The sequence below is a fragment of the Diceros bicornis genome, chromosome 16, assembly GCF_020826845.1.
Source record: "Diceros bicornis minor isolate mBicDic1 chromosome 16, mDicBic1.mat.cur, whole genome shotgun sequence".
Taxonomy (NCBI): domain Eukaryota; kingdom Metazoa; phylum Chordata; class Mammalia; order Perissodactyla; family Rhinocerotidae; genus Diceros; species Diceros bicornis.
In genome coordinates, this window is record NC_080755.1 from 3347180 (window position 1) to 3491358 (window position 144179).

General features: G+C 43.7%; 2 protein-coding genes, 4 long non-coding RNA genes and 1 pseudogene across 9 annotated transcripts; 5 read left to right on the forward strand and 2 right to left on the reverse strand.

The window, feature by feature from the left end:
• The first annotated feature begins 13962 nt into the window (after window positions 1–13962).
• Window positions 13963–37615, forward strand: LOC131415227 (uncharacterized). The gene is made up of 3 exons (XR_009222372.1): window positions 13963–14177; window positions 36731–36778; window positions 37028–37615. It is a non-coding gene; the product is annotated as an uncharacterized LOC131415227 (long non-coding RNA).
• Window positions 37616–43083: 5468 nt separating this feature from the next.
• LOC131415120 (ral guanine nucleotide dissociation stimulator-like) lies at window positions 43084–49093 on the forward strand. Its single transcript, XM_058556537.1, has 8 exons — window positions 43084–43236; window positions 43923–44013; window positions 44130–44446; window positions 45213–45428; window positions 45803–45906; window positions 46400–46469; window positions 48001–48072; window positions 49082–49093. Exons 1-8 carry the CDS (start codon window positions 43099–43101, stop codon window positions 49091–49093), a joined length of 1020 nt encoding a protein of 339 aa, XP_058412520.1. The 5' UTR covers window positions 43084–43098.
• A 60-nt stretch (window positions 49094–49153) lies between these two features.
• LOC131415219 (ral guanine nucleotide dissociation stimulator-like) lies at window positions 49154–50589 on the forward strand. The gene is made up of 4 exons (XM_058556635.1): window positions 49154–49182; window positions 49544–49665; window positions 49875–49964; window positions 50304–50589. Exons 2-4 carry the CDS (start codon window positions 49556–49558, stop codon window positions 50554–50556), a joined length of 453 nt encoding a protein of 150 aa, XP_058412618.1. The 5' UTR covers window positions 49154–49182; window positions 49544–49555; the 3' UTR covers window positions 50557–50589.
• A 710-nt stretch (window positions 50590–51299) lies between these two features.
• Window positions 51300–91695, forward strand: LOC131415226 (uncharacterized). 4 transcript variants are annotated; one of them, XR_009222368.1, is made up of 4 exons: window positions 51300–51429; window positions 55661–55761; window positions 90527–90608; window positions 91320–91695. It is a non-coding gene; the product is annotated as an uncharacterized LOC131415226 (long non-coding RNA). The 4 variants fall into 4 exon arrangements; XR_009222369.1 differs by lacking the exons at window positions 90527–90608; window positions 91320–91695 and adding an exon at window positions 77078–77682; XR_009222371.1 differs by lacking the exons at window positions 90527–90608; window positions 91320–91695 and adding an exon at window positions 61637–61794.
• LOC131415228 (uncharacterized) lies at window positions 52479–101275 on the reverse strand. The gene is made up of 2 exons (XR_009222373.1): window positions 101119–101275; window positions 52479–52959 (listed from the first exon to the last, which is right to left on the reverse strand). It is a non-coding gene; the product is annotated as an uncharacterized LOC131415228 (long non-coding RNA).
• LOC131415221 (large ribosomal subunit protein eL34-like) lies at window positions 69153–69962 on the reverse strand (annotated as a pseudogene).
• Window positions 101276–101682: 407 nt separating the features above from the next.
• On the forward strand, window positions 101683–115649 carry LOC131415234 (uncharacterized). Its single transcript, XR_009222379.1, has 3 exons — window positions 101683–101766; window positions 103784–103830; window positions 115579–115649. It is a non-coding gene; the product is annotated as an uncharacterized LOC131415234 (long non-coding RNA).
• Window positions 115650–144179: the final 28530 nt, after the last annotated feature.

Consider the following 144179-nt stretch of genomic DNA (forward strand, 5'->3'; position numbering starts at 1 on the left):
AGCAGTCAAGGTTTTGCTAAAGATCTCTGTACTTCTTGCTTTTCCAACAGCTGCTACACAACTCAGTTCTCTCTCCATTCTCCATTCCCTCTGGCCTCTTCCAAGCCTAAGAGATGCCCATCTCTGTCTCCCTTTGTGCCAATCCTGTCAGCATGTCCTGATGGAGTCTCTGTGGTGGGCACCATGCTGGGCATGGGTGAGACACAGCCGGAGGTGGATGTCAGATCCCTTCCCTGGAGGAGCTTCCAGCCTAAGAAGGGTGTCAGACACCCACAGAGGTAACTTATACTCCAACAAGGTGAGGCCAGAACAGAGGTGTGCCCCTACTGCGGTGGGAGGGTCTCACCATGGAAACCACAAGCGCTACCCAGAGGTTTTGCAGGACAAAAAAGGAGCCCAACTGGGCTGGCCCCATGGTGTAGAAGTTAAGTGCACACCCCCTGCTGCTGGCGGCCCAGGTTTGGATCCTGGGTCTGCACCGATGCACCGCTTGTCGGGCCATGCTGTGGCGGCGTCCCATATAAAGTGGAGGAAGATGGGCACAGATGTTAGCCCAGGGCCAGTCTTCCTCAGCAAAAAGAGGAGGATTGGCATGGATGTTAGCTCAGGGCTGATCTTCCTCACAAAAAAAAAAAAAAAGGTGCACAATAGGTGTGCTATAGGATGGAAGGAATTAGAGCAGAGGGGATGGTGTGAACAAAGATGCAGAGTATGACAGGGTGTTGAGTGCAGGGCAGCAGGGGTGTGGATGGCAGGAGGAATATGGGAAACAGGACTCAAGGAATAGAGTGGGCCCTGCAGAGGGGCTGCCTCGGAAGGGGTCAAGGCGGCCCTCTCTATGTCAAAGTTGGTTTTCAACCCTGATTCCACGGCTACAGTTTTACCTTAAACCATGCATTAAGATCTCTGCAGTTTATTGCAGAGTCAGCCTTCCAGGATTCTGAGTGCTCCCAAGCCAGGAAAATACCACTACTGTCTCTAAACTCCTACCCTGCCCTTTAGGGCTGCCTAAGCCATCCCAACTTACTTCCAATCATAAATGGGAGAAAAATAGCTATTAAAACAATGAAATGGTGGCAAACTGAGGATTCTAGAGAAGCGGAGGATTCTTCCTAGAGGAGGATGCTCCCGTTGTTTTAGATGGTCCTTGGAGCTTTTTGATTACCAAAGATGGGGCCCAAGAGGGCTGTTTAGATGGGAGAGAAGAGACTGAGCAGAGCTGGATAGTTTTGCTTAATAAATTTTGTGCAGACTTTTGTTTGAGTGTGATCTCCCGTTACCTCTAGGGAGAGATGGCTGCGGGTGGGGGCTCTGGGGGTGGAGAGTATAGAAGGAGTAGAGACAAGGCCAGTGTCCTCGATGTCTGACCTGTGCACAGCCTGCTTAGAAGGGCCTAATGCCTGGTGTAAGGCTCTGCTGTTGCTGCCTTGAAATTCTTAAGAGCCCTGCATTTTCATTTTGCACTGGGCCCAGCAAAGTATTTAGCTGGTCCTGAAAAAAGGTGTAGACAAGGATATATTGGTAAAGGATTAACGACCAGCTCTCTGAAAGAAAAACTCTGACTGGTAGCACTGGCTGATTTCCATGGTGTAAACATTCTTACCTTGGCCCATTTTAAGCTACCAAAGGGTGAATAACAAGCTTGCAAGATTCTTGAAAATTTCACAACCAACTTACAAGTTGGTATGAGCCAGCTCTGGCACATCACTGGACGGGGTAAGGGTCTTGGCAGATAAAGGGATTATGAACACCCCCACCACCAACAAAATGGCACTTGGAAGTATGTGGAGAGAGGCCAGTGTCAGGAGAGGAGGTCAGCAAGAAATCCCTGTAGCAGGAAAGGCTGAGTGACAGGAGGGCAAGGATGTCTTCTATTCACCTGTAAGCCATTTTCTGTTTCAGTACTGGAAACCCCCTCTACTGTATCTAAGCCTTTCAGAGAGTCTGGTCCATACTTGCCAGTGTCGGGGTCTTGGGAACTGAAGGAGGAGCCAGTCGGATGTCATTAGGGCTTTCGTGGATACTCTGGTTCTCCTCCTGGGACAGGGCAGGACTGTACTGCCCAGGACCCTGAAGTCGGGTGTGGTCATGTGACTCGCTTTGTCCAATGAAATGTGAGCAGAGCTGTCAGGCACCATTTGCCACATTGCTTCCCCTGCCATGGGACTAGTGAATTTCCTGATGGTGGAGCCCCGTCAGCCTGTGTCCCTGTCTCTGAGAATGTTGTGGAGCAGAACCCACACTGAACACAGTGTGAGAGAGAAAGCAATCTTTGTTGTTTTAAGCCACTGAGACTTGGGGGCTGTTTGTAATTGCAGTAGAATCTAGCTCCACCTGACGGACACATGGAGTGACCACACCGGGGTAAGGAGCAGTCAAGACTGAGTGAAGACAGCCATTGAGAGAAGTGATACAAGAAGCCAGGAGAGCAGAATTGGAAGCCAGATGTGGCCAGGAAAATGGAAGACCCTAGAAAATCCTCAGGAATATGTGGGATGGTGCCTGAGGAATTTTTCTGGCTATCAGAGGAAATCTGGCCCACGAGAGCTTGAAGCCATCCAGGTGACACAGTGGTTCCCGAACATGCACCTTTTATCTGGCCCGTCTCCCCAGCAAGGAAGGAATCAGTTGTGGGGCAGGCACAGGCCAAGGATCTACACCAGGAGACCCAAGGTTAAGCCTGGATTCCAGCGCTGGAAGTGACTTTAGAGTGACCTTGCATAAGTCCCTTCCTCTTCTGTGGACCTCAGAGTTCTCAGATCCCTCCCAGCTCTGACGTTCTAAGACCCTCTGTCTTTGTCACGGGCGTCACTCCTCACTTACTTGGCTCATCAGCGCCTCCTGCCTACCTGATGGCCTACTTCCTGGGAAATGGGCTCTGTTTCACCTTCCTGGAGCCCCTCCAGAGCACACAGGTGCCCTCTGCCCTGCAGGATATGTCTGTGTGTGTGTGAGAGAGAGACAGAGAGACAAAGAGAGAAAAGGAGGGAAGGAGGGAGGGAGAGAGAGACTACAGCCAGAAAGCTTTACCAAGCTGATCTTTCAAAGTCTTCTTTAAAAAATTTATTTGCCCTGGAGAGTAATGCACTCAGTTGGAAACATTGCTCCAAATTCCCACCAAACAGGCCTCTGCTGCCACACTGACACACACATGCACACACACACTTTCAGTCAAAACTGACCAGTTTTGTGCTCCCCAGCACCAGAGAGGGCCCTGCCCTTTGCACCCACCCCTTCTCTGGCCTACCAACCCCCAAAATCTTTCAAGGCCATATGCGACATGAACCCATACCCTCTTTGGCCATAAAATGACTCATTATCTACCTGGATTCACACCGCAAGCTCTAATATGTCACCAAGCACACTCTACTACAATCAGACCTTAAGGGTAGAAACTTCCATCTCTTTACTGTCTACCACAGAGCCTGATGTCCATTCATTCATCAAGCCCTTACAGAGTACCTACTATGTGCGAGGCAGAAGGGACAGAGTGATAAATGACTCTGCCTTCATGGAGGTCCCACCATGCCTGGTGGGGTACAGAAACCCAAGGAGCTGGCTTTGATGTGGCATGCTTAGAGTGGGAAAACCGTTGGAGCAGGGGGCATGGAGCACATTCTGGGATGAGAGTCCCCAGGAGGAGGCATTCGAGCTTGGTAGGATTCCACCAGGCAGGGAAGCATACGGATGGCAGGGGCACTCCAAACAGAAGCCCCAGCATGTGCAAAGGCCAAGAGGTGCTCAGCCCATGACCAGGGATCACTGGCTGGAGCCCCGAGTGATGAGGGAAGAGGAGCCTGGGGAACAGGATTAGGCAGTGGTCAGCTGATCTTAGGCAGTTAGTGAACAAGTGAGTGAGAGAATAACACCCTTGATCATGAAGCCACTAACTTGATACTGGTCCCTAGACCTATTCCCTGGTCCCTAGCAAGGACTCAGCTTGGTTTCAGGGATATGTGTAGGGCTAGGCTAGATCTCAGAATGAACCAGATGGTTTAGACACGGGACAAGCCCCCATCCCAGGAGCCATGTGGGAAGAGGCTACAAGTAGAGTGGGAAGACTGGCAAGTAGACACACAGACCTGGGTACTAGTCCTGCCTCTGCCACCTCCCAGCTGTGTGAGCTTGGGCAGGTGACTTGAGTTCTCTGAGCCTGCTTCCTCGTTCCATCCTATGAGGATGGTTGTGGGGACTGACTAAGGAAGCATGTCTGACAGAGCCTGGTGCAGGGTAGAAGAGGTGTGTGGAATCTGAAACTTTTGTTCAACCTCAAGTTCCAAGCTAATGTGACCATAGTTCAGAGCTTGGCAGCGGCACCATAAGGTGGAATTGGCAATTTCAGATCTTTGAACATTCCAGGCAGAGCTGGCTTCAAGGGCGTGTGATGGGGTCCTATGCTCAGAAGGCCCCATGCTTGGGGCTTCAAGTTCTGCGGTTGCCACCTTGAAGTTCTTAACCATTTCTCTTTGAATTTGTGTTTCAGGAGTAACATCTGATGGAACAATTGAGCACGCCCCAGGGGAGTGGGACTCAGCCCTCATGTGTTCCTGCCTCCTGCTGCCTCCCTGGGATTGTTTCTCAGCTGCTCGCTCCCCACATGCTGGCACCCCAGAACCCATGACCTCCTCTACCCTCTGTCTGGGAGCAAATGGGTTGAGTCAGCCAGGAAGACTCACATCCCACCGTGAGTCATCCTCCACCCTCTGCAGGGGCCTCGGGGTAGGTGCAGAAAGGGTGGGTGCAGTGCACACCCAATGCTGTCTCAGAGCAGGGGGAGGAGACAATACCTGGGCACTAGGTGGGTGACTCAGCATGGGCATCTTGCCCACCCCTCATCTAGGTACCAAGTGTATCCTGGCACAGAGGTTAGAGGAGGTTGGAGGTTGATATTGGGGGGGTCACCTGTCTGCCATGGTGGGTTGGTGGGCTGTGAGAAGGGGAGGTCGACTTCCCCGACTCCACCCAGGGCCTTGCATTTTTCCCTTGCCTCAGGCCCTACAAATCATGCAGCTGAACCTGGTTAGAATCTATGTTTCCATTTTCCCGTCCTCAGCTCAGCGTCCACGGTCCTCCTGTGACATGGCCAAATGGCTCTGAGCACCTGGTGAGCATGGTGAGATGAGGGGGGAGAGGCAATCACATCATTCGGTGCTGGGGTGGACAGCTGGTGAGGGGCGTCTAAGGGACAGAGAGCCAGCGCCTCCCAAGCTTTAATGTAAATGGCAATAGACTGGGATGTTCTGAAAGTGCAGATTCTGATTCTGGAGGTCTGGGCAGGGCCTGAGATTCTGCATTTCTAACATGCTCTTGCTTCATGGACCACATTTTGAGTAGTGAAGTTATAGAAGGCTTAACCTAACAACAGTGTGGCCTCCAGACTGATGTCCAGTGAGCCCCTGTAGGAGCTCTTACAACAGGCAGAGGGAACGACTGCTTGGAACTGAACCAGGAGCCCACACTATGATGACCTACCAGGACCCTGTGTCCTCGGACACTTCAGCTGATAATGTGGGAATGCTTAGTCAATGTGATCATCAGCAGAGTAACTAAAAGCTCGCCCATAAATAACCTCACTCAATCCTCACACTCTTGTCAGGCAAGTAGAGAAAGGCTGTTTTATAGATGAAGGAATGGAGGCACAGAGGATGGGGGGACGTACTCCAGGTTGCAACTGTCAAGTGGCAGAGATAGGATCTGAACTCAGATCTGACTAAGGCCCTTCCCACTCTGCCAGCATCACTAACTTTAAGTTTGGAGGCTGGCCTAGCTGTGACTGGAAGCTGGTCCCCCTGCCTGTCATGTGCCCCCTGATCCTGCAGGAGCCTGGAGTGTGAGGTGTTGGGCCTGTGCCTTGGGCCTCCTGGCCAGCCTCCTCTGCACCCCTAGCCAGCAGTCACCTCTGCCTTCAGCCGCTTGATGTTGATCTCCCCATCCTCGATCTGCTGCCGTAGCTGCTTGGCCACTGTCTTCTCGGCTCCACGATGTGCAGCAGGTGCAGGTACTTCTGCATCAGTGCTTCGTGCTCCCTGGCCAGGGTCTGGGAGCTGTGGACAGACAGACGTGGTAAGACATTGCCTTCTTGTCCCCCAGGGATCCAACCAGAAGTGGGGCTCCCCCACTGACTGCAATTAGGAGAAGGTCCTGACTCCCAGACATGGTGCACAGGGCCTTGACCTGGCTGCTGTGCTGTTACCGACTGCTCTGGCCCCTTCTCCAGCTGCTGTCTCACACTCTGACCTCTGGTTCCTCTAACTGATCCTGTTCTCTCCCCTCCCCCTCCAATCCACCCCCCCACCCCAGCCCGGGCCTTTCTACAGGCTTACTCTCCTGTTAGGCGTGATGCATCTGGTGACTTTAAGTTAAAGTCAATGCTCAAATGGAACAACAAAGCCTGGATGACAGGACATCTGTTTATAACATGGTTCACTGAATACTTTGAGCCCACTGTTGAGACCTACCACTCAGAGAAAGAGCTTCCTTTCAAAATATGACTGCTCACTGGCAAGTGCTGTGGTTCCCATGTAGAGACTGATGCTGGTGTGTGCCCCCCTCCACACACACACAGAAGTTAGGAAAAGTCTTATGACTCACATAATAGAGGTCTCCGAGGAGAGCAGGTCCAGACTCTCAAGCAGCTCTGAAATGGCTTGAGGGAGCAAGGAAAGGAGCCTGGTCTGGGTTTTTATTGTGGTTGGGGGTTTTAAAGAAAAATATTCAATGACACTTGTCAAAGATGGTAAGGCATATTTTATTCAGAACCACTGTGATACGTAGAGACCACCGTGATGGGATTTACAGTGGAGGAGAAACAAGATTGGGCTCGACTCTGAATGCAGCATGGGCGAGTGGGAATTCATGGCCAGGCAGCATGGTGGGGGTCAGGGGATGGAAAATTACTAAGAGAAAAAACAAGTGTTGGGTTACTGGCTAACCTGACCTAACAGGATTCTTACTGAACACAGGCCAGAGTGATCAGACACCACCTGAGGGATGGTGGAGGAAGAGGAGGAGCCTGAACAGATGGCGAGGGCGATCAGACATACAGGTGTGGGTTCTGGTTAAAGTGACTTAGCAAGGTTCTTGCTAAAACTGGATTTTATAAGTAAGTGCACAGACAGGCCTACAAGAAGGTTCAGGAGCCTGACTAAAGTTTGGTCAAAGCAAGAAATCTTTGCCAGGGGTGAGACCAGGGCAAGAGTTCTGCACACAGACAGGGGATTGTGTGCTTGGATCCAAAGCCAATGCCAGAGAAGGGAGCCTCTGGACTTTCTCCTCAGCTTGTCCAGGTGTGGACACGAGGGGAAGAGGTAGAGGAGAGGCGTAAGCTGTCAGCACACATCAAAACGTGTGGAGTCTGACCGCTCATTACAAGGACTAACATGCGTACAAAAATATGCATTCTCAATGGCTTGTTTTTATATAAAGAAACACCAACAGGAAGCTCAAGAATGATCAGAACTGTGTACTGGGGGTGGCTGGAGTAACAGCGCTGGAGGGGACCCAGAAGTGTTGGCAGTGACTCTTCTGAAGTTAGACTTTTCTATCTTACAGGTTTATCTAATATAAACAGAAATTTACACATACCATGTTTTTCTTTAATTTTAACTTTTGTACATAGGAAACCATTCTAAGATTTAATTCCTTTAGCACACTAACGGTTACAAAAGAGTAAACCAGAGGAAATGAAATTTTCATATCGCTTGCTAACTAAAAGGGCAAGGTGCATCCTAGTTTGTCCTTTCACTGTATCTCACACAGGCAGTATTTTCAGGAATCAGTGGCATATTATAACGCAACAGGGGTTTGGGTTTAGCTCCTTAAACATAGTAGGAATAGTTTGATTAGTTTTCTTCACATCAATTAAAGTAGAAATTCCATTGCTTTAGCTTTTTAAATCTGTGTTCTCTAGGGACATGCACACGCAAACACTGATGTAAAGACGAAAACTGCACCTGAAAACTTCAACACATTCATTTCACATCTTGAGAGTCTCTTGCCTAAAAGGGACAAAAATTCTATTTAGTTCCACAATTTTCTTGCCTTACTGACATTAGATCTCTCCATCAATTCACATTTTTAAGCCCAAGAAACTCGAAATGTTATTTGTTATACAGGAAATAAAATTACAAGGCGCTAAGGGAAACCAGAGGCACAGGGCTGCACTGTTCAATCGATACAGGAATCCAAAGCAAAGAAACACAAATATTGGAATCAGCACAGATAAGCAGCCTGCTTCCCAGGGACAGAAGGAAAGCCACATTCAGAAAGTTAAACACATTCTAAACTCTCCTGGTGGGGACAGAAGCCCTGAGTGGGTCAGTTCCTGGTGCAGGAGGGTGGGGACACCTGAGCAGCCACAGGAATGGACTCTGGGAGCTCACACACCCTCCTCTGCCGGGGGAGGAAGAGAAGGGCTCCCTCTCTCAGCTTCCACTCTCACAAGTGAGAAGACTCTCGGCAGGATGCAGTTTAAGGTTGTGACCCAAATGAACCCTAAATTCATAAACCCTAATCCAGACACAGAACTCCTGATTTCACAGACTTTCCCAATGTGCATAAATTACCCTCTGCAGGCATCTGCACTGTGGGTGCAAAACTCCACCCTACGTGTAGACACAGGCCCAAGGGGAGCACAGGAACAACCTCAGGAAGGGCAGCAACTCCCTCCCCCTGTGCAGGTGCCTTCCCAGCTTTCCAGGGCTCTGCAGCTTCTCTCAGCAGAAAGGCTCCTTCTGCAGTGGGTATGACCAGGGAGGACACCCAGGAAGAACGTGTGGGCCCTCAAGTACTTCCCTGTGCAGGCTCAAGGGGGGCTTAGCTTACAGACCCTGACCCCAGGCTTCTGCTCCCAGTCACGTAGCTTTGGACCACAGTGATCTTGTAAATGACACAACCCAGTGTTTGAAGAATCCAGCAAAGTCACACAAACCCACAGTTTATGTGGAAAGCAGGGAAGAAAGTTATAAAGCATTTTTCTGGTACAATGATAAAAGCCACATGTATTTATTACTTTCAGAAAATAATATTAATTGTTATTTCCACAGCAAGACACTGTTTTATAAACAATTAATCATACTTACCACATTTGCTGTTCAAATGTAAGCCCTGGAATTCTATTTGGAACACCCAATCCCAAAGAAAAGAACTGACCTCAGAACAGGACTACACACGCTCCAGGGGGAAACAAGAATTTTTAACACATTCAATGTAACATTTAATATTAGAATCTTTTATTTTTTTCTGAAGTACCTATTTCTTGCCTCTTTGGAAATATTTTATACTGCTTTTCAAGGCCACTGATTACATAAACTTTAACTTTTGAAAACCTGAGGCTCCACTAAGTGAGTAAATCTTTTCAAGGTGACAAACCCAGGGAGGGGCAGTGCTAACAGGCCAGAACACCCAAGAAAGATTGCAGAGAGGAACCTCCACTCCAAGGCCTTCCCATAGGATGTCTGTGCCAGAAGAGAGCCTGGGAGGGGCACAGGGACTTCATACGAAGGATTCCAGGCGGCCATTCTCTGCTCTCCTCTGGTGGAAAAGAGCCACAGACTCCCCAACGCCCCGCTGCCCCCCGCCCCAGTGGCCAGCGCCCCGGCCCCGCCGGCGCACCCCCTCCCCTCCCCTCCCCAACGCCCCGCTGCCCCCGCCTCCCCGCCCACGCTCCAGCGGCCTTCGCCTGTCAGGCCGGCGCCCCAGCCCCGCCGGCGCACCCCCTCCCCTCCGCTCCCCTCCCCAACGCCTCGCTGACCCCTGCCGCCCCCCACGCCCGAGCGGTCTTGGCCTGTCAGGCCGGCGCCCCACCCCCGCCAGCGCACCCCCTCCCCTCCCCACCCCAACGCCCCGCTGCCCCCGCCCCAGCAGCCGGCGTCCCAGCTCCGCCAGCGCACCCCTTCCCTCCCCTCCCCTCCCCAATGCTCCGCTGCCCCCGCTCCCACACGCCCCAGCGGCCTTGGCCTGTCAGGCCGGCGCCCGAGCGCAGCGGGCGGAGTGGAAGAGCGTCCAGACCCGCAGGGAGCGGGCTGTCAGAGGCGCCGGTCTCACCACAGGCGCCGCCACCCGCTCCGCTCGAGGACCATGCTCCGCCCCGCGGCCCCGCCGCAAACCGCGCCGGCCAGTCCTGGCGGCCGAGGGCCCAGGCGAGCGCAGCCTCCCAGGCCGCCCCGCCCAGGCACGCCCTCACCCGCGTTCTTCTTTCTGCTGCCCCGGAGAATGAGCGCCACGCGACGGGCAGCCGCTGGGGCCAATCCCGCCGAGCAACATGGGCCAGGCCGGAAGTGCAGGCAGAAGTGCGTGGGTCGCCATCTTGGCGTACGGCAGGTCCCTGCGCAGAGGGCCTGCCCGCACAGTCAGCTCCCCCGCGGTCTGGGTCGTTCGCTCCGAACACCACAGCAGCGACCCATCGGGGCAGCGGAACAGACGCGTTTGGGCAGCGCGACCCTGGGCGGGCGCGTCGGCTGGCAGTTTGCCTAGGCTCATGGGCGCAGCCATCTTGCTTTACGGCTGACGGGCAGGCGCGCGCCGCCATCTTGCCGTCCTGCAGGCCGCGGGGATCAGCTCCACGTCGCAGAGTGTCGCTGCGAACCCTTACCCTTGTGGCGGTCCCGCTGTGGGGTGGCGAGGAAGGGGCCGGAGCATGGCGGCGCGATAGCCTGAGGCCCGGGATGGTGATCGCTGCGCGGCCGCGAACTGCTCCCATCGCCGGGCAGCAGGAGAAACCGCCATCTCCTTCCACAGGTAACCGGCGCTGCCGCCCAGTCAGCACCCCCGCGCGGTCCAGCCCTAGGCGTGCGGCACTTTGTCCTCCGCCGGTCCAGCGGGTGAGTCAGCTCCGGGCGCTGTGTGGCTTTGTCTGTGCCACCGTCTCTAGTCCGGGCGCCTGGGGCCACCACGGCCACTGGCGCCCACTTTATGGCCTCCACCACCCTCTCACCCGCACCCCACGGCCACCCTGGTCTCCACTGATTCGGGCTGAGGCCAACAATGTCGAGAAACAGGGTGTTCTGGAAACGCTCTTCCTTAGGTCACTATCTTTTTGCATTTGCTGTGACTTTTCTGCTCTTCTGATGGCATGGAGCCTGCCTTGATCTCTGCGATCAGGAATGCAGCTGAGCAAATGCAGCTTGTACCTCTTTGATGGACGTGCCTCCCAGAAGCTCTGTTGTTAGAAGGGTCCTGGCAGTGCAGGGAAAGGTGGCTCTGTGCTGGAGGTGAGTCCTGGAGAGGCATCTGACAGCATCCTGGGCGGAGCAGGGCGCAGCCCACTCCTTGCGGGGAGGCTGACCCTGCTGGCCAGGCTGACCCTGTGGACTGGGACTCTGCATGTGACAGCATCCTGGGTGGAGGAGGGCACGGCCCACTCCTCACAGGAAGGCTGACCCTGCGGGCCAGGCTGACCCTGTGGACTCGGACTCTGCATGTGACAGCATCCTGAGCGGAGCAGGGCGCAGCCCACTCCTCGCGGGGAGGCTGACCATGCGGATTCGGACTCAGCATCTGACAGCATCCTGGGTGGAGGAGGGTGCGGCCCACTCCTTACTGGGAGGCTGACCCTGCAGACTGGGCATCTGACAGCATCCTGGGTAGAGCCGGGCGCAGCCCACTCCTCACAGGGAGACTTACCCTGGGGGCTCAGGGAAGGGGCTTCTCTCTCCACCGTCTTCCTTGGGCTCCCACAGTGGGGTGAGGGGTTTGCCTTCCCCCTGGCCTGGCTCCCTTCAGGAGGGCTTCTGGAATTCAGCCAGTTCAGTGAGTCCTTTGGACTCCACACTGGACGTCCCAGAACAGTGCACTGAAGACATTCTACTTTGAAAACCTCCTGGCAGATCCTTTTGTTTCGTGTTGCAGGTTGTTATTGAAGTTTGAAAGACCTGAATGGCACTTGTTGTCTGTAATCTTATTGAAAGTTTACAGTGGTTTGTTCTAAGTCGGAAGTTGTTACAATCTATCCAAAGAACTAGTAACATGAGCTGGTCTCAGAGGTCAGCCACCATGCTTTCTTGACGGTTTCCTTCAGAGCCTGTGTCCCAAAAGTTTTGTTACTGTTTTTGAGAATGAGGCAAAGCACTGCAGAGAAGGCTGCTCTTGGCACTTGTTGTGGTCTAACGTGGTCTGGGGGCAAAGGAGGTGGGGGTCCTTTGGTAACTAGTCACAAAGCATTGAGAAAGGTTAGAAGGTCATGTTGCTTGAAACTCCCTGAGGACCTAGTATTCATCTGGTCTGGTCCACAGCGGCCTCAAGGGGCTAGATGACCTCAGGTGGAGCAGACAGCCCTCGGGAGAGACCCCCTCCACCCCCCCGCCCCCGCCCATGTGCACAGTTTGGTCTAAATAGAGATTTTACCTTAATGAGGAGAAGAGATGATGAAGTGCCTTAGTCGGTGTCTTGCAGGGGCTGCTTGCTTTGTACAGGGAGCAGCTTTCCTCCTGGTAGTGGAAGGACAGGAGGAACACGGAACTGCAGCTCTTGGGGCTGACCTCCTCTTGGCGGCGGTCTTGCATCCTCAGCTGCTTGCACAGAGCTGGGGCCAGGCGCCCTGCTGAGTGCCTAGGAGGCTCTGCTGGCCGACACCTGGCCTGGCTTTGAAATAGGGGGACCAACCCTCTCTGTTTTAGCACCCCAAGTCCTGCATCCCAGGGACAGCAGGAGGGTTGGGCAGCCATGAGCTTCTAGGAACTATGTCCGGGGCTTCCTGAAGCCTTTCCTGTTGTCTTGATGCCATCTTGTGCTATCTGCCCGAGCATCTGTGTCCCTACAGGGCACTTACCACAGCCTGGGAGGAGGCCCTCCCCTTCCTTTCTTCTCTGCCCTACAGACGGTGAGCTCCTTAAAGTAGACAGTGGGTCTTTCATCTTTCTATTCCAGTAATAACTTGCAAGCAGAAGGTGCCTTAATCTTTACTAAAGATTCCTTAAATCTTTACTAAAGGTTTAATGGGCAAAGTCGCTACAGGTTTGGGTGTCCGCAGAAACACTTGTTTTGCTTTTATAGTTGATCATTTTAGGGCGAGACATTTAATTCTTTCTTTCTAATTACTTTTTTATTTATCCTTGCAGGCTCTGCATAAAGAGCTCAAAATGTGTGGTCCAGTGGTTAAAAGCTGTTCACAGGGATGACTGGACCCCACTAAGCATTCTTTCATCTGTAGTGAACATTTCACCAAAAAAAGCTCTCGGAAAGGCTGGAGGATCAGTATTATGTGCTCAAACCCGCGGCCGTGCCCTCCATCTTCCACCAGACTGAGAAGAGGGGGCTGAAGGCCCTGGCCGCCCCAGGAGAAAGGACACCAGGAAGGCCGCCGGGGGCCTGAGGGAACATGCGAGTGAGGCAGATGGGAAAGGAGCTGCAGGTTCATCGTCGTCCTTGAGGGAAAACCTGAGGGCCTAGCTGGGGTCCCGCAAGTTGAAGCGACCCCCTCTGCAGGGCGAACCCGCAGCCAGGGCTGCCCGGGAAGCCGCCAATCAGGAGCGGGCGCAGAGTCTCTGGAAGGAACTCCAGGAGACAGTGTGGCCTCCACAGCATCAGGCAGCCAGGGAGATGCAAACACGTCTGCTGTAGATGCTGGCGATGAAACCCCCTCTTCCCAGCGAGGGGCTGCTGGGTAAGAGTGGCCTTTCCGTGGGTGACTTTACCCCCAGGATCTGAGGCATGCAGATTTATTGGCTGGTTTCCTTCTTACAGGTTCTCCTCAGTGTACATTCAAGAGAGGCCATCTGTCCCCCAGAGCCTGTCGACTGAAGGAGGCTGAAGAGTGACGTGGAGCCCAGCTGCAGCGGGACCAGCCTGAGGCCTGACGAGGGCTTGGCCCAGAGCCCCCAAGTTCATCATTCACAATGATGCCTCAGAAACCCTCCCAGAGCCCCTCCACTCCAACAGACGTCACCCCGAAGCCAGCCGCAGAAGCTGTGCAGGGCGAGCACAGCGACACCGACCCCACGTCCCTCAGCGGGCTCATCCTGTCAGCACTGGGCGCCCAAGATCTCCTCGACTTGCTGCACTCCTACTGCTTCTGCTCCCGGGGGAACAGGAGCACGGGTGCCGCCTGCGGGAGCAGGTGGATAGAACGGCGAGCTGAAGAGGGGCAGCCGCCGACAGCCAGGTGCACATGCTGCAGGAGGAGCTGGACGAGCTGAAGGGAGGGGGCTCCCTGCCTTAGCAGCCTGGTGCCCCCAGCCAAGGTCAGTCCCGGGGCTCGGGGCTCCCCCACTGCCTGCTCATCATGAGGGGTTTCCTGCTCTGCAGCAGACGGCCCCTGAGCACTTCTGTGTGCAGCATGCCTGCTGCTGTCTTGGGAGAAGGCTCTGCTGGTAGCCGCCCCTCGCAGACAGGGAGCCCAGGTTGCAGAGCTCACCCCGCTCGCTCTAGGGCACTCGAGAGGCTGCGGTAGCTGTCGGGGTTTAGCAAGTGGGAAAGGAGGCATTGCAGGTCAGCTGTGAAAGCCAGACCTACCCAATGAATGGTGCCTGGATGGTTGGTTTTCCACTTGAACAGGAGAAAGTCAGCTTCTGTTGCATCTCTCACACAAATGTAAATTCCAATGAGTTAGGATCTAAATGTGAAATAATATCGACATAATAAACTATTAGAAAAGTTATGGGAGACTCTTAAAGTCATGGGGAGGTTCTTTCCATTCATGTTTTTAATTAATTAATGTATTTTATTGGTGTTTTAATAGTTTATAACATTGTGAAGTTTGGGGTTGTACATTTTTGTTTGTCCATCACCATATATATGTCTCCCTTCACCCCTTGTGCCCACCCCCCACCCCCATTGCCCCTGGTAACACAGTAAACCGTGTGTTGGTTTATATTCCACATATGAGTGAGATCATACAGTGTTTGTCTTTCTCTTTCTGGCTTATTTCACTTAACATAATACCCTCTAGGCCCATCCATGTTGTTGCAAATGGGATGGTTTTGTCTTTTTTTATGGCTGAGTAGTATTCCGTTGTATATATATACCACATCTTCTTGATCCAATAGTCAGTCGAGGGACACTTAGGTTGCTTCCACTTCTGGGCTATGGTGAATAATGCTGCAGTGAACATAGGGGTGCATAAGCCTCTTTGGATTGTTGATTTCAGGTGCGTTGGATAGATTCCCAGTAGTGGGATGGCTGGATCATAGGGCACCTCTATTTTTAATTCTTTGAGGAATCTCCATACCGTTTTCCATAGAGGCTGCACCAGTTTGCATTCCCACCAGCTGTGTATGAGGGTTCCTGTTTCTCCACATCCTCTCCAACGTTTGTTGATTTTGTCTTGGTGATTATAGCCATTCTAATGGGCGTGAGGTGATACCTTAGTGTGGTTTTGATTTGCATTTCCCTGATGATTAGTGATGTTGAACATCTTTTCATGTGCCTGTTGGCCATCTGTATATCGTCTTTGGAGAAGTGTCTGTTCATTTCCTCTGCCCATTTTTTGATTGGATTGTTTGTTTTTTTGGTGTTCAGTTGTGTGAGTTCTTTATATATTATGGAGATCAACCCCTTGTCAGATGTATGTTTTGCAAATATTCTCTCCCAGCTGGTGGGTTGTCTGTTCATCTTGATTCTGGTTTCGTTTGTCTTGTAGAAGCTCTTTAATCTGATAAAGTCCCACTTGTTTATTCTTTCTTTAGTTTCCCTAGTCTGGGTAGGCATGTCATCCAAAAAGATTCCTCTATGACCAATGTCAAATAGTGTGTTCCCTATATTTTCTGCTGTGAGTTTTATAGTTTCAGGTCTCACCTTCAGGTCTTTGATCCATTTTGAGTTAATTTTTGTGAATGGCGATAGCAGATGGTCCACTTTCATTCTTTTGCATGTGGCTGTCCAGTTTTCCCAACACCATTTATTGAAGAGACTTTCCTTTCTCCATTGTATGTTCTTAGCTCCTTTGTCAAAAATTAGCTGTCCATATATGTGTGGTTTTATTTCTGTGCTTTCAGTTCTGTTCCATTGATCTGTGTGTCTGTTTTTGTACCAGTACCATGCTGTTTTGATTACTATTGCTTTGTAGTATGTTTTGAAGTCAGGGATTGTGATGCCTCCAGCTTTGTTCTTTTTCTTAGGATTGCTTTAGCTATTTGCGTCTTTTGTTGCCCCATATGAATTTTAGTATTCTTTTTTCTATTTCCGTGAAGAATGTCATTGGGATTCTGATTGGGATTGCATTGAATCTGTAGATTGCTTTAGGTAACATAGACATTTTAACTATGTTTATTCTTCCAATCCACGTGCATGGGATATCTTTCTATTTCTTTATGTCATCATGGATTTCTTTCAATAATGTCTTGTAGTTCTCATTGTATAGGTCCTTCACCTACTTGGTAAGATTTATTCCTAGGTATCTTATTCTTTTTGATGCAATTGTAAATGGTATTATCTGTTTGAGCTCTCTTTCTGTTAGTTCATTATTAGCATATAGAAATGCAACTGATTTTTGTAGATTGATTTTGTACCCTGCAACTTTACTGTAGTTGTTGATTGTTTCTAATAGTTTTCCAACAGATTCTTTAGGGTTTTCTATATATACAATCATGTCATCTGCAAATAGTGAGAGTTTCACTTCTTCGTTACCTATTTGGATTCCTTTTGTTCCTTTTTCTTGCCTAATTGCTCTGGCCAAAACCTCCAGTACTATGTTGAACAGGAGTGGTGAGAGTGGGCAGCCCTGCCTCGTTCCTGTTCTCAGAGGAATGGCTTTCAGTCTTTCCCCGTTGAGTATGATGTTGGCTGTGGGTTTGTCATATATTGCCTTTATTATGTTGAGGTACTTTCCTTCTATTCCCATTTTATTGAGAGTTTTTATCATAAATGGATGTTGTATCTTGTCAAATGCCTTCTTTGCGTCTATTGAGATGATCATGTGGTTTTTATTCTTTGTTTTGTTGATGTGATGTATCACGTTGGTTGATTTGCGGATGTTGAACCATCCCTGCCTCCCTGGTATAAATCTCACTTGATCATGGTGTATGATCTTTTTAATGTATTGTTGTATTCGGTTTGCCAATATTTTGTTGAGGATTTTTGCATCAATGTTCATCAGCGATATTGGCCTGTAATTTTCTTTCTTTGTATTGTCTTTGTCTGGTTTTGGTATCAGGGTGATGTTGGCCTCATAGAATGATTTAGGAAGTGTTCCATCTTCCTCTATTTTTTGGAATAGTTTGAGAAGGATGAGTATTAAATCTTCTTTGAATGTTTGGTAAAATTCACCGGAGAAGCCATCTGGTCCTGGACTTTTACTTTTTGGGAGGTTTTTGATTACTATTTCAATCTCTTTACTTGTTATTGGTCTATTCAGATTCTCCATTTCTTCTTGGTTCAATTTTGGGAGGTTGTATAAGTCTAAGAATTTATCCATTTCTTCTAGATTGTCCAATTTGTTGGTGTATAATTTCTCATAGTATTCTCTTATAATCCTCTGTATTTCCATGGTATCCGTTGTAATTTCTCCTCTTTCATTTCTAATTTTATTTACTTGAGCCTTTTCTCTTTTTTTCTTAGTAAGCCTGGCTAAGGGTTTGTCGATTTTGTTTATCTTCTGGAAGAACCAACTCTTTGTTTCATTAATCCTTTCTACTGTTTTTTTGGTCTCAATTTCATTTATTTCTGCTCTGATTTTTATTATTTCTCTCCTTCTGCTTTGGGCTTTGTTCTTTTTCTAGTTCAATTTAAGGCTGCTTATTTGGGTTTTTTCTTGTTTGTTAAGGTGGGCTTGTATCGCTATGAGTTTCCCTCTCAGGACCGCTTTTGCTGCATCCCATATGGTTTGGTATGGCATATTTTCATTTTCCTTTGTTTCCAGATATTTTTTGATTTCTCCTTTAATTTCATCAATGATCCATTGGTTGTTCAGTAGCATGTTGTTTAATCTCCACATTTTTGTCACTTTCCCAGTTTTTTTTTCATGGTTGATTTCCAGTTTCATAGCATTATTGTCTGAAAAGATGCTTGTTATGATTTCAATCTTCTTAAATTTATTGAGGCTTGCTTTGTTTCCCAACATATGGTCTATCCTTGAGAATGTTCCATGCGTGCTTGAGTAGAATGTGTAGTCAGCTGTTTTTGGATGGAGTGCTCTGTATATGTCTACTAGGTCCATCTCATCCAGTTTTTCATTTAAGTCTACTATTTCTTTATTGACTTTTTGTCTGGATGATCTATCTATTGATGTAAGTGGGGTATTAAGATCCCCTCCTATTGTTGTGTTGTTGTTAATGTCTCCTTTTAGGTTTGTTAATAGTTGCTTTATGTACATTGGTGCTCCTATGTTGGGTGCATATATATTTATAAGTGATATGTCTTCTTGGTGGAGTGTCCCTTTTATCATTATATATTTCCCTGCTTTGTCTCTTTTAACCTGTTTTATCTTGAAGTCTACTTTCTCTGATATGAGTATGGCAACACCTGCTTTCGTTTGTTTGTCATTAGCTTGGAGTATTGTCTTCCATCTTTTCACTCTGAGCCTGTGCTTGTCTTTAGAGCTGAGATGTGTTTCCTGGAGGCAGCATATTGTTGAGTCTTGCTTTTTAAACCATCCTGCCACTCTGTATCTTTTGATTGGAGAGTTCAATCTATTTACATTTAGGGTAATTATTGATATATGAGGGCTTAATGTTGCTGTTTTGTCACTTATTTTCTGGTTCTTTTGCATTTCCTTTGTTTCTTGTCCCATTTGTTTCGGAATGCCAGTTCAGTTTGGTTCTTCTGTCTTATGACTCTTCTAGTGTTCTCATTGTTTATCATATGTGATTTTGTGTTGATTATTTGTTTAGTGTTTACCTTGAGGTTTGTATAAAAAATCTTGTGTATGAGATAGTCCATTATCTGATAGTGGATTTCCTTATACTAAGTCAATTCAATCACTTTCCTCTTTGCCTTCTAAGTCGTTCTTGTTATACCTTATTCTATCTTGTGTTGTGGGTGTGTGTTTACAGTGATAAGGTTAAATTTATTTTTGGTGAATTCCTTCCTTTGATCTTTGATTTTGGTATTTAAGTGGTTGCTAACCTATTCCGGTAAAGATCTACTATTTTTCTGAGTTTGTCTACCTATTTTTCTCCTTGCTCCTAGCTTTGTATTCCCTTTCTCTTCTTTTTTTCAGGCCTGAGGGCCTTCTTGAGTATTTCTTGTAGTGGGGGGTCTCGTGGCCATGAACTCCCTTAGCTTTTGTTTATCTGGGAAAGTTACTATTTCTCCATCATATTTGAAGGATATTTTTGCTGGATAAGAGTATTCTTGGCTGAAAGGTTTTGTTTTTCAGTATTTTGAATATATCACTCCAGTCTTTCCTGGCCTGTAAAGTTTCTGTTGAGAAATCCGCTGAGAGCCTGATGGGAGTTCCTTTGTACGTTATCTTTTGTTTTTGTCTAGCTGCCTTTAATATTGTTTCTTTGTCATCGACTCTGGCTAGCCTTACTACTAGATGTCGTGGAGTGGGCCTTTGCCTGTTGACGTATTTAGGTAATCTGTTGGCTTCGCTTACTGATATTTCCTGCTCCTTCCCCAGATTTGGGAAATTCTCAGCTATTATTTCCTTGAATAGACTCTCTGTTCCTCTTTCGCTCTCTTCTCCCTCAGGAATACCTATAATTCTTATGTTACATTTTCTAATAGAGTCAGATATTCCTCAGAGACTTTCTTCATTTCTTTTTAGTCTTAGTTCTTTCTCCTCTTCCATCTGGAGCATATCTGTATTCCTATTCTCTATAATGCTAATTCTTTTCTCCATGTTGTCAGCTCTGTTCTTTAAAGATTCCAGGTTCTCCTTTATCTCCTCCATTGTGTTCTTCATCTCCATCAGCACTGATTGGTTTTTCTTTATGATTTCAATCTCTTATGTGAAGAAACTCCTAATCTCATTGAATTATTTGTGCTGTCTTGTATTTCATTGAGTTTTTTTGAAATTTCTGTCATTTAGGTTATGGATTTCTGTGTCTTCAGCATTGGTTTCTGGGTGCTTGTCATTTTCCTTCTGGTCTGGTGATTTTATGTACCTTTGCATTGTGGTTCCTGTATTGGCTTTGCTTTTCCTCATCCTGGAAATATCTGGTTGCAATTTCCACCCGCTGCCACTGTGTGGGGGTAAAGGTCTGTGTAATCTGTGCCCCCTGCACTCTGCCCTAGCTGTTCGCTGCGATCCGCAGGGTCCAGCTTGCGGGCGGAGGGGGTGCTCTCTCTTTTGCCCGCTGGGTCCGTGGCATGAGGGGCTTCTCATTCGCCCCTCGGTATCCGCTCTCCTGGGGTGCTCAGATGTTGATGGTACCCCGTAGCAGTTCTGAGTGCTCTGTGTGGGAGTTTCCCACTGGCGGAGAGAGCCGGAAGGGCTATGGTTTCCCCGCAGAGGGCCGCCCCTACCCCCTCACTGGGAGCCATGTGGACCGGAATTGCTGATCTGATGGGGAGGGAGAGGAGTTCTCCTTACCTCTCCTCACTTCCTCCAGGGGCCTAGCACATTCCTCTCTCAGATGTGCAGCAGTGTGGATCTTTCTGATCTTGCTTTTCACTGTCTAGGATTCTGTTGTTGGTCTGTGGTTGTTCCTTTTGTTGTATCTTATCGGGGGAAGAGTTTACGGGAAAGCTCACTCCGCCGTGTTGCTGACGTCACTCCTCCTATTCATGTTTTAATGAATATCCTTGAATTGAAGTCATTTTGAATATTTTAATAATTTCTTTAAAATTTTAAACATCTGTTTGAGTACAATACGTTCACTTTTGTAAAAATTAAAACTACAGAAATATATAAACTAAGAAGTGTAAAAACTCCTATTTCTCACCTATCTCCCAACTTTTGTCCTTGTCCATGGTAAAATTTGGTGTGTCATCTCCTAGACTGTTTCCTGTGCTTTACATACGTATTTCTCCACCTGTACAAATAGGTTGGATATATTTTTGCTGTATTTATTGGCTATGTTTCTGATTTTCCCGCTCTTTTACAGTTTAGTAGTTGTAAACAGTGGTTTCTCGATATTCCTTACATACTGAGGGTACCATCTTTTGCCTGTTATACTTCCATGGAAAACATTTCCCTACCATATTGTTTATTTATTTATTCATTTGTTTGTTTGTTTCTTTGTTTTTTTGCTAACATCTGTCAATCCTCCTCTTTTTGCTGAGGAAGACTGGCCCTGGGCTAACATCCATGCCCATCTTCCTCCACTTTATATGGGACGCCACCACAGCATAGCTTGATAAGCAGTGCATCGGTGCGCGCCCGGGATCCGAACCCCAGGCCACCACAGCAGAGTGCGTGCACTTAACCCCTACGCCACTGGGCCGCTCAGCCACATTGTTCATTTAATCTGGATCAGTGCTTGTCTTTCCAGATGTCAGTAACACTTCAGGTGGGAAATGGCTCTATGTGACATGCTGTTCAGGACCTCCTGGACCCCCAGGGCAACAACCATTAGGACAATACAAAGCAAGAAACAAAACCCATCCCGTGTGTTTCCAGATGCATCCTGGGGGAAGGACAGCTCCAGCTGAGGACCGCTGATGTCCTGGTCAAAGTTATCTGCTTTGTTCTCCTATCACGTTAAAGCTGTTTCTGTAGTTTGTCGTACCTGATGGTACAGTTTGGTGCCTTTGTCTGTTCCTCTTGGTCAGACTGTGAAGGTTTCTCACTGTTACAGGTCTTTCCAGACAGCCAGCCCTTGACTCCATTGCTCAGGTCTACGTTGTTGTTCCTGCCTCGTGAATCCTCGCTTCGTTCTTCTGTCTTTGGTTTTATTGTGGTGTTGTTCTGGCTCCTGGAGGGAAGTGCTCAGCTTCTTCATGTACAGGTGATATTCCCTGATACCTGCAGTGGAGGCTGTGTCCCTTCGTCTGTCCCTTTGTCCCCACGCCATGGATTTGCCTCATGCTGCTCTCCTTGCTGTTCATTTCTAAAGAGTTTGTCTGTCTGTCTGGATCCCCCCTTTAACCTGAGAGATTTAGAAGAATGTGGACAGATTTTCAAGTGGATAGGTTGGGGGAGGGGAGCCAATATTTTGTGATTATTTTTTACTTTTATTGCTTGAAGGTCCAGTAATATGGTCACTTATAGATTTCTGCTTTGTGGACAATATAGAGATTTCATTGTGGCTTAGCACACAGTCCATTGTGGTGATTGTTTCATTGTGGTTTGAGGAGAATGCATCCTCTCCACTAGTTGCTTACGTTGTTGTCCCTCAGGCTGAGGCCAGATCTAGCTTTTTTGTGTTCGTCAGCAGATCTGTTTCCTAACTTACTGTATCACTTGACCTGTGGATTTCTTTTTTTTTTTTAATTTTTATTTATTTATTTATTTATTTTTCCCCTAAAGCCCCAGTAAATAGCTGTATGTCATAGCTGCACATCCTTCTAGTTGCTGCATGTGGGACACGGCCTCAGCATGGCCGGAGAAGCGGTGTGTCGGTGTGCGCCCGGGATCCGAACCTGGGCCGCCAGCAGCGGAGCACGCGCACTTAACCGCTAAGCCATGGGGCCGCCCCATGACCTGTGGATTTCTAAGAGAGGTAAGGTAAGTTTCCCTGTGATCTTGGAGGTGCCTGTGTCTTCTTGTTTGTCCAGTTTTGCTTTATGTTTCAAGACCATATTGTTAGGTGCATAAGTGTTCCTGACAGTTATCAACACAGAAAACCCCTTTTTGTCCGTTTAAAGTCTTATTTCTTTATCTCCTCATTTTCAACCATATTATATCCCTTTATTTTATGACTATATTTCAACTCAACTTGAGAGCCTTAGTCTTTTTATAGAGCAATTTCATCCATTCACAATTGTGATTATTGATAAATTGGAAGTTGAGTCTACCATTTAATTTAATTTTTAATTTGTTAGGCTTTCTCATGATTTTTCTATTCTTCTAGTGGGTGTCTTTCAGCTTTTAGGAACAACAGTTTCTGCCTTTCTTTCTGGAAATGCTTAGAGTTGATCAGTTCCTGTGTTCTACGCTCTCAGCTCATCACGTTCCACTCCCCAGCTTGAGACTGTCTGATCTCAGTTCTGTGTTCTTATTTTCCCCATCAAGCAACCATGATTGGATGTAAGTATACGTTTTATCGGTTACTTTGTTCACCACTATTTATTGTATGCAAATTTTTCCTCCTTTTTGGACATATTTGATGCTATTTTGGAACTCATATGACAGTGAAATTTTGAGAGGAATCGAGTCTAAGATACTCCTTAGGTGCTGATGCTGGGGAGCTAGCACCTAAGCTCTTAAAGTTGCATCGGTGTGTCTGCAGAGTGAGGATGAGGTCAGAGATGTTTAAAAACGTGGAATGGAATGCGGTTTCCTGGAGACACTGCAGCTGTGGAAGGACCCCGGGCCCAGCCTAGGAGCAGGCAGTGTTTGCAGAGGTGTAGCTGAAGAGGGTCCAGGAAAGGGGACTGAAATGGTGGAGCATGAGGTTGCAGGAGCCACGAGGGGAAAAGGGTATTGCAGAAAGGAGGGGTGCTCAGCGGAGTCGGGTACAGCTCTGATCAGAATGGAGAGAAGATGGCTGGACTCGGCCACGTGGGATCACTGGTGACCTCAGTCTCCTTGAGAGGGTGGGAATGAAGCTGGGTCTAGAGTGGGGGAAGGGGAGCCATGGGAGGGCAGTAGGGATGAGGCACTTTACTTAAGAGATTTCACCATGAAGGGGAGTCGGGCAAGTGGACAGTAGCCAAAAGGGAGCATGGGTCCAAGGGAGAGTTTGTTTGTAAGGTGGAGATGAGCTAGCAGGTGCTGCAGGGAGGACCGGATGGAGAGGAGGAGGCTGAGGGCCCGGGTGGAGCGTGCTGGGCCCTGAGGAGGTGCAGGGCTGGGCTCCGCCGCCTGGGGAGGTGCAGAGAGCAAGAGGACAGCTGTGCTGGTGGAAAGGGCGCCCTGCGTCTCTGCTCCTGTATTCCTGGAGCATGAGGTGGGCAGTGGCTGGGAGTGGAAGGGCGATGCAGGAGGTGTTAGGTGAGCGGCGGGGGAAGCGGGGGAGGAAGAGAAGCGGGGGAGGAAGAGCGGGCACCCTGACTGGGTCTCCATGGCCCACCCGGAGCCCCCCACTGGGGTCCCCGGTCACCAGCTTTGTCTCTCTTTGATGTCTTCCTCAAAATGTCGGCTCTCTTGATGGTTCCCAGGGCTATTATGAATTTGTTCATCAATGAAGGAATCTTTGGGTCATTTTTTAGGGATTTTGTGTCAAAGGGGCTCTACATGTGTTTATTCAGTCCATCATCTTTACCCAATCACTTTGTTTTTGGACAGAGTCTGTACAACAGAGCAGCCGGGCCAGTGGCCTGCAGGTTCCAGGGTTCGGGAGGTTTGCCCTCCAGAAAGCCGGTGCTGATTGGCATTCTCACAGGACGTGGTGCTCTGTCCCTGAGCCCGCTCTAATTCTGGGTGTCTCGACGTTGTAAATCCTGGGGCAGTTCTGTCAGGGCCCATCGTTGGCATTTCTGTGACCAGTGAGGGCGAACATTTTTCCGTGTTCATTATCTGTCACTTCCCTGACTGTGCTGTCGCCTGCCTTGCTCACTGAGCTCTGAACCTTCCTGGTGGAACCAGGACGTTCACTCTCTATCCAGTGTGATTGCACGTTCCCTCAGTGTGCCCCTTGAGTACTTGCTTCAAAAATATCTGCTTTCTTCACATTCTTTGATTCCTTGTATATATAATCTAGATTTAATCTGGAGCTTTAAAAATGTTTTATTGTGGAAAACCTTGAACATTCACAAATTAAACAGAAAAGTGTGATAGCCCCCTCGTGTCCCTATTACTCAGCTTCAACATTTGTCAATATTCGGATATTCTTGTTTCATCCCTATTTCTACCCACTCCCTACCTTCCATTCATTAATTTTTAATGATTGTTTTTTAGGAAAGTTTTAGATGGACAGAGAAATTCAGCAGATAGTGCAGAGCATTTCTCCCTCCTCCCCTGCAGTTTCCCCTACTGTTAACATCTTGCATGACCACCTGTGTTAGTGCGGCTCATTCCTCACAGGTGAGGAGCTGATGCTGCTACAGTGTTCGTAACCAAGTCAGTGGTTTACATTAAGGTTCGCTGTCTCGCTGTCATGTACTTGGATTTTGACAAATGCATAATCTCGTGTATCCACCACGACAGTATCCCACAGAAGAGTTGGATTGCCCTAAAAGTCCCTGTGCTCTACCTCTTCGTCCCTTGCCTCCCAACTCCTGGCAACACTGATCTTTATAGTGTGTCTATACTTTTGCCGTTTCTAGAATGTCGTGTAATTGGAATACATGAAAACTATGGAACAGAGTATATAGCCTTTTCAGGTTGGCTTCTTTCACTTATCAATATGTATTTAAGGGTCCACTATGTCTTTTTGTGGCTTAATAGCTCATTTCTTTTTTTTTCCCCTTTTTGTATATTGAGTTAAAATATACATAACAAAGAAGTGTGCCATCTTAACCATTTTTAAGTGTACACTTCAGTGACATTAAATACATTTACACTATTGTACAGTCATCACCACCATTCATCCCCATAACTCTTATAAATCTGAAACTCTATACCTATTAAGCAATAACTCTCCCTTCTCCCCTCCCCCCAGCCCTTGGCAGCCACCATTCCACTTTGCATCTCTTATGATTTTGACTACTCTCAGTTCCTCGTGTAAGTGGAATCATACAGTATTTGTTTTTTTGTGACTGGCTTATTTCTGTTAGCATAATGTCCCCAAGGTTAATCCATGTGTGGCATATTGCAGAATTTGCTTCCTTTTTAAGGCTGAATAATATTCCATTGTGTGGATATACTACATTTTGTGTATCCATTCATGTGTCAGTGGACACTTGGGTTGCTTCCACATTTTAGCTATTGTGAATAATACTGCTATGAACATGGATGTACAAATATCTCTTCAAGGCTGTGCTTTCAGATCTTTTGGGTGTATATCCAGAAGTGGAATTGCTGGATCACGTGATAATTCTATGTTCAATTTTTTGAGGAACATCCATACTGTTTTCCATAGCGGCTGCACCATTTTACGTTCCTGTCAACAGTGTACCAGGGTTCCAATTTTGCCGCACCCTGGCCAACACTTGTTGTTTTCTGTCTTTTCCATAGCACTCATCTTAGTGGGTGTGAGGTGGTGTCTCATTGTGGTTTTGATTTTCATTTCCCTAATAATTAGTGGTGTTGAGCATCTTTTCATGTGCTTATATGCCATTTGTAAGTCTTCTTTGGAGAAATGTCTCTTCAAGTCCTTTGCCCATATTTGAATTGGCTTGTTTTTTAGTTGTTTAGTTTTAGGACTTCTCTGTATATTCTGGATATCAGTCTCTTGTCAGAAACATGATTTGCAAATATTTTCTCCCTCTCTTGGGTTGCCTTTTTACGCTGTGGACAGTGCCTCTTGATGTACCAACTTATAAAATTTTCATGGAGTCCAATTTGTCCATTGTTTTTTCGTTACCTGTGCCTTTGGTGTCATATCCAAGAAATCATTGCCAAGTCCGGTGTCGTGAAGATTTTGTCCTATGTTTTCTTCTAAGAGTTTTCGTGTTTGAGGTCTTACATTTATGTCCTTGATCCATTTTCAGTTAATTTTTGTATATGGTGTTGGATGGGGTCCAGCTTCAATCTTTTGCATGCGGATATCCAGTTTTCCCAGCACCATTTGTTGAAAAGAAACCTTTCTCCGTTGCGTGGTCTTGGCACCCTTGTGAAAAATCAATTGACCGTATATGTGAGGCTTTGTTTCTCGGCTCCCTATTCTATGCCATTGGTCTCTATGTCTGTCTTTATGCCAATACCATACTGTTGATTACTGTAGCTTTGTAGTAAGTTTTGAAATCAGGAAGTGTGAGTCCTCCAGTTTTGTTCTTTTTCAAGATTGTTTTGGCTATTATGAGTCCCTTGAGATTCCATGTGAATTTTAGGATGGGTTTTTCTATTTCTGCAAAAAACATCATTAGGATTTGGATAGGGATTACATTGAATCTGTAGATTGCTTTGGGTAATATTGACACTTTACCAATAGTAAGCCTTCCAATCCATGAACATGGGATATGTGTCCATTTATGTATGTCTTCTTTAATTTCTTTCTGAAATGTTTTGTAGTTTCTGTGGTGCAAGCCTTTCACCTCCTTGGTTAAGTTAATTCCTAAGCATGTTATTCTTTCTGATACTATTATAAATGAATTGTTTTTGTAATTTCCTTTTCAGAGAGCTCATGGTTCGTGTATAGAAATGCAACTGATTTTTGTGTTGACTTTGTATCCTGCTACTTTCCTGAATTCGTGTTAGGTCAAACGGCTTTTTTGTGGAGTCTTTCGTGTTTTCTACATATGAGATGATATCGTCTTCCAACAGAGACCATTTTACTGCTTTCTTTCCAATTTGGAAGCCTTTTATTTATTTATTTTTATTGCCTCATGGTTCTGGCTTGAACTTTCAGTATTGTGTTGAATAGAAGTGGTGAAAGTGGGCATCCTTGCCTTGTTCCTGATCTTAGAGGAAAAGCTTTCAGTCTTCCATCATTGAGTATTATGTTTGCTGTGTGTTTTTCATATATGGCTTTTATTATGGTGAGGCACTTTCCTCCTATTCTAGTTTGTTGAGTGTTTTATCATGAAAGGGTGTTGAATTATGTCAAATGGTTTTTCTGCATCCATTGAGATGGTCATGTTTTTTTCCCCTTCATTTTATTGATGTGGCATATTACACTGATCGATTTTTGTATGTTGAACTCCCGTTGTATACCAGGAATAAATTTCACTTGGTCGTAGTGTATAATTCTTTTAATATGCTGTTCAATTCAGTTTGCTAGTACTTTGTTGAGGATTTTTTCATCTATGTTCATCGGGGGTAATGGTCTGTAATTTTATTTTCTTTTAGTGTCCTTGTCTAGTGTTGGTATCAGGGTAATGCTGGCGTCGTAAAATGAGTTTGGAAGTGTTCCCTCTTTTTCAAATTTGACAGAGCGTAAGAAGGCTTGTTTTTAATACTTCTTTATAGGTTTGGTAGAATTCACCAGTGCAGTCATCTGGTCCTGCGTTGTACTTTGTTGAGAGATTTTTTTTTAGATTTCTTGAAATATTAGTGACATATAACATATGTAAGTTTTCGAGTTCAAGATGATGATTTGTGAAAGGATTACCACAGTATGGTGAGTTAGCACCTCCATTCCCTCCCATAATTAACTTCTTTCTTCTAGTCATCACTTTTTTTTTTTTTTGGTTTTTTTTTCCCCTTTTCTCCCCAAAGCCCCAGTAGATAGTTGTACATCATAGTTGCACATCCCTCTAGTTGCTGTATGTGGGACGCCGCCTCAGCATGGCCAGACTAGCGGTGCGTCGGTGCGCGCCTGGGATCAGAACCCGGGCTGCCAGTAGCGGAGCACGTGCACTTAACCGCCAAGCGACGGGGCTGGCCCCCGTCTAGTCATTACTTTTAAGATCTACTCTCTTAACAACTCTTGAGTATATAATATAGTCTTGTTAATTATGGTCATCATGCTATACATTAGATCCCCAGAACTTATTCATTTCACAGTTAGAAATTTGCGCACTTTGACTCACATCTCCCCATTTCCCCCACCCGCGAGGCCCTGGCAAACACCATTCTAGTCTCTATTCTTTTTTTTTTTTTTTTTTTTGTGAGGAGGACTAGCCCTGAGCTAACATCCGATGCCAATCCTCCCATTTTTTCTTGAGGAAGACTGGCCCTGGGCTAACATCCGTGCCCATCTTCCTCTACTTTATATGGGACGCTGCCACAGCATGCCTTAACAAGCGGTGCGTCGGTGCATGCCCGGGATCCGAACCTGCAAACCCCAGGCTGCCGCAGCAGAGCGCGTGCAGTTAACCACTGCGCCACCGGGCGGCCCCGAGTCTCTATTCCTTTGAGTTGGGCTTTTTTAGATTTCACATATGTGTGAGAACATATAGTATTTATCTTTCTCTGTCTGACTTATATTGCTTAGCATAATGCCTCAAGGTCCATCTATGTTGTCGCAAAATGCAGGATTTCATTCTCTTGGATGGCTAAATAATATTCCATTGTATATTTCATGTATATATACATATATCTCACATTTTCTTTATCTGTTTATCCATTGATGGACACATGGATTGTTTCTATGTCCTCAGTTTGTGAATAATGCTGAAATGAACATGGGGGTGCAGATATCTCTTCAGAATAGTGATTTCAATTCCTTTGGATATACAACCAGAAGTGGAATTGCTCATTTATATAGTATTTCTGTTTTTATTTTTTTCTTTTTTCTTTTTTTTTTTTTTTATAATTTTATTTATTTATTTTTTCCCCCAAAGCCCCAGTAGATAGTTGTATGTCATAGCTGCACATCCTTCCATTTGCTGTATGTGGGACGCGGCCCCAACATGGCCGGAGAAGCAGCGCATCGGTGCGCGCCCGGGATCCGAACCCGGGCCGCCAGCAGCAGAGCGCGCGCACTTAACCGCCAAGCCACAGGGCCGGCCCTGTTTTTATTTTTTTGAGAAAATTCCATATTTTTTTCCATAGTGACTGTAACAATTTACATTCATACCAAAAGTGCACAGGGTTCTCTTTTCTACACAGCCTCACCAACACTTGTTGTCTGTTGTCTCTTTGAGAATAACCATTCTAGCAGGTGTGAGGTGATATCTCATTGTAGTTTTGATTTCGTTTCCCTGATGATGAGTGATTACGAGCATCTTCTCATGTACCTGTTGACCAGTTTTATGTCTTCTTTGGAAAAGTATCTATTCAGGTCTTTGACCATTTTCATATTGTTTCGTTGGTTTCTTTGCTTTTGACTTGTAAGAGTTTCTTATATATTGTGGATATTAACCCCTTTAGTTTGCCGATTGTTTCTTTTGCTGTGCAGAAGCTTTTTAGATTGATGTCATCCCACTTGTTAAGTTTTACATTTGTTGCTTGCACTTTTGATGTTACATCCAAAAAAAATCATTGTCAAGACTGGTTTCATGGGGTTTTTTCTCTATATTTTCTTCTAGTTGTTTCATATTTGCTGTCTTACATTTAAGTCTTTTATTCAATTTGGTATCATTTTTAGAGTGGTGTAAAATAGGGATCCAATTTCATTTGTCTGCATGTGGTTATCCAGTTTTCCCAACACCATTTATTGTAGAAACTATCCATTCCCCATGGAGTCTTCTTAGCTGACTCATCAACTGTTAGCAAACTGTATGTGTGTGGTTTTATTTCTGCGCCCTTGATTCTGTTCTATTGGTCTATGTGTCTCTTTTTATACCTGTATCATACGGTTTTTATTACTATAGATTTGTAATAAAGTTTGAAATGGAATTGTGATGCCTTCAGCTTTTTCTTTCTCAGCGTTGCATTTGTTATTTGAGGTCTTTTGTGGATCCATGTGAATGTTAGCATTGTTTGTCCTATTTCTGTGAAAAATGCCATGGGAATTTTAATAGGAATTGCATTGAATCTTGAGATGGCATTGGGTAGCATGGACATTTTAACAGTATTAATTCTTCTGATCCACGAACATAAGATATCTTTTCATTTCTTTGTGTCTTTGGTTTCTTTCATCAATGTCTTATAGTTATCAGTGTGTAGACCTTTCACCTTCTTGGTTAAATTTATTTATGAGTATTTTACTATTTTTGATGCTATTGTAAATAGGATGTTTTCTTTATATCTTTTTTAAATAGTTCATTGTTAGTGTACAGAAAGGTAACAGATTTCTATATGTTGATTTTGTCCCCTGCAGCTTGAGTGAATTTGTTTATTAGTCCTAACAGTTTGGGGGGGAGTCCTTAGGTATTTCTCTATATAAAATCATATCATCTGCAAACAGAGACCACTTTGTTTCTCCCTTTCCAATTTGGATGCATTATATTTCTTTCTCTGGCCAAATGTCTCTGGTTAAGACTTGTAGGAGTATGTTGAAGAGTGGTATTGAGACTGGGCACCCTTGTCTTGTTCTTTGTCGTAGCAAGAAAGCTTTCAACCTTTCACTGTTCAATATGATGTTAGCTGTGGGTTTGTCATGTAAACCTTTTATTATGTTCCTTCTGTAACCCTTGATTGAGAGTTTTTATCATGAAGGGGTGTTGAATTTTGTCAAACTGCTTTTTCTGCATCGACTGAGATTATTTTATGATTTTTATTTTTCATTCTATTAATGCGGTGTGTCACATTCATTGATTTGCATCATGTTGAACTTGATCCTGTTGTTTGACCCTTTTTTTGAGTTTACATAGTTTTGTTATAATGTGTCTTGGAGAAGAAAGTTTTAGTTTGAAATTTTAAGGTGACAGATCGACTTCAGGACCTTGGATGTCTAAATCTCTCCCCAGATTTGGGAAGATGTCAGCTGCTATTTTTTTTTTCTTTAGATCTTTTTTTTTTTTTTTTTGTGAGGAAGATCAGCCCTGAGCTAACATCCGGGCTAATCCTACTCTTTTTTTGCTGAGGAAGACTGGCTCTGAGCTGACATCTATTGCCAATCCTCCTCTTTTTTTCCCCAATGCCGCAGTAGATAGTTGCATGTCGTAGTTGCACATCCTTCTAGTTGCTGTATGTGGGATGCGGCCTCAGCATGGCCGGACAAACGGTGTGTCGATGCGCACCCGGGATCCGAACCCGGGCCGCCGGTAGCGGAGCACACGCATTTAACTGCTAAGCCCTGGGGCCGGCCCAGCTGCTATTTTTTTAAGTAAACTTTCTTTTCCTTTCTCCTTGTCTTCTCCTCTGGTACTTTAATAATGCTTATCTGTTTCTTTTCACGGTATCCCGTAATTCACACTGCCTTTCCCCGTTCCCATCCATTCCTTTTTTACTTTTTGCTTCTTTGACTGGATGATTTCAAATGACACATCTTCTAGTTCACTAATTATTTCTTGTACATGGTTGAATCTGATTTTGAAGCTTGCTATTGAATTTTTCAGTTCAGTCATTTTGTTCTTCAACTCTAGAATTTCTGTTTGTTTTTCCTTAAAGATTTCTGTTTCTATGTTGAACTTCTCACTTGCTCATGCACTGTTTCCTTATTTCATTTAGTAGTCTATCTGTGTTTCCTTATAGTTTTATGAATTTCTCAAAGAGGGTTGCTCTGAAGCCTTTGTCACATAGTTCCTATATCTCCATTTCTTGGTCGGTCATTGGAGTTTTATTCTTTTTCTTTGGTGGTATCATGGGTCTTTGAGTATTCCTGATCCTTGTGGCCTCCATTGGTGTCTGCAAATTTGAAGAAGTAGGCACCTCTTCCACTCTTTACAGACTGGCTTTAGCAAACCAAAGCCTTCACAGTCAGCCCATCTAGGGGTCCTGGGTAGGCCATCTGGTGGTGTCCAGGGGCAGGCTTGCTGCTGGAGTCCTTGGGCAGCCTGGTACTGGGGTGAGTGGAGAGCTTGGGTCCACAGTATTGTGTCTGGCCCTGGGCACAGCTGGGACCCTGAGTTCATGCGTAGCTCCACTGGCGCCTGGTTTGGCAGGTCCTGCTTGAGAGCCTACAGCCACAGGAGTCATCCAGGGCCATGGGAGTTGGCCAGTGCTGAGATGACCTGAGAGCCTTGGTTCACGGGAGCCTGCCAGGACTCTGGCGCCATGAGAGACAGCTTGTGCTGGGGGAGGCCAGAAGTCTGGATTCCTGGGAGCCTTCTGGGGGCCTGGGGCCACAGGAGCTGCCTGAGGCTGCAGAAGCCAGCAGGCACTGGATCAAGATGGAAGCCTGGGTTCATGGGAGCCTGCTGGTGCCTGGTGCCATGGGAGCTGCCTAGGGCTGCCTGAGTCAGCAAGCACCTGGGTGAGCGGGGGGCCTGGTTTTGTGGGAGCCTGCCAGGAGCCTGGTTCCATGAGAGCTGTCTACAGCTGCTGGAACTGGCAGGTGGTGTGGTGAGCCATGGGCCTGAGTTCCCAGTAGCCCCGAGGGAGCCTGATGCCATGGAATCTACCTGGGGTTGCTGGAGCCGGTAAGTGCTGCAGTGACCTGGGGTCCTGGGTTTGTGGGAGCCCACTGCGTGCCCTGTTGCGGAAGCTGCCTCTGGCTGTGGGTGCTGCCTGTGGCTGCCTGGAGTAGGCAGGAACTTGGGTGAGCCAGGGTCTGGATTCACCAGAGCCCACCAGGAGCCTGGTGCCAAGGACACCACTTGAGGTCACAGGAGCCACCTTGGGCTGTTGAAGATGGCAGCCCCTAGGCTGAGATGGGGGCCTGGGTTCCCAGGAGCCTGGTGGGAGCCTGGTGTCAGGGATGCTGCTTGGGGCCGCCAGAGCTGGCATGCTCCAGGGTGAGCCAGGGGCCTGGATTTGCAGAAGCCTGCAGGGAGCCAGCTAGGTCCACGGGAGTCAGCCTGGGGCTGGGGCAGGCTGGCTCAGGGGTCTGTGGTGAAGTCAGGCATTCACTTTACACTCCTCTCGTTGGGAGGTGTTTGATTACTGATTCAGTCTGCTTGTTTGTTACTGGTCTGTTCAAGATTTCTGTTTCTCCATGATTTAGCCTTCATAGGTTGTTTCTAGGAATTTATCTATTTTGTCTAGGTTACCCAATTTGTGAGTGTACACTAGTTCAGAATAGTCTCTTCTGATCTTTTTCTTTCTGAAGCATCAGTTGTAATGCCGCCTCTTTCATTTCTGATTTACTTTATTTGAGTCATCTCTCTTCTTTTTCCTCGATATTCTATCTAAGGGTTTGTCAATTTTATTTTTTTCCAAAAAATCAACTCTTACTTTTATTGATCTTTCATACTCTCTTTCATTTTTTCCCTCTCTCTTCTTGGTGACTTCCATCCTTCTGCTAACTTTGGGTTTCATTTTTTTTTTTTCTAATGCTGTGCGTTGTAAGTCAGGTTGTTTCTTTGACATCTTTCTTCTCTTATAATGTACAAAATTATCACTACAAACTTTGCTCTTAGTACTACTTTTGCTGCATCCTGTAAGTTTTGGTGTTTTTATTTTTTCTTTTTGTATGTCTGGAGCTATTTTCTAATGTCCCTTTTGATTTCTTCTTTGATCTAGTGGCTGTTTAAGAGTTTGTTGTTGAATTTCCATGTATTATGAATATTCCAGTTTTCTTTCTGTTATTAACTTCTAGTTTCATGCCATTGTATTTGGAAAAGATACTCGGTATGGTTTCAGTCTTCTTAATTTTGTTAAGACTTGTTTTGTGACCTAACACTTGATCTGTTCTGGAAAATAGTCCGTGTGCCCTTGAGAAGAGAGTGCGTTTTGTTGCTGTTCAGTAAAATGTTCTGTGTATGTCTGATAGGTCCATTAATGTTTTCATGTCTGCTGTTTCCTGATTTTCTGTCTGGATATTCTATCCATTGTTAAAAGTGGGGTACTGATGTGTTCTCTATTTGCAAGTTATGTAACTGAGAAGGCTCTAATATTGAGACTATATAAAGATCTCTTAGAACTCAATTATAAGAAACAAAGAAGCCAATGAAAATGGGTAACCAACTGGAATAGACATGTCTCCAGGAGATACACAGATGGCCAATAAGCACTAGGTAGATGCTCAGTATCATAAATTATTAGGAAAATGCAAATTCAAAGGATAGTGTGATACTATTTCACGCTCAAAATGAAGGCTATACTCAACATAATGGAAAATAACAAGTGTTGATAAAGATGTGGAGAAAGGGAAACCCACATAACATTACTGGTGGGAAAGTAAAATGATGCAGCCACTGCAGAAAACAGCTTGGCATTTTTTAAAATCTTAAACCTAGAATTACCATTAACCTGGAGAGTCACATGGTAGGTATGTCCAAAAGAGCATTGGAAACATATGTTCAAAAAAAAACTTGTCCATGGACATTCAAAGCAACATTATTCACAATGGTCTAAAGGTGAAACAAACCCAAATTTCTATCCAGTTATGACTGCATAAACCAAATGTGGCCTATTCATAATATAGGATATTATAGAGCCATAGAAAGGAATAAGGTACTGCTACATGCTCAGCCATGGATGAACCTTGAAACGTGTGCTCACTGAAGCCGTCCACAAAGGCCACAGATAGCATGATGCCATTTGAATGCACTGTCCAGAATAGGCAAATCCATAGGGGGAGAAAACAGATGAGTTGTTTCCATGGGCTTGGGTTAGGAGAAAATAGTGCGAATGAGTATGGGTTTGTTTGAGGGTGTTGAAAATGTTCTGGAATTAGAGAGTGGTGATAGCCACACGACATAATCATTGTACTAAAAGCCATTGAACTGTATACTTTAAAATGCTCTCAACGGTGTATTCTGTGTTAAGCAGATTTTCCTCGATAAAAATTTTAAAGTTTTTAAATTAATCAGGGTATTGATTAATTTTAATTTAGTTAATTTTAAGTTGGTTGGGGTATTTAATAAGGGTAATTAAGGGAGTTATTAGGGGTAGGGCATGTTGTAGCCAAAAGAGTAAACGTCCGATGAGGGCTATAGAAACAAGTCCTATGATTGTACAAGCAACAGTGTAAAATCCAGTCCATTTCCATCGTCCCCAACTTGGAGGGACCAGCCATGAAAGTAGGTCAGTGATCTCAGGGGCCTTGGGTATCTGTTCAAGATGTGGGTAATATTATGCAATATTTTAACCTCTTGGGCCATCTGGTGGTGGTAGGTTTGGACTTGTGTGTTGATGTACATTCAGCAAGTGGTTCCAGGAAAGGCACAAACCCCTCCTTCCTTAGCTGGTATATACACTCTAGGGCCAGGCTGTTTTCTAAAACCATTTAGACAAGAGACTCATGAGACTGTTGTACAAGGGCTAGGATAGGGTCTTACGGAGTTGTAGTCCATGTTGGGTCAAGGTTGTCGATACTTCTTGGTTGCCTCAGTTACCTGATTTTGTGTGGGTAGGGCCACCGCACCTGTGCCCAGTCCAGTCAGTCAGTCCTAGTAGAAGTGAACACCCAGTGCTATAGGACTGACAGTGTCTATATGGGTTGGTGGTAACCAGTCAGGGCAGGAAACTCAGGGGAAGTTTCCTGCGACCTGAGGGAAGCAGGCTGAGAGACAGACAATGATGTATTGCAGAATGTAGCCTGGAGAAAGCTGCTCAGAGGGCTGGGGAAGAGAGACGCTCACTGGGTGAGAGCCTTGTGATATCAGCCCACAGTGAAACCCAAAAGTGGATGCTCCTGGTGTCAAATATTCCTTAGGTGTCTTGGAGGTAAAATCAGTAATTTGCACCCATTCACTGGTTACCTGTGCTATATGATTTCAGGGGGTATGGTTAAAGTGTTTGTGGGCCGAGGGATGTTTGTGCCTGGGCACAAAATCACCAAGGTGGCCTCGAAGGCTACCCCAAAATGACCCCTCAAGGAGCAGTTGGGGCAGAAAGTGGGTGGAGCATTTTGAAGGAAGCCTGGGGCAAAGATGATGTTGTTCGATGGAGTTGGCTACAACTGAGTCTCTCCGCAGGGTAAGCACATCAGCTGGGGTACAGTAGGTGATTGGAGGCCAAGTGACAGACCCTGCAACTCCTGATTCCCAGTGCACGGGCAGCCCTCTCAGCCCATTGGACATAAATGGTGGTGGTGTTTGTGAAGCATCTGGCTGGCAGTGTGGAAGGTATAGGGGACGTGTGGTGGGAGACGTCATGATACTGTCGGGAGGAGCTGTGTGTGAGATTACGGTGTTGAGGGGGAAGGACTGGAGGCAGGTGCAGTGGGTGTGTGACCAACAATGGTCAGTGAAGGGACAGCTAGGGGGTAACTGGGGAAAGCAGGGACCAGCAGAAGTCATGTGTTTAAAACAAGACACCAGGCCCAAATGGAGCCGCTTAGGCTAAGCCCCACGTCAACAAGCTGAGACTTAATTAGACTTTTGGCCCTCCCAGGAATGAAATCTTAAACCAGTCAGTGGGGAATCGCCTGATGAGCAGCAGGTAGGTCATCTTCCTGATGGAGCCCTGCCATCCCCTAAAGGAAGGTAACCTTGCAGTAACCAACCCGCTGTTGTGTCTAGTGTAACTTCCTTGTTCTTGCTCCCTTCTGCCTATAAAAGTCCTTCATGTTTTCCAGCTCCTTGGAGCTCCTTTCTCTCTGCTAGACTGGATGCTGCCTGATTCATGAATTGTTGAATAAAGCCAATAAGATGTTTAAAATTTACTCAGTTAAATTTTGTTTTGTAACAGTTTGGTGGCAGCAGTGGGATTCAAAGGACTCATCTGATGGCTTCGGAGATGAGAAACACAGGCATTGGTACCCGCAAAACCTTTGAGTTCTCCATCTTTTTCGCTGTTTCCGAGGGCCATGGGTAAGTTCCTCTCGGATCTGAGATCCACTGTCTTTGTGTTGAGCTCCCGATCTAACTGGCTTTCCAGTCCAGGGTCAATGGGTCAGTCTAGACTGACAAGATGCTCTAAGAGAGCATCAGTCTTAGCCCTTGGTTAGTCCACAGTCCCCATTTGTTGGAGTCTGCTGGTTGAGTCTGCAGGCCCCTTGTGTTAGGGTCTGCTAGTTCAGTCCGTGGTTCTTGCTAATGGAGAGGAGTGGAAGAAATGTGTGCTCCATGCACACCCAGTCCTTGAAAACTTCCCACGTGCATTTTACATGCATTTTGCCTTCTGTTGACTGTCGATGGGTTCTAAGGAAATGGTGAAGGCACAGTGAGGAGGAATTGTGGGTTTCTGCATGACTACCTCGAGCACTCGTCAACCTGAACAACCGCCCGGCGCTACCAGAACTGAAAGACATCCCATCACCATGGATTGGAAGACTCCTTATTGTGACGGTGTCAACATTGTCCAAAGAGATCAACAAATGCAGTGCAGTCCTTATCAAAATCTCAAGGACATTTTGTACTGAAATAGAAAAAAACCCATCCAAAAATTCTTATGGAATCTCAAGTAAGTTCAGATACCCAAAACAATCTTGAAAGGAGTTACTAAGTTGGAGGACTCATTCTTTCCTGATTGAAAACTTACTACAAATCTACAATATCGAAACAACATTGTCATGGCATAAAGACAGACATGTTGACCAATGGAAACAGAATTGAGAGCCCAGAAATTAACCCTCACCCATATGACCAAATGATGTTTGACAAGGGCGCGAAGATTATTCAATGGGGAAAAGACAGTCTTTTCAACAACTTGTGCTGGAAAAAGTGTATATCTACATGCAAAAGAATCAACTTGGACCCTTATCTAACACCATATACAAAGCTTAATTCCCAGTGGATCAAAGACCTAAATGTAAGACTATAATAGCCTTAGAAGAAAACATAAGACAAAACTTGACAAAATAGGATTTGGCAATGATTTCATGGATATGACACCCAAGGAGCAGGCAATAAAATAAGAAGATACACATGCTGGACTTCATGAATATTAAAAAGTTTTGTGCCTCAAAAGACATTATCAACAGAGTAAAAGCACAACCCACAGGATGGGAGACCATATTTGCAAACCATGTATCTGACAAGGGCTTACTATCCAGAATAAATAGGGAACTCCTAAACTCAACAATAAAAAACAAACAACCCAAATGAGAAATGAACAAAGTACTTGAATAGACATTTCCTCAAAGAAGATCTGCAAGTGACCGATAAGCATATGAAAAGATGCCCAACATCAGTAATCATTAGGGAAATGCAAAGCAGAAACACAGTGAGAGACCACCTCACATTCATTAGGATGACATCTATCAAAAAAAGAAGAAAAAGAGTAGAACCAGTGTTGGCCAAGATGTGGAGAAGTTGGAACCCTTGTGCACTGTGGTAGGAATATAAAATATATAGTTGCTGTAAAAGTCAGTATAACAATTCCTAAAAAAAATTAAAAATATAATTATATAGGATCCAGCAATTCCACTTGTGGGCATATACCCCCGCCCAAAACAGTTGAAAGCATGTTCTCAAAGACATATTTCAGCACCCATGTTCATAGCATCATTATTCACAACAGCTAAAACATGGAAGCCACCCAAGTATTGTAACCGAGGAAGGGCTCGCTGCCCAATGCACCCCTTAAGCCAAACATGGGATACCCCCTCTTGTAGAAGGGAAAAAGCTTTATTACGTGGTTGGCCAGCAAGGAGGCAGGAGACAAAGGTTAAATCTTTCTCCCCAATGGGCTGTTGAAAAGGGCTTTTTAAGGGCAAAGCAGCAGGTGCAGGAAGGTTGGGGGCAGTCCTAGGCATTTTGTGCAAGCGCAGAAAATGTTCATGTTCTGTCATACATCCCCCGTTCAAAAGGCGGTGTCCTTAACATCATCGACAGGGGAGTTCTTGGCCCCCCAGGTCATCCTCCAGTCACTTGTGCACTCGTGGTTTGAGTCTTGCCAGCCATCTTGTGGTCTCATTGGCTCAAACCAGTTGAAACTCGCTCAAGGAGCAAAAACGGAGTTTCTGAAAAACAACTCACGGCCCAAGATTAGATCCTTAGTAAACATCATATGAGACGTGGCTTAAGAAAGGAGTCTCCAGGGGACAGTTGATAAAAATCGGGCTGGGGCCCCATTTTATTTTGGGCTTGCTTTTGGGCCCGGTTATGGTTTCTGTCCAGGGTTGTATGGATAAGCAAAATGTGGAATATATGTACAATGGCATATTATTCATCCTTAAAAAAGGAAGGAAATTCTAAGATATGGCACACCGTGGATGAACCTTCATGATATTACTCTAAATGAAATAAGCCAGTCACAAAAATACAACCTTGTGTGATTTCCCTTCTATGAGGTTCCTGAAATCGCTAGATTCAGAGAGACAGAAAGTAGAATGGTGTTTGCCAGGGGCTGGGAGGAGGAGGAATGGGGGGTTATTCATGAATGGGTATAGAGTTTCAGTTTTGCAAGATGAGAAGAGTTCTGAAGATGGATTGTGGTGATGATTGCACAGCAATATTAATGTCTTCAATACACTTAAAGCGTACTTAATGTATCTATGGGGCCTGATGACTTGTCCTGGCCGAGCACATGCTTGTGCTGTTGCACATCTTACCCCTCACTGTACAGTTGGCAAACTGGCCCAGGAAGAGGCAGGTACTGGCCCAGACCACAGGAGGTGGTCAGGGTCCCGAAGACTAGAGAGAGCTCCAGCTTCCTTGGCCAAGGCTCCACCCCTTCCCTCAGGTTTCCTTTGGCAATGAGAGGCATTAAGATCCTAGGGGATTGCTGCCCACCCCTCTCCATATGGGGTCATTTTCCCCTCATCATCGCATGTGCACAGGCACACCCACTCTCACTGACGTCTCATGTGGGGACCATGGAGGTGCAAGTCAAGAAAGAGCCGACACCGGGGAAGTGACAAGAGGCAGGAGGGAGAGAGGTTGCAGGCAGCTCTCCCACGGGGCAGTAACATCCGTTCTCCTAGATACGTGTCCCGGGGCGCAGAGATGGGCAGAGGAATGTGTAAGGTTCCTAGGTTTCTACCTGTTCCAGACCCATCCCTGGCCCAGCCTGGGGAGCACAGGACTGGGGTCCTGCAGTCCACCTCTGTGGGCACCCAGAACTGTGATGAGCCCATCCTCCCCTAGTGTAGGCATTGGGAAGAGGAGAGAAGACCTCAGTGATGGTCCTCCTGTATAAAGTGGAGTGCATCCAGTGGGTGACTCCAAGTGTTCCATGCACTCACAACATGTCTGTTGGACTGGGTTCTCTGTCGATGACCTACTGTGCTCTGAAACCCTGAGTAAACGCTTTCCAGCCCCTGGAGATCCTTTAGAACTGAGGCGGCTTGGGGGTTTGGAAACATGAGAACTGTGGATAAGGAAGAAGATGCCAGAGCACTGGACACCAAGTCCAGAGTCCAGGGAGAAGAGTAATTCTTGTGGGAACCTCAAGGTCCTCATCTGGAGGTAGGGGGAATCATTGTCCTGGTTGAGGTTAGGATGCCTCAGGAGTGAAGAGGACACCTGGTGGGGGACAGCAAGAGTGGGGGAAAGTAGGCTCCCGAGATTGCTCCCACTCCCTCGAAGCCAACAGGTCCTGCTCCTTTAAGCCTGGGACCCTGGAGAGCCTCTGCTTTGAGGACACCTGGAGAAAGTTTCCTTTCTGTTTGATGGAGTTCCTCCCTGGGTTGCAGTGGTAGTGCTGGACATCAGGGGGTGGGCAGCCTCTTGTGTCAGTGGTGGCCAGTGAGTTTTTTGATTTTTTTCTTTTCCGGTTGTATTGAGATATACTTGATATACAGCACTGTGCAAGTTAACACTGCTGTGTGGTATATTTGAAAGTTGCTAAGAGAGTAGATGCTAAAATTTCTCATCCCCAGGAGAAAATGTTTTATTTCTGTTTGGTGATTGATGTGAACTAAACTTATTTTGGTAACCATTACATAATATATATACATCAAGTCCTTCTGCTGTAAACCTGGAATTTACACAGTGTCCACTGAACTTTGCTAGAGCTCCTGGAGCAGTGATGAGTCAAACAGAAGTATTTCTGGCTGTTCCCCTGCCTCAGAAACAACTTGTACCTCCTATTACTAGTGTTCATCTCCACAATCAAAGTTGGTCATAAGCAGGGGGAGGGGTGCAAGAGCTTCCCATGTACTCATTCAGCAGCTGTGCACTGAGCACTCACCCTGTGCCAGGTGCCCTGGTGGGCCGAAGTGCAGGATGAAAATGACCAAGTGGTCCCTGCCCGCCAGGAGCTCACAATCTAGAGGGGAAAGGGACAAAAGCAAAGACATGAGAAAGAAAAGAGCAAGTGCTGTAGAGAAACACAGCAGGGGGTTGTGAGGGAGGGCTGGGGGTCACTGGTAGGAGGGTCTGAAAGGCCTCACTGGGGTGACATTTGCTGGGACCAGAATGACAGGGGGGAGCCAGCCCTGCACGAGCCTGGTAGCAGTGTGTCAGGGAGAAGGTGCGACTGATGCAGAGTCTTGCAGGCAGGAGTGAGTTTGGCCAGAAGAGGTTAGAAAGGTGGCCAGTGTGGCTGGAGGGACCCTGGGAGGAGAGAACAGGAGCTGGGGTGGAAGGTAGGGCCAGGGCCTGGTGGGCTGTGTCAGTTACCTTTCCCTCTCTGACTTCATTGCCCCAACCTTGCATTTCAAAACTACAAATGTTGAGTATCTCACAATTTGTGTGGATCAGCAATCAGGCACGTTTTAGCTGGGTGCCTCTGCCTCAATGAGTTTAACAGGTTCGGGCTGTGGCCTCAACTGAGGCTCGACGGGGGGAGGACTGGCCCCCAAGTTCACTCTCAGCCCTCAGGGTTCAGTTTGGACTGAGAGCCTGAGTTCCCTTCTGTCTGTTGGCCTGGGCACTTCCTTGCTTCTCTCCTCGATGGGCCTCCACATTGGGCAGCCCCAAAACACCAGTATTTGATTCCTCAGTTCCAGGGATTCAACAGAGTGAGAGAGAGACACGGAGTAAGAGGAAGTGAGAGACTTTTTTAGTTAAAATCTAGACAAGACATCTTGTCACCTTGGCTGTTATTATGTTCAGAAGCCAGGGACTAACCACTTAGTGGTTCCACGGGGAGGTGTATAACATGGGTGGGGCTTACTGGGTACCACTCTGGAGGCTGTGCACCTCATAGGCCAAGATGAGGCACTTGGGTCTGATTCTACGTAAAGCAGCAAACAATTGAATGGTTTTATGCCACAGTATGGCAATATCTGAATTTCCATTAGTTTCAACCCCCTCATGATGTTGACCTGAAAATGAGGCCAAGTTGGATGTGACTGTCCCAATATCACATTCCTGGAACCCAGGCCTGTTTTGAGTGGTGGTCTGTGCTGCGTGTCACCCCTCATTATTATTCTTCCATCTCTAAGTTTGCGCCTTAGGTACATGTGACACCAGCCCACAGGGGTAATAGATATTATCTCATATACACTGGGTGACATCCCTAGGAAGTAGATTCTAGCCTGATCCCCATGGTACAGGTTTGGAGACTGGGGAGGACCTGAGAGGCACAGTGACTTTCCCAGGATGCAGAACTGGTAAGAAAAAGGAGGTCTGCATTCATTTCTGTCTCCTCAAAGCTAGGACCCTAGTGAGGTTTCCAGGGAGCTGTGGCTAGGGCTGTGTGGGCTCCTTGTGTACAGTTCAGGAGATGACATGGGGGAGGAGGGTGAGCAGCCCGGGGGCAGGGAGAAGCTCTGGGCAAGTCTGATTGAGGGAAGGGGCCCAGGTAATGGAATCTTGAAAAATGGCCTCACTTCTTTGGTCATAGACCTCAACAGATCTTAGAACTCTGGTAACCAGGCACCCATAGACCCCCATCCAGCTCACTTGACTGGCGACGGTCAACAGACAAAGATGTTTAGTTGTTGTGTCCTGATTTTTGGAAGATCTGGGCTCAAAAAAGCCCAGAAAGAGAATCTTTTTCGTCGTTGCCGACATTGGCTCAGCCCTCTTCCCCGATGCCTCTGGGCATCTGGCAGGAGGCAGCGAAAGGTAACAACGGGGCAGCCCAGGAAAGGCTAGAGCATGCCAGGACACAACTGTGGTCCCACCTGATCAGCCCCACACTCCTTGCCCCTCTTCGTGTGTGTGTGTGTCTGTGTGTGTGTGTGTGTGTGTGTGCATGTGTCTGTGTGGAGGGGGGAAGGCAGGGCATGAGGGGTGGGTCATTCCTAGGCAGGAGCTAGTAGTTAGGTGTCGGAAGCCTGGTGGGTCTGTCATGTTCATACAGGGTCATGGCTGACAGCGTGAGAAGGTGAGCTCCTCTACTCGTATGTTACCGAACCCTAGAGGTTTCATCTCTTTCCTTCCCTGACCACAGTTCTTTGCAGTGATGCCCCTCTGTGCCTGAACTGAGGAGCAGACTTTCTCTTGGGGGTCGGCCCCAGTGGCAGTGTGCAGGCAGCCCCTGATTCCTTCTGGCCCAGCACCCGGGCAGTCTTTGCAGAACTCCACTCAGGAGGTCGTCGAGGAGCTGCCCAATGGTTTCGACTCCACCAACTCACTAGACAAGGGGCAGGTGCACGAGGCCACCTGCACCATCCAGTGCTGCTCTGAGATGAGAGCAGGAGCAGAGGGTCTCCACACTCAGGACCTTGAGACGCCGGGCTTGGACCAGAACTAGGGCGGGACCAGACTGGGGCTGTCCCTTTTTCAAGCTAAAGGGGATGTACATGCAGGTCACCTTGCCTGGTTCGGAGCTGAGCTGCCGTGACCCTCTTTCCCTTGCCCGGTGTGAGCTTCTGGAGGCCACTGAGGCAGAGCCAGAGGGTAAAGGGGACTGCAGGCTGGGTATTCCCGGAAGGGAAGTGGGATCTTTCCTGTGTTTAGAAGGACACGTGGAAAGTCAGCTATGTGGGTGAACCTTTCCCTTTATCCCGCTGCAGCGCCAGCTGCAGAGCTCCAGCCGGCGGCAGAAGCAGGGCAGTGGACAGTGGTGGAGGTAGAGCTGGCTCCAGCTCCGTCAATACCACCCCCTCTAGCGCTGGAGCCAGCGTCCCCTCCCTCAGCAGTGTTGGAGCTGGAGCAAGGGCCCACGTCGGCTCCAGCAGGAGTGGGAGCTGCTGAGCTGGAGTCACCTGGACCATCACTTCTAGTGGGAAGTCCATCTCCACCTGTGGCCATTAAGGAGGGTGAGAAGAAGCCTAACCTCACGGCCTTCCCTCCTAAGCTGGTGGCAGAGCAGTTGACCGTGATGGATGCGGTGAGCAGCTGGGCTCTCAGGGCAGAGGGGCAGGCCTTCCCTCTGCCGTCAGTGCCCCAGACCTGATCCGGACTCCTATGACCTGGGCCCAAATCCTGGCGCTCCCCCTTACCAACCGTACGACCTGGGCAACTTTCTGAACCCCCAAGGCTTTGCTGTCCACCTGCAGACCGTAGAGGTGGATACTAACAGGACCTGCTGCACAGAGTGGCTGTGCCGGCTCCATGAGGTAGAAGAGACGGAAAGCTGCGCGGGGCCTGGCCCATCAGTGGGGGAGGGGAACTCACTGTGTGCAGCCAGGTCCCTGGTGGCCCAACCGGCTGCTCAGGAGGCTCAACAGCCTCAGCATTTATTAGAGACCTGATGTGTACTTCACTACAAGGGAGACAGACAGAGCCTGTGGTTGTAGCTGCCGCAGGGGAATGTGCATCAGAATCGGAGTGGGACCAGAGGGGACATCAGGGTGGTGGAAGATGCCCCCTTGGGATGAGCCTAGTTGAGCCACCGTCTGGAGCTTGGAGTTAGCCAGGACGGGCTGGGTGCAAATGCCCCCTCCCTTCCCTGCTAGTATTGGGTCCTGGGTCATCCTGTGCTGGGTGCCCGCAGTGGACAGAGAAGAAAACCCAGGGACTCTCACAAGGCTCAGACCACATCCTGAGCTTCCTGAGCTCCAGCTCTAAACCGTGACCCCTGTGTGGCACTTTGGGGGCGGTAGACACAGAGCTGGGGTGTGGCAGGGCTGGGTGACACTCCCCCTGTTCCCCAGGAGCTCTTCCGGAAGGTGGTGCCCTCTCAGTGCCTGGGCTCCACCTGGGGCAAGAGGAACAAGCCCGGCAATGAGCACCTGGCACCCACCGTCCAGGCCACCGTCGACCACTTCAGAAGGGTGGTCAGCCTCGTCGTCACCACCTGCCTCGGGGACCCGAGCATGACGGCCCAGGACAGGGTGAGGGTGGTGGAGCACTGGATCCAGGTGGCCCAGGTGTGCTGCGGGAGGCCCAGTGGAGCCCATCTCTGGAGCCTTGGGAACGGCCTCTCCACCTTTATCAGCTCCCAGGATTGCAGTGTGTGGTCTAAGCCCCTGCACAGTCCCTAGGCCCTTCCTGCCAGGGGCCCGCTGACCTTGACTCCAGGTCCCAGTGGGAGGATGCTCACTTCCTCCCTGGCTCCTTCCCTGGGTTGAGCTAAAATCCTCCTCCCTGTGAGTGTTACTCTCTGGGTCCTAAATGTGCCCTTCTGGGGCTCTCTGAGAATCTGTCTCATCCAGGAGGGGAGATTTAAATAGAAGGGGACTGAAGCTAGAGCAAGCAGGTCTCCAGCGCCCCACCTCACAGCTCATTCTCTTCCCTTCCCCAGGAGTGCGAGATCCTGAAGAACTTCTCCTCGCTCCGCGCTGTCATCTCTGCTCTGCAGAAAACCTCCATAAGCCACCTGAAGAACACGTGGGCGGATGTTTCCCGGTGGGTAGGCCCCTCTCCATAGGAGGATCAGGGTGGATGGGGGATCTCTCGTATGTCTGCCATTGCCCCCTCAGTCACGTGGGAACTCCTGGGAGGCAGCAAATGCTGGGGACAGGGCCTGGGCCTCGGTGAGGGGTCTCTAAGCCTCCCTGGGTCCTTAGTGCACCAGTTCTGCTTCAGGACTCAGTTTCCCTAAATGCCAGGGTTGAGCCACATTGGAGATTTTCAAGTGTTTATGGCAACAGAACTCTAGGCCCAGTTGAAACTCAAAGTGGTCAAAACAGAGGTGCTCTGTAGAGCTGGGGAATGGAGACCCCAGTGACCAACAGGAGAGCCCCCGCCCAGTCCCACGAGACCTTAGCGCTCAGAGGAGCCCAGTGAGAACACTCCTCCAGGCAGGTTGCATCTCTTGGGTTTGCAAAGAAAAGGGATTTGCACTCAGACCCCTCACATTATCCCCCAATTTATCCTTCCTTCTTTCCACTCCCCTCAGGGAGGGCTCGGAAAAACTTAAGGAGCTCTATAGCCATGACAAGTCCTTGAGAAGAGAATTGATGACCAAGGTAGAGTGGAGGCTGGACGTCTGGAAAGAGAGGAGGGGCGAGGGAGAAAGGGGGACTGGGCAGGCTGTGGTTTTGATAGTTTCTCACTTGAACGTTCTCTGAAACATTCCCGTCTGTCTTGTCCAGATTAACAAGCAGAGGGATCTGTTTGGTCCACGGGCGGGTGGGGTGCCGTTGTGGGCACGAGGACCCCCTGGTCCTGGGACTCGGTGGTGTTGGCTGGGCTGTTCCAGGAGGAGTTGCCGAGCTGGCACCATCAGCAGGTCTCTGGCTTCCAAGCACGTCCATCCTGCTGGATGTAGCTTCTTCCAGGCTGTTGGGTGGTTGGGGTGGGTTTAGCCCTCAGCCTAAACCTGTCCTCAAGAAGCCAGGCCCCTGCTGCTCCTTGTGTCTTCACCATGTCTCCAAGGGGAGGCCACCCTGCCTGCCCCAGGTTCGGGCATGGCAGGGGATTCCCGTGGCCCAGGTGGACAAACAGGCTGCTCAGCCTTGGTTCTGAACATCTGGACCAGAGACAGATGTGTGTGCATTCTGGGACCCCCTCCGGAACCCCTAGAGCAGTCACTGGAGCCAACCACAGGAGTCTCACCTGAGTGCCCAGTTGGCAATGACATATGCCCCAGGTGGCTTATGTGAAGCGTCTAGGCAACTGACAGATTCTTAGTGGATCTTTCTGAAAGGACGTTGGGAGCTTCATGTAAACGAGGAAGCAAAGCTTCCTGTCACCCCCTTCCCTGTTGATCGGAGGTGGCACCTTGGGGGTCCAGTTCCTGAGTGGATAAAGAAAGAGTTCAGTGCAGGGGAATGTCCTGAGGGGTTCCTTGGGGAGGAGTAGGCTTTTGCACGGCCTCTGTCCCAGCTTGGGGGCCAGACACTCCATGGGACTGGGGCAGGCAAGAGCCACTCAACCGGACTCCCAAGACACCTCATCTTCTCCATCCACAGCTCGGCCCAGGACCACGCTTTGAGAGCTCAGGGGACAGTACTGTGGTCAGTGGTGGGGCGGGGGTTAGGTGAGGACGTTGGAACTGGGCCTCTGGCTGGGAGGGGCAAGCGGCCTCTCCTCTGTGGGCCCCTGAGCAACTCACTGCCCCTGTTTGGGCCTCTGCCTCCTCATCTCGGAAGTGGAGGGATGGTGATTGTGTGGTGCAGGCCTCATACGGTGGTGATGAGATAAGAGGGAGGAAAGGAATGTGGGAGCTTTCTGCCTGCTCCACACGGAGGGGTGAGGGCGAGGACAACGATGACAGTCATATGCCACTGAGTCCTCAGGAGAACCTCTGAGGTAGCTGGAGTTCTCACACTTTCCAGATGAGGAAACAGGCTCGGGGAGGCCAGGCCACAGGCCCAAGCTCACACCTAGAGTGCGAGTTGGAGCTGGGTTTGTTCTAGAATCACAAGACCTTGGAGGATGGAGTGGCATTGGTACTAGTTGACTCAAGTCAGATGTCCAGGGTCGGAGGCCAGTGGTGCTGGAGAGAAATGGGGTGAGGGGAGTATGGCCTGCTGACACTGTCCTCGACCCTGGCAGGAGGGGCCCTCCACGTTTGCCCCCCCGGAGATCATCCCCCAGAGAGTGCAGGAGAAACAGCAGCAGCAGCAGGTGAGTGTGCCTGTGCGGGTGGGACTCTGCCCTCCCAGCTGGGGGCCTCAAATCAAGAGAGAAGGGCCCTTCCTCCTGGTGCCACAGTGCCTGAGTCCCCCAGTAGAAGTGACCAGGAGGGGGGCCTGGAAGAGCTGGTGCAGGATGGGTTGTGGGGAGGCCCAGGGACCGCATACCCTGTGATTTGCCAGAAGCCAGCCCTGGGAGGTGAGGAGGAGGAGTATGGGTATTCTTGCGGTGTGAAGGGAGGAGGAATTGAGGGGAGTCTGCTAAGGGTCCTAGGCTGCTCCCCGTGGGAACCCTGGGTTGGGCCAGGAGGCTGAGGGTGAGGACTTTTCAGGGGAGGGTCTGCACAGGGACGACTTGAGAGCAAGGGCTCATCTCACCCGAACCCCCATGTGACAGGGTGTCGTCCCCTACCTTGGCACTTTCCTCGGTGACCTGCTGATGCTGCACCTGGCGATGCGTGATTATCTCGAGGTGGGTGAACATGGGGACCAGGCAGGGAGGACCAGGATCCTGAGCCTGGGGATGCAGGAGCCCCCGAACTGAGCTCTGAGCTCTCAGCACTTGGCACATCTCTCATGAGAGCCTCGCAGCCGCCCCTGGGAGCTGGGGCATCAGGCCCATCTTAGGGATGAGTGAACACAGGCTCCGCCTGAGACACCCATTCTGGTTCCCCAGGCTGGGGAAGCTCAGAGCTGCCTGATGGCACAGCTGCGTGAGGTTTTATCTGAGCTGGACTCAGCCTCTCCGTCCCATGCTGCCCATGGGGGAGAGAGATGTCGGGTCCCCCCAAGTCAGGCAGCACGTAAGTGGCTGAGCAGTCCCCTCTGCCTGAGGCCTCAGCCTCCAAGTCTGTCATCAGAGAGGGTTGTGCTGCCAGGTCCCTCAGCCTCACCCCCCTGTCCTCCTCCTCTGGAGCCCAGAGCCCAGCCTAGGTCCAAGTCCTGTTTTCTCTGCATGCCCGGCCCCCTCTGGGGACCTGGCAGTCGTGCACCATGAGAAGGGCTGGGCATAGAGGGCTAGTCAGGCTGGGAGGCTCTGTCTGATGGACTTTGGCTGTCTGCCTTCCAGAGGAATGAGATCAACCTTCAGAAAAGGACTGAGGTGAGCAGCTGTGGCCCTCCCTGCAGGGGAGGGGAAGAAGGTGGAAATCAGAGACCCTCTGGGCAGAACAGTCCCTGGCCCCACCCCCCTGTATCTTAGATTGAGAGGAAGAGTTTGATAACAGAGAAGAGGGAGATCCATCCAATTGGCGGGTGGGTTGAGGGGAGCATGGCGTCAAGGAAAACTTCCTGGAGGAGGGGCTGATTATTCCCCTTCTGAGAACAGGTAGAGCCTGGATGGGACTGGAGGGAAGGAGGGTTGCCAGGACTGGTCCCCTGCCCCACTTCTCACCCCCCACAAGGCCCCTGCAGCATCCCCCACCCAGGCCCTGTCTGCATCCTCTCCTTCCCTCTGGCCCCAGGAATACCGAGTCATGAGGGAGATCCTGCTGCTCCAGGTGGCTGCAAAGAATTACAACCTAGAGCCCGAGGAGCGATTTGGGGCCTGGTTCCAGGACATGGAGCTGCTCAATGAGAATGATAGGTGAGGCCGGGCAGGAGTTGGCTGAGGGCAGAGGTGGACCCTCCCTGTTGGCCAGTCCAGAGAGCCTGTCTCCGTGGCCCCCTGGTCAGCCCCAGGCCTTATCGTGTTGTGACCTCTGGGACACCCAGACTCCAGCTGCTGGGCAGGCAGTGGGGGGACACCTGAGGTGTGGCTCCTGGTAGGCTCATAGGTGCTTCTCTGTCCTGTAGCTACAGCCTGTCCTGCCAGCTAGGCCCCCAGGCTAGTTGGCCAGCAGAATACTCAAGGCCAAGAAGAACCGGCCATCATCAAGGTCAGGGGTGAGTGAGTGTCTGGGCCGGGGTGACTGACTCCTAGGGGTTCAGTAAAGCTTCGGGCTAAGCGTGGCTTTTGCAAGTCGGACAGCTGGCACTGGGATCCCAGCTCCACTACTGAGCAGTCCTGTGACTGGGGTGACTCTCTCCAGCTTCCTGAGACTCTGTTTCCTCCTCTGTAAAATAGGTGATACTAAATGGTCGCTCATGTGACAGGGACAAATGGGGTACTGGTGGCTGACAGCACTGAGCACAGGGACTGGAGCACCCAGTGCAGTGGGGACAGGGTGTGGCGCCATGGTTCTGAGGGAGGCCCCCCCAAGATAACCCGACTCTTCTACTCAGCCCCCAGGCCCCAACACCGAGCCCCGTACCAGTGGCCAATCACAGCCCCATCCTCAGCAGCGGGGACACAGCTGGGACGCTTGCGATGCACCGGGCCGGCTCCTCCCACCTGATGGGTAGGGGAGCATTGCAAGCTGATTCCTGGGGCCCCGTGAAGCCCAAGAGAGCGGGGACGACCCCACCCCAGCTCCCTGACATGTCTACCCCAGCATCTAGTCACCCATTGGGGAGGGACAGTAGTTATGTGTTGTAAATAATAAATGCCATATTTGAATATTTTATTAAAGTCCTGGGAGTTGTGGTGTGGTTCTGTGGCTTTCTGTAGGCATGTAAGGGAGACATAGAATCTCACGTTTCTCCTTGAATCAAGAACTCTTCTGGGTCATCAGCTTATTGTATGTAGGAGAAGGGAGAAGGGCCAGCCCCTTCCCTGGCCAGTGGGGACACTCCCAAGTCCCCCTAAGTCAGAGGACAAGTTCATTTCAGTATCATTCAGCTGCTCCAGGAGCAGACACGGCCCGCTGCCCATTCTCTTGGGATTTAAGGTTGAAGGTACTTTCACAGGCAGAGCAACAACCACTGAAATGTGGGTGTCTTTAAAACAGCACTACCCAGGACCATGCCGTGCCACAGGCAGGGGCTGCCTTTCTACATTCTGGAGGAAGAGGGAATAGTTTCTGCTTCTCTTGTTGAGGTTTCTTTTGATCACATTTTAGGAACTTGTAGTTTTCTAGTTCAACCTCTGGAATTGCATCAGCTGTAAGTGGGGAAAACAATGTAAAAATATCAAAACGTGCACAGGGAGAGGACAAGGCCCGAGGAAGGTCTCTTGTAAATGGTCTAAAGGCAGGCAGGACTTTCCCTCCTCAGGCCCCTCTAGGGGCTCCGTGTTCACCCCTGACCTAGATTTGAATCCTCCTGGGATCCTTGTCCAGGTCTCTGACTTCCTTTTCCTGCTTGTTTTCTATACACAGGTGAAGATTTGTGATGCAGCTTTTAAGGCCACATCTGGGCCTCCTTCCATCATGTCTATGCTGCCTACACACTAGGCTCTCCAGCATCCCTGCACGTACTTATGTAATGCTGTTTCAGGAGGAAATGTCCTGGAGGCCCCAGCCTCTGTCAGGTACATTGTGGCCACTCTTCCCTGAGGGAGTTGATCTGGTGGATCAGGGACGGGTTTTCATTTCCCAGGCTATGGGTCCCTCTATTTGGCCACAGAAAACCGCCACCCTCTCCGTTGCATGCCAAGGTGGCTTCTGGGTTTGTGTAGTTCTGAAGTCCATGGTCTCTGACATTCGCCAGTTTACACACTCAGTCATGATATTACTGACGTGTCCTAAAGGGCTAGATGGGCCTCAACCTATAGATTTTGTAGCCCCCTGGGATGGCTGTGTTATTTTCCACAGCCTTGTGCTGTGGTTATGTGTCATGGAGGCTGTGAACTTTTCCTGTTGGGAGCTTTGAAAGATGAGGCATGAGAGGGGAGGGTGTAGGCAGGTCCATTGAGGGAAAGCCACCACACTGATGATCCATGGCCATGAATGGACACAGTCTTACCAATCAAAATACTGAAGTGCTTCCCATCTGGTGGTGAACAGACACTGCTCTGAGCTCACCCTGAGAACCCATCCCATGACCAGGAACTAAAGGGTTCCCACGTGGCTTTTTGAACATCACGTCTGGAAACACCCTGTAAGACAAGGCCCAGATGAATTTCTTGGCAGTTCTGAGCTATCCTCCTCCATCAGAAGGCTGCAAGTGTCCTTCAGACACACAGCAGGCTGGACTCTGCCAGGGAGGCCTTTACAGTGCAAGCTGGTGTTGAGCATACATCCTGGTTCCCAGCAGCCCAGGCCCTTCCTGACATGGCACAGCCATCCAGGAAAGTGATTTGCTAAAGGAAAGATAGGGAAGACTATACTTTACCTCCAAATAGAAAGAGAAGCGCCAGCTCCCATGTCTAATCAGGACGAGGAGGTAGTCAAGGGTGCCCACAGGGTTTCTACTGCAGGACTGTGAGGCTCCTGAGAACTGATCCTGCGTGTAGCAACATTTAATAACCCTTGTGCCCAATGATATAGCAGAAGGGCGACAATTTATTGCACCTTTGGGCATCCATTTGTCAAAAGTGCACTTACAGTCATCCATAAGAGAATCACGTTTGCACAACGGTACATATCACTCAATCTTTTACTGCTTTTTTAAACTTATGTAAATTTAACTAGTGTACAAAATACACAAAAGTACTCAAACTTATTCATACTTGAATAAGGAAGAAATATAACAATCACTCCATGTTTTTGCAGGTAGTCACCCTTTCATAGCTGGTATTTATAACTACCTTCTTCCATTACCCACTTCATATTCCCTTTGCCTCAGCAAGCACCTCAGCTGGTTGTGGTTCTTTGCAAACCCTTTTCAATTTCAGTGGTAGAACCTGACCTTCATTCCTGAAGGGTCACAGCCATTCGTAGTCCTGCCTGGACTGGTTTCTTGTAGTTTTCCATTGACGTTAATCACAGGGCACGTGATACTAAGAAAACCCTAAGGAGTCTCCTGTATTCCTTACCTCCATTGTGGAGCAGCAGTCCAGTTTCCTCTTGGTAATCAGGATCAATCACCGCGGCCTGCATGGAAACTCTCTTCCTTTTGCCTGTAGAGTCAGAGGCGAGAGGAGCCGTAAGGGGCTGGGTGGCAGTCTTAATTTCCAGTCCAAAGAAATCAATGTGTTTTCTCCCTTTGGAATGAAGATCCCTAAACCAGTAGAGCATAAGGTCACATGAACATGAAAAAAAATTATGCTAGTGGATCATGAGGGGTAACAGTGGTAGTAGTGAATGGTGCCCCTCGCATTTCCACCCTTGATTGCTGGACTTGTGAATCCCGGCTATGGGAAAATCAGTGCTATATAATGGACGCTGATTTAGAGCATAAGCAGCTTCCTGGGGAACACTGCCCCAAACCTGCAAGGTATTGCCACCTAGGTCGTAGTACTGTAACTCCGTCTTCACACGCCTATTCTTCTCTCAAGTCAGCGGCTTCAGATGGTGGGGAACAGGAAAAGACCAGTGAATTCCATGAGCATGGGTCCATTGCTGCACTTCATTTATGGGCAGTGAGTTCCTTAATCAGAAGCCATGCTGAGTGGAATACCATGGTGGTGGATAAGGCATTCTGTGAGTCTACAGATGGTAGTTAACAGGAACATTGTGTGAAGGGAAGGCAAATCTGTATCCAGCGTAGGTGTCTAACACATTAAGAGCAAAACACTGCCCCTTCCATGGTAGAAGAGGTGCATTGTAATCACCTGCCACCTGGTTGCTTTCTGATCACCCTGGGAAATAGTGCCCTATCAGGGACCCTGTTTTGGTCTAGGCTCCTGGCAGATTTGGCACTCAGCAGTGGCTGTGGACAGATCAGCCTCGATGAGTGGAAGTCCACGATGCTAAACCCATGCATAACCCCCATTCCTGCCTCTCAGCCACTTTGTTCATGGCCCCCTTGGGCCCCGACAGGAGTGGCTGGGAAGAGAAGCTGGGTAGCACCCACACAACAGGTCATCTTGTCCACTTGACTATTAGAATCCTCCTCTGCTGAGGTTACCCTTTGGTGCGCATTCTTATAGGAAACAAAGAAATTCACCTTTTTTGCCCATTCAGAGAAGTATAGGCACATGCCTCTTCTCCACACCTCCTTGCCACCAATGTTCCTCTCACATTCCTTCCAAGCTCTTGACCAGCCAGCCAAATCGTGCCTCTGTGAACTGAAATTGACTCGTTATCTCTGGCCATTTCTCCCTCCAAGCAAAATAAACAACCAGGTGCATTGCTTAAGTCTGGGCCCCCTGGGAGGATTGTAGCTTGTCACTTTCTTTCAGGGATGTCCCACACAGACACTGTAATGCTTCAGCTGTCCACTTTTGGGTGGCGCCTGCCTATCACATAGAACCATATATAAAGCAGACCTGAGTCTTCTCTTCCTCCGTCAACTTATTGTAGGTATTCTCCGTGAGGCCATAGATGTGGTCTGGGAGAGTGAAGGGAATGTGTCAGGGCTGGGGTCACGGACATTGGGTACACACACTCATGTGACTTGATTGTGCCTGAGGGCCTGCTCCAGCCTGACCTCGTAGACACCACTTCATGGGACGGTGGGGTGCTGCCTCACCTAGTTCATGATGGGCATTCCAGGTCATGGGGTAAGTTGGTGGCCCATGGTTATGCATTCAGTTCTCCTAGGGCTCAGCAACAAGCCAAAAGCTGAGCGGTTGTCTTCAGTGGATAGTAGGGCTTTGCTCCAAAATCCTAAGGGTCTGTGCTGTGATTCATCTTAGGGGGCTGTTAAAGGCACCAAACAACATCTCCAAATGCCACCAACACTTCAATCACCATTGGATCAGCTGGATCACACGGCCCTAATGCCAGAGTAGCTTACATAGCAGCCTGCACCTGCCCCAGGGCCTTCTTTGCTCTGGGCCCTGTTCAAAACTAGCAGCTTTTTGGATCATGCGCTAAAAGAGCTGGAGTTGCCCACCAAAATAAGGAATACGTTGCCTCCAGAATACACAAAGGCGCACTAGGCAGTATGCCTCTTTTTCATTTGTAGGAAGGGCCAGATGCCGCAACTTATCTTTAACCCTAAAAGTGACACCTCAAAATGCCTGACACCACTAGACTCGCAGACATGTCACAGAGGCGAGAGGCCCCTGATTCATTTCATTTATTTCCCACCTTCTGACATGCAAGTGTCTTCCAATAAAACAGCTGCTACTTTTGCTGACTAGGTTGAATGAGCATGATGTCAAAAATGTCACGGAACAGGGGCTGGCCTGGTGGTGGGTGGTTAAGTTCATGCACTCCGCTTTGCTGGCCTGGGGTTTGCGGGTTCGGATCCCGGGTGTGGACCTACGCACTGGTCATCAAGCCATGCTGTGACGGCATCCCACATATAAAATAGAGGAAGATGAGCGCAGATGTTAGCTCAGGGTCAATCTTCCTCACCAAAAAAGTTCCCAAAAAACAGAAAAGTAACGGAACAGTGTTATGCCTCATGGAAGAGAAAGGTGATCAAGGTCCCTGTAGACTAAGTTATGACATAGAGCTTGAGAGCTGCTACACCCTGAGGTGGGACATTGAAGGTTTATTGCTGGCCTTGACAGGCCAAAGCAAACTATTTCTAGTGTCTTTCCTAACAGATAAAGAAAATACCATTTACCAGATCAAAAGCTGCATACGAGGTATCAGGACTCAAGTAATGAAACTATATGTGGGAAAGCAGCTGTAGTTGTAGTCACCATCTGGTTAAGTTTATGACAATCCTTCATCCTTCTCCAAGATCCATCTGTTTATACACAGGCCATGAGATGACCTGAATGCAGATATAGTGGGATTCATCACCTCTGCATCCTTCAGTCCTCGGTGGTGGTCCTAATCTCTGCAGCCCCTCCAGGAATGCGGTATTTCTCTTATTTTACTATTCTCCTAAGTAGAGGCAGTTCTAGTGGGTTCCATTTGACCTTCCCTACTGTAATTGCCCTCACTCCACCGGTCAGGGAACCAGTCTCATGATTCTGCCATTTGCTGAGTATGTCAATTACCACTAAGCATTCTGGGACTGGGGGAAAAGCTATAGGATGGGCTCAGGGACCCACTAGACCCACTATGAGACAGATATGGGCTAACCTACATTGATCACCTGATCCTATAAGCCCTACTCTGATTCATGGAGCACTGTGATGTTTTGGGTCTCCTGGAATTAGTGTGTCACTTCAGAACCTGTATTCAATAATCCCTATAATTCTGATTATTTCCTTTTCCCTAATGTATGGTCACCATCACAAAAGGCTGTACATCCTTTGGGGGAAGGTTGGGAAAAGATTAACCGTTTTAATTTTAAATCGTATATCTAGATCCTTACTCAAAGGAATCAGCCTCCCCTTCACACCAGGGCTCCTGTATCTGTCAAGTGGCTCAGGGGTGGGAAATGATTGAAGGGCCATGACTGTTTCAGTGATTCAAGTTAGACTTCTGTTCACTTGATCTAGAACTATTCTTACACAGATCAAGAATTTCATCGACTGCCTTCTCTTTCCCTCTACAGACACTCAGATCAACTAGCTACCACCATAGGTTTCTGTGAGTCAAATGGATTCTCATTATTGCCTTGACTTCACTATCCATTACAGAAACCATAACCACCTTGTCTCTTGAGATTCAGTGCCTCTGCTTGGTCTCTGCTGCCCGAGGATCCAGGTGTCCTCACTGCATATCAAGATCCCAGGTCACTGGCAGCAGTTCCACTGTAATGTCTGCCCTAAAGAGGAGAGTGGCCACAGAGCTCTTCACGGACTCTGGGGCTGCCCTCATGAATTTATTTCCACAGTAGTAGTGCAAGTGTGTCCTCTGGACCCTGTTGGGGTGGGTAGGCATGTCTTACATGATAAATACACTCTAACGTTCCAATCACCTAAGCCTTGGATACCTTCTTCTATAGGAGACCAAGGAAGGTCAGCCTCACTTAGTGTATTCCCGGCAACCAACGACACTGCTGGAACTCTTTGTGCCCTCTCAAGACACAGCAAAGAGTAGAGAATCTCTGCTTAGTGGGCCCATATCAATAAATTAGACCGGATCCAACTTTATGTTCCTTCCGCCATTATCCAAACCCCTTAATAGCCATTTGCACACAGTTTTCCTAGATTTGTTTCTGTATACACTGGGGAAAGGATGCAGCTATTTTGGAACGTAGCACAACTCCTCATGGGTCATATTTTACACTTCAGTCTCTGGGACATGCTGGGAATTGAGGCTACTAGGTCTAGTAGCAAATGGGGCTGGTGGGTGTAGGTCCTCAGGAGAATCAGCAATACTTCCAAGGCAGCTTCCCGGGGGAGACCATTACCGAGTCCTTAGGAAAAGCAGAGTTCACCCCCTCACGCAGGGCTGGGAGGGCTTCTTCGTTGGCAAAGAAGACTGTACAATCTTATAATCATTTTTATTCCCATAGAGTCGGTAGTAATATCCAACGTTCATTTCTGGTTATAATAATTTTATCTATTTTCTTTTTTGCTGGTTAGTCTAGCTAAAAGTTTGCCAATTTTATTGCTTTTTTCCTAGAAAACACTTTTGATTTGACTGATTTTCCCTCTTGTTTTCCTGTTCTTTATTTCACCTCTGCTCATATTTATTATAAGCCTCTTTTTGCTGGTTTCAGGGTTGGTTTACTCTTCATTTTCTACTCTTCAAGGTGTAAAGTTAGGTTATGGTTTTGAGATCATTCTTCTTCTAATGTAGGCATTTACAACTATAAATTTTCCGGTGAGCGTTTCTTTTTCTGCATCCCATGAGTTTGGTAGGTTGTATTTTCATTTTCATTTTATTCAAGGTGTTTTCTAGTGTCCCTCATATTTTCAACTTTCATCCACTGGGTGTTAATGCTGTATTGTTTAATTTTTATGTATTTATGATTTTTTCCAGTTTTCTTCCTGTTCTTGATTTCTAATTTCACTCCACTGTGATTAGAAATTATATTTTATTTGATTTCAATGTTTTAAAAATTTGCTAAGACTTGTTTGGGGGCCTAAAATATGGTCTATCCTGGGGAATGTTCCATATGCACTTGAGAAGAATACATATTCTGCTGTTTTGGGTGGAAGGTTAAGTCTAATTGATTATGGTGTTGTTCAAGTTCTTTATTTCCTTAGTGATTTTCTGTCTGGTTGTAATATCCTTTTTTGAAAGTGGAGTATTGAAATCTCCATTATTGTTAGAGAACCGTCTATTTCTCCTTTCAATTCTGTCGATTTTGCTTCATATGTTTTGGGAGCTCTGCTGTTAGATATGTGTGTTTAAAATTGTGACATCGTCTTGATGGATTGTACCTTTTATCAATACATAATGCCATCATGAATGAGAGAGACCTGATCACTTCCCTTGAGGAACTCACAAGCAGTCCAGGGAAGAGACTGAGAGACTATCACAGCAGGAGCTGCGAGAGAGGCCTGTGCCACGTGCTGCAGCAGGACCTCATCTCCTTAGGTGTCCTGTGTCCCTGGAATGGCAAATGCACGTAGCACGTGCTCAGTAAGCACTGGCTGGATGCAAGTGAGGAGCACTGACTGTGATGGCAGCACTAGCTCTCATTCAGGGAAACTGAGATTTGTGCTAGTGGCAGAGCTCAGACCAGAACCCCGTGTTCCTGATCTTCTTCTCGTTCCCACTTGTCCGTGATGCCAGTAGTGATTTCAGTATTGAATTCATGGCTGAAAGACTCATTCATCATAGCCTTGTTCTTTTACTCATTCCAAGATCTTACCACGTTACAGGCACGTACTTGGTAATGGTGAGTAAAACTGGAGAAGGCCTCTTTCTTCATGGATCTGGGAGAACAGTGAGAGGTGCGAAGACAGTCATCAGATCACCACAAAGTGTCACATTACAAAAAACAATAACTGATATTTATGGGGAGTGTAGGACATGTCACATACTAGATTGACAGTGTTTGAATGCATAAACTCGTTTTGTCCTCAGAAGAATTTTGGATGTGGTAGGTATCACTCCCTATTTATATATACGGTAAAAGGAGCACAGAAAGGCAAAGTAGTTTGGCGGATGTCACACAACTAGAAATTGGTGCTGTGGGGATCCCAACACTCTGAGTCCCAGTTTCCTCAGTTTCTGAAAGCAGAATGACAAAGCTTAGTTGTGCGGATTAAGTTAAAAGAGGAAAACACACCTAGCAACACGACTGAGTTTACAATAGGTGCTCACTAATGATTACTGAATTTCAGTGGCTGTGGGACTCACGAGGTGGACAGGACTTCCCTCATCGTGTTGGTGGGTCCTCATAGCTCTTGCGCAAGCTTTGTGAGTGACTTTGAATGGTCAGACTTTGAACAGGTCCCAGGACATCACAGACCTTACGCTTGAAGTGTGAAGAATTTGGGTAAGCCCTGGGCCTCCCAGCCTGGCGTTCTGGCCTCCTCAGAATGGCCTAACCAGCCTCCAACACTCTTAAACTCAACACACCAGATGGATCACCCTCCTCAAACATGCCCAGGGCTTTCCTCCTCCCACACCTCTGCTCTTCTTGTCCCCCACATAGAATGCCTATCCACCCCATCTCTGCCTCCTCAGACAGGTGGATTTCCTAGGTGACTCCACCCTGTCAGAGAGAATCTGTGTGTCTTCCACGTGACCAAGGCCAGGTCACTTCTGATCCTTTCATCATCCCAATGGCAAAGGGAGAGAGAGCTCAGTGTATTCCTGCTTGCCCTACCAGATTGGAGGATGGGATCATAAATTACGTTCTATCCCATGCACTATAAGACATAGAAAGGAGGAAGCAATGGGAATCTTGTTGGGTTGAGGCCATACTTCTTCCAGAGAAAAATAGACCCACACAGTTAAAAGGCCCTGATGTAGATAATTTATCACCTTCTTCAGTAAAACAAAGTTCTGCCATGTAGTCAAACTAAGTGCTTCTTAACATGCAACTCCCTGAGGCTGCTCCTACCCATGAATGGTGGAAATCATTGGGCAAAGTTTGATCAACAGGACTCTTCACTAGTACTGATCTTTTTGCCGAGGGAGTGAAATAGACCTAAGACTTGATCACTCAGCCCAGCTGAGCTCAGCTCGTGGCCAGCCCCGAGTAGTCAGTGCTGTATGCCATCTGCATGGACAGTGGTTGTGCCGTCCTATCACACTGCAGGGGATAACTTCTGGGTAGTCTGCATCTTCTCTAGGGGGCAGACATCCTGGAGTGGCCTTGGAGCAGATGCTGGAGGACAGTATCAACTCTTGAACCATGTCTGCAGAATCTGGGTAAATTCACAGGAACCATGGCCTGGTTTTGATTTTCTGAGGATGACCAGTCTAGGGTTATGGATCAAAGTCTGCAGCAGGAGCCACCTCATCCTAGACCTAGCTGAGAGGCAGGAACCTAAGATAGAATCAGAGTAGATGGACCAGGGGAAGGGGCAGCTTGTCTCTGTTCTTCTCAGAGGCTGTTGGAAAAGCTTTCTGGGTGGTGTGCCATGTGAAAGGAGGAGCTGGACCAGGACTCCCGGGGACATGAAGATGGCTGGAGGGATCTGAGGTGTCCCACAGAGCTGGGTATCTACAGTGTTAGGAACAGAAATGAGCTGAGTCCCGATTGGCACTGAATGTCCACAGATAAGACATGGCTATGGGCTTCCAAGGAGAAGTCAGAGCAGAGGAATAGGGGTGGAAGGAGTGGGAGGAGACACTATAGAGCCTTGAGGGGGCAGGAGTTGGTGACCTAGAGAGCTTCTGGTGAGCAACAGGGCAGATTAGGCAAAACTGAGCCCCATCTTGGAGGGCAGCAGGCCTACAGCCTGGAATATGGAGAGAGACTCCAAGAAATGGGGGATGGAGGACTCAGCTAGCAGAGGTAGAGTTCATTTCCAGGAAAAAGAGAAGGGCCTATTTGGAAGGGCAAGGACACAAGGCTTCAGGGGTCCCATGGCCAGGCTGACAGGGGGCTAAGCCTCCTGATCTCCCAGGTAGAAGGGCTCCCAGGGCGTGGAGTGTGGAGAAAGGGGGCAGGGGAGGGGGAACCTGAAGCATCTCAGGGATACCAGGAAAGTCAGCGTACTTGTATCCTGGAGTTCAACCCCAGTGTGGATTCAAACAGCAGGCATTACCTGCTGACTGATTTAGGCTCCAGTATTTGACAGCCTGTGGCCTGCAATCAGGATGCGAGAAAAGCTGATGAGCATGGGTTGGTGTGATAATGGTCCACATAGAGCCCCCAAAATCCCGAAGGCAAGCCAAGCCAGGCAGTAGGTCACAGGCTGGCCCAGCATCAATTTGTTCCTAAATGGTGCCTGTGTCTTTGCTGAGAATCTAGAAAATGAGGTACAGAAAGCTGGAAGGGTTCTTAGAGATCACATTCTAGTCCATCCATCTTGTGAGGAATTTGAATCTCAAAGGGGCTGGGAGCTGCTGTGGCTAATAGAGAGAAGGCATCAGTCACATGACAAATGGATGACTGCATGAATAGACGTGGGCCCGAAGTAGAAAAACTACCTTTGCTGCACAGAAATGGCTGATTTTGAAGTATTTCAACTGAACAGACCATTTTTCTTTACTAAATAAGTTTCCAACTGACACCATTAAATCTAAGAGGCATTTTTTCTCAAAAATGTCTAAGCCACGCATCCATAAATTAAACTTCTAATTGTTCAGCTCGAATCCCGCTACCTCTCTCTGCCCTCCATTACACTTCAAAGGTCTGTCAAAAGTGCTGGTTACTTAGTAGACTTAAACTCCCTTCTAACCACTGGGTTGAATGTTTTTCCCACTCAGCTTTATAGCCTCCACGGGAAGGTAAGCTCTGAGCACAAGTGAAGAGTGTGAACTGTGAACTGCTGATACCTGACCTCCAGGCAGCTTCTACAAAGGTGCAAGACCAGCCCTCCCCAGACGTGTGGCCAGTTGGGATGGGCCACTTACCCACGTCTCCTCCCTCACAGCCATTCGTGGCTATGGCCACGACAAGGCATGGTGGCCTTGTCTAGGCGGGCAGTCAGCCACGTGCCCTCGAGGCAGCTGCTGAGCAGCCTGGAGAGGCAGGCGCCCAGGCCCAGCAGCACGCTGTAGAATGTGAAGTAGTTGCAGCTGTGGAACACTTTCCTGTGAAGGGGCAGCACCCTTTCTTATGAGAAGACGGCGAGGCAGGCCGGCTCAGGACCTCCCCAGACTAGTGCTCAAATCCTGACTGTCCCATATCCTAGCTGTGTGACCTCGTGCTCTAAGCAGGAGCTGATTGTCCCCACCTCACAGCACTGGTGTGAGGACCGACTCAGACACAGTGTAGAGGGTGCTAAGCAGGACAAATGTTAGCAGGGACTGTAACATATCCTGGGATCCTTGGGTTTTGAAGTTTCTTGTACAATAAGAAATCTCACGTGGTTACAGCTGGTTTTGTTGTTATCGTAAAGACTGTGGCTTTCCCACTGTGTGTTGTAACAGTGACCTGCCCCCAGCTGGAACTGCTCAAGTCCTCCAGAGGAAACTTCCCAAATGACCACCTGATCACATGGTATCCTGTTGCCTATGGGATAAAAGCCCAAATTTTATTCTTAGTTTATGGGTCCTCTTACAGAGGGGCCGATCTGGCCTTGTTGCTTTGTGCCCACTCCCTGCCCCTGATCATCTAAGGCCACTACATGGCCACCATATTAGATCCCCTCTCTTCTTCTAACATGCCCTGCCTTCCTGTCTTCATCTGCACAGTGGGGGCTGTCTCCTCATCTCTAACTGTAGCAATCCTACCATCCTACTGACCTCAGCCCAAATGTCCCATCTGCAGTTGAGTTACCTCCTGCCTCTCATCCACCACCCTGCCTCTCCTTCCTCATTATTTGTGTTTCTCCTATAATCTTTTCATACCCTCTGGAGTCTACATGTCTGTGTCTGTGGCTCCAGTGACTGTGAGCTTGTCACAGCACGTCCTATGGAGACATCTCTTTATCCTCATATTGCTTGCTCAATGAGTGAATAGCTTTGAATGAATGAATCAGAAAGGATTACCATCTGCCAAGTAGTATTGTTTCCTCTTTGAAGTAGCACAATTATTTGCAAGGTTCCTAGATGATGAGTGAGTTTATGCATGGTCACAATGCTCTAATGGGTGGGGCCAGGATTTGGAAGTCTGGCAGGCAGTCTGGCTCCAGAACCCACTCCTGAAGCTCTGTCCCACCCTCTCTCAGAGACCATAAATCACACCTAGGAACCTGCCAAGGATGAAGGGCCAGCACAGACAGACAGCTGAAGTGGAAACCCTACAATTCCACATTCCCTCCTTTGCCCCCAACTGTTAAAGAGAGCACAAGGCTTCTGCTTGTGAACTGTGTCCAGGTTTGGCTGCAGGAAAAGGCCCAATTAAAGTAATAAAATAAATCTCCAGAAACTGATCCTAAAGAAACAGGGATCTATGAATTGCCTGACAGAAAATTCAAAATAATTGCCTTAAAGAAGTTCAACATGCTACATCAGAACATAGAAAGACACAAATTAAATCAAGAAAATGATTCATGAACAAAATCAGAATATCCAACAAGAAATATAAAAATGACCTCAAAAAATTCTTGTGTTGAACAATATAATAACTGAGTTGGACAATTCACAAGTGTGGTTGGACACCAGAGTTCATCAAGCAGAAGAAATAATCAGTGAACTTGAAGATAAGTCATTTGAAATCCTTGAGTCACAGGAACAAAAAGAATAAAGAAAAATGAAGAAAGCATAAGGGATTTTTGCAACTTCATCAATCAGATCAATACACATATGGGAGTCCCAGAAAGAGAAAAGAGAGAGAAAGGGGAAGAGAGCTTCTTTGCAGAAATAATGGCTGAAATCTTCCCAAATCTGAAGAAGGAAATGAACATCCAAATTCAAGAAGCTTAAAAGGCCCCAGCTAAACACGTTATAGTCAAACTGACAAAGGTCCCAGACGAGAGAGAATCTTGAAAGCAGCATGAAAGGGGCCTATCAGATACAAGCGAAGACCTATAAAACTATCTGCAATTTCTCAGCAGGAGCATTACAGGCCTGCCAGAGGGGAGTGGGATGATATATTCAAAGTGCAGTCAGATTTTAAAAACCCTGCCAACCAAGCATACTATATCAAGCAGAACTGTCCTTCAAAAATGAAGGCTTGATAAAGACCTCCCCAGATAAACAAACCTGAGGAAGAACATCACCAACAGAACTGCCTTACGAGAATTGTAAAAGAGTCCTTCATCTTGAAACACAAGGACACTAGAAAGCGAAATGAAAACATGAAAATAGAAAGCTCTCTGGTAGGGTAAACATATAGACAAATACAGAATCCTGTGATAACGGTAACAAAAATCACTTAAAATTCTCGTATACCATTTAAAAGGTAAAAGCACAGAGGGTAACTATAACAATAAAACTATGTTAATAGATACAAAATATAAAAATATGTAATTTTGAAAGTGATAACATAAAGTGTGGGGTGGAAATGTAAGGGAGTAATGTTTTTGTATGCAATTGAAGTTAAGTTGTTATCCATTTAGAATAGATTGTTATCACTATAAGATGTTTTATGTAATCCTCACAGTAACCGAAAGGATCATACCTATGGGGATGACAGCAAGACAGTGGATAGGACGTTTCCTCCTCTTGTCTCCCCATAGGAACAATAATTTGGCAGCCATCTACGGACAAAAGTGCCTTTTTGGGAGCTTCGAGATCCAAGTAGGCAGCTGTGAAACACTGGTGGAGCCCAAGACCGGGGAGGGACTTTTCTTTGAGAAGGCAACCCCACAGCCAGGTCTCAGGCTTGCTGACCATATCCCTGGCTGCAGCCATGCTAAAAGCCTCGTTTCCTTGTTGAATTGGCTACAGCCCCATTTGGCTTTGGTCCTGCCATCAGCACCAACCACCAAGAGACCCAGAGGGAGTTACGCCTCTCTGTGTCTTAGGTAACAGGCCTGTCTGCCTTGGTCCTTGCTGTGGACCCTGCAGTGGCCTATGACTAAGCTACAGCTTCTCTCAGCCATGTTCCAGGAATAGACAAGTTTCTACAGAGACCCAGTGGGAGACACACACATCCATGTCCCCAGAGGATGGCCCACGGACATCATTCCAAAAGTGGATCTTGAATCAGCCCTGTAACCTGGCTCCCATCCATCCAAGCCACACTCCAGTAGCAGTTATGCCTGTCCAGGGACCTGCTGGGAGACACGCCCATCTGTGCCCCTGGAGGCAGGTCCACTAACCTAGGTCCAACCATGGGTTCTGAAGCAGTCCTGTAACGTGGCTCCAGCCCCTCTCAGCAGCAGTGAGGGAGCAGACATGCCCACCCAGGGACCTGGTAGGAGGCACCCCATCTGTGCCTTCTAAGGAGGACCTGCAGACCTCAATCTGGCTGCAGATCTGAAGGAGCCCTGTGACTTATTTAGAACACCTCTAAGCTGTGGCACTGGGCGAGTCCTGCCACCCAGGGATCCACCTAGTGTCCTGGTGGGGCCATCCCAGGAATCTGACAAGAGATTTACCATTTAACCATCCACACACCTGGAAACAGGTCCACCTTCTGCAGACTCAAATGTGAACCCTGAAGTGGACCTTTGTCCCAGCCAGCCCTATTGACCAAGGTCCTGGATGCAGTCCTATCCACTGAGGGGCCAGACAGGATTCAGCTTGCCCAAGCCCCTAGTAACAGGCCCACAAATCATGGACACCACTGTGGACCCAGCCACAACCACATGACCCATCTCCAGTAGGCTTGACTGTGACCTTGGAGGCAAACCCTTCAGACCATGGACCTGACAGGAGAAGGATTTTTACCAGTGGAACCCAGTCTGTAAGGCTTGAAGAAGTATTTGCTTCTTCACATGTACTAACAACAGTACAGAGCTACACAGATCATAAAGAATCAGGAAAACATGACACCATCAAAAGTAACAAAGTTCCAGTAACCTAACTCAAAGAAATGGAGATCTACAAACTGCCTGACAAAAAATTCAAAATAGTCATCTTAAAGAAGCTGAATAAGATGCAAGAGAACACAGACAGACAACTAAACAAATGCAGGAGAATAATGAATGAACAAAATGAGGTGATTAATAGAGAAATAGAAATCATAAACAAGAATCAAACAGAAATCCTAGTATAATGACAACACCAAAAATTCGAGAGAGCTTCAACAGCAGATTTTATCATGCAGAAGAAAAAATAAGCAAACTCAAAAACATCATTTGAAGTCATCCAGTTAGGAGATCAAAAAGAAAAAATAATGAAAAAGAGTGAAAAAGTGTATGAGATCTATGGGACACCACCATGGGAAGGAATACGCATACTAGGAAGTCCCAGTGGGAGAAGAGAGAGAGCGAGATGGGCAGAAAGCTTATTTAAAGAAATAATGATTGAAAAGTTCCTAAATCTTGCGAGGGATATAGATATTCAGGTTCTTGAAGCTCAAAGGACCCCACCAAGTTCAATATGATGAATATTACCCCAAGACACATTATAATCAAATTGTCATAAGTCAAAAACAAAAAGAATTTTGAAATCAGCAAGAGAGAAGTGACTCATCACATTTAAAGGGGTTGTAGTTTTCCCAGCAGAAACCTTGCAGGCCAGGAGGGAGTGGGATGACCTATCCCAAGTGCTGAAAGAAAAGCACTGCAAATCAAGAACACCTTATTCAGTAAAGCTGTCCTTCGGAAATGAAGATAAGATGAAGACATTCCCAGACCAATAAAAGCTGAGGGACTTCATCAATACGAGACCTGCCTTACAAGACATTCTCAAGGGAGTTCTTCAAGTTGAATGAAAAAACACTAAGTAACAACATGAAAGCATATGAAAGTATAAATCTAACTGGTAAAGGTAACATATAGTTAAATTGAGGATATTCCAACACTGTAATGATGGTGCATAACACTTTTAACTATGGTATGAATGTTAAAAGCAAAAATATTAAAATAACTATAGCTACAGTAATTTGTTAGTGGATACACAATATAATAATATGTAAAATCTGACATCAATAGCATAAAATGTGAATGAGGGGAGAAATAAAAGTGTACAGATTTGTATGCAATTAAAGTCAAGTTGTTATCACTTTAAGTTGGACTTCTATAGGTAGGAGATATTTTACATAAGCCTCATGGAAACCACAAAGAAAAATTCTCTAGTAGATACACAATAGATGAGAAAAGAATCAAATCATAGAACTACAAAAAAATCAACAAATCACAAGAGACAACAGCGAGAGGAAGAAAGAAACTACAAAACCACCAGAAAATCCAAAAAACAGCAACAGTGGAGCTGGCCTGGTGGCGTAGTGGTTAAGTTCGTGTACTCTGCTTCTGGTGGCCCGGGGTTAGCAGGTTCAGATCCTGGGCGTGGACCTACACACTGCTCATCAAGCCATGCTGTGGCAGACATCCCGCATAAAGTAGAGGAAGATGGCACGGATGTTAGCCCAGGGCCAATCTTCCTCAGTAAAAAAGAGGAGGATTGGCAGCAGATGTCAACTCAGGGCTGATCTTCACACACACACACACACACACACACACACACACACACACACACACAAAAGGGCAATAGTAAGTCCTAACCCGCCAATAACTACTTTAATGGTAAATGGATTAAATTCTCCAATCAAAGACACAGGATGGCTGAACAGATAAAATAAACAAGATATAACATTGTGCTACATATGAAAGACTGATTTTAGCTTTTAGGACATACATAGAGTAATAATAAAGGAATTGAACTAAATAACATGCAAATGGTAACCAAAAGAGAGCAGGAGTGGCTATACTTATGTCAGACAAAATAATCTTTCAGTCAAAATCTGTTCACCAGAGACAAGGAGGTCACTATATATTGATACAGGGGCAGTTCATCAAGAGGACATAAAAACTGTAAATATACTGCACTCAACATCGGAGCACCTGACTATATAAAGTAAAAATTAACAGAAATGAGAGGAGAAATCGAGAGTAATAAAATAGTAGGAGGGGACTTCATTCCCCCACTATCAACAATGGATAGATCATTGAGACAGAAAATCAATGAGGACACAGCAGAAGTGAAAAAACACTATTGACCAAAAGGAACCACAAGTCTTGTCTAGAACATCCCATCCAAGAGCAGCACAATACACATTTTTCTTTTCCTTCCTTACACATGGATGATTCTCCAGGATAGACAAAATGTTGGGCCACAAAACAAATCTTAACAAATTTTAAAAAACTGAAACCATCCCAGCTATCTTTTCCAAACACAAAGGTGTGAAACGAGAAAACAATAACAGGAGGAAAACTGGAAAATTCACAAATATGTGGAAATTACACAACATACTTCTGAACGATCAATAGTTTAAAGAAGATATCAAAAAATACCTTGAGTCAAAGAAAATGGAAACACAACATACAAAAACGTATGGGATGCAGCAAAAATAGTTCTAAGAGGGAAGTATAAAGTGACAAATGGCTACACTAAGAAAAAAGAAATCTCAAACAAACAACCTAGCTTTATGCCTCAAGAAGCTATAAAAACTAGAAAAAGGAGAACAAACGAACCCAAAGGTTAGCAGAAGGAAAGAAATAATAAAGATTAGAGGATAAATAAATGAAATAGATCCTAGAAAGACAATAGAAAAGATCACCAAAAATATGAGTTGGTTTTTTGAAAAGATAAAATAGACAGACCTTTAGCTAGACTAACCAAGAAAAGAGACAAGACTCAAATAGGTAGAATTTAAACTAAAAAGGAGGCATTACAACTGATATCACAGAAATACACAGGATTATCAGAGACTGCTATGAACAATTACATGCCAGCAAATTGGATAATTTAGAAAAAAAGGAACCTAAGCAGAATGTAAGCCCCAAGAGGGTGGAGATGGCTGTCTGTTTTGATCACTGCTATATCCCTAGCACCCAACAGAGCACCTGGTATACAGCAGTCACTCAATAAAAATTTACTGAGTAAATGAATCAGTGAGTGAATGTGCCAGGCATTGAGTTCAGCACTTTACATGGATGATCTCATTGAGTCCTCACAACACTCTATGCTTTAGCCAGTGTTAATACCATTGATACTTCAGCTAGTATGTCTGACCCAATGGACACTCCCAAGGGCCTTGCTTTGAGCCTCAGGTCCAGCTGCTCTAACGCAGCACTGCCCAACTCCCTTGGTTTTCCCCAGGGTCCTCCCAAATGGACCTCTTGTACAACACATAGGCTATATTTTAAGTCAGGTCACCCCAAATATATCTCCCAATTTGGTGAAAAATATGCCCATCCATTTTCCCATAATGTAGGAACAGAAGAAACTTAAATTTTTAGAAGGCTTTTATTTTTATTATTCAAAAAAATCTCCATTTTTAAATCTAGCTTTCTGACTGTGCTTGTGCCGTCGACACTTTCACAATGATTTTCTGTTCCTCCTTTAGAAAAGCATACTTGATCCTGTCACAGACATATTTAGCAACCATGGAGGCACCACAGGCCCAGATGATATGTTTTTTTGTTTTAGACAATCTCATAAGAACTTTAGGTCTCACGGCATGAACTCCTTGAAGCTGACCTGGGCACACGCGACATGTGGATTCTGGTGTTGTCCCTCCCTTCTTGGTATAAAGATAGACAATTCTAATACCAGGGGCTCAGGACAGCCTGGCATTGCTGGAAGCTGTATTGTAAGATAGCCTACAACAGTATGTCAAGTGCTGGACCATTTTGAATGCCTCTAGACACTATCCCCAGAAAAGGAAAAGAAAAAGAAACTTAATTGTATTTATAGAGATTAAAAAGAACTGTGTATTAAAAACATTAGCCCTAATCCTTTGTCATACATTTTGCCAATACCTTCCATTATTTTCATTTGCCTTTTAATTTTATTTACTGTATTTTTTTTTTACTTGGAAATGTTTTCCCTTTTTTGTAGCAAAATCTATCAGTCTTTCCTTTATGGTTTCTTTCTTTGCTATTATATATAGAAAACTTTTGTAGTTTAAGTAGGCAAATAATCATACATAATAACTACTTCTCTGTGGAATTGTCTGGAGTTGGAATAAAAAACCCTTGGCTTTCCAATGTGAAATCAGGGTGGTGGTGCACAGAATCCCTCCATTTCCACATAATGGCACTAGATTAGCTTTGCAACAACTCCAGGGTGATCTAAACCTCTCAGGGCGCTGGGGTGTTGAAGTTCTTGTCTCTGGAAGAGAAGATGGAACCATCAGTTCTGTTTCTTCTCCAGCTTCTATAGACTTGGCTCTCTGCAAAGCATCCATCATCACAAACACGACTTCAGTTCCTTGGGCTCAATAACTTTGGGCATTACCTAGCACCTAGGCAATAAGGGAGTATGTTTGCATTACTATGTGTATATTCATACAACTTTCCTCATTAAGCTTCAGAGGACTGAACAACAACAACAATTAAATAGTTTCAAAACAGTCCTCCACAGTAGTTGAAAGTTATATAAGGAAGGAAAAGAAAAAAAAAACTCAACCAAATGTAATACTATATGTTAAAACATGGAATTTTCTATGCACATGAGTGAGAATTGGTTAGGATGAAGAAATTTGCACCATAAAATGAGTTAACTGGTAACGAGTAATGAATTCTAAGTATTCATTGAATTCCAATGAATCCCAAGTAAAGGGCCCTGCTTCCAGTGCCTTGCAAGAAAACCTGGAGACATATAACCTTCCCTATGAGACAGTGGGAAACATAACACAGGCTCACTGTGAGACACTGGTCTCCCAAATACACAAGCAGACCAACATTGTTTTGGCTCTACATTGAGCGCACTGGTTGTCTGGAGACAGTTATATCTTACAGAAATAATAGCAAAGGTAGTGTTGTTCTCTGTGCTATATAATTATCAAAAGCAGCTTCAGAACTTGTTGGAGCCTCCCTCTGTCTTCTTTGAAGAAATAAAGTTACAGCAGCAACATGAGGGTTGTGTGATGACAGGGTGCAATGGTAATTAGTTGCTAATTAGAATTTTCTGAAATACTAGGGTGATCATCAGAGGAAAACCCTACTCAACGTCACATGTAAGTTAAAAATGCCCCCGGGTAGCTATTAACTTCTGAATATAGTAGCAGGTATAAGCACTTCAGTTGAGGTTAATCAACAGTTCTATTACCTACTTAGCTTTTAGAGGTTACAACTTGATAATTTTTATGGAACTACATCAGTCTAGGTTTATACCCAGGCTTATGAATTTATACATTTAAAAATATCTTTTATTTTATTGCAAGGCTGCTGCTAAAGAAAATTGGCTTTAATAAACATCCTTTTGATATTGGACTCAGTCCTCTTTCTTTTTCCCTTGAGATTTTTTTAGACTTTTCATCAGGGAGAGGTACTTAGGTAACTACCAACACGAAGATGTAAACAGATCTCAAAGACAAAGTCATGTTGACCTCATACGGACCTTTCCCTCATGGTGATCCGTGTCAGATCTTTTAAACAAGGAGTCAAAGGAAACTTGGCAAAATGATTCTTTTTAACCTCCAATTACAATTGAAAATCTCATTGGAACCACAAAAAAATTAGAGGAACAGTCCAGAACACAGCCAAAAAATGTAGTCTAGACTTTAACTAGCTACAGAATGCTGTAATTACTGTATCTTGATTTAAGATTTGTATAAGATACAATGCAGCTGCTATATATTCAGTCTATTTATTGATAAAAATAATACTCAATAGTTTCATCTATGGGGGAAAAGTTCATTTTCTTCACATTCAACACAGAAAATATTCAAACATGACAGAATCACATATGATATTTTAACAGATTTGTTTATCTGATCTTGTATGTATTTACCTATTTTTGGTCATTTGCACATAAGAACATAAATATTACCTTATTTTACCAACCCCAGTGTATTAGTTATTTATTGACGTTTAACGAATTGTCCCAAAGCTTAGTGGCTTATAATGATAAAAATGTATGATCTCTCAGTTTCTGTGGGTCAGGAATCTGGGGACAGCTTAGCTGGGTGCCTCTGGCTCCAGTTCTCTCATGGGGCTGCAGTTGAGCTGTCAGCCAGGTCTGCAGTCTCATCTAAAGACTGGCGTGGGGGGGATCCACTTCCAAGCTCATACACCTGGTTATTATCAGTCTCAGAAAGTCCACTTCCAAGCTCATTTAGCTGGGCCTCTCCATAGGACTGACTCACAGCATGGTAGCTGGCTGCCCCAGAGTGAACAATCCAAGAGAGAGCTAGAAAGAGGGCATCCAAGATGGAACCTGCAGTCTTTTTTTTTTTTTTTTTTTTTTTGCCAAGGAAGATTCACCCTGAACTAATCTTCCTCTTTTTTCGCTTGAGGAAGATTGGCCCTGAGCTAACATCTGTGCCAATCTTCCTCTATTTTGTATCTGGGATGCTGCCACAGCATAGCTGACGAGTGGTGTAGGTCCACGCCTGGGATCCAAACCTGTGAACCCAGGCCACCAAAGCGGAGCGCACTGAACTTAACCACTAGGCCATGGGGCTGGCCCCTGGAACGCCCAGTCTTTTATAACCCAATCTCAGAAGTGACGTTCCATGCTTCTGCCACATTCTTTTCTTTAGAAGTGAGTCACTAAATCCCCCACCTTGAAAGGGAGGGGATTATACAGGGGTGTGAATAGCAGGAGGCAGGAATGAGAGGGGGATTATCTTAGAGGCTCCTCCCCCAACCATAATCAGTCTATGATGACTTATAGAGAGGAAGCAGATAGTTGTTCTCTCTTACTTCTTGTCTGCCGACCATCTACTTGGGAAATGACTTCCTCCTCATTCTCAGTCTGTGTGGTTCTGGGAGGCTGACTGCTCCCCCTCGCCCTGGCTCTTCGGGTTGGCAGCTGTGCTGTCCCTGGCCTGGCCAGTAATGATACTTCAACTTTCTGGCCACAGTGAGTGGTTCAGGGCTGGGCCATTCACTGTCCTTTTTCAGGAATTGATGTGGGTACTGGGAAAAAAAGGGTCACAGGTGCTGTGCAACACAGAAAACTGGAATTTTTTCCACCTTCCATACCCATATGTAAGCCGCCTTTACTCCCTGTGAAAAAACTCTTAGAATGAACCCAACACAGAATAACAGAGAGCTGAGAGGTGGAGAGCGAGGGAGCCACACCAAGCTCTCGTGACATCTCCTGCCTCTCCACACCCAGCTATGCCTGAAGTCAGGCTTACCTCTTTTTCAGTTGGTTTTGAATTGGGTTTTTGTCCCTTGCAACAAAAAATGGTCCTGATGTATAGAGATATTATGGATGCAGCCCCAAATATTCTAGCTTCCCTTAACAGAGCTAGCATATCAGTGCCTTTTAGGAATTATCTAAATATTTTGAGTATATTTACATTATGCAACCTTAGCTTAACTCTTAGAAAACTAAGCTCCATGTGTTTCCTGTTCTGTGAGCTACATCTTTTTATTCACCTTTAATTTACTTTTCTCAAGATTCAGGAATATCTTCTTGTTCCATTTAAGCTCTCTCACAGCAGGGAGACACCCCTTCTCAATTATTTTCTCTCCAACTTGTAGCACAATATCTGGCCACATAGTAGATCCTCAATAACTGTGTAATGAATGAATGAGTAAAGAAACTTCTAAGTACACTTGAGATTATTTTTCCCTAAGTTCAATATTTTATTTTTGCCCCTATAAAGAACAATTCAATATTTTCTGCCTTCTCACATAGCCTCATACTAACATCAATTTATTCCCATATCCTTGGGCTTTTCATTGTGCCTTCCCTCCTGCAAATAAGTCATAAAAATACTAAACAAAGGTAGTCATAGGGGAATGCCCGTGTTCACGCTTCTTCCTCCAAGAAGTGCCCTTTTATCCTAAACCATTGTTTCTTGTCTCTAAGCAACTTCCTTGTGCATTGCACCAGTCTCCATCATACCAGGATAACTCCATTTTTAAAATGGCCTTTTGTGTGGAACTTTGTGAAAGGCTTTTTGGAAATCTAAATAGACACCATTGATGGGCTTTTGTCCATATGCATATATGCCTCCCAAAAGAGCTTTCATAGATTGATGAGGTCTGATTTCCTCTTATGGAAACCATACGCTCTCCTCCAGCTCCTTCCTTGCCTCCCCCAATCCTACTGGCATGCAATTGTTTTTCTGGGGAGAAGGGCTCAGCTCTTCTCTGTGGATCTGCTTTGATCGGATCCTTGTCAGGTATTGTAAATAATGTAGGGTTAAGATTGCCAAAGTCAAACTATCCTAAAGAGATGAATAACTATGGGTTATCTTAGCACGTTGAGATGAGAAACGGAAATATAAACTCAAGTATGGTAAATATGGGCAGAAAAAAGGAAGTAAGGTTAGAAATATAGGAAGTTGTTGGTTGCCAATCAAAGCTTAGGAATGTCTTAGGTCCTTTAGGAATTTGACAATATTATCAATTTCCCTTTTCTTTAGATTCTGCCTTCTTTTGATTTCCTCAACTTTATGCTCTCATCCTACCTTGATAAATGTTCCTTCTCAGTCTTTCTCTGGATACACTTTTTGCCTCTTTAATGTGGTTGTTTTCCAGGTCCCATCCTTGGCTTTATTTTTGTTTCCCTCTATATCTTCTCCATTGTCAATTTCATATACTCCTACAGATTTAGGGAGTCTATTTATTCTATAGATGGATAGAATAAAAATGTAAATTTGGGGTGCATACTTGTTCTCTGAACTTCAGAGAGGTCTGTTCACCTGCCTATTGGACATTACCATGTTGATATCCCATAAACACTCCCATCATGAGTCCAAAATCAAATTCATCACCTCTATATAATTTAAGGGCTTTTTCATTATATATGACAAAAAACCATATTTCATGGAATCTAAGAAGAAGCTGAACAGGACAGGGGTACAACTAAGCTCAGAAGCAACTGGAATCAGGACCTGGAAAACTCCATGATTTCTCCCTCCATATCACACCTCTACTTTCCTCTATATGTCTGTTTCTTTCCTCCCATTGTTATAGACTAACTTCTTCTGCTTCTCAGTCTACCTGGTGGGAAACAATGAAGATTTCTGTGTTCCTGCTTCAGTCACACAGAGTGACACTGGCTTGATTCTCTCTGGGTCCTAAATTCACAGTCCCAAGGAAGAAAGTCACGGGCCCAGCCATGGTCAAGGTGTCCACCTATAAATCAATCAGCTTTGGCCTCAGGTACAGGGTTACAGTGTAAGCAACTTGAAGTCCCATAGCTCACTGACGCTCTGCTCATTTTGCTTTAAACTTTTGTTCTCTGTGTGTTTCATTTTGGATAGTTTCTATTGCTACACATTCAACTTTACTATTCTTTTCTTCTATTGTGTCTAATCTGCTGTTAATCCCATCCAGTATATTTTTCACCATAGATATTGTATTTTTCATGTCCACAAGTTCAGTTTGTTTATTAATGTCTTCCATTTCTCTACTTAATATGCTCAATCTTTCCTTTAGATTCTTAAAGAAATGGAATATAGTTATAATAACTGTTTAATGTCTTTATCTACTAATTCTATCTTTGTCTAATTTAATGTCTGTGTCATTTCTGGGTATGTTTCTATTGACTGATTTTTCTCCTCATTATTCATCGTATTTTTCTGCGTGTTTGCACACCTTGTCATTTTTCACTGGATACCAGACATTGTGAATTTTACCTTCTTAGGTGCTGGATATTTTTCTATTCCTATAAATATTTTCTTGAGCTTTATTCTGGGAAGCAGTTAAAAAAACTTGGAAACAGTGTCATCTTTTTGAAGCTTCTTTTAAGCTTTGATAGGCAGGATGAGAGTGGCCTTTATTCTAGAGCTAATTTTGCCACACTACTGAAGCAATGTTCTTTAAATACTCTATCTGATGCCCTGTGAATTACCAGGTTTTTCATTCAAGGACTGTTCCCTCTGCTCCTATCCAACGGTTCTTTCTTGAGCCTCGGGTAGCTCCCCCACCCTCAGGTGATCAGTACTCCCCTGAAGACTCTGGGGGCCTCTGCGGGTCTCTGGAGTTCTCTCCCTGTGCAGCGCTCCCCTCCCTGCTTCTCTTCCTGAGAACTGAAATGCCATGGCCTCCCTGGACACTCAGGCTCCACATGGGCTCCCACTCTCTAAGCTGCACCCTGGAGACTCTCTCCAGGCAGTGAGCTAGGATGACCACAGGGCTCCCCTCATTGGTTTCCCCTCTCTCAGGGGTCACTGTCCTCACTGCCTGGTGTGCAGGGTCTGAAAACAAGAGTTTTCTACATTGTGCCTGTTTTTTAAGTTGTTTCTGATGGGAGGGTAAACCCAGTCCATGTTACTCCATCTTGGCCAGAAGTGGAAGTACAATTCAATCTTTTGGAACTACTTGCCGTTTTCTTGTGTGTGTGTGTGTGTGAGGAAGATTAGCCCTGAGGTAACATCCGATGCTAATCTTCCTCTTTTTTTGCTGAGGAAGATTGGCCCTGGGCTAACATCAGTGCCCATCTTCCTCTACTTTATATGGGACGCCGCCACAGCATGGCTTTACAAGTGGTGCATCGGTGCGTGCCTGGGATCCAAACCTGTGAACCCCGCACCACCGAAATAGAGTGTGCTCACTTAACCACTACGCCACCGGCCAGCCCCTATTTGCAGATTTTTAAAACTCTGGGCTCTTGCATGTCTCTGTGCTTTTATGTCAGTTCGAAACTTCCTTCCTTTCCACCCTGTCTGTCTGACAAGGCTCGGTTCCAGCATCATCTCCTCCCAAACCTTCCCAGCACCCCCATGCCCCCAGCATCCCTCCTCTGTGCTCCATGGCATCATACACACACCATACGGGCTGGTGCCCCTCACTGAACTCTAAGCCCTGTGTGCACAGATCATAGCTTATTCATCTTTCTAGCTTCAAACTTAGCACAGATGAAACACAGCAGGTACTCAACATATGCTTGGTGAAACGAAGGGAAACATTGCACATAATCACACTGCAACAGAGAACAATCTTCACTGTTGATTTCAGAGTATTTTACAAGCTGTTAACCTGCAAACACTGGCTGTAACTTAAACACTTCTATATTCTGAAGTTCTGATATTGCATTTCTTTGAATCAAGTATGTCATTAGCAGAATTCTCAGTCATTAGATGTGGTGGTTTAGTTAGAAGTGTGTCTGTCTGTAGCCTTCCTTTGAGGACGGTGGCAGACTGTTTGGCACAAGTCTGTGCATTTGGTTTGGTTGCTTATGTTGAGCATGAAATCTTGTCAGTGTGTCACAGATTTTGAAAAAGGGCTTGTGTCTTTACAGCTCACGCTGAGCAGAATGTAACTGTAAACTGCCAAGGAAATATTCTCATCCCTTCCCGACCCAAGACAAAGTCACACCGTCGTCTCCAGGGTGCGTTATATCCTGTGTAAGCTCAATGGCCCGCTCAGTGGAAACATGCTCAACTTCGACAGGAGCTGTGTCAAGAGTTAGAGCTCTGCGATTCCATCCCAGGTCCTTCGTGGACTGCACATGTTCTCTTGTGCCCAAATGTGCCCCACCCCCTCCAGATCTCCAGAACACTTTGTGTAGTTTGAACTTAAACCTACCTGAGGACTCAGTGCTTTCTTTTTGACCTAAATAATTAACTTTATAAAAAACTGACATAAATAGGACACGTTAACTGGAAAAGAAACAAAATATGTGTGTGTATGAGCAAGTAAATAATAAAAATCCCCTACAATCACACCACTGAGAGTGTATTATATGTCACATATTATACACGAAGTGTATAATACGTATCTTACATTGTACCTGCTATTTTGTAACTTGTAATCTGCTTTTCTCCCCTCGGATTTTTCCAAGTTAGTATCTTTTCTAAATCCCCAAAGTAGGAAAATTTAAAATAAAATCTTTCACAAACTTTACTTTTTGTTATATTCTCTCTCTTTTTCTCTCTGGAGTATCTGCATTTTAATACAAAACTCTTGAAGACATAATGCCTACCCAAAGGAATTATTCTCAAGTGCTGCAATTTCAGGCATAATGGGGATAAATATTTTGAGTGCTCTTACGTGGCTGTACTCATTTCATTCCTGCATAAAGGTAGCTCTGCTAGATTATGCATAACACTAACAGTGTCACTAAACAGAAAGAGTAGGACTAGAAGAGACCATTTTAAAAATTCCAAATGTCATTTTCACTATGTCCTAAGAGACAGCTCCTTTTAGTAAGAGCAATGGTATCTGTGAAACTTTACTCCCTAAAGGACAGAAGAAAAATCAGTGGTTTGACATCGCCAACACTTTCCATCAACTTACTCAAGCCAACAATGACCAGTTTCATTGATTCCATTTATTTTCATTTAATTTACTTTTATATTTCTATCTTGAGTTGAGAAAGTCAACAGCCAATTTCCTTTCGTCTTTTTTGGGACAATATCATACTGTGAAATAGTCTAATCTAGGCTGATACAAAACTTAATGTTCAGGTCCCTTTAGAAGGATATACTAAGATTCATGATGGCAGGAATGGTGTCTACCTCTAGTGTCTAGCATGGTGCCTGGCAAAGAAGAAGTGCTCAATACACATTTATAGAATCTTATCAAGTGACAGTTGTTTGGAAGTGATCAATTATAACTGAATGATAAAGAATAAACATTAGCATTTGATAACAAAGTACCATCTAAAAATTAATTTCTTTTTGTATCCCTATGTTTTAGAATGACATTGATACACACACACACACACACACACACACACACCAGGGTTTCTCAACCTTGATACTATTAACATTCTTTGCTTACTGTGCACTGTAGGAGGTTTAGCAGCATCTCTGGCCTCAACCCACTAAATGCCAGTAGCACCTCACTCTCCTCCAAGTTGTGACGATCAAAAATGTCTCCAGATACTGCCTGGTATTCCCTGGGTGAGGGGATTGTCCCCAGTTGAGAACAACACACACAAAGTTAAGACTCTTAAGAAACAATTACAGGGACTCTTACAAGAGATAGATCATATCATTCAAATGATAAATTACTAGTAACACATCAATTCAAAGGAGAGACTAATTTAAGAAGTAGGACTATGTACCTCAATTTCCAGAAAAATGGCTAGTTATCTTGACAATATTAACTGAGTTCTGGGGGAAAAAATCATACCATGTAAAAAAAACACTCTTTGAAATAGTTCTGCATTAATTTTACACATACAGTTATTTATGTACTTGAACTTTAAGAAAAATATCATCTGATGTCAAATTGGCACCAATATCCTAGTGATTCAAAGAGATTACATGTAAATTCCTTCAAATTAAGATTCTATGATAATTAATGACATTCTTATTTTCTTCACCATGTAAAGTTAATTCTCAATGATACATGCGTGGATTATTCTGATTCTGCCAATGACTAGTTGTATGATCTTGGGCAAGTTGTTTACCCACTCAGGGCCTCAGTTTCTTCACCTCAGAATGGAGATAATACTAATATCTACTCCTGAATGTGTTGTCAGACTTGAAAGAGTAACTACAAGTGAAGTGCTTAGGGCAGTGACTGAACACCCAATGGATGTCAACAGTTATTAACATCTGCCAATTTGCAACCAGTGTTTCACACCATCTGACCCATCCACTTCCTTCCCTGCCACACATCGTGTTTGGCTAATCCATTCCACTGACCTATACTAAGCCAAATAAACTAACTTCAAGATTAGCTTAAATAAAATATAATTGGGTATTCACAGCTGCTTTACTATTCTATTTATACTATTATTCCTTCTGTTAATATGAATGGAAACGAAGATTTCATGAGAAAAGAACAACAGTGGATTTCATAAATTCTCATTTTTTTCTCCCCAAGTTAAAAATCAATTTTAAATTCATTTTCTCAGGTAATGATTTTTTTCTGTGTGAATCAAAACAATAGTAGGAACAACAATAACAAGTATTTACCCTCTGTCAGGTACTTTTCTAAGCATATAATTTAATCCTCAACCCTATAAGGTAGGTAATTTTGTTCTTCCCTTTTTATAGATGAGGAAGCTGTGGCAGGAGAGATTACATGACCTGCTCAAGGACATTCGGCTAGTAAGTGGTAGAGCTTGGATAAAAGCCCAGGAAGTCTGACTACGGAGTCTGTGCTCACAGTCTAAATGACTGTAAAACAGCAGCAGCAACAACAACACAGACATAGGACTATACGCTTTGTCCCCTTGGATTTTTCTTAGTGTATCTTTAGTATTAAGATAATGACTTCTCATGACCACTGTGAAGCTGAATGACAATATCCCAATTCAATCACTTATTTGCAATTGAAATGGTTAAGTAAATTTTCAGTTGCAGCAAAGTCAGAAAAATCAGTTCTCGGTTCAAAGGAGTATAGTGTATTACATTTAAAAATAGAGCTTGAGAGGGTGGGATATCAGCAAGATATCAGAATAGGAAGACCCAGGCCCTTGTTGCCCCATAGAGACACCAACTTAACAACATACAGACCAAATTGCCTTTGTCAGACTTCCAGAAACCAGTTAAGAGGCTGCAGCACCCAGGCTAATACAAAGCCAAGAGAGCCACATTGAAGCAGGTAGAAAAGCTTGTTGCATTTTGCCTGCCCTAGCTTTCCCCCCCCATAGCATGGCACAGTTGGGAGAAAACTCCCAATGCCCAGCTTCTCCTGCAGGAAGAAAAGAGAAGAGTGGAACATAGGCCCAAAGTTTTTGTGGGGCTCCTTGAGGGAATATTCTGTCTCACTTGACTAAGAGTGCTGATGAGAACTGGTGGCATAGTTGCTTGCCAGGTTGGGGGCCACTGAGAACAAAGTGAGGCGTCAAGATGCTGCAGCATCAGGGAGACTGCAGTATCTCAGACACCAGGGAAAGAGAGAGGACAGGCTCGTGAGAAGAAATGGGGGCAAGCCTATTTGACTGGGAAATCACACGCACAAGCCCAGAGAAGACACGTCCCAGAGAAATTCTGAGAGGTCCCAGAATCTCTAGTGGGCTGACTGGTGAAAGTCTTCCCCTACATGAAGCCAGTCTATAAAGACTAGAAGAGGTGGCTGTTTTTCAAATGGCAGTGTCTCAACAAAAGATCACAAGGCATACAAAGAAATAGGGAAACATGGCCCAATCAAGAGACCAAAACAAATTTCCAGAAATTGACCCTAAAGAAACAAAGAACAAGGGATTACCTGACAAGGAATTCAAAATAACCATCTTAAAAATGATGAACAAGGTAAAAGAGAAGACAGACAACTAAGAAAATCAGGAAAATGATACATGAACAAAGTGAAAAATATCAAAAAGGAGATAAAAACTATAAAAAAGAACCAAACAAATTCTGGAACTGAAGAATATAATAATTGAATTGAAAAATTCACTAGACGAGTTCCATGCTGAGGCCGCGTCCCACATACAGCAACTAGAAGGCTGTGCAACTACGACATACAACTATCTACTGGTGCTTTGGGGGAAAATAAATAAATAAATAAAAATTTATTAAAAAAAAGAAAGACAGGAGGACGGAATTAGGAATATTTGTTGTTATGAGGTATTTGCACTACCTGTCTAACATTATAGTGTTATTTGAACACGGACTTAGATTAGTTGTAAATGTATAAAGCAAACACTATAGCACCACTAACATGTTTAAAAAATATATATAATTGATATGCTAAGAAATAAGACAAAAGGGAATCTCATAAAATGCTCAGTTAAAACCACAAGTCAGAAAAAGTGTGAAATATGAAAATAGGAACAAAATACAAGGGCAACAAATAGAAAATGGTAACAAATATGACAGGTATTAATCCAACCATATCAATAATCATTGTAAATGTCAATGGTCAAAATACACTAATTAAAAGACAGAGATTGTCAGAGTGGATCAAAAAGCAAGACCCAGCTATATGTTGTCTACAAGAAACCCACTTTAAATATAAAGACACATATAGATTAAAAGTAAAGGTATAGAGAAAGATATACCATGCTAACACTAATCAAAGGAAAGTAGGAGTAGCTATATTAGTTTCAGACAGAGTAGACTCCAGAGCAAGGAAATCTATCAGGGATAAAGGGGAACATTATGTAATGATAAAGGGGTCCATGCTCAAAGAAGATGTGGATAGCCTAAATGGGTACATGCCTGACAACAAGGTGAGGCAAAGCCTGATAGAACTGCAAAGAGAAATAGATGAGTCCAGTATCATAGTTGAAAACTTGAGCACACCTCTAACAGAAATGGACAGATCCAACAGGCAGAAGGCAGTGAGGACACAGCTGGATCAACAGCAACATGGACAGCAACTGGACACAGTTGACATCTATGGACTAAGTCCTCCAATAACAACAGATTACACATTCTTCTCAACTCACCTAGGACACTGACCAGGATAGACACTATAAAACATACCCTGAAGAAATTTAAAAGAATAGAAATCATGCAATATTTGCTCTCCGACTGCAATGGAATTAACCTAAAAATCAATAAAAGAAAGATAGCCGGAAAGTCCCAAAATACTTGGAGATTAAACAACAGAGTTCTTTTTTTTTTTCTCTCAAACTACATTCTGCCCAGTGCCAAATCTGGCCTGCTGCCTGTTTTTGTATGGCCCCAAGCTAAGAATGGTTTTTACAGTTTTAAATAGTTGGAAGAAAAAAGCAAAAGAGGAAGACTATTTCAGCATCCCTAAATAACATTTTAGAGCAACACAGCTATGCTCATTCATTTAAATATTCTCTATGGCTGCTTTTGTGCTAGTGTCAGAGCTGGGTGGTAAAGACAGAGACCACATCACTCTCGAACCTAAAATATTTACTCATTGGCCCTTTCCAGAAAGTTTGTTGACCTCTGCGACCCCCCCCCCAAAAAAACCCCCACACATATAAATAACACAAGTCAAAGAAGAAATTTCAAGAAAAATTTTAAAATGTTTTGAATAAATAAAAATTAAAACGCAGCTTATCAAAATGTGTGGGATGCAGCCAAAGGTGGGCTAAGATGGACATCTGTGACATTGAATGCATGTATTAGACAACAGGAAAGATCTAAAATCAATAATCTAAGCTTCCATTTTAGGAAACTAGGAAAACAACAGCAAATAAATGAATGTCATGGCTAAGAGGCCTGACCAAGGTATGGGCCCTTCAGGCAGGCAGGCTCCAAGAGGCGCTCTGCAGCGACCCTGACCACGGGGTCCAGAGGGAGGATCTTGGCAGCCAGAGGGATGGAGGGGATGGCGGGACAGGTGGCTTTGAGAAGGCAAGATCCAGGTTCCCAGGCACCCAGGATTTCCATTTTAGGTCGTGAACTTACCTTTCACAGACCGGCCAGGGAGTTTCTACGTGGGCTTCCACTAGGCTGGTTAGCCCCACCTGGGCGCCAGCCTCAACGTGCGCAGCCCGGCCCGGGGGGGCGGGGCAGGGCGTGGAAAGTGGGCGTGGTGGAGAGAAGGGGCGAAGTCGCGGGAGGCGGGGCCCCTCGCTGCACATGCTGGGACCGCAACCGTTGTCTCTTAACCACTCACAGCCGGCAGCCCGCAGGGCTGCAGGACTACAACTCCCAGGATGCTCTGGGCACGGGGCGATGCCTAGCCCTGGGGGGAGGAAAAGGGCGGTGTGCACTTGGCCGAGGGCCAAACCGCCCTTGACTCAGGACTCAGGTCCTGCACCGCTCCACGTGGACTGAGTCCTGCAGGGATGTGACGGGCACACGAGCACCAGGGAGTTAGGAGGGTGTGGCGGCTGCATGGGCAGCCTCGGGCCTGCAGCGTGCAACTGCTTTTGTCCAAAATTGAAGCCGGGCTCGCGCCTCTTCCGCACCTACTCCCTCCTCTGCTTGATTCCTCCTCCCCTCTGTGTGCCTGTGGGTCTTTCCACAGCCTCCTACCTAGTCCAGGGCCAGGTGCTTCTCTAAACCGCTTATGGGAACTGGTTTGACATCCCAGAAACTTTCCACTTTGCCTGTTGCCCTCTGCCTTCTCCAGCCAAAGTGCCATCATTTCATCAGCCTCTGGGAGAAATTCGCTCCTGTGGCCCCTCTTGCAAGCACAACTTAAGAGCTTTGCAGAGTGGTATCATTGGCTGTTGCTTGCCTTTTTCGCAGATGTGGAAGTTGAGGCATCCCTGACGTTAATGATTGGTTTCCCCAGGAGCCACTGAGAGCAAAGAATGGCCCAATTCCCAGGCAAGTATCTAGTAGGCTGTTTTCACCAACCCATTCCAGTGCAGAGGCCTCCGAAACAGCAACCTTAAGATGATAATAGCTTAAGTATTTTGCCCTTTAGATTGATTGCCTAATCTCAGCCCAAGTGTGAGTGGCCAGTCTCTCAGGGACACAGGTGGTGACTCTGATCCCTCAGGAAGAGACCAGTGGTCCAGCTTTGGGAGAGGGATGTTCAAAGTAGACAGCACTTGGCCAGCATTTGAAACCCGTCAGCTTTAACATCTCTGCTTTGGATTCTGGCAAGGTTCCAGGATAAACACACCTAGGGATAGTCAGTTGTACCATATTTCTTTAAAAATTGATTAGAGTAGTGAAAGGAACAGAGCATAAAATAGCTTGCTTATTTGCAAAAGATAAAATGCAAGCAAGACCTTCCTGTTAATTTTTTTCTGCTCATTCTCTTGGCCGTACTGTACGCTTGAATGCAGAATCAAAAAACTTGAATTGCCAAATTCTCTTTTCCTGAGATCAGTAAACTAACTTCAAAGTTTTATTGAAACCTGTGGAGGAATGGTTAGCAGCTTTCATGATTTATGTCATCTCTAAAAATCTGGGCATTGATCTACGTGAAAAAAGCCCTTGTTTATATTACATGTCCCAATAGGTTACATTTCCAATTCCTGAATGTGGGATATTATCAAAACAACTGAAAAACCTGGTCGTGGAAACTGGACTCTGTCACTTTGTCAAGAATTTGCCTCTTTATGAATTAATGACACATGAATTCCTTACTATTTTTGTAAAGAAAGGACAAGAAACTCTGTAGTGTCTCTGAATGCGGCAAGACGGGGAAGTCTCGTTAGACCACATCCTCGGGTTCTTCTCTCATGTTCAATAGGTCCAGGTGATAGTCCGTGTAGTCAGGTGCAGCGCCGCTCCCCCAGCCCCCAGTGTTGCATCCTACTCTGGCCTGTGCCCTCTTCAGGGGGTTCTGATGACGCTCGTCCACAAGGGTTGGAAGGAGACATTGTAACATGAGGATATTCATCATCTTGAAACAAGGATTAATGGAGATGAAAGTCTCGGGGTGTGTGTGCTCTGATGCACTGCTGTTGGGGTGTGGCCGCAGTGACCACTGTGCTCCCAGCAGTCCCCACAATGGCTGTCTCAGACGTTTGATCTCCTGGCGCAACCACAGCAGCTGTTGAGAGCTGGGCGCTCATCATGGTTCAGTGTCTTCCATCATATTTTGTGCCTCTGACCCTCCTCTGCTCACCTCCTTCCCATTCCTATCTGTTTCATTGATTGCTTTGTAGTTGTTTCCTAGGAGCCACTGTGTGTAACTGTATTTGACAGTGTCTTTAGGGACCCACGATCTCTAAATGAGTCACTACACAACACCCACTTATACTGTTGTAGCCTGTGTTCGTCCTCTCCAGTGGCGCTGTGAAGAACCCTGCTTACTCAGAGGTCCTCTCATTCTCATGCTGCTGGGGCTGCTTACGAAGCTGGGTATCTCATCTTTGGTCTCATCAACATTATTCTTTTCATCGATTATTCTGAAGTCGGATACGACTTTGTTAATAATGTGGACAATCGCTGTCACAGGCACTTTTATGTATCTTCCCCAACAGCTCTGTGAAGTAGGCCTGTGACACCCATTTTACAGGGGAGGACACTGAGGTTCAGAGAGGTCGAGTAGCTTCCTTCACTTCACACAGTTTCTTGGTACATTTTGAGCCTCCACCTGGAACTCTGCCTCTCAGGTGTGTGCACTTGGCTGGTGTTCCACTTTGCGCCTCTCTGCCAGACCCCCTCAAGGCACACGCCCCATCCTGAGTCCATCATCTGCTTGATGGCAGTCACTCTGCACAAACAGGCTCTGGGCAGGGAATGGACTAGTGGGGCGTGGTCCTCAGGCTTACCCTGGGCAGGTTCTAGGTTCATTGCGAGAGCTGGAGCAGTGGAAGATACTGACCGTCACTCACCTGGAAGGTTTGTTACATAGAAATACTCCACTGACTTTTTGCAGGTGTCCTGTCTTCTTTGTCTTCATTGCTCCTCTGGGCTTTCTCCTACAGTCCGTGCTGTGCAGTAACATACAGTACAGAGACTGGTGAACATAATATTGTTGCCCTGCACCAAACGGTCACATCACTCATTTTTCTAATTATGAAAGAAATACATACTGTAAAAAAAGTCAAATTACACAGATCTATGTAGAGTAAAGTGAAACTCTCCCCTTCCATCCCCTTCCCTGCAAACTCCTCTAGTCAGAAGGAACTATTGTTAAGAGGTTGCAGCTTATTCTTCTGGACATTTCCTATGAATTTATAAATACACAAAGTTTTTTTAACATAAATTACATAACTACATTGTTTTGCAATTTCCTGTTTCTCAAACCATATATCATAGATGTCTCTCCTTATCCATGCACGTCACTCTAACTTAGCTTTTTAGATGTTTTACAGGTACTCCAAAGAACAGGAATACCATGATCTGTTTATTTCTTCTTAGATAGAGTTGGGATTACATCCAGTTTCACTATTATACATCATGCTGCAGTAAGATCCTTGTATGGAATTTTTTACACTGCTATTCAACTGCTCAATTTGTTTTGTTTTCTTTTAGTCAGAGACTATGATATTTTCAGCATTTTAATGGGAATTAATTTATAGGGAAATTAATTTTTTCACTGAATAAAGACATTTATGGGGAAACTGGCCTTCAAAGTAATCCATCTTAGTATTCTGGAGAAAAATCATGAAACTTAGAAGGTATTCTGCTTGTTCCATCACATTCTAACAAGTCATGTTAACAATTTAAAGTTGAATGTTTGACTAGCCTCTACTCTCTCTGTCCCGAAGAAGGATGACTTTTTCTTGTCTTAAAAACTTCTGACTCCAGGGGCTCTCAGTTGGGCTTCAGAGAGGATAAGATATTGGTGTTGTATCTGTTTCTCTTCAGCTGTAGGCTGCATCTTCTAAAGATCATAGAATTGAACATGGTCTAATCGATATATATGATTTGGGTCAAAAATTCAAAGTAATGAACCCAAGATAGGAATCTATAACTTTGGTTCTTAATAAAGAATTTCCTTTGATATCCTCAAGTATCTGTGATTACTAGTAAAAACTCACCTGTGGGTGATGAGATGTGGCTCTGCTGGCAATGTCTGGCTTGAACATCCATAGTTAAGGCTGCCACATCCATAGGTAGATTAGACTTGACCTCTCGACGACCTCTGCCCTTGGTCTTTGACCTGGGAAATTAAAGAATTTTAAAAAGCTGCTGTTATTAGCACTCAATGCTAGAAATGCCTGTTAATGACTGAGTTTGATTTGGTAAACCAAAGAGAGTATAAGCAGAACAAAGTCTTTAATATCAATAAAATTTCAAAAAATTCTAATTTTTTAAAATATAACTCTACTTTTGCCACAGTGCAAACTGTGTACATATGAATGAAATATCCCTTTGTCCATTTCTTAAGTTGTTTCCATTGATTTGATGGATTTATCCTCTAATCCGGATTCCAAGTGTGAAAGAACATCTTGGTCCTTCAAAGAAAAGAAGCCATTGAAATTTGATTTTCTTTTAGCTCGGCATCCTACAGGTTTGAAGAATAAATTATCATGTAGTGATACAATGATTCTGAAATCTAATTGTTAATTAGAGGGGTGTAAGTGATGATTGAATGGTGGTTCACCCCCATGGTCAGGGGTATTGTATACATGGACGTGTAAACACGATTCAGGAAGCTGCTTCAGCCCCGTGACATCCCTGAGAACCACAGTGCAGGAGGATCTAGGCACACAGCCATCTGCCTCGATCTCCTGGGTTACATGTAGATCCAAGGGGTCTTGAGAGTGGCTTCAGAGCAGCTAACTTTTATCTATTTCTCCCCTTCCTTCTCTCCAGCTTATCTCAAACAGTCTTGACTATCATATTTTAAAGACCATTATAGTTATTTATATGAGCTGCTTGTTCATTATTGCAGAGTAATAATCAGGCATACCATTAAATATCATTTAATTGACCTAATTAAATTTGTTGTACCATTTAATTGATTAGAACACTAAGTTTACTTCAGAGTTGGATATTCACCAAATGTGTTAATCTGCTTACAATTGCCATGTGCCTCACTCCTCTTAGAAGTGTATCTTTGGCCCATCACAAGATTTTAATGAATCAAATCATCATAAATTAAGATAATGTACTATCTGGTGGATGACAGGCACATGGGTCCATTTTGGAAATATGCCCATCTGTCTTTGCTCCCCATGGGAAGTTTCTGGTCACTAGGTCTCCAGGTGGCTTGCACAAGCCCTAGGTCTGTAATAGCTTGGTGCCTTTCCTTCTACTTGGGGTCAAAATAAAAGAGGTCAGAGAGACTTACTGAAGTTTCAGAGACTTATGAAGTCTTCTATGAAGACCACCCATGCATAAGTTCTGAATAGCTCTCTGTTCCTAAGACTACCAGTTACTTTAAGGGCTTGTCAGGAACTGTAAAGGCCTGATATTTTCCCTTGCCTGCAAACCAATAAGTTAGCCTACCATGGTCTTATAGATGCTGGCAAAAGACATGAGACCCATGGGTCAGAGACAAAGGACTTAATGACACAGCAATGGCAGTGGCCAGAGTATCAGCATTTGCACCAGTTCACTAAGTCTCACTTCCTACAGGGTGATACACAGTGGGCGAGGTGACATGCAGAGGGTTGCAAGAACTCAGAGCTGAAGGAACTCAAATCTTTGATAACGGGCAGGAAGTCTGCTGACCTTTGCCCCGGGGGGGTGTTAGTTTTATTATACTGGGCAGTAAGCAAGCCTGCCCTTTGCTCCAGAGGAGGCCACTATTTCTATCTTCCAAGGCTCACAGCTCTACACACATCCTTGAAAAGATAACCTGGTCTTACTGGCTTTCAAAGATAAGCTTGACTGAGACTCGATCATCATTCAGTTCTTCTGTTTCCTTTATTGAGATTGTGCAAATAGGCTCTTTTCTCTGTAAAGTTCACTAACTTTATTCATACATAAGGGATGCTTTTGGTTTTATTTATTAAGTTGAAATTTTCTTATTAGAGCCAACGGTGAAACTATCATGGGTTGGATCTGAAAGTATGCTTTTCCAGGAAAAATGTGAAAGAAGATCAGTGCTCACAGAACTCTGCCACAAGGATCTGATAGCAACTTAAATGATTTTAATTTGAATACTGTTTTGTACAACTTTCTTCCATCTTACTTCATCCTCTCTGCTTCCTGTAACTCCCATATGGGAATGGGGCAGTTTCAGGGATTCACTGAACTCATTTACAATATTCAAACGGTTTTGCCTGTTGTGTTTTTTTTATTGAGGTAAAGTTGACATACAACATTATATTAGTTTCAGGGGTACAACATGATGATTCAATGTTTGTATATATGTTGAAATGATCACCATAGTAAGTCCAGTTAACATCCGTCCCCATACACAGTTACAATTTTTTTTCTCTTGTGATGAGGACATGGCGTATTTCAAGGTGCAGAAGAATCAACGATGATGTCATACTTTTCCATATACAGCTTGATGAATTTGGACATAAGTATACACCCTTGAGACTGTCACCACCAAGGCCACAAACATATCCATCACCTCCCAAAGTTTTCTCTCACCTCCTTTATTACTATTATTCTGTGGTAAGAACTCTTAACATAATATCTACTCTATTAGCAAATGTGATGTGTGCAATACAGTCTTGTTAGCTGTAGGCACTATGCCATATCCTAGATCTCCAGAACTTATTTATCTTGATAACTGAAACTTTGTATCCTTTGACCATCAGCTCCCCATTTCTCCATCCCCCAGCCCCTGGCAACCACCATTCTAACCTCTGCTTGTATGAGTTTGACTATTTAAGATTCCACATATAAATGAGTATTTGCCTTTCTCTGTCTGCCTTACTTCACTTAGCATAACGTCTTCTAGGTCCATCCATGTTGTCAAAAATGGCAGGAATTCCTTCTTTTTTCAAGGTTGACTAATATTCCATTTCTTTATCCATTCATCCATCAGTGACATTTAGATACGGTTACTTCCGTATCTTGGCTATTGTGAATTAGCTGCAATGAACATTAGAGTGCAGCTATCTCTTCGAGACCCTGATTTCAATTCCTGTGGGTATATACGAGAAGTGGGATTGCTGGATCACATGCTAGTTTTAATTTTTGGAGGAACCTCCATACTGTTTTCCATAATGGCTGTACTAGTTTACATTCCCACAAGGGTTCCTTTTCTCCACATCCTCACCAACATTTGTCATCTTTAGTTATTTTGATAATCGCCATCTTAACAGGTGTGAAGTGATAGCTCATTGTGGTTTTGATTTGCATTCCCTGATCATTAGTGATGCCAAACACCTTTTCATACACCTGTTGGCCACTTGTATGTCTTCATTGGAAAAAGTCTATTCTGTTCCCTTGCCCATTTTTTAAATTGATTTGTCTTTTTGCTATTGAGCCAACACAAAAAAAGAGAACAAAATTTCCAGGCATTATGGGTGCTTCCCAGTTGATGCAGATGGTTTTGTATTTACAGTGGTACCAAAAGATCATGTTTTCTGCTTTTTTTTCAGCTTGTTGTAAGATCAGCAGTAGCTACGGCATGGCAGATAATCGGGATCTTCTGGGTTTGGAGGTTTACAACATAAATGAGTGGTAAGGAATTTTTTATTATTCCAAGAAAATTATTGAGATCATAGTCCATGGAATCCAGGGTTGATAGGTGTAGGAGGAAATTAAGGTGAGGATTGGTGATCTGGCATTATTTCTGATCTTGAGGGACAGGTATCTACTGCATGAGTGTTTGAATAAAAATATTAGAGATCAGGAAATTGTGGTGGGTGAATATGTTTTCTGAATTATTTACTTTTGAACATCACCATCTGGATTATGTGAACATCTGGGATATGGGAGTAAGTCGCTAACAGGGGGTGGTTGATAAGGTCACTATTGATTTAACTTCTATGAACACCGAGTGGTCAATGGATTAAGCAAATGAGTAGTCAGAAAACACAGAAATGGTAGGATTTGGGATTTAGTAAAGGACTGGGGACCGACTGTCCTGAGGGGGAGTGTCAGGACTTGTGCGGTTGAGAGTGACAAGGACAAGAAGAGAATAGAATCACACTCAAACAAGGAGGGGGTGTTGACAGGATGGAGGGAGAGAAATGATCTGGAGTAGCCTTGAGTTTTGACATTGAGCTTTCTGTTCTTGATGCAAATCTGCCTGATGACATCCCGGGACACAGGTCAGATCTATCCCCAGAGGATAGAGGGAGGGTGGAAGTACAAAACAACCAGGATAATTGTCCTAAAAAGGCAGGCTTCCTTTATCATTTGACCCACTTTCATGATTTATTTTTGTAGGGTAAGAGGAAAAGAAGGATGATAAGAAGGATGATGGTCACATCTTCACAGAGGAAGCAGCATGACTGTGGGAACCAGTCCAAACCAAAGCCTGGTTTAAGCATCTCCATCCCTTTGAGGCTGTCCAGTGACATATTCAAGAGGCCGGTTACTAGAATCCCATCCCATCCTGGCAATGACGGGCCTCGGGGAGGACACCTTGGACCAGCTCCACCAGGTCTGCTGGCCCGAGAGACCGCAAGGACTCCAGGCCTGCAGCAGTGCAGGACAACTGGTAAGTCCTTTCAATCTTGCCAAAGTGTTGGAAAAACTTGCACTTAGTCACACAGGTGAATCCCTGCCAGGTGTGCTCGCAGGTGGTCTGCACTCCAGGTCCCATGCCACTCCTGCCGGTCTTCAGATTTGGCAGGGATGATTCCAGGAGCTGCTCTGGGCATTCCACAGCTCCACTGCCAACAATTTCTGGTGACTGAGGAAGGTATCAGGAAGGAGGAAAGGGCAGTGAGGAGCACAGGAGAGAGACTGGTGATAGCACTGACGGCGGACACACTTGCTAGCGATGCAGAGAAAGTGAGGGGCCAAGAAGGACTTCCTGACAGCAGATGAAATGGAGCAGGCACCTCAGTGAGGTCTCTTGGCAGCGTCCCTAATGTTTCCTTACTTTGAGATCTTGAAACTTTAAAATATACCAATACTTTTCTTTCATTAAACTCTGCTGCGTGACATAGAAAATATAGACAGCAGTTTCTTTCTGAGGTGAGAGGTTGGGTTTCAGGTGAGGAGAGAAGGGAGATCTTCCTTTTTCATGCTGTTCTCTGCTTTCCCTTTACTGTGTACTTTATTTATTTGTACTTTAAAGTCAGCAGAGAGTTATCAATGTCATGGGATGATTCAGGTTTTTCCCTCGCAGTCAGGGTAAAACCTACTTAAAGTGGATAATCCTTTTGTGTAATATTCCAATAGATTCCAAAATACTATTTCAAAAGTGCTTTTATGTCTATGTTCTCAAATAAGGTATCTACTTCTAGATCTGCATTTTTCTGTTCTTTGTTGCATGGCTGTCCCAAGTCAGGAAGGGCCTGGGATGCTGGGAACCAAGACTCATCCTCAGCTTCTGGCTGTCCTGAGAAGGTCTCCCTGACAGAGTGCAGCCTGTGTGTCTGGGTGACACTCACAGCCATCAGAAAGGAGAGGATAGCTCACAAGTGCCAAGCGATTCATCTGGCCTTTGTCTTACAGGGTGTTCCCAAGGGATGAGGTTCAAAATGCCGCATTGTAACCCTTTGAAAGCTCCTGGTCAGGGCCAGCCCCTTGGCTTAGTGGTTAAGTGTGCACCTTCTGCCACTGGCGGCCCAGGTTCAGATCCAGGGCACGCACAGACACACCGCTTCTCCGGCCATGCTGAGGCCTCGTCCCACATACAGCAACTAGAAAGATGTGCACCTATGACACACAACTATCTACAGTCATCTCCTTTGTACCATTTCAGACCCTCTTGGCTCCTCATACCCTTGAGTCGTATGTCACTTAGCAACCAGCCTTGCAGGTATCAAGCCCACATTACTTTATGCAAGTGCCTTCTTTTTTTTTAAATTTTATTTATTTTTCCCCCAAAGCCCCAGTAGATAGTTGTATGTCATAGCTGCACATCCTTTTAGTTACTGTATGTGGGACTTGGCCTCAGCATGGCCGGAGAAGCAGTGCGTTGTTGTGCGCCGGGTATGTGAACCCAGGCCACCAGCAGAGGAGCGCGCGCACTTAACCACTAAGCCATGGAGCCGGCCCTGCAAGTGCCTCCTGACTGCTCCCCACATTTTGTCCCTGTGTCCTCTGCCTCTCCCTCTCGCCCCAGGGTGTCCATGTTGATGCTGAGGTGTGAAAAATCTCCTGATCAAGCCCACACGTGCATGACCACGTTCCTTGTTGTGTGGATGTGTGTGTGTTCAGCAATTCTGTATGGTCACAGGGTGCACGGCTATTATGGCATCTATGTGAAGGTGTGTTTTGTTGACATGTGTGTGTTTAGAGAGTTCAAGTCACTGTGGGTTCTGAGACAGTGAGTGGTCTGTATGTGTGTGTGAGTTTGTGTGTATGTTCTGTGTATGTGTGTAGTTTATAGTCTGAATGCAGATGGTCATTTGCAAATAGTATGTATGTGGGTGTGGCTGTGCACTGTCAGCATTTTCACGTGTTCAGAGGATGTCTGTCATTGTGGGAATGTGTGGAATAAGTATGTTGTTAGAGATCAGTGTGGGCACCAACATTGTTTGCCTGTTACTAGTTCAACACTCAACACCCCTGAAGAAACATTGAGTCCAGACATTCACAGGCCCCATCAGGCCCACAGAGATCCTACTCAGCTGTTTTCTTCCCATCACAGAAATGTGAACAGGTAGCAAAGGACCACTTGATATTTGAGGAATTCCTCTAGCATTAAAGATGGAGCAAGAAACACATACACTGAAGTGAGGGACTAAAGGAGCAGCAGGGAAATCCAGAGATCATAGTGAAACTTCAATTGCATATTTAGTAACATCTTCAAAACCTTTAGAGATGGGCCAGTCCCATGGCCTAGTGGTTAAGTTCAGAGAACTCCACTTCAGTGGTCCAGGTGCAGTTCCTGCACGTGGACCTACACCACTCATCAGTGGCCAGGCTGTGGTGGCAACCCACATACAAAATAGAGGAAGGTTGGCACAGATGTTAGCTCAGGGTGAATCCTCCTCAGCAAAGAAAATAAAAAAGATAAAACAACCAGTAAGTGTATATATATGTATTGATGTTACTGCACAATATTGGGGTTCTCTTGCCCAATGCACATTAAAAGAGCCAATTATTCTGGCATCAGCTTTTGGGAAATGAAGTGTAGCTTTATTTTGTGAGATTGATCTGCAAGAAGACAGGGGGCATGTGTCTGTCTCAGATCTGTCTCCCTGATCCAGGTCTTGGGGCACAATTTATGGGATAAAGGGAAGGGTGGTCTGAAGTGTGGAAGTACATGATTGGAAGTAAGGAGAAGTGAGGTAATTGATGAGCTGTGCAAGCAAAGTCAAGCTTCATGGCTCTTCATCGGATGTGTGTTCACAAATTGGCAGTGTTACCATGATCAGAGATTGGAGTTTTTAGCTCCTTGATGTCAAAAAGGTCACATATAAAGCATTTGTGAACTCCCAGTTGATGAGTTGGTGGTCTCAACTAGTCTGAACTGGACGAGGGGTCTCAGTTCCTGAAAGAAAACTCTTAACTACTCTGTTGATAAGATGGGGTCAGTTGAACTGGTCCTGGAGGGCCCATGGTTATGTTGGTATATGCATATATATGCATATGCCTGAGATTATCTATATGTGTGTTAAATGTAGAATATATGCAAAACCCGGCTCTAGTGAAAGTGGTCAGGATAGATTTTAATCAGGCATATACCACTGCAATAGGGAAGAGGGAACAGGGTGAACTGAACTCAATTTGATTTGTACAGAGATGACTGCGCATTTGGAAGGGAGAATGAGGGAGCAGGCAGAGGGGTGAGCAGGGGCTCAGTAGAGTCAGGGAGGGAAAAGTTACAGAGTGTTGGTCAGTGCAGTGTGATCTGGCCAGTTATGTCTGTTAGTTGGAAATGATCCAAGTTTCACTTCTCTCCTCTCACAGAGTCTGGGAGACAGACACCCTGTGCTCATCTCAAGGCATGGCTCTCAGGACCTTGAGAAATGCACTCCTGAGTTACAGGAGACACACATACAACTCAAAAGGACAGAGGAAAGATTCACAGTTGTAAGCACTTTTGGGTAAATGCTGTAAGAAAGGGATGTCTGGGGCCAAGGATCGAGTGTTTGCCAGAACAGTCAATTCTTTTGGCTGCCTTGAGCTTTCTCAGGCAGGCACTTTAAGGGGGCAGGGGTCATCCTGGGGATGTGGATTTGAGCTGGTAGAAACTATGTCAGTCTTTAAGTCTTATAATGTGTGTGTGTGTGGGGGGGTGAAATCATTTGTGCTGAGAGGCTGTAGTTATTATAGGCCAAGATCGAGGCCTAGACAGGAATAGGGCTCAAAGGAGCCTGGCTTGAGTTTGGTCAAGTAGAGGAAACTATATATATAAATAATATATGTATATTTTTTGAATAATACAAATCACTATATTGAATAATATAATATATTGAATTAAATAATATAAATATATATTTAATGAATATATAATGAATGTGTATGTTTATATATATTTGAATTAAATAATATAAATATATATATGATTTAAAGGAATAGTCAGACATAATAACAGAAAGTCACAGAATTGATAAAAGACTTCTACTGTAGATTCAGGCAGCTGAATACATCTCAAGCACAATTAAAAAGTAAAAATCTAGAGCCAGATCCATCCAGGGAAAGCAAAGAACACTAAATACAAAAGAAGATATTCAAAGCCCCACAGAGGAACAGAACACTTACAGAGACTTACATTTAGACCTATGATACATTTCTTAACAATGGAAGGCAAGAGAGAGTTGGATTAAATCTTCAAGGTACAGAGAGAAAATAACTTTCAGTGTATATCCAATCAAACCATATCTCAAGGACTAGGGTGACTTAAAGATATTCTTATGCAAACATTTACTAAGAGTATTACCATGAACAAATGCTCATTAAGGAACTTCTAAAGAATGTACTTTAAGGGGGCCAGCCACCTGGTGTAGTGGTTTAAGTTCAGCACACTCCGCTTCCAAGGCCTGGGTTCGTGGGTTTGGATCCCAGGTGTGGATCTACACCACTCATCAGCCATGCCGTGGTGGTGACCCACATACAAAATAGAGAAAGATTGGCACAGATGTTAGACTAGGGCTAATCTTCCTCAAGGAAAAAACTTAAAAAGTAAAAAACAATGTACTTTAAGAAGAAAGAAACTGATAGAAGAAAAAATGCTAAGAGGTAATTTGGATCGTGAGGATAAAAAAGGGTAAACATCTGAATAAATCATTGAAAGCATGACTTTATGAAACAATAATAATATTGACAATGTATAACTGATGCAGTTAAAAACTAATGACAAGGGAACTTCTGTTTTAGAGGAGACTAGGACAGGAAAGCACTCTTTCTGCACAACTGGACAAAGACAGATAAATTATAAATATATTTTTAGAGCGTGAGAAAACTTCAGAATCAACCAACTAAAATTCCAGAAAGAAGAAAAAGTCTTTTATGTGAGCAAAGGATTTTTATCTTTCTTTCCCCTGGAGGCGTTTTCTGATTCTGGGTGCTTGCCGAGGATCTGGCTTGCTCAGTCAGAGCCTCGGCTAGGGAAAAGGGAAACTAGCCAAACTTGTAGTGATTCTGCAGGACTGGTGTGGCAGAGGAAACCTGAGGGCTTTCAGACACACAACTGCTCTTTCTCACAGCACCTGTGCTAAGTTTTGGTGCCACACAGGAATCTGGGGAACTAGGCCAAAAGCTTCCACAAACCAAAGGGAAACCTCCAGAAGTGGTCGAAGTGGCCTGAGTCCAACATACTGCTAGTCTGACCTTCAGGGAATTTGCCATATTGTGAAGCGATGTAAGGTAGGAGGCTGCAGAGCTGCGCTGAGATATCTGAAGGGCGTAGCTAAATTTTTTGTGGGCTCCCAAACCTGAAGAGACAGAGATCTACTAGACTTAAACCAGACCCCTGTGCGGGGGAGGGGAGCAGAGCAAACAGGAATGGGGGAAAGTGAAAGGGCTGGGGGTACTAAAAGTGAGACCCAGCCCCAACTCTGATCAAAGTCTGATTGGACTCAGGTGCTCCAACTTCACTTTGTTGCTCAACGAAGGAAAATAAGGTAATGTGGAACCTCTCGAGTTATGTTACACAGATCTTCCAAAGACACTGGCGAGAGGATGGAGAAGGCAAGCCACAGACTGGGAGAAGACCTTTGCAAATCACATATCTGACAGGACTATAAAGAACTCTCAAAGCTCGGCAATAAGAAAATCCAAGTTTAAAATGGGCACAGATTTGGACACTTCACCAAAGAAGATACACAGATGGCAAATAAGCACATGAAAAGATGGTTGACGTCATTAATCATGAGAAAAATGCACATAAAAACCACATTGAGATACTGCTACGTACCTATTGGAATGACTAGAATTAAAGAGGATGAACATACCAAGTGTTAATGAGGATAGAAAGTAACTGGAACACTCCTACACTACTGGTGGGAACACAAAGTGGTTCAGCCTCTTTGGAAAACAGTTTTACTTATTTTTTTGTGAGGAAGATCAACCCTGAGCTAACATCCATGCCAATTCTCCTCCTTTTTTTTCCCCCAAAGCCCCAGTATATAGTTGTATGCCATAGTTGCACATCTTTATAGTTGCTGTATGTGGGATGTGGCGTCAGCATGGCCGGAGAAGCGGTGCGTCAGTGTGTGCCCAGGATCCGAACCCAGGTCGCCAGTGGTGGAGCAGACGCACTTAACCGCTAAGCCACGGGGCCGGCCCCTGGAAAACAGTTTTAAAGTAGAGTTTGTTATGCTGCTGTAACAAATTAGCACAAATTTCATGGCTTAAATCAACTTAGATTTTTTGTTTTACAGTTCTGTAGGTTAGCAGTCTGACATGGGTCTCCTTGGGCTAAAATCAATGTGTTGGCAGAACTAAGTTCTTTTTGGGGGACTCTAAAGGTTAATCCATTTCCTAGACTTTTCAAGCTTCTAGAGACCACCACATTCCTTAGGCTGTGGCCCACCTTCTCCACCCTCAAGACCAAGAACTCGGCATCTCTCTGGCCCTGCTTCCCTTGTTGCATCTTTTTCTCTACTCTGCTGCTTCTCTTTCCCTTTTAAGGGTCTTTGTGATGCACTGGGCCACCTGGATAACCCAGGCTAATCTCCCTATTTTAAAGTCAGTTGATTAGCAACCTTATTTCCATCTGCAAATTTAATTCACCTTTGCCAAGTAAACTAATATATTCCCAGGTTCCAGGGATTAGGACATCTTTGTGGGCCATGACTTTGCTACCACAAACAGTTTTTAAAATAAACATACACATACCATGTGACCCAGCAATTCCACTTCTAGGTGCTTACCCAAGAGAAGAAGACTAATGCTCACACAAAAACTTGTTTGCAAAGATTTATAGCAGCTTTATTCATAGTTAAAAAAGACAAAACTGAAAATAACTCAAATGTCCTTCAACTGCTGGATGGATCAACTGTGGTACATTCACACAATAGATACTACATTCAGCAATAAAACAGAAGGAAGTGCTGATACAGTCAACAACATGGATGAACACTCAAATAAATGTACTGTGCTAAAGAATCCAGACTCAAAAGCCCAAATACTGTAGGATTCCATTTATATGATATTCGAGAAAAGACAAACCATAGGGAAAGACAACAGATCATTTGTCACCAGGGGTTAAGGGTGGGGGAAAAGTTGACTACAAAAGAGCAGCTGAAGGGAGTTCTGGGTGCTGGAAGTGTTCTGTATCTCAATTTTGGTAGTGACACAGCTCTATGAATTTGTCAAAACAGTTGTACAAAGAGGAAAACAAATACATCATTTCTCACTCATCAGATTGGCAAAACTTTAAAAATCTGACAACGCCAATCTGACAATTCCCAGGGCAAGGATGACTCAGACACTGTTGGTGGGAATGGAAATTGTTAAAACTTCAGAGGATGATTTGGCTGCAGCTCATCAAGTTGCAGAGGCACATCAGCCTCTGGTCCAGCAATCCACTCACAGGCAGGTGTCCATTCTAGGGAGTCCACGTGTGCTCGAGGAGACACACACAAGTATAGTCATTAAACATGGTATGGGAATGAATTAATTGTGGTTAGTAGTTATTTAAAAAAGAAAGAAAAAAATGTATATGGTAAAGAATGAACCCTGCTGGCTACACATATGATCTGGGAAGGTAACTCACCGGTTTGTCTACTTAATAGTACGTAGCACAGACAGCACTGTACTAGGAATCTGGAGACAAGCATCTGAGCATATAGTTCCAACTCTGCCACTAAGGAGCAGTCAGACTATGGACGACTTAACTCGAGAAACCTCATTTTCCATTTCCTAGAAAATGAAGAGTTTAGGCTCTACAACAACTAAAATTACTTCCAACTCTACAATTCTATGCTTCAATAAGTCAACAATCAAAAATTATATTCCAAAGTACCTATGTTCAGAAACTGTTTTTCCCAGACACCCTGAAATTAGAAACTATCAGGGAAATAGGATATCTTAAAATATTGATACATAAACTGGCCCAAATTTCTTGGTATGTCTATGACAAGCTGTTTAATCAAGATCGTAACTCAGAAAGAGCGTATAAACAGTGAAACCTACCATATTGACTTGGGTCACCCTCAGGTAAAACATATGTCCTCTCCCATTTTAACATTCCAAAACAAATTCACCATACTAATGAGTCCATCTTGTCAAGTTCAGGTCTGTCTAGCCAAAAGTCATTCATGTATAATGGTAAGATCTACTTCATTTTTTAACAAAGATAAAATGATGAAAGGCTTTTTGTATTTTTGTCTGTTTCATCTATAAAGATCTTACATTACAATTTAATAGCTTCAGCCTGCTACAATAATTTAAAGAGCCTTTTGAAACTTGTAATATGCCATGTCCAACAGGATCTAGTAAAAAAATCAGTAGTTCAAAATCCAAAAATGCTTATTTAGATTCATTACCAACAATACTTACACTTCAAAGACACCAATAACCAAGATGTTATTTGTTCCTACTGCAGAATTTAATAGGTTGTTAAATTCTGGTATCATCCAAAAGTATAATTAGGATGCTATCAATAAAATGTATTTTTTAATCAGAAATATTAAAACTAATGATTAAACTATAAACTAAATGATTAAATATTAAAACTAATGGCACCTAACGATCTGTTGTCTTTCCCTATGGTTTATCTTTTCTAGAATATCATATAAATGAAATCCTACCGTATTTGGCCTTTTAACCTTTCACCCTCTCAGTCAAATCAAAATTTGAAAATTCTTGTTCTATGAGCTTTCCAAATCTAAATTCTTACAATTCTAAATGAGTATGGAGACAAAACACACACTACATACTACTTCTAAAAACCTCCTCCTTATCTGATTTTAATTTTAACACCAACTGCCAAGAAAAACCTTTCCACTGAAACCAAAATTCCGTACACATTATGTCAATCATCAATTGATCAGTCATCAGTCTATGTTAACAGAAGGTGAGTTATTATTAGGAAGCTACATAATTTGCACCAAAGACTGTTTAAAGCTCCTTTCATTAAATGCAGTTTACAACAATTCACAGGCTTCAAAGTTCCCCTTGCAAATATAGAGTCAATTATCAGAAACCATTAATGGGATTAGGCTTTTCTGTAAAAGTGGTCCCAAGAAAGTAGCAATGTTTATTTGTTTAAAGAACGCAATGAGGAGTGAAGAGCCTGAGAGGAGTCAGGCAGAGGAGCGCTGACCACAGTCCATCTTCTGAAGGAAAGTGTTCACCCGGGGATGTCGAGACCTGGCCTAGACGGGGCCCCCGGGGGCACCAACTCAAGGGCGCGCACAGAGGGCAGGCGACTCCCTGCCGCCCCCTGCACCTCCGCTGGGTGGGCAGGAGGCCCCGCCGGGGTGGGGCCCCGCCAAGGCAGAGGGACCGGCCAGCCAGGTGGAGCTCCTCTGCTCCTCCAAGGGACGGAGTTGGGCTCCCCCGCCTGGGGCAGCCCGCCAGCAGCCCCGGCCCCCGGCCCCATCCACCGACCCCCCGCACGCTCCCGCCATCTGCGGCGGAGATCTCCACCCCGAGCCCGCCGCCCGCCACCTACCTCAGCGCTGCCTCCTGCCCAGCGCTCCTCCACACTGCAGAAAGGAGAGCTCCCCAGCGCTGAAAATCCTGGAGGAAGGATCCAGAAACCACCAATCCCCCCACACAAACCTCCGAGGCAGCCACCTCCGCACCAGGGGCCCCGCCTCCAGTGCACGCGCCCCTGCACTCTCGAGCTCGCCATCCCCTCTACCGCTCTGAGCGCCAGCCCTGCGCATGCGCGGGCCTCCAAGGCTACAATGGGAACCGCTGGGGGCACCGGGAGTGGGGTGGGGGTGTGGGGATCGAGGTGTCCCTGAGACGGAGAGCGGGAGCGGGCTGGCACTCTGCAGCCCTTGACTCTGCTCTCCCTGGATGACCATCAGCTCCTGGAGAAGATCTGCCTTCCCTTGAGGCGGCTCCTCCTGTCCTGAGAAGCACGTTACACGATCTAACATTTGTTTAATAAAGAAAGATGACATCCTTAACACCTGATGTGTCGTGTCCCCAGAAGAATTCTCTGCTTCCCCAGAAGACTAGACAGCGAGCAGCTAGGACTGAGTTCTGATCCAGGAAGGAAGGACGCTGAGGGCACAGCTGTCTCCCCTGTGCCGGCTCCTTCCCCTGATCTGTGCCCGTGATGGGGCGACAGCGTTGGGGACTCCTGCAGGTGACAATGCTCAAATGTTTGCCCATGATATTACATTTCTTATGGTTTAGTGGTTAAAACGGGAGGCTAGCTGTCAGTTTTTCAGACGATTTCACTTGCAGAAATGTCTTTGGACAAAGAAGTTTGTTTTCTTAATTTCTGATTTTTATAATCAATAACAATAGTTAAAATACTTATTTTCTTAATCTCATTCGCATGCTAAAACAAACAAGTCACTTGGTTTTCACCAAATTGGCCACATTTTTATTAAAACTTTGAAAGTATTGCTGTTTGAGGTAAAGAAAGCTTTTGGGAAGAACAATTACCCTTAGATAATATCTTCCCAGAGAAATGTACAAACACACAGTTATGAGCCGTTCTGAGGGGCCTGGGAAATCCAGTTTGAGTTCTACAATGGATCATCTGAAGTAAGGTTAAATTAGTAATTTTCTGAGGAGTTTGCAAGTAAATACTCATGTCGCCTTCATCAAATAGGTCTGGTGATTTAAATGAAGGTTGAGCTTAATTAATGACAAAAGTTTTCAAGAGACTGAGAAATATTAAGTAAATGTACTTAAAACAAAAAGGTGCAAATCAAAGTAAAACATGCCATTATCCTCTTTAAAACAGAGTCACAGTAGCACTATTGTCAAGGTACGAGAAGGAATAGAAATGTTTTATAAAGTCAATTCTTCACTTGTAAAGGACCTAACGTGACATTCTAGAAGTCTCCATAGTCTTTCACTCATCTAGATAAAATTGCTCAATTTATACTTTGAAGACTAATGAATCTGAGGGCAAAATATTCAAGGTCAGTGTTTAATTGTTTTTCCTTGTTGCAAAGTACATGGGTATAAAGTGTGGCTGAAATCCATGGTCTTAGAGAAGAAAAATATACAGAACTTATTTATTACTCTCACAGCGTGTCCTGACTTAATCCGACAAATATCCCAAGAATAAAGCCTCAGTGAATTCCATTCTGTTCTTAGATATGACATCTTTCATTTCTAATGAATATTCTCAAATTAGGCTCTAGGTAGTAATTATGTTCCTGATGCAAATAGGCAATAAAAAAGAATCCATGCTTGATTAAATTTGGCTCAAGAGAACTACTTAGAACCAAAATTTGTTTTTTGCTTTGTTTTTCTTTATCGATTTCTTTCTTTCTCCTCAGCGGAGTCGGCAGATAAATGACACAGAAAGCTGAGAGACTGGAGGGCAGGGTCTTGAAGAACGTGGGATTTCCTAATCTTCCAGATCTTTTTTATCTTTAAAATTCTGTGATTTTTGCTAATTATATAGGGTTCATTTTTTTCATTATTTCTAATAGTGATCATAATAGTGAGACTAACAAAACTTAGCACCTGTGGAACATATTTCATCATAAAAATTGATGTTATTCTGACAACTGTTAATATTTTAAAAAGCCACTAAGAGCTAATCTGATGCTCAGAGGATTTTTAGGGTGGTGAGACTGTTCTGTACATAATGGTGGCTACATGTCACTATATGTGTGTCAAAACCCATGGAACTGTACAACACAAAGGGTGACCCTTAATCTAGGGACTGTAGTTCATAACAAAGTTTCAATATTGTTCATTCATTATAATAAACATGGCACACTGATGCAAGGTGTTAATAACACGGGAGATGGCACTTGGGAGAGAGGGGAGAGGCAGTGTGGTGGGTGTATGGAGCTCTATGTACTATCTGTTCAATTATCTGTAAATCTAAAACTGTACTTTTAAGAATAAAGTTTTTTAAAATTTTTTTGAAAGGCACCGAAAGGTGAGCTAACACTGTAGGGCATCTGTTTTGTGCAGTAGGGCAAGGAAGAAGAAGTTGAAATGATTTAAACAGTTCACCATGTGACAGTTTGAATTGTGGTGTGTTTCTGAAGCCTTAGACAAGGGCAGGACATAGAATATGAGACATGAATGAAATAAAGGAGAAGGTAGACATCAGAGTGATCAGACCTGATCATTTAGGACAAATTACTAAATTGGATGGATTTGTTTTTATTTTCTTTGCTTTTTAGAATCCTTACACCTTTCTATGAAAGCCACACGTGCACAGTGTCCACAGGTATGTTTCCTACTGAGTGGCAGCTGCTTCTCTCCCTCTACATCTTCTCTTCCTTTCCCCTCCTCTCACCACCTCTGACTGATGGTCACTGTGTCTATTTCCCTTCCTCATTCTTCCTCTCTCCTGTTTGTTTTTGTTTTTGTTTTTTTTCTTTATCTTTGTGCTTCTTTCTCCTCTAACACATCAGACTAACCATAACCTTCCTGGTCATTGTTTAGTTCCACTGAAGGAACTCAGTGGTTTCCATCAAGAACTGATAGATCAGTGTTCTGGGAAAAATTTCTCTATTTCAGCTACTTATCCACCCTCAATCTGAAGGAGGAAAATTTCTTGAACTTTAAACCAAATTTTTATATTTTTTCTTTTCTGAATCCAAATTTCAGAGCTCCTGGTCATATTGGAAAAATTCCTGAAGATGGCTGCCTGGAGTTGAGCCGATAGTTCTTCCTATGGCCATAAAGAAGAATCCTTATTTTGGCCATGGGGCCTCAGGAGAAGCCCTCGTGAAAGAGGAATCCTTGCTAACCCTATGTTGTACATAGGACTGGCTTCCCCTAAGACAGTGGTTCTCGAACTCCAGTGTGCATTAGAACCGTGTGGAGGTCCCCTACAACACAGAACGCTGAGCCCATCCCAGAGTTTGTGATCCAGTAGGATGGCGGACCCGAGAATTTACATCTCTGATCATTTCCCAGGTAATACTGCTGACTAGCCACATATTGAGAATCAATGGCTTAGAAACCCTAGGTTTCAAAGGATGCTTTGCTTGAGCAGACAGCCAAAAGTATCAAAATCTTCATCAAGATTCACCAACAACTTGAATGTGTTGGCACTTGGATCTAGAGGCTCCTGAATTTTCAGGGGCTAAAGCAAACATTAGTCTGAGTTCAAGGTTTGTGACTCTCCTAAGTGTCACCCAATTCCTTTGCTTGCTTCCCTCGACCCCTAACTGGCTAGGAAAGAATATTAAAAACAAAGCTAGCTTTGATTATTTAATCCTCAGTCAATTAAGACATTTTTGAGTAAGATTTTTTTTGACAGAATAGCCAACTTTATCTACACTATTGGAAATGAATTATTACTGATAACAATGGTTATTTACTGAGGTCCTAATATGTCTCAAGCCCTTTACATACTTTTATTGCTCTGCTTCTCAGAACCCTACGGCATCCCAGATGTGTTGACTGTTTTTCCACCACTCCTCTAAGGAACTCCTCAGAGAACACTCATATTTGACCTCACCATGCCTTCTCTCATTTAATTTAGCAGTAGTTTAAAATTACAGAAGAAACTTGAAGGGGTCTTGAGCCCCAGCAGGAGAAGGTCTAAAATCTATCCAGGACAAATGGCTTAATGTTTGTTTCTGAGAAGTTTCCAGGGACAAAGACTCCACAACCTCCAGAAACCAGTTCTGTTGATTATTAATATCTCTAATCAATGATATACATTAATTAATTGTTTTTTATTGATTGGTTGATTGCTATATTACGTTGCCATATAAAAAAATCTTTCGTTGTGTTTAGTTAAATAATTTTCTGTTTATATCTACTTTTTAAGTTTATCCTTCTCTGGACTTCCTCATACATTGAAGATGGTAATTGTCACCTGTTAGCATTTTCCTCTTCAGTTTAGATAACCTCAGTTTCTTTACTGTGTTAAAAATATTTAATAAGTGTTGTGCTTTTTTCCACCAGTTCTTCTCTAGGTTCAATTTATTGGGTAGTATAGTGGAAAGATGACTTCAGAGGTCCTGTGTGGTAAAGAATCATCTTTGTACCGTATTCAATGTGAATAAAATCTCTATTAGTTTTGTGTTCAGTCTAATCTGTAATCTGAACCTTTCCTTCCTTCCTCTCTCTATTGTCTGGAATAGTTAATAATCCCAGACCTAGAGTTTTGCTTGTGGAAAGTGTTTGTTGTTTTTGTTGATTAGTTGGCTTGACGTTCTAACAATTCAATTTATTTAGTAGCTATGTGAGTTTTCCTATTTTATGTTATTTTTTGTGTCAGTTTCAGTATATCAGTTTTTTATAAAGTGAATTTTGACCTTTGTTGTCTAATTTGTAGTTCTAAGTATTTCACAAAATGGTGTATCTCGTTAAGATCTAAGCACTCTGTAGAGAATACTTCTTATTTGATGTCTAACATTTGTGTTTCATTTCTTTTTCTTTTCCTTAATCAGTTTTGCTAGTGGTTTATTAACTTTATTAATATTTTAAAAATAACTTTTAGCCTGATTTGTTTCTTTAGTATTTTTCTATTTCATTGATTCTTATCTTTATTATTGTTTCCATTCTGTATTTTTTCCAGTGTGATTCTCTTTTAATTCTTGACACAGAAGCTGAGATTATCGATTTCCTGTCTTTCTTCCATACTCATACATTAATTTAAGGCTACACACCATTGCCTTCTAAGCACAGATGTAGCTGGTATCTCTTGTCTTCTCTAGTGTATTTCTAAACTCTTTGCTGCAAGCCATGTCTGCCCCATAGGGTCTCCAGCCCATGAGCCTGCAACCATGCCAGCCTTTGTGTGTCTCCATACTTCTACTTGAAGCTCATATCTTCTGTCCAGTGTCACCATCTCATATGACTGCAGCCCATGTCTGCCCTTTTGTGCTGTCAAGGTTTTCTCTCCCCTCTGTCCATACCACCTCTCAAAAGTCTCCATTTCTTGTTCCTGTAGACCAAGCCAACCCATATGTGTCTCCATCCCCCCTCTCTAAAACCCATGTCAGACAACTAGTGTCATTCTCTCACGTACCTGCAGCACGTATCTTTCCTCGAGTGTCTCTATCTCCTGTGCCCACATTTGATACCAGACCTCACATGTGTCTCTCACTCTATGTGTCTGCATCCCTTTCCATCCTTGAGTGTGCCTCTCTGCTGTGCTTCAGCCCATGCCAGCTCGTGTTTGTCTACATTCTCTGTGCCTCCAGCCCATCTAGACAACCAGTGTTTTCATTTACTGTTCCTCTAGCCCTTGTCCAAACTCGTGTGTTTCCCTACCCTGTGCCTGTAGCCCATGTGTGCCTCAAGTGTCTTCAACCAGTGTCCCACACTTGGATGTCATTCACCTGTTAAAGGACATCTTGGTTCCTTCTAGGTTTTGGCCATTGTGAATAAAGCTGCTTTTTAGATGTTCTTAGGGGTCTGTGTGTGGATGTATATTTTCATGGTAGTTGGAGAAATACACTGCTGCACAATTGGTGTACCATATAGCGACACTATGCTTAGCTTTACAAGAATTAGCAAGATGTCTTCTTAAGAGGTTGTACTGTGTGTATTCCCATCAGCAATGAATGAGATTTCCTATTGTCCCACATCCTCACCAGTAATTTGTATTGTCAGTTTTTGGTTTTTAGCTATTCTACTAGAAGAGTGGAGTATCTCATTGGTGTTTTAATTTGCTTTTTCGTAATGCACAATGCATTTTATTTTCCAATAATTCCTTGTTGTTGAACAATTTATATTTGCTTATTTCCCATGTATATATATATTTTTGGTAACTTGTCTATTCATATTTTGGTCTATTTATTTTAATTTGGGGAGTTTGTTTTCTTGTTGTAGCATTTGACTGGTTCTTTGAATATTTTGTATGCAAGTCTTTCTGCAGATATGTGTTTTACAAATGTATTATCCTAGTCAGGAGTTTGTATTTCCACTCTGTGAATGCTGTCTTTCCCAGATTGGAGAGTTTAAATTTAACCAAGTCCACATGATCAATTGTTTTCTTCATGGATTGTGCTTTTTGTGTTGTATATGAGAACTAATCATCAAACTATAAATCATGAAGATTTTCTCTTGTTTCCCAGTATGATTTTTACAGTTTTGCACTTTATATTTAAGTTGATGAGTGATTTTGAGTAAATTTATGTCTAAGGTGCAAAGTTTGTGTCTTTGTTCATTTATTTCCATAGGGTCATCCTTTTGTACCATCACCATGGTTGATGATGACTAGAGACTAAAAGACTAAAGACTAAAAACTATTATTTTTTATGTGGGAGTGCATTTATTGTCTTGACCAAGATCAAGTTTTCTGTATTTGCAGAGGTCTATGTGTGGACTTTCCATGCTTTTTCATTTCCCTCTGTGTCTGTTCATTTTAAAATATCATGGTCTCTTGATTATTGTAGCATTGTAAAATATCACAGTCTCTTGACTTTGTAATTAATCTTGAAATTGAGAAGTGTGAGTTCAACAATTTGTTCTTCATCAGGATTGTCTAGACTACTCAAGGTTTCAAATGAGTTGGTCAATATCTACAAAATAGCTTGTTGAGATTTTTATTGGAATTGCACTGGATCTTTAGATCAATTTAAGAATTGATATCTTAATATTGTGACTTTTAATCATGAGCAAGGAATATATCTCAATAGATTTATTTTTTTCCTTTATTGCTTTTAAGAGTGTCTCATATTTTTTTTCCACAGATATCTGTAAATATTTTATTGGATTTACACTTGAAGATTTCTTTGTGTATATGTGTGTGTTGTTAATGATATTGTTTCATATTCCAATTATTTGTTGGTATGTAGAAAATCAACTGAATTTGAACTTCTCTTCATGATATCTCTATAAATTCCCATCTGGGCACAGAACAGGGGGCTCCATTTCTGTTTGAACATCCCAAATCATGGCATTGAATAATCTGAACACTGAATTTCAGCCATTCACCAGAACTGCCAAGGCACACAGCCACCACTAATACTGCAGTTACAAGCCTTTTCCGAGAGGCACGCCCTCAGATTCAGTAAAGAACGCCCGTTTTCCACTCAGCCTGGCAGTGGCAGTTTGGCAAGAAACTGCAGAGCACTTACAGACTTGTTCCTAGAGCTGAGCCAAACTATCCCTGTCTTCCATTGTTGAAACTGAGTCTGTGCAGAGCCTGCCTCAGTCTAGGTCTTAAGGTTCTCTCGCACATAACTTCCATGACCCACGGCAGTTACAAGCCTGGTCCGAGAGGCATGCCCTTGGATTTACTAAAGAACACCCGTTCTCTACTCGGCCTTCCAGTGGCAGTTTTGCAAGAAGACTGCAGAGCCCTTAGAGGCTTGTCCCTGGAGCCAAGCCAAACTATCCTTGTCTTCCATTTCTGGATCTGAGACGGTGAAGAACCTCCCTCAGCTCTACATGTTAAGGCTCTCTCACACATCACCTCCAAAAACACAGTGTAGTGACAAGCCTTTCCAAGAGGCATGCCCTCGGATTCAGTAAAGAGCACCCATTCTCTACTCGGACTGCCAGTGGCAGTTTGGCAAGAAACTGCAGAGCCCTTAGAGGCTTGTCCCTAGAGCCGAGCCAAACTATCCCTGTCTTCCATTCCTGGAACTGAGACTGTGCTGAACCTCTCTCAGCTCTAGGAATTAAGGCTCTCTCACACATAACTTCCAAGACACACTGCAGTTACAAGCCTGTTCCAAGAGGCTTGCCCTCGGATTCACTAAAGAACGCCCGTTTTCCACTAGGCCTGGGGGTGGCAGTTTGGCAAGAAGACTGCTGATCCCTTACAGGCTTGTTCCTAGAGCTGAGCCAAACTATCTCTGTCTTCCATTCCTAAAACAGAGACTGTGCTGAACCTCCCTCAGCTCTAGGAATTAAGGCTGTCTCACACATAACTTCCAAGACACACTGCAGTTAAAAGCCTTTTCTGAGAGGCACTCCCTCGGATTCACTAAAGAAAACCAGTACTCAATTTGGCCTGCCAGTGGCAGTTTGGCGAGAAAGTGCAGAGCCAGATTGTATGTATAACTGAGATCAAATGGTATTTGTCTTTCTCTGTCTCAGTTATTTCACTTAGCATAATGACCTCAAGGTCCATCCATGACATTGCAAATGGCAAGATTTTTTTCTTTTTTATGGCTGAATAATATTCCATTGTAAATATGTACCACATTTTCTTTCCTTTTTTTTTTTTGTGAGGAAGATCAGCTAACATGTGCCAATCCTCTTTTTGCTGAGGAAGACTGGCCCTGGGCTAACATCCATGCCCATCTTCCTCCACTTTAAATGGGACTCCATCACAACATGGCCTGACAAGCGGTGAGGCAGTGAGCACCCAGGATCCGAACCCCGGGCCACCACAGCAGAGCACACGCACTTGACCACTACGCCACCGGGCTGGCCCATACCACATTTTCTTTGTCCACTCATATATTGATGGACATTTAGGTTGTTTCCATATCATATAAATAATGCTGTAATAATCACAAGAGTGCATATATCATTTCAAGTTAGTGTTTTCATTTTCTTCGGATAAATACACTGAAGTGTATCTGTTTTTAATTTTTTCAGGAACCTCCACTGTCTTTTCCATAGTGGGCGCACCAATTTAAATTCCCATGAACAACGCACAAGCATTCCTTTTTCTTCACATCCTTGCTGACACTTATTATCTCTTGTCTCTTTGATGATCACCATCATTACAGGTGTGAGATGATAGCTCTATGTGGTTTTGATTTGCATTTCCCTGATGATTAGTGACGTTGATCTCCTCATGTATGTGTTGGCCATTTGGATGTCTTCTTGGGACAAATGTCTACTTAGTCCTTTGCCCATTTTTTGATTGGATTACTTTTTTGTTGTTGGGTTGTATGAGTTCTTTACAAATTTTGTTATGGGTTGTATAAGTGTTTCATAAATTTTGGATATTTAACCCCTTATCTAATACATGGTTTGTAAAATTTTTCTCCCAGCCTTTTGATTTTGTTGGTTGTTTCTTTTGCTGGGCAGAAGCTTTTAAGTTTGATGTAGTCCCATTTGTTGACTTTTTTTGTGTTGTTTGTGGTTTTGGTGGGATATCCACAAAATCATTGCCAAGACCAATGTCGAGGAGCCTCTTCCCTGTGTTTTCTTCTAGCAGTTTTACAGCTTCAGGTCTGAGAATGCCCAAAAGGCTGGGAGGAGCAATGTCCCTTTTTTTCAGAGCTGAACAGATTCAGTGTCTCATTTCTCTATCAAGCAGTTTTGTTCAGACCTTATAAACACAATTCTTTCCAATTTTAAGCCAAATTAAAAAGGTCAGCCTGCCCCATTCACTCCAAAAGTGCCCCCTACTCTTCCCTGGTCAAGGAAATTCCCCCTGGGTTTCTGTTTCCTTGGAATTCCACCCTAGGTTCCTCTGACCTAGGGAATGTACCAGTACCCCCTTAAGATACCTAGCCTTAAGCCTTGAAAACAGCTCAAATAAACTCTGAACTGTTGACTTACAATAAGGAGGTCCGGGTTTCAAGAGAATTCACCGGGGTCACCTGAAGAATGCAGTGATCTGGGAGGCAAAATGGGCCCCTACTGGTACCCAATGCCAGTTCAGTGTGGATTCCAGGTGGTCTCTGGTAGGTTTCTCTGAAATCCTGCCATAACTACACCAACAAATGTCTACATAAATAATCCATAATCAATCCATAAATCAAAATTGGGGTGAGTTTATTATGAGCCAACTTTTGAGGACCATGGCCCTGGGCCTTCCTTCCATAAGGAAGGAAGGGCACCAAAGAAGTGGGATGTAGAGAGCAGTTATATATCTTCAAAGAGCATGTATCATATAGGATTGTAATGTCCCTTTTACTGTAGCAACAAGATCGCCCTGTCAGATTGCCCTGCCAGAATAGCTATTGACGGACACAGTGGGGAGCAGGTCTGCTGTCTCGATGGGCTTGGCTGTTGTCAGGTCTGTTGTCTCGAACTGGGTGGTAACAGGATGACTGCAACAACCAAATCCTAGCTTAGGGAGAAATGCTCATCCTTAAGGTAATGCCAATGAGGGGGAAGTTGCATCCTTATCTTAAGGGCATTTACTCTTCTCTTTGGGACATGGCAAAGCAGATACACAATGCAGGCGACAAGCCATTTTGGAAACACAAACTCCAGCCGAATTACTTTTACCCTAAACGGCTTCCTCATGTGCTCCAATATATCCTATTGCTTGCCATTTATTTATCAGTTCCTTAGTACTCATTGTGTGTCTGTTATGTATATAGAATATGTAATATCCTGGGGAAAACAGGGGTCATACCATATGGTGCCTGGAGGAAGGAGCTTATAACCCTACTTGGAAAATAACTACATTTCTGAAATGCTAAACAGAAATACAGCAGAGAAAAAGACATGCCTCGATGGTCGAGGAAATGCCACAACAAAGTTATTAATTGAATGCAAAACAGCGACAATCAGCACAAATGCCAAGAAAGCTCTGGAGACTCAAGTTTGCTCAACTAGCTTCTCACAATAAAGCAAAGATTCAGCACTGGTTCTGGAGAGGCCTTGATATGGACATATGGTGATGACTTTGAATTCCTCCGAAGAGAATTTTTTAAACACAGGAAATAATGTGTGATTATTCTAACTAAACATAGATTTTTAAAATGTCAAAACGAGTGGTACCCCTGGTGTGTTATTTCTGAATAACATCTGTCATTGTCTTAGCTTTTTCCGCATAGCGTTTGCTCCTGCCTCACACCAGCCCTGTGAACAGGGCCGGGGTGGGTATTATTCCTGATTTCCTGATGAGAACGCTGAGGCTTTGTAAAGTTAGGAGATCTGTCTGGGCGCCAGTATTGATGATATCCAAGGTTTTTTCTACTCAGTATTTTTCCTTATCTTCTGTAATTGCCATTATGTTTCGATATAACTGATAACTTGCTACCTTGGTTTTTCTAATGAAACCCACAAAGTTTGTGGGTATCTTTTGGTATCTTGTTAAGCAAATGAGGAAAATGAGATTACCAGCTACAGCTGCTGCTCTTATTGACAAGCCATCTCCTTTATTTTTCTACCTGACAAGCATGTTCATTCAATAGATATTAAGTGGCTGTTATGCAGTCATCATGACATTGTCAAGAGTGGGGGGATTGACAGGACAAGTGTGTACACTTCTCGTGCTGAGGAGGCTCTCAGTGCATTTGAGGAAAGATGAGATACACTCAGGAAAGTGTTAAGCCGCCACCCTTCCAGACAGCACAACCCTATTGTCAAAATGAGGGGTGCAGGTGTGCCGTGTCTGTGTGCTGATTCCAGAGTGGTCCAGGTGAGCTGGGGCTTCAACCCGACTTTAGTGATTGATGAGACTCTGTGAGGGGAAGACCAGGGAGGGCCTTCTAGTGGAGTGGAGCTTGACTCAGGAAACAGGGAGAGACGAATTTGGGGGATGGACAGGAGGCATGTAGAAAAATATAAGTGATAGTCTGGTTGAAGAGATGGCATCTGTAGACACTAAAAAGCCATGAAAGAAATTGTGTTTTCCTTATTTTCTGCTACTGGAGCCATGCGGTGAAGGAGAGGTTTTGAGATTACATCACAGCACTGTAATGTGTGAGAGTCCTCGGGTGTGGCTGAAAGCCTGGAGGACCAACTAAACTTTCCATATATATATAGTTTACATGGGGTTGTATAGAGTGCTTATAGCATACATTGTATTGGGGTGAACGTGGAATCCTAAGTGAAACCATTTATCCCTTTGGCTGTTGGTGCCGCCTGTTTTATATGGAGCCAGCTAAGTCCAAGACTGAGTGGCATTGTATTTAGGATGATGAAGTGCTCTAGGCAAGAGTCCCTTCATCAGGGGATGTGCAGCTTGCTACCCGGATAGATGCCCGGCTACAACTTCCACGAAAGATTCACATGATACAGATATGAAGGAGGCAGGATCTTGTGCCTAATGGCTGGCAACAGGCAGGGAGACATTTTCCTAAACCAGCAGCTGGCGCAGCACTGTCAGGACATCATGCCTGACATCCTCCTTTGCCCAAGTCTTACCTTTTTCCTCCAAGTATGAGGATATTCTCTGATGTTTTGGCCAATCCACATAAATGGAATCCCTTCAGTTTCACCAATTAGAGCTCATTTCTAAATTCATGCTAATTAAATGAACCACTCATTTCACCAGTGAAAAGCTATTTCTGATATTCAGTAAGCTAAGTAGCAAAGCCTGTGGTGCTTATCAAGATATGACTAGCTTAAAGAGACGTGAATAGCTGAAACGCACAGCCAGGTCTGAAATGTGACACTTTCTGATACAAGACTAGCTGACCCCTGGAATCTGAATTCTCTATAAGGGTCAATGACTGTCCCTGGAGGTAAAGCTTGAACTAACTGATCTATGCGTTGTGTATTACCGTCAATGCTGAAGAATATTTTATGAATTTCTTAATTTGTTAAAAAAATTACAGAAAGAGCATCTCTTGTCCATCAGTTAATTCAGTTTACTTTATAGTCCCAACACGATAACTACAGTATGTTTTTTGTTTTTAATTTGCTCTTTACCTCTGCCACACAGTTATTCTCTTCACTTTGCTTTATAATCCACAAAGGTTTAGTGAAATATACATATAGGTAAGGAAAATATCACGAGGAGAACCCGGGACATGCATATATTGAACCCACACATCCTAAACATGTTGTTGTTCTGAAATCCTAATGAGTAGTTTTGCAAGGTGTTTATAGGCCTCAAAGTGGCCCCCTCTGTGAGATTTCCACTTTACTCCCCAGTGCCAGGTGTAGTTATGAGCCTTCTCATTCTGTCCAGATTCTATTGGTCTGTAGCTGGGAAAAGTTTTCTTTGCCAGCAGATCCCTGTCCAATTCTTTTATTCTTGTCTGGTTTATTTACTTTTTCACTATATTTCTGCCAAACAGTTCCCAACGTGGACCCAAGACAAGTCAGTTTCCTGGACCTTTTGTTGTTGAAGGCAGGGAAGCTATTATTATCCTGTGGTGCCTCATATAGGTTGTCCTTTGACTTTGCCATACGTATTCAAACAGATGTTAAAGGGACAGCATATTCGAATGTATTAAAGATGCTGAAAAGTTGGTTAAAAGCTGCTTAAAGTTCAGGGAGTTCTCCGATTGAGTGTCTGGATTTTCTGATCTTATAATCTCTGCCCATACGCCATCTCTACCTCTAAAGAAAGAGACATCTTCTCAAAGAAACAGCTCTTAGTTTCATTGAACGTTTCTATTCTTTTTCTAGCCTCTCTTTCATCTATTTCTGTTCTGATTTTTGTTATTTCTGTCATTCTACTGACTTTAGGCTTTGTTTATTCTTCTTTTTCTAGTTCTTTTCGGTACAGTGTTAGATTGTTTATTTGGACTTTTTCTCGTTCCTTGAGGTAGGCTTGTATTGCTATAAATTTCACTCTTAGTACTGCTTTTGCTGCATCCCATAAGTTTTCATATGTTGTTTTTCATTTTCATTTGTCTCTAGGTATATTTTGATTTCTCCTTTGATTTATTCATTGATCCAATAGTTGTTCAGTAGCATGTTGTTTAGTGTCCAAATATTTGTGACTTTTCCAACTTTTTCTTGTAGTTGATTTCTAGTTTCATACAATTGTGGTCAGAAAAATGCATGATATGATTTCAGTGTTCTTAGAATTACTGAGGCTTACTTTGTTTCCAAACATATGTCTATTTTTGAGAATGTTCCATGTGAACTTGACAAGAATGTGTATTCTGCTGTTTTGGGATGAAATTTTCTCTATATATCTATTAAGACCATCTGGTCTGTTGTTTCATTTAAGGCCACTGTTTCCTTGTTGACTTTCTGTGTGGATGATCAATCCATTGATGTGAGTGGGGTGTTGAAGTCCCCTACAATTATTGTGTTGCTGTCAATTTCTTCCTTTAAGTCTGTTAATAGTTGCTTTCTATAGTTTGTTGCCCCTGTGTTAGGTACATGTATATTAATGTGTTATATCTTCTTGGTGGAATGTCCCTTTTATCCTTATATAATGTCTGCCTTTGTCTCTTGTCAGGCAAGGGAAACAAAAGAAAAAATAAGCAAGTGGGACTACATCAGACTAAAAAGTTTCTGCACAGCAAAGGAAACTGTTAACAAAATGAAAAGACAACCTACCAACTGGGAGAAAATATTTGCAAATCATATGTCTGACAAGGGGCTAATTTTCAAAATATATAAAGAACTCATACCACTCCACAACAAATAAATGAACAACCTGATCAAAACATGGGCAGAGGATATGAAAAGACATTTTTCCAAAGAAGTTATGCAGATGGCCAACAGGCACATGAAAGATATTCAACATCACTAATTATTAGGGAAATGCAAATCAAAACTACAATGAGATATCACCTCACACCCATCAGAATGGCTATTATTAAAAAGGAAAGAAATAATAAGTGTTGGAGAGGATGTAAGAAAAGGGAACCCTCATACATTGCTGGTGGGAACGCAAACTGGTGCAGCCACTATGGAAAAAAGGATGGAGATTTCTCAAAAAATTAAAAATAAAAATACCATAAGATCCAGCTGTTCTACCTCTGGATATTTATCCAAAGAATATGAAGTCAGTAATTCAAAACAATGTATGCACCCCTAAGTTCTTCACAGCGTTATTCACAATAACCAACACTGGGAAGCATCTCAAATACTTATCAATGGATGAATGAATAAAGATGTGATATATATATACATATATACCACGAAATACTACTCAGCCATAAAGAAGACAACATCATGCCATTTGTGACAGTATGGATGGACATTGACAGTATTATACTAAGTGAAACAAGTCAGATAGAGAAAGAAAAATACTGATTGATTTCATTCACATGTGGAAAATAAACAAACACATAGATAAGGAGTACAGATTGTGGTTACCAGAGAGAAAGAGGGAAAGGTGTAAAGGGGCACATATGTATGGTGACAGATGAAAACAAGACTATTGGTGGTGAACATGATCCAGTCTATACAGAACTGAAATATAGTAATGTACACCTGAAATTTACACAGTTATAAGCCATATGACCTCAATAAAACTGGAAAGAAATTTATTTTTAAATATAGCAAGACCCACTTTACCCCTGGGCTGCAGGCAGCCCACGCACTCACTGAATTATACAGAAGGGCAGTTTCCCAAGTGAGTCCTGCTTTGTCACCATCGGAACCTCCTGAAGAACACAGGCTCAAGGATGCTGAAGCAGGTGGGACCCCTGGAGCAGGGAATGTTCTGAGAGTGTGTGACACAAAGTATCTGTGCAGTGCATACTGAGTAGTGAGTTTGTGCTTCTCTTCAAGGTATGCCTTTGATCATAATCTGCAGATAACTCAAGGAAAATCACTAGTAGGCTTGTTAAATGGAAAATTCTCATGTCCCAACTTCAAAGCTGCTGAGTTTGAATTCCGGGGAAGGGGACACTGGACTTGTCCAGTTATTACCGTGTAGACTGAAGTCTGAGAAGCACTGCTGCTGGCGTCCAGCTGTAGCCACTGCCCGAGGTCAAAGCTCCACATCTTGTGAGGCCTGAGACGGCTCCCAGGGGAGAGTTCTGTCTGTCGTCTGCAGAGGGGCGGCCACCTTACCTCTTCCCGCTGACTCGATTCCCTAACTGGCTTCCTTGTGCCTTTCTTAGTCCTTTTCTTTACCTTCAGAGATAACTGGGAGAGGCAAGATAGAGATACAAATTTTACTAAATCTAACTTTTAAGTAATCTTTAAAAAATTGTACAGCGTTCAGATGTAATATTTAATTTTCTTTTGGGTTTTTTTTTGTCTTTCCGCCTTTTGTTGTCTTAAAGTATTTTGTGTTATTGGCTGGGAAGATAGCATGAGATTAACATCAGCTTTATATGGAGACTCAAACCAGGAAAGCACTCTATATTTGTCATATGGAATTAAGAATCACATTTGTGTAATGATGTATAAAGGAATTTGGTTGTTTTATGCCTTGTTTTTTCTTCTTTTTGGCGTAATAAAGTCCCAGTTTCTTCTTGGTGGATTGAGCAGGACTATTGATGTCTGATCTATAAGTGAAGAGTTAATAGAAGGGCATTGTTACTATTCATAAATCTCTCCCTCACCAACTTTTCCTAAATGGTAGCATGGATGTTAGAGTTAAGAATTTTGATTTTCCCCCTATTGGATTATAGAGAGAAAGATAGTCATTAGAGACTTAACTTGGACTTGTAGTGAAAGAGCATAACATAAGAGCACTGAGCTTGGGCTCTGCCATTTATCAGATTTGTAACCTGGGTGAGTTTTCTAGCCACTATACCCAGTCTCTTCATCTATAAACTGGTGAGAAGAACAACATCTACTACATCGGGATATTTTGAGGGTTGTTTGAGTTCATGTATGTTCAAGCACAGAATTAACGTTCAGATTGCAGTACCCTGGCTCAGTAGAAGTGTTTGCTGCTGTTATTATAATTATCATTATTTCATGTCCTTATCTTCCTCATGAGTTCCCTGTAAAACCAACAATGATCCACAGTGTCAATAGTTTTATTGCAGGTCCCTGCTTAAAGGCCTGCAGAGGGAGCCTCGTGCTCATAACCTCCTGTTTTTATCCCAGTCTCTGGAAGGATGCATTTACCTCTTTCTTCTTTGCAATGAGACACTGAATGGGGGTCCACACCCAACCCTGCATGTCCTCCTTTTAATATCCAATGCTTTAGAAACACTGCTTAGTGTTTACTTGGTGGACTATACTCCCTGACATGAACAACTCATGGGAGATAAGATGTAGGAAACATTGTTCCATGTAGGTCTCTGAATTTATCATGACACAGAGTACAGTTGATCAAGGGCCAAGGTAGAGTTCCTTAATGCAAAGATCTTCAGAGATGAGGGTGTTCTATTGTGACACCACCTGAAAATAAAGCAAGCACATAAAAGCATATGTAGTTTTAAAAGGAAAAGCACACAACTAAAAGAATTGATCCCATTAAATACAGTATTCTATTTGTTTATGCATCAAATGACTGATAGGAAATAGCCAGGTGTACAGATAGTAGAATTGATCAATTTCATAGAGAATTCTTTTTAACAGTTGTTCATATCTTGTGTTTTACATCATTGATTAGGGTAATATTTTCATCTTTTCCTTTCCTAGTGTCTTTATCTTTCTCAACTTTTCCAAGAGATATATTTATATTATCCTCTAAAATTTTAGGGGAATTTAAAAGAAGTTATGAAACATTTTAAGTTATTGATTTTGTATACTAGAGGAGCACTAGATTGAAAGTTAATTAGTCATAATTAGAGTTTTAGTTTGGTAAAAGATGGTAGTTGGAATTGATAACAGGAGGTTTGTAGCTTTTCTTCATTATTTGATGTAATTTTCAAAATGACAGAGCAAGTAATTTTTAATATAATAAATTGTCTCTTTTTAAAATATGTGTTCTTGGAGAGGGTGATGGAGGTAAGTAGAAAATAATTTAATGTAGTGACTTGTTTTTCTCCAATTGATCTGTTATAAACCCAACAGCCATATAGCATCCTTTTGTCCAAATGACCTGATGGCACTTTCTTGACTTTTCTTGCTGTGACTCTAGCAATCTAGGGTCACACCACCTTCTCTCTCCTAGTCATGCTTTCAGTTGTAAGAGTGACATTGTCAATAATGTAGTGACAACTTTGCACACAGTCTCTATTTACTAAAATATATATATCAATTGCAAACTTTGATAACAATTATTAAGTAATGAACTATTTGCAGTGCACTTAACAACTGATTGCTACACATTATTGTGTAGTGATATCATGGTTAAAACCATTATTTGCAACATCTGGCCCCTTTAAATTTTATTTTATTTTGTTTTATTTTATTTTTTTAATATTTTTGTGAGGAAGGCTGGCCCTGGGCCCACATCCATGCCCATCCTCCTCCACCCTATATGGGACACCGCCACAGCATGGTTCAACAAGCAGTGCGTCGGTACGCACCCGGAACCTGAACCTGCGAACCCCGGGCTGCCGCAGCAGAGCTCGCTCACCTAACCGCCTGCACCACTGGGCCGGCCCCTCAATTTTATTTTAAAGGAAAGAGTTCAATGACCTTTTTCTTTTTGAAGAAGAAAGACTTGCATTTCCATCTTAGAAAGTTGAAAACTTGTTTTTTGCCTTTTTTTTGTCTTCAGCTCTTCTTTATATTGGTTATTAACTCACACGTCGAGTTATTTCAGATTCATGCTGCTACCTCTTCTGCCTTTATCATGGCTCTCACTTTAATTTTTCCATAATCTCTTCTGTGAAAGAGGTTTATCTCCACCTCCATATATTGAGGAAGGAACTGACCCTCCTTTATGTGAACTTGGAGACAGAGGTCAAGGTGAAGCCTCGGTGCCCCTCCCCACCAGTGAGCTGCAGAAGGGCTGCAGATTCCTGTGAATCTTTTGCTCCCCTCCTGGCTCCCTACATAGTTGGCAATGTCTCCACAGAGGAGCCTAATTTATTACAATCGAATTTTTGAAGTCTATGGAAGCCGGCTGAAAGATAAGACTGGCTGGAAAGGACATCAGCAAGCATTGTGCTCCAAAAGTTGGTGGCAGAAACATTAATAAGAAGAAAACCTTTCCATTTATCTTGTTTTCTCTTTATCTTCTCTCCCTTCATTTTCCTTTACTTATATCGTACAAACCCTGTCCATGCCCCATGGTGGTTGTTTTTCTCCTCAGAGCCCCAGTACATAGCTGTATATCTTAGTTGTATGTCAACCCATGGTGGTTCTTTTTCCTGGAGTCCCACGACAGTTTATTCATATCTCTTTCATTTAAATTATTTCTGTAGTGTAATTTATCTGTTTATACATACCTGTCTTCCTTCCAGACCAGAAACATTTCAAGACCTTTGGGCACATAATATATACTTAAGTATTTGAGTGAATCAATGAAGATCTTTTGTTGAATAAGATCTAAATAAATAAAATACCTACTCAGCACATGAATGAAAGCATTTGAGAGAGAGTTTTGTGTCTGCTGAAGCAGTCTGTGGACCAGTTTAGGGGTTCAGTGCCAAGGTTACTCAATAGATTTAGACAGAATGAAAGAGATAATTAACTTTTGTTTTAAAATTCTTGGAGAACAGGAACAGCATATCTAGGTGTGGATCAGGACTTGATCATTCTTGTTGCATCTTTGGAAAATCCAGTCCTTTATCTTTCTATGAAAATGTGACTGGCCAAGAGAATGAACAGAGGACTGGCTTTTAGAAAGGCAATTTTGTCACAGGAAATCCTGGAGGAAAAAATATAGAAGGAGAGCAGGTAGAAACATGGCAGAAACTTTTTGTGTAGAAACCCTAAAATTTGGGTTTACATGCTGGCTGAAAGAATTGTAAACCAACATTTCTCCAATATAGATTTGAGCAACTTTTCAATATCTAGGTATACAAAAGGATTACAAAGGAAAATAGATCAAACTGAAAGGAATTTAAGATGGAACAATGAAATGAAGCTGAAGTAAGCCAGTGCACTGAAATGTGTTTCAGAAGGACCTGCAGTTTTTAAAGGTAGTTGGAAATGTATCCCTCAGGTTTAAAGTAGAAAGGGAAATGGGAACAATTCTCTATCATCTCATGTCCATGAGATTAAAAGCAACAGTCTCTCAGAGAAGCAAAACTTTTCTGGCCTCTAATGTCCCAAAAAAGTGTTTTGAATGGTGCCTAATGAAAGAGCTTCTGTGTGATGTAATGCAATACAGTGTCATCAACTCATTTCCAAGTTTAGTTTAAACACTTTAGGACACGTTCAACTGAGGTAATGCAGACATTCTATAAGGGGCCAAGGAAGAGGCTGACAGCATTCTCTCTCAGCTTCTCACTTGAAGGGAGAAAATGTTCTTGAACAGATTGACCACGCCTCCTAAAGACAATGCTCCATTTTCAATTTTTTCTTTTTGTAAACTCAACTGCATTTCCCCTTACATATGCAAGCTAAAGCCTGTGTGTAGACATCCTTCGTTGGCAATGAGGAGCAGATCCATACTATTAAATAATCAAATAAGCAGAACATACGTTTGGCCCCTTTTAGGAAAATTACAGGTTTAACCTCACCTTCATTGGTGGAAGGACATGGTATACCAGAATTAAAATATCTACCATTTATTATGCAGTTAATCATAAGTCATGCTATTTAAATGAAATTTAGTGAATTCTTCTATTAAGTTGACTAGATTTTAGTTAAACTGATGTATCATTTTATATAAGTCTGTTTTTGCTTAAAATGTAAACCTCTTTAGAGACTGCTTCATTCAGTTTTAGAGGCATATTTTGTATACTTTGGTGTGATTTTATTTATTTTCCTTCATAGCAGAGAGGCACATCCTAGTCTTTCTCTTGCTGCCCTCTCTCTACCAGATAAAACTCATCCAAGTTTATTTTGTTTTATAAGGCATAGGCTTACTTTGTGACGATAAAGAGATCATTTCTGAAACATATTTGGAAATGCAGGGAGCCCAGAAGTTTAGATTATGCTCAGATTTTTGTGATGTAACTTAAAAAATAATGAAATATTTAAAGTTTTGCCAGGAAAGTTTTCTCCTACTTTGCTTCACAGTAATTAAAAAAAAAATCAATTTAATTTCTTAATTCTTCACAAGGGTGAGTGAAGGAGTTGGCAGGTTTAAATGTATCCTTGAGAGAGCTCTCTCTGGGTTACTCTTTCAAAACAACCATCCCACTTGATGAATATTTAATGGGGACTCTGTCAGTCCCAGAGCTGAGAGAGGCAGTTCCCAAAGCTCCAGCAGCTCCTGGGAGAGGAGAGTGATGGTAACCAGTGCCGTTAGAGTTTGGATGAGGCGTGGTCATTCTCAGGATGTTAGAACTGAGTGGATTTCTCAAATGCAGCCCAGTGACTCTAGACCTGAGCCCTGCTCAGAAGTCAGTTGACTTGTCATTCACTCTGAGCATGGTGTTGTTGGGGAAAAGGGAGAATCCCCCTCTGCCCTTTACCTTAAGGATTTTCTGGCTGGCTGAATAATTAAAAGACAGGTTAGCAGGAAAAAATAATACCAAGTTTAATAACATGTATACGTGGGAGAAACCAGGGAAACTGAGTTTCTCAACACAATGGCAGTGATTCTCATCTTAAATACCATCTTCAGCTAAAGACAAAGGAGGATTTGCGGGGAGGTAGTGGTTTGGGATTTCAGAGGGGAATAAGACAATTCACATGGAAAGGTAAACAGACAATTCTTTACAGGGCCACCTATAAAGAATGTGGCTGGAAAGACAGAAATCACAGTAATCAAGAGTATATAGATTTAAGACCTCTCCTTCAGTACTTATAAAAGTTTCCAGAGACAAGGCCACCCCCCTTATCAGCACACAGAGGGGGATACCTTTACAAATGTAAATATTTGGTAAACAGAACTTTGAAAAGAATGGGCTTTGGGCCGGCCCGGTGGCGCAAGCTGTTAAGTGCACACGCTCCACTGCAGTGGCCTGGGGTTCACCGGTTCAGATCCCGGGTGTGCACTGATGCACTGCTTGGCAAGGCATGCTGTGGCAGCGTCCCATATAAAGTAGAGGAAGATGGGCACAGACGTTAGCCCAGGGCCAGTCTTCCTCAGCAAAAATGGGGATGATTGGCAGATGTTGGCACAGGGTTGATCTCCTCAAAAAAAAAAAAGAAAAGAAAAGAAAAGAATGGGCTTAGCAAGGACCCAGCCAGGCTGTCCATACCCAGAGTTAAATTCCTTTAGGCAGTTAGTAGGGGAGGTCAAATGTCTGTCAGAGAAAATAATCAAAGTAAAGGGATATATTTCAGGGTGGTCAATTTTGATCTGCCACAGTTCCGCCTTTGAAACTAAAAGTTTCACAGTCTTTTTGAAACTTAAAGAAGTTTCATAGTCCAGAAGCTGAGTTGGTAGATTGTTCCATCTCATTGAATACATTTCTTAGTCCTGATAATAGATCAGTCCAATTAAGTTCATTTTAGAAGGTGGCAATGTAGGTGGGCTCTCGAGGTTACACCTATATTGTGGAAGCAAGCAATCAAGAATTTAATAAGAAGAATGTCTATGGAAACAAAAGAAAAACAAGGTTAATGTTTGGAGCAAATTGTAAATCAGTTTCTGAGTTCAGAGAACAGCCAGTTAAGAAGATTTTTAGATGTCAGTTTCAAAGCATCTTTTGTAGTTTAAAATGTCTCTGATGATGTCCTCAGGTAATCTCTCAAGTTTATATTCAATCCATCAGCTTCAGTTTGTCAGGCTTCCAAAAAAGGGCAGGCTCACTTTTCAGTGATTCCAAATAAAATGATGGAAAAAAAAATCAAAAATGTTAGTTAGGACATCTGTAGCCAGATATTTCAGGAGACTAGAAGAGTTCAGGGTCCAGTCCAGCTAACGGATATAAAACAGAAACCTGAAAGACAATTATCAGAACTAGAACTTATTGTCCATGAATGTATACTATAGTTTCTATTGAAATATATATTTTTCTCTCTAAAATCACCCTCATTTGCTGGCCCGGTGGTGCAAGCGGTTAAGTGTACCTGCTCTGCTGTGGCTGCCTGGGGTTCGCTGGTTCAGATCCTGGGCATACACTGACTCACTGCTTGTTAAACCATGCTGTGGCGGCGTCTCATATAAAGTAGAGGAAGATGGGCACAGATGTTAGCCCAGGGCCAGTCTTCCTCAGCAAAAAAGAGGAGGATTGGCATTGGATGTTATCACAGGGCTGGGCTTCCTCACCAAAAATAAATAAATAAAATCACCCTCATTTTATCAAAGATAGCCTAATTTGGTTTTAATTTAAACTAACTAATTTGCAATATAAGTTTAGTTTTAATAAACTTGGCCCAATTATTTACATAAGTACAGCAAGAATAGGCATTGATCATATACGCTTTTTTAAATCTGCTTTTCTGGAACTCTTTATAAGGAATCTGAGATTGAACTTTAAAGGCCTCTCAAGGCCATGAAAGCCAAGCCAAGGACTTTTGTCCTCAGACTTCACCTGCAATACCTACAGATTTGGATGATGTCCTCTCTTCTTGAGGTTTCCCCAAAATATATTGAGGTTCCTTGTACCTGCGGGTAAGTGACATTCTTTACTTATCCTGGTAAGTGCTGCTTGGATTATATGGTACCAGGCCAATATTTCCACGTGGCTTTATTTCATATAGTCCAATCTTCATTTCTCAAAAGCTATCTTGTCACATTCCAGTCAAAGCTTTGGAAATATAACCAATGTTTCCAATTGTGTCCTGTTATAAGGAGAACAGATTCTTACTGAACTTATGCAAATAACTATATTGTCATGAAAACAACAATACTCACTTACTAAGAGTTTCCAAATCCTGGAGGGATCAGGCAGGGAGAAAAAGATAAATATTTCAATTCTGCTTACAAAGGTAAAATTTACCAAATTGCTATAAGTCATAGCTAGCTCAGGAGAAAAGAGAAAAAGTTTTTCTTAAATCTGAAAAAACAAAACATTAAAAAATGAGCAACATTTTAAATGAAAAATCATAAAAATTATAATCATCCTCATTAGTTCATTCAGTCCTGTGTAATCAATTCTTGATCTCAATCTTTTTGTTATCGGCTATATGAAGTCATCAGTCTCTCCATCAGACTTCTGTAATTTCTTACCAAGTTCAGTTTTATGATCAGAAAGTTTATCGGAAGCCTGTACTCCAGTGTAAATGTCAGAGTCCTTTCCATGAATTTTTCTAAAGTTGAAACATATGTGAAAGCATCAGGGTAAAGAAATAACTGTAAACAAGACCCCAAAGTGGCAATTGAAAAAGAAATTTGGTGAATTTTGTGACATACAGCACTTTAAATAATAATAACCAGAATTATGACTGATAACCAGGACAGATCAGAATTTCAGTAGTTATACAATATTAACACGTCTATATCAATAACATTCACCCACTTTATACCACCTAAGAAAATTTATCATAAACACTTGATCAAGTATGAAATAATGCTCGTTATGAAACAGTCAAGGGCAGACAGAGAGTTAAAATAGTCACAAAAAATAAAAATAAAAACCTTAATAGAGAGACCTCAGTTCTTTTGAACATAGGAAATTATTTTAACAAAACGTAGATCTTTTGTCTTTTAGGTAGACTTACTCAAAGGTTAAGAAAAACCTTTTATAACTTCTTTATCAAGTTTAAGAAAATTATCCTTTTAAGAGAAAGAAGACCAAATTTTAATTTTGTGCCAGCTTACTTTTGACATTAAAACTCATTTACTTAATTGGATTTACTTTAATTCCAGCCAAGTTGACCATGCATAAAACTCCTTTTCCATAATTTATCTTCCACAAACCTTTTATAACTTTCTTTGTATACAGAGCTGTTTTCCTTATTAATTTTTAGTAACTTTAATCACATATACTAATTAGAAATTTTAACCCTTAGAAACCTTAATTTCTAAGTGAAAACTAAGTAAGCAATTACAAACTTACATTAGTATTCTGTGGCTTGGAAAATTTACAAACACTTCATAATTTCTGGAAATGTGTTACTTTATAGTACAATATTTTAATAAACCACATGTTTACCAATAGACCCAGAACACCTTTTAGTGTTCTTGTAGTAAACCAAAAGTAGATAAACCTATACTTAGCAATGTCTACTATCTTATCTTATTTGGAAATGATCTAGATAGTCAATGAATTTTTATCATAAAATTTAGTAAAACTCTAAAGTTTTAAGTCACCAAAAAGAGTTTGGAAGCTGTAACCACCATAACACATAATTACTGTTAAAAGTTCACTCAATATTTATCTTTTTCATATCTATTTAGTTACTTGTTCCTGATAATTATTTAGATTGCCTACAAGACTTCATAGGACATCAGATAAAATTAGCCATCATTTAAGTTACTATTTTTGTTAACCAATTCTGTAATAGAAATAACATCAGTTTTTCTACAAAATTTCATGTGAATTTCTTCACCTCTTATACCTCTAAACATAATTTTCATTAGGACTTTCATCAATAGGTCTTGGTCTTATAATTTTGGACAAGGGAAGCATTCCCAGCCAGACATTTTAAAACATACTCAGGCAAAGCTGATGCAACATCTTTATATAAAATTAGCTCAAACATTCCAACGTTTATGATCTTAGCAACACTTACACTTTTACATGTTCTCAATTCAATTGTAACCTGAGTCAGGATCTTAAGGCTAGTCAAATTTTTCCCTTCTTCTTTTTCTGGCCTTTGCTTAGGTACCAATTAAACAATTATGTGAGACCTCTCAAAACATTTTTTCCCCAATTTAGAAGTTTTTCCAATTTAAACAATCCATCATCTGGCCACATTGACAAGTAGGATCTTAATCTTAACAGTGACTCATCCCAAGCTTTAACTATGGATGCAAGAGGCATCCCCAAAAGAGATTCAGAGAATTCACTCCCCAAAATAAGAAAGTACAACAAGAGATGACAAAGGCCCCTTATAAAACAAATGGGACCCCTTATGACAAACTTCCCTGAGAGCAGGCACAGCTGGACAAAGAGAGTGTTCCCCAGAATCCCTGTCTGCTCCACTGGTTGCCAAAGATGCGTGCCGGTACATACATCTTCCGAATGGCGGAGACCAGAAAGGTCACAAAGCCAAGCTCTTAAGACATAGAACAAGAAAAAAGCCCAGGTGACAGCCTTATAGAGATGCCTGTGTAAATGAGAAAAAGAGAGACAGAGACAAAGACTATTTGTGGGAGGAAAAGGTTCAATTATCCAATGGGTACCCAACCAGATCCTAGAGTTGCTGAGTCCAAGAAGCTAGCTTCACCAATATTTTCTTCTGTTAATCTAAATTTAGAAAGAGAAAACTCACCACTTGCACTTCCATTGGACCCCAGAGGCAGAGATCCAGGAGATTGACATGGTAAGAACTCTCACCTCTTGCCGGCTCTTGTCAGGGTCCAGGATCTCTCCGCTGCAGTCATCCAGGAGCAAGCAGTGTCCAACCAGTGAAATTTTTGCCCCACGTTGGGCACCAAAACTGTCGGGGAAGAGGGAGAATCTTCCTCTGCCCTTTTCCTTAAGGTTCTTCTGGCTGGTTGAATAATTAAAAGACAAGTTAGCAGGAGAAAATAATACCAAGTTTAATAACATGTATACATGGGAGAAACCAGAGAAACTGAGTTTCTCAACACAATGGCAGTGATTCTCATCTTAAATACCATCATCAGCTAAAGACAAAGGAGAATGTTGGGGGAGGTAGTGGTTTGGGATTTCAGAGGGGAAGAAAACAATTCACATTGAAAGGGAAATGTAAATGTTTGTCAGACAATTCTTTACAGGGCCGCCTATAGAGAATGTGGCTGGAGAGACAGAAATCACAGTAATCAAGAGTATATAAATTTAAGACCTTTCCTTCCGTACTGATAGGAGTTTCCAGAGACAAGACCACTCCCTCTTCCCAGCACACAGAGGGAGATACCTTTACAAATGTAAACATTTAGTAAACAGAACTTCGAAAAGAATGGACTTAGGGAGGGCCTTGCCAGGCTGTCCACATCCAGAGTTAAATTCCTTTAGGCAGTTAGTAGGGGAGGTCAAATGTCCATCAGAGAAAATAATCAAAGTAAAGAGATATATTTCAGGGTGGTCAATTTTGATCTCCCACAGTGTCTCCTCTCTGCTGGTGCCCCTTTTTGCCATTTCTCTTGCTTCTCCTGACTCTTTATCTTTCCTACACCTTCTTTCTTCTTTTTTCTCTCTTTCTTACTTTCACTCTCTATTATATTCCTTCTCCATATCATTTTTTTATCCTTCTCTTGTTGTCCTCATTCATTTTCTTTTTATTTTGTAGTACAGTTACTCTGTACATCATTTTCATCTTAAAATCTTGACCCTCTACAACTCTTATACTTCAGCTAGCTATTTTGAAGAGAGTATTTTGATAAATTTTTCTTAGATGTTATAACATGCTGATTCAAGGAAATAAAAACAATCATGAAAGGGATGGGGATGGAGAATGAATTCACTTCAGGTAGCCATGGAATTAGACAGAGGGAAACTGAGAGCTTAGGTGTGTGTGTTCAAAATATTTCCTGATACATCTTTGTAGTTCATTGTTGTGGTAAACTGCACACAGTCTTATTTGCTGTTGGACCCCAGAAGTTTGCTCCTCTGGGCAGGTCAGCAGGTCTCAGCCTATAGAAAAGAAGCTAGGAAACACTGTCTGCGTTTCTAATGTAAAGAACTGTTCGGGTTCCATCAGGAGACCCTTTGGGCTCTTCCCTGCACTATCTGAATAGAAAAAGAGGAAGAGAAGCTTTTCTCCATCTGCACAAAGCAGGGAGTTTATCTTGAGTTTGAGAGGATTTGCATGTGACTGAAAACAAAAGTGTTCCCGAGTTTGGATTTGCTTTAACAAGATCTATTGGCTGGCTTTGATGTTAAAGGTCTTTATTCAAAATTGGCTACCTCTAGTGCCAAGTTCAGAGTGGAGATTTGTCAGTATAAGAGAGAAGAATCCTTTTTCGATTAACTCAGTGAAATATATTATATGGGAAAATGGTTATATTTGAAAGCCACTTGTTAATATTCTGTTGCCACAGTGACATCTGTTGGTAAGTGACTACTTCATGCTATTCTTGATGATTTCTGTTTGAAAGACACACCCTGAGCTTGATAAATAGATCTCAAGCAATAGGATATATTGGAGCATATGAGGAAGCCATTTGGGGTAAAGCTAATTTGGCCTGAATTTGTTTTTCCAAAAGGGCCTGTCACCTGCATTGTGTGTCTGCTTTGCCATGTCCCAAAGAGAAGAGTAAATGCCCTTAAGATGAGGATGCAACTTCCCTCTCATTGGCATTTCCTTAAGGATGAATATTTCTCCCTAGTCTGGGATTTGATTGCTGCAGTCATCCTGTGACCCCCCAGCTCCAGACAACAGACCTGACACCAGCCAAGCCCATCGAGACAGCAGATCTGCTCCCCACTGTGTCCATCACTAGCTATCTGGCAGGGCAACCTGGCAGGGTGATCTTGTGGCTATTGTAAATGGGACATTGCAACCCAATGAGATACATGTTCTTTGATGGTATATAACCCTTCTGTATACCCCACTTCTTTGGTGCCCTTCCTTCCTTAGGGAATGAAGGCCCCTGGCTATGGTCCTCCAAAGTTGGCTCATAATAAACTCACCCCAATTTTGATTTATAGATTGATTATGGATTATTTACATCGACAAGCTGATGTGCAGGAAGTAGTAAACGCTCAGTGGTATCGTGTTGCCTGATATAAAACCATTCCTCCCTCTTTCCCTGCCCAGGATGCCCACTCTTCACTGTGGCATCTACTTCCATGGTGTGATCATTCTTCTGATCACTCCCTTCATTCCCTCCTACAATTACTCAACACATATTTAAACACCTACTGTATGCCAGGCTTCGGATTCACTAAGGAAAAAATTTTCTACAAAACTTCTGTCTTTGCAGAGTTTGTTTTGTTGGGTAAGAGAGATAATGGATAAGTAGGCAGACAAGTGAATTACATAGCCTATCGTGTGATGATCTGTGTCATGAAGAAAGTAAGTGACAGGCAATGGGGAGAGCTAGAGAGTGAGTGGGTTGCTACTTTAATTAGAGAGACCAGGGAGGCTGGAGCAAGGCCCAGAGGGAAGAGACAGGGCAGGAGGACATACAGATGTCCCAGGCCTGCAGAGATGCTGTGGAGGGACTGTGACTCGGATGTTGTTGGGCAGCAAGAAGCCAGTGTGGCTGGAGCACAGTGAGCAAGAGGGGAAAGGCAGAGAAGGTTTGAGATGCCAGGGAGGGTGAGCAGATGAAAGAAGGCCCCTGGGACCATCACAACTGTGCTGTAAGTGAAATGAAAACTTTCAATGTCATTTAACTATACGTTATACAATTTAAGTAGTAAATACCTTTTGTTTTTCTATAGCCTTGTCACGTACATCAACTAAAATGCTGCTAAATTGGGAATGTTCAAATTATCCCCAGGAGTGACTGCTGTATCTTGTCAGGTGTCTGTCTGCACAACAGCCGGGGGTGGGAGTGATGTGACAGTCAGGAGACGAACTCTAGTCTTCAGGTTGCCACCAACTGTTTGTGTTACGTCTCATCTGTAAAACGTGGAGGACGGAAAAGATGAGTGGTTTTCAGGCTCCGATCCATGGAGCGCCGGGGATTCCTGAAGGCTCTTGGTTTTTCTTCTTATGTTTGTAAACTTTGATGCAAGCTTCACGTAGAAGAAAGTGTCCCGTAGCTTTGAAAAGATTCCTGGACTTGGTTATCCCTTAGGATTTGCAGTATGAAAAATTTGCAGTCTCACAGACTCCCAAAAGACAGACTAAAGGAGCAAAATCCCTTTCGCCCGAGTGTCTCTTGTGACAGTGCTCATTGTCTCTCATTCAAACCAGAAGGTGATTTGTCAGTAGTGAGATATGGCATTTGAGACCCCATCCTTCAAGATGGCTGAGTTGTCGTCTATCATTGTACAGACTTATGCTAAGTGAATAATATAAAAAGTGAATGTCTTAGCAGGTACTTTCTGGCACAAAATAGAAACTAGGAATTGATAAAAGTAATTATGATTGATGTCTGTCAATAAGGGTATAGGATTATTGTAATTTCAAGAGTAATTAACAGCATGAGTGTTAGTCACTGTACATATTAAATATATTGAAAAGCAGTCATGTCCTCATAACACAGAATTATAACTAGAAGATAAACTGCATGTTTTTGGTACTTACGGTTAAAGATACATTTTATTTAGTTTTGTTTTCTGATTGAGGATATGAGAAAATTTATTTTTATTTTTTATTTATTTTTTTTGTGTGGAAGATCAGCCCTGAGCTAACATCCATGCCAATCCTCTTCTTTTTGCTAAGGAAGACTGGCCCTGAGCCAACATCTGTGCCCATCTTCCTCCACTTTATGTGGGACACCACCACAGCATGATCTGACAAGCTGTGCGTCAATGTGCCCCCGGGATCCAAACCCAGGCTGTCAGCAGTGGAGCATGTGCACTTAACCACTATGTCATGTGGTAAGCCCCGAAAATTTATTTTTTAATATATTGAATATCTTCTCCCTGTCCAATCTAGAATCTCAATCTGCTATTTTGGAAACTCTGAAAAGAAATGTTCAGATGCTGTTCAATGGGTAAGAAGATTTTGTTAGGGTGTCGAATCCTTTTCTCTCTTATTTGTCATAAAATTGTGACAGACTCTGATTTAGCTTCCTGTCTGCCCAGCTGGCTAGGCCACCTTGTTTCTCTAAGTCTGCAGGGGAATCCAGTCAGGTGGAAGGGGATGTTTTCTTCCACTTAGACTTTGCAGAGGAAATCAGCCTTGAAGTGGAACTGAGTACATGCTTTTCAGAAGCTGCATCACTCTCTACCCAGCCAGAGCATTGGACCTGACAACAACTGGATCCAGCAGAAAACTGGCCACTCTAGGAGATGTCATGTGGAAATGTGCCTGGCTGGACTAATAGTCACATGGATATGATTTTTTTTTTATAATTTTATTTATTTATTTTTTGTTTATTTTTTTCCCCCAAAGCCCCAGTAGATAGTTGTATGTCATAGCTGCACATCCTTCTAGTTGCTGTATGTGGGACGTGGCCTCAGCATGGCCGGAAAAGCGGTGCGTTGGTGCGCACCCGGGAACCGAACCCGGGCCGCCAGCAGCGGAGCGCGCGCACTTAACCGCTAAGCCACGGGGCCGGCCCACATGAATATGATTTTTAAAAAAATCTCTCAGAGCTTTTCTAACATCAAAAAATATTCTTAAGTTGCTTTACATTATACTACATTACATTGCACTAACATTAGTGTCTTTTTAATTTCCACAGAAGAATTTTTTTTTTCTGTTACTAAAGAAGCCAAATTTTATGTCTTTTTTCTTGTACCAAAATGAACTTACTATTGAAAAAAGAAACCTTCAAGAAAGGAAACACTCATATGGGATAGAAATTGTGGGTAGAAATTGCTACTTTTTGATATAAAACCATCTGTTTAATTTATTTATACTTTCTTCCAACTGTGCTTTTGAAAATAACTTAGCATTAGAAATTAACAGTAAGAAGAGGGTGTGCTCTCTTGAGTGTGGTCCAGTAGATGTCAGGTGACTCAGACCTGAGTTCTAGGCCCAGGTCTGTTTCTGGTTAGTGTGTGACAATGTACTTAGGCTCTCTGGAACATAGTATTCTTTTCTGTAAAATTAAAGTATTTGATGATTTTTGAGAACTTTTCCAAATATTAAATGATTTCTCTTTTAAAAAGAAGCAGAAAGATCCTTCTCAAACTTAAAAATTATCAAAAATTTTTTGTGACCCTTCACTTGCCAAGAACAACTGATGTCCCTTCAATTATACTGATTGAAAATAAAGATCATAAAAGTATAAATTTGGTAATCTAATAAATGAATTAGCAGAAAAATGAGACAGGAAAAAATTTATGATCAATCAAGATATTACATTATGAAAGTATTACTGTTACAGTATATAAAATTATGACACTAAAATAGTATCTTTTTGCTGTCTGTAAGTTTATATTGTTACTCATGTATCACTATTAACCCTATTATGTTTTACAAGTAATAAAATGTCTTGAAAGGAAAAAACAATAAAGCAGCAGCCCTGCATTATACATGAAAGTTGTGCTCCCCCTGGAGGGAAAATGAGGATACAACATTGGTCGAGGACTTCATTTTGTAATCCATTGATGCCTTTCAAAAATATAGCTATTATTGTAAGAGTAAAGATATTCTTAAGAATAGTGCCACAAAACAGGTTTTCCCAGCTTCTTCTTTTTTGTGTGTGTGAGGAAGATCACCCCTGAGCTAACATCCATGCTAATCCTCCTCTTTGTGCTGAGAAAGACCGACTCTGAGCTAACATCTATTGCCAATCCTCCTCCTTTCCCCCCCCCCGCAAAGCCCCAGTAAATAGTTGTCTGTCATAGTTGCACATCCTTCTAGTTGCTGCATGTGGGACACGGTCTCAGCATGGCCAGAGAAGCGGTGTGTCGGTGCACGCCTGGGATCCAAACCCGGGTCACCAGTAGCGGAGCTCCTGCACTTAACCACTAAGCCACGGGGCCAGCCCTCCCAGCTTCTTTTTGTCAGAGCTGAGACCGACAACAGGCTGGGGCACTTGAAGAGGCATGGTGGACTCAGCTGAGGGTGACTTAATTACTGTGAGATGATTAGCCAATAGAAAATAAGATGGAGAAAGACTAAAAATAGGTAAAGGGAAATAAAGTTGAAAATAATTAAGAAAAATAGTGCCTTCAAAATATCCTCTCATTATTTTTATAGCATTTATTTTTGAGGCATGACTAGAATAGTGTGTTAGATTTTTCTAAATCCTTATCTCCAGGGCATATATTACTGAGTTCTTCATTATATATGATAATACCAAAGAAAACCTGGACAAAAGTATTCTATACTATCAACAAGGACAAAACATGTACAACATTGCTCTATGTATTAAGATTCCAGCTGTAACAGTCAAGATATATATTCATGTGTGTAAAATTATAACGATTTTCTATTTTTCTCGGGCTGTGAACCATGGTAAAATATACAGTAATACGCAGAAAACTTGATGAACTAGGTGATTTAAAACAGCTGATGTTACAGCTTGGCCATTCAAGGGTGAAATAGATCAATTTAAATTTCACACCTTCTCCTTTCCTTGTAGCCAATGAAGTGTCTGGAAGACAGAAAACACATAAAATTAATTGAGAGTTAACAGTATTTGGAAGCAGTTAAGGTTAAGCACTCAACAATGATGTCCCTTACTTCAGGAGCCATTGACACTTTGTCATAAGTTTATTGTATAGGTGGGTTCTCTTAGATGATTTGTGTATGTTTCGTAGAAGAGAGACAGGGCAGGAAAATTAACTATCAATCTACTGTGCACCGGTTCCTTTACTGTATTACCTTATGCAATTCTTACAGTCATCCTTTAAAGTAACTGTTATAATTCATATTTAACTGATAAAGAAAATCATGTTTACAAAATTGATCAAGGGTAAGAGGGAAGATCTGAACATCAGTCTGTTGGGTTTATGCCTCATATTCTCTCCACTGTGATAAAAACGGTACTTCACCTTGGGTACTCACCATCTGGCTATTTAATACCAGCTCCTGCCAACAGCATTGGATGAGATGAGATAAGTTTATTTCCAAAGTTATTCTATTATATTTAAACTATACTATTTATGAGTCAGATGTCAAGACATGTTTTAGAGGCATAGAGAACAACTGATTACTTCACCTACACATTTTTCAGTTTTACTATAACGTTCATGTGCCACATTATGTCAACTTTGTGTCAACTTTACCAACTTTAGTGCTTCACTGTTTTTTTTTAAAAAACTCACAATTTCATTTTTCGTGTAAAGCACCTTGCTGTTTTCTTCTTAGTCACTAGATGGCAGTTCTGTATCTCTGTAAATTTCCACTGCAGCAGGAAACGAGAGGTCTTAAGCCAGTTTGCTCTATACATATGATGGCCATAGGAGGATTTCTTCTCCATCAAGGCTGCCTGTGTTATTCTGTGGCTGTAACGGGGATGTCCAGGACAGCTTAGTCAGAGGCAAGAAGCAGAGTTAGAAAGCATCCTCTAAGTTCGTCTTCAGATGTGAGTTCAGGCACCTGTCCTCTCACCCGAGCACACTGGAGTTTATGGAATGTGTTCTGACTCTTACTGTCGTCCTGTAGTTAATAAGTCTGGGAGCTCCATACCCCTAGAAAAAACACATGACTCATAAAGCCTTTTCTCAACTAAGTGGAGTTGAGGGCTATGGTGTTGCCCGAGAGTCGGATACTTAAAGAAAATACAGGTGGTGCTCATGCAGACGGAAAGAGCGTCAGCTAGTCCTGCAGGGCTTTTATTGATGCTCCTATGGAATAAGCAAGTTTAAAATAAAACCACATTGCTGAGGCCACTGCGGCGGCACAGGGCTCGCCGGTTTGGATCCCAGGCGCGCATTGACGCACTGCTTGGCAAGCGATGCTATGGCGGCGTCCCATATAAAGTGCAGGAAGACACGCATGGATGTTAGCCCAGGGCCAGTCTTCCTCAGCAAATAAAAGAGGAGGATTGGCAGATGTTTGCACAGGGCTGATCTTCCTCACACACACACACACAAAAACAAAACCACATTGCTTAAACCTCACTAACCCCTTATTTTATTTTCAAGTAATATGCTCTGAGAATCTGTTATGTCTAAAAAACGATTTCATAAAACTGAAACAATTCTGTTTTTTATTCTCTGGTATTTGAAATACTATTAAAACTGTAAATCCTTTAACATTCTACAATATATAAATAGACAAATATCAATTATATTCTCTAAAAATGTTTGCTCCCATGTTAAAGATTAATATATGGTAGCAAAACTGGTTACCACCCAGTTTTTAACTATTTTTTTGCTTTTGAAATTACATATAAAATTTGTGTTTTGAAGTGTTTTCCTAAAACTCAATATCTTTCTGATATAGTCGAAAGGTAACTAGAATGAAATTTGGTCTTTAAGACTCTAGCTTTGTGTAAGAATTGATAATATCAGGCAGTTGAAAGTTGGGTCTCTCCACATTATGATATTTATTAATTGTGAATAGCCACATCTATTACAAAGTGCTGAATAATAAAAAGAAATTAATATCAGCACTCTCTTACCCCACATCTACAGTTTATATGCAAATAAATTCTCAAAGTTCAGAAAAATGCTCATGATTTCAGATAACTGGTAAAATACTATCTCATTCCACTTTTAACCCCTTTTGAAATTGACTTAAAACTCTTCTCTTAGGATCCTGCTCTGATCAGTGCCCCCAGGTCCCCTCAATGCCTCATTTGATTGCAAACTTATCTGAGGAATTCAATATTCTTTTGTATTTGTTCTCTTTAAGGTATCTGTGATAGTGCTTTTTATGCAATGACCACTTGGTACAATTTATTATTAGTTTCAGAAACATCTTTATTTAGGATCAAATCAAGGAAACAGATGTGAGGAATGTGGGGTAGCCTAGTTGATGGTGCTTGAGGGATTCCTCAAGTGAGTCTCGGCATAGAAAAGTTTAAAGGGTAAAGCAGCATTGGTCAGATCAAAAGTGTGGAGTGAACATAATTCTGAAGGAATAATGATGGAGACATAAAAACAAGAAGGCACTTGAATTGCGTTGGAAGATATTAGACACATCAAAGGGCTGGGAAAAAACCTTGTTTAATGTAAGTTCTTTCTAAACTCTAAATAATATGATTTTACATGGTAATTATAGACCACAAAACAACAATTCACAAGACAAGTAAACAACTAAAGTAGAAACCAGAGTAAGAAAAATAGAGGTTAAAGGAGAGATGGAGAGAGATGTTTAGGGTCAGAAAACATGGCTTAGTCATCCTTGAAGTCTCCCTCAGACTCTGATCATTCTTAGTGCTCAGTAAACACTTTGAGCCCATGAGCCTGGGGAGGGACAAAGTGAGAGGTGGTTGGGAGGGGAGACAATGCAAGGATACCCTTGTGGAGGCACTGACATTGAAAATCAGTGACATTCTGCCAAGGTGTTTACCATAATACATGAAGGATTATTCTGGAAAGTTAAGGATTTTTCTGGAATGTACATTTTCATTTTATGGAAACTCCAACTAGCCCAGAGAAAGATTTAGACATTTCAGCTTTAGGAATAAAGAAAGGGGCCGGCCCTGTGGCGCAGCAGTTAAGTGCATGCACTCCACTGTGGTGGCACCAGGATTGCAGGTTTGGAACCCGGGTGCACACCAACGCACCACTTGTCAAGCCATGCTGTGGCGGCATCCCATATGAAGTAGAGGAAGATGGGCACAGATATCAGCCCACGGCCAGCCTTCCTCAGCAAAAAGAGGAGGATTGGCATTGGAATTTAGCTCAGGGCTGATCTTCCTCACAAAAAAAAAAAAAGAGAGAAGGAAATAATGAGAAACTTTTCTGTCAGTTTTAGCAATGAAAACCAGTTAGCATCTGGAAAACTGTTGCAATTTGAGATGAGAATGTGAAGAAAGAATTAGATGTCACACGTTGTTTTTGCTTTTCTCTGGGGCAGTAAGGCTTGCAGGGGGAATGAAATTCCATCTTTGCTCTATTGAGTTTGAGAAGGTGTAAAATTCATTTCTTCTGGGCAACACTATTGACCTGTGGAGAAAGACTAATGGTTCAAGCAGCTGATCTAAAGGAATAACTGAGCTCATAAAAGTTCTTAGCTTATAAAGGGTGCTTCTTCTTTATTGAACTTTACTGGACGTCTATTGACCTATATGTGCAAGGTATTTGTGGTAGGTATTGAAGGAAATACAAAGAATTATAAGGTTCCAAGCTCCTCCACATACATGAAATGGTTTGCAAGATGCAATTAGATTCTGCCAAGGTATTTAGTGTATGTTGTATTACAGAATCTAAAAACTGTGAGAATGTTATTGAGAAATTGTAATTAAGGACAGCTTCTTAGGAGAGGTGGACTAGATCAAGTCCTCAAAGGGACTACTTTTGGGCAGATGGAGGGAAGAAAGAGTGAGGTTTTCAGATGGGGGAAGAGAGGAAAGGTACAGACGTAGAAAGGAACATGGCATTTGGGCATGGGGTGGGCAGGCCAAGACAGGTACTGACTGAGAGGCAGCTCAGTTTCCTCCTGCAGGAGCCCAGCACTTCTTCCCACCTCCTGGCCTCCTCCACCTGCAGACCCCACACCTAAGCCAAGGCCTATCTTATCTGGATTGCTGCCTAGTCTCCCAACAGGTCCCTTTACTTCCAGTCTTAATTTCTTCTAATCTTTCCTCCACAATGCCTCCAGAGTTACCTTCTAGAATCCAAATTTGCTTAAATCTGATGTCTGCTTAGACTCCTTCAATGACTGCTCAGAGCATCCGAGAGATCATTCAGACTCCTGAGCTGGACATGCAGGCTTTGCCTTGCTGTCCTCATCTTTAGCCTCATCACCCACTGTGTCCTACATGTTCGCTTTGTTCCAGCCTTAAAAATACCCCCATTTTCTGAAAGCTTTAGCATCCTTTATATCTGTCTTTTTATATGTGTTTCTTATGTCCTCGTACCCCCTTTTTTGATGAACTTAATTCCTATTTCTTAATCTAAACTCGTATCAAATGTTCCCTCCTCTTGGACACTTTTTCTGAGAGGTCTCCATCTAGAAACCCCTTTTGATGTCCCCACTCTGGGACCCTGTACTTATCTACTTTTCCATAACTGTTGTTTTCTTCCTGTCTCATAAATAGTGAGCTCCTTAAAGCTGAGACTATCTTTCTTCTTGATAAATAAATGGTGAGCAATAGGATATATTGGAGCATATGAGGAAACCATTTGGTGTAAAACTAATTGGGTCTAACTTTGTGTTTTTTTCTTCCAAAAGTGGCCTGTAGCCTCTGTTCATCCATTGTATATCCGCTTTAAGCAATTAACATGTCCCAAAGACAAGAACAATGCCCTTAAGATGTAAATGCAACTTCCCCACATTGGCATTTCCTTAAGGATAAGCATTTATCCCTAGGCTAGGATTTGATTGCTGCACTTATCCTGTGACCACCCAACTCAAGATAACAGCCCTGCCCATGGAGACAGCAGACCTGATACCCAAGGTGTCCATCAATCGATGTGCCGAGAGGTCAATGTTGTGGCTATTGTAAAAAGGACATTGCAATCACATGTGGTACATGCTCTTTGATGGTATAGAACCACTCTGTACACCCCACGTCTTTGAAATGCTCCATTTCTTCATGAAAGGACTCTCCCAGGCTATATGGTCCTCAAATGTTGGGTCATAATAAACTCATCCCAATTTTGATTTATAGATTGGTTATGGATTATTTGCGTCGACATTCTATTTGTCCCTCCAGTATCTAAACACTGTACTTGACACCTTTGGGGCACTCAGAAAATGTTTGATGAGTGAATAAGTATGTGGAAGACCACACTGGCTGGAGCAGAAGGGGCTTTTCAGGGAGTGGTAGAAAATCCCCTCACATCCCTACCATAGTGGTTGAGGCTTTGGACCAGTTTGTCTGGGCACCAATCCCAGTTATTCCACTTTTAACTGGGGAATCTGTGCAAAGTATTTACTCTCCGAGCCTTAGTTTCCTCATCTGTAAAATGGGGCTACTGAGAACTCCTGTATCATAGGGTTTTAGTGAGATTTAAATCTTATGTAAATTTAGTGAGATTTAAACTTATGTAAAGTACTTAGAAGAGCTCCTGGCACATAGCAGGCACTAAAATGTTACTGTTATGTTATCATTATTTCCCTTATATCTCAACAATACTCTAGTTTTGAAAAGATGCTTTCATAATATAGTTGATCCTCATTATTTGTGGATTCCATGTTTGCACACTTGCCTACTAGCTAAAATGTACTGGGGCCGGCCCTGTGGCTTAGCGGTTGAGTGTGCGCACTCCGCCAGTGGCGGTCCGGGTTCAGATCCCGGGTGCGCACCGACACACCGCTTCTCTGGCCATGCTGAGGCTGCGTCCCACATACAGCAACTAGAAGGATGTGCAACTATGACATACAACTATCTACTGGAGCTTTGGGAAAAAAAAAAAGGAGGAGGATTAGCAATAGATGTTAGATCAGAGCCGGTCTTCCTCAGCAAAAAGAGGAGGATTAGCATGGATGTTAGCTCAGGGCTGATCTTCCTCAAAATAAATAAATAAATAAATAAATAAATAAATAAATAAATAAATAAATAAATAAATAAATAAAATAAAACGGGCAGCCCCCAAATCAACACTCACGGGGCTTTCATATCCTTTTGTAGATGTGCACAAAGTGGTGAAAAGTTTGTCATTCGATGTGCACATTCCCAGCTGAGGGGGAACAAGGGGATGCTCTGCCCTCTTGTTTCAGCTCATACTGTAAACAAGTGTCCACCTTGCAGTCTATTTAGTGCCTCATTTCTTATCTTTTTGTGCATTGTGTTGGTGACTTTGCTGTTTAATATGTCCCCCCTGTGTAGTGCTGCAATGCTGCCTGGCATTCCTCAGGGCAAGAGGCTGTGACTTGCCTTTATGGAGAAAGTATGTGTGTTCGACAATGTTCTTTCAGACACGAGTTACAGTGCAGTTGGTGTGAGTTCAATGTTAATATATCAACAATATATATTAAATAAGGTGACTGTAAAGAGAAACACACAGAAAACAAGGTTATGTATTGATCAGTTGAAGAAAATGTGACTAAGGCTTGAAGCAACCTAACCCTGCATTTCCCGTAGGAGCAGTGGGTCATATTCACTGATTCAGTGTTCACAATGACTTTATAGAATGTCACACTGTGCATAAAGAGAACTGACTGTATCTTATGTAATCCTCACATACTCCTTTACAGTAGGCAGGGTAGGGAACAGGGTGTCCACATTTTACTATTAAAGTAAGGCTATTAAAGACATTATGAGCCAAGTAGAGAATTTAAAATCTCTTGTGCTCAGCATAAGAGCCATGGGTTTTTTTGTGAAGAAGAGCAGCCCTGAGCTAACATCTGTGCCAATCCTCCTCTTTTGGCTGAGGAAGACTGGTCATGGGCTAACATCTGTGCCTATCTTCCTCTACTTTATGTGGGATGTCACCACAGCATGGCCTTACACGCAGTGCATTGGTGCGTGCCCAGGGTTCCGAACCCAGGCCGCCAGCAGCGGAGTGCGTGCACTTAACCACCACACCACAGGGCTGGCCACTAGCCATGAGTTTTGGAGCAAGGAAGATCTACGATGAACTGATGTTAAAGGAACAGTTACCTGGCAAGAGAATGTAGTATTGAGAAGAAGAGGGAGAACTGAGCCAGAGGAGAGAACTGAAAGGAGAACCAGCTGTTAAACTCTCCAAGTATTCCCATTCCTAGGTGAGGAGATTCAGAGCTAAGGTGCCAATGTGATAAAGGAAAAGTAGCAGCCAAAGGATGAAATAATGGATTTGGTAACTATATAGGGTATAAATTAGGCTGTCGTTCTCAAAGTGGGTTCCCTGGACCAGCAGCATCAGCATCACCTGGGAACTGGGTAGAAATGCAAATTCTAAGGTACTGCTGCAGACCTGCTGAACTGGAAACTCTGGGGTGGGGCCTGGCAATCTGGGTTTCAACAAGGCCTCCAGGTGCTTCTGGTGCTTCTGGTGCTTCTGGTGCCCATCAAGTTTAAGAGCCAATGAATTAGAAAATAATTCCAACACGTCACCATGCGCAGGTAAGCTGCAAGGCAGGGAGGTGGTATTTGTTTGGAGGATAAGATGCATTTTAAATTTTAGGAAAAAGTAGTTCAGCGTCTGTTTCATCGTAAGCATTCTATAGATACCATTTTAGCTCTCTGCGTTTAACATCTTTTTTCCACAATATATTCTCCTTTAGAGAGCTCTTGGTAAGTTATTTACCACTTACTCTGAGAGTCCCTTCTTTCTTGAAATCCTGTTTCAGACTTGAAAATGTATTTTATTTTTGTGCACAAGCTCCTCTATTTAAAATCTGGATTTCTCTTCCTATAGGATCATGTATGGCACATGCAGCCTTACTGTAAATTTGGAATGCCATTGGTTTGTTCCAAAACCTTAGAATGTTTTAGAATTTAGAACCTGATGAATAGAGAATTTATATGCTCCTGTGTAGGACTCATATTTTTCAGATGTCTAGAGGTATCCCAACTTGCCAGTAATGTGGCCTTAAGATTTAGCAGAACTTGAAAATCTGAATATAGTAGAAAATGAATTACATCTCTCATATTAACATTTACAAAATAAATGGTCACAATGTTAACTTACCAATAAGCACTTTCTATATTCTAGGCTCTGAAAGTATCTTGCTTACATAATAAACATGATAAAGTTTCAAAGAGGAGCCAATTAACTTTTCAGCAAAAGCTTTACTTGAGTGTATCTTGGCTTCCTTTTTGACAGTTTTAGCCTTAATGTTACAGTAATGTTTTCTTTTTCTGGGAATAAGATAATCTTGTATTTGGTGAACATTTTAATTTTTAATGGCCACTTGTGTTTTGTGATATGCATGTGTTCAAACAATCTATAAGAACTAACCATTACCACCCACATATAGGATTATACAGGAATGGAGGAATTTTGGCTGACTTGTTGTATATAACTGTTCAACCAAAGCAGATGGCAGACTCTACCACTTACAATGGTTTAGGGGTTTGAAGCAGTATTTTTAAATACAAATAATCTCAAAACTGGTAATATATAAAGTATATTACTTACTGTGTTAACTAATCAAAATAGTTAAATTTATCTTTCCTCCATTTATAAGGATGCACCCATTATATAGATTCTGTACAAAATTTCAAAGATCACTTTTTTCCTTTTCAAAATTTATTTATTTTAATTTTTAATAGTGAGAACCTTAGTGTTGGGTAGACTGCTGCACAATTACTAGAAATGCTGAGAGTCTTTTTGAAAAGTGTAGAAGTCGAAAGATAATGAAAAGTACATTTCTCCAATGTTAGGTCCCTTGAGGATCTGATAGGCCTCTGTCTAGTTGCACCCTGAAGAGATGGAAGATTAAACACCAGCACAGGACACAAGGGAAGAGGCTGCCAACTTGAGGGCTTCCCACGGACCACAGAGTGCCTGGCAGACAGTTGGAGATTAAATCTGGGCTTTGTCCATGGGTGGGCCCTGAGAGGAGGATTTTGCTTAAATGACCAGAGAATAGACAACCTTTCTTCTTTATAATAAGTAATACTTACCATGTAAATTTCTTTATAAATCTATGAATAAAATAAAAAATATATAACCCGTATAGAAATCAACTCTTACTGACAAGCCCCACAGCCTTCTCTAGAGAGCCCAACAGAAAATGTCTCAGCTGACTGTGAATTGGTCTTCTCTGAAAGCCAGCCAGCACTTCACTGATAGCCCTGGATAAGGAAGGCCAGATACAATTCTTTGAAGATGTTTAGCTGAATTCAGAAACAAAAATCCTACCTCCAGTTGGCTCCTCTGTGAGAATGGATGGCCGGCCTTATTTCACAGGCGGGGCAGTTGAGGTTTCAGATGAGCTTAATTGCTCTGTTCCCAGGGGATGGAAAAGGAGGATTGTGACATTGATTCAGGGTTGAGAGTTTGCAGGTAAAGATAGGGTCATAGAAAGGAATAAAGATTTCAGCAAATTGGTTTGTTGTTCTCTACAGCGGGAGTAATTTAAGAAGCAGATAGTCTCTCACTCCAACTTCTCTTCCCTGTTCTCTATCTGTAATAACGCTGTAAAAATTCTCGCTACAAAAATTTCAGTCTTTTTTCTTTGCAGTCTGTTTATTATCATCTTTACGAATTCTTTGACTTCACCACCTTCTTGGCACCACAACGCTAGCCATTGAGATATTATTATAGATTCAGTTTTGCAATTTCATCCTCTTGTCTCTATTTCCTCTGCCATTTCTTAGTTTTAGTTCTTATTGTATCTTATGCTTGAAAACATTTGAAGCTTACAGAGTATATCAGTTCCTTATTTTCTCAACTTTTTATTATCTAAGTGCCCTCAACTATCACTTTTTTAAAATAAAGAAGTGAAATACATAACAGAACAATACACTGTAATAAATTGACCACTTATATAGTTCAACCTGAAATCCCTCCCCACTTAAAAGAGACCATCTTTTATAATTCACCATGCTTTAGT

What these genes read in the sequence shown, in the direction of transcription:
- LOC131415219 (XM_058556635.1), top strand. Translation starts at nt 49,556, where the DNA reads ATGAGGGAGATCCTGCTGCTCCAGGTGGCTGCAAAGAATTACAACCTA. An exon ending in CTGCTCAATGAGAATGATAG is followed by an intron (nt 49,666 to 49,874) that starts GTGAGGCCGGGC and finishes TCTGTCCTGTAG; the next exon opens with CTACAGCCTGTCCTGCCAGC. An exon ending in GGCCATCATCAAGGTCAGGG is followed by an intron (nt 49,965 to 50,303) that starts GTGAGTGAGTGT and finishes TCTTCTACTCAG; the next exon opens with CCCCCAGGCCCCAACACCGA.
- LOC131415120 (XM_058556537.1), top strand. Translation starts at nt 43,099, where the DNA reads ATGTTTAGTTGTTGTGTCCTGATTTTTGGAAGATCTGGGCTCAAAAAA. An exon ending in AGTTGACCGTGATGGATGCG is followed by an intron (nt 44,447 to 45,212) that starts GTGAGCAGCTGG and finishes CCTGTTCCCCAG; the next exon opens with GAGCTCTTCCGGAAGGTGGT. An exon ending in ACTGGATCCAGGTGGCCCAG is followed by an intron (nt 45,429 to 45,802) that starts GTGTGCTGCGGG and finishes TCCCTTCCCCAG; the next exon opens with GAGTGCGAGATCCTGAAGAA.